The sequence below is a fragment of the Strix aluco genome, chromosome 2 (assembly GCF_031877795.1).
Source record: "Strix aluco isolate bStrAlu1 chromosome 2, bStrAlu1.hap1, whole genome shotgun sequence".
In the NCBI taxonomy this organism is placed as follows: domain Eukaryota; kingdom Metazoa; phylum Chordata; class Aves; order Strigiformes; family Strigidae; genus Strix; species Strix aluco.
The window spans coordinates 83,394,814-83,538,992 of record NC_133932.1 but is presented as its reverse complement, the minus strand read 5'-3'; the positions used below and the strand labels follow the sequence as shown (position 1 = coordinate 83,538,992).

General features: G+C 36.3%; 1 protein-coding gene across 1 annotated transcript; it reads left to right on the top strand.

The window, feature by feature from the left end:
- The first annotated feature begins 68,288 nt into the window (after positions 1–68,288).
- On the top strand, positions 68,289–70,749 carry LOC141920037 (uncharacterized). The gene has a single exon (XM_074816724.1). The coding sequence runs from the start codon at positions 69,208–69,210 to the stop codon at positions 70,747–70,749; it is 1,542 nt and encodes a 513-aa protein (XP_074672825.1). The 5' UTR covers positions 68,289–69,207.
- The last annotated feature ends 73,430 nt before the right edge of the window (positions 70,750–144,179 follow it).

Below are 144,179 nucleotides of genomic sequence, written 5' to 3'. Positions count from 1 at the left end.
TTTGCAATTAATTACAAGTATCTGACAAGGGTTTTTATTCACAGTTCTGCAAGAGGCATAACACCTTCATTCCACCAAGGTCATGTCATATTTATTACCTAGATTCTTGTTATATGTCTGAATTTCACAGTATAGCAGAAGCAACCAAATGATACAAAATAATTCTGTGTGACATAAAGTATCAGAAAAGGGCCTTTGTGTTACAAATGGATAACCAAAAACTTCAAGAAGACAACAAGAGGTTAAATATCTTCATTATTATTTTTATATATTTTATGTAATTAAAAAAAAAAAAAAAAAAAAAAAGCTTGTGTTCTACATGGAAGAGGAGTGAAACCAAAGTGTTTTCTACTGTCTTTTTAGAAATAGAAATATGAAATATTAAGGAGAATATTACCAGGTTTGCTTAGTGAGACAAAACCATTATTCTCTGCTCTACTAAAAGATATATTAAAAAAAAAAAAAAGAAAAAAAAAAAAAGAAAAATAAGGTATTCAACAAGACTGGTAAATATTCTGTGAATTCCCATTTCTCCTTGTTAGCGGTATGTGGAAATATTGCTGTCATCTGTGAACTGGATTCATGTGAAACACTTAATTCATGTCAAAAATATAAACCATGATAATGTACACTTGGTGCTTAAGCTAAATGTAAATTCTATTGAGAGATTTTTCTTTTTTTCAGCTCATTGAAATATTTCTTGATAAATTTTACTTAGGAATAAACTTGAACTAGAAATGATACGTTAAAACCCTGATTCGTGGACTTGTGCCAAAATTCATGAAATGAATTTTGCCATTGTCTCCTTACAGAATAATTTCAAATCTAAGCTGCTGCATTACGGTCTCACTATTTTTGCTTCAGATAAGACATATTTTTTTACAAATTTGCATTGCCCCTGTGTTTCCACTGAATTTGGGACTGTGGATATCTGTTATTCAGAAAATAAGAATGGGGTTTGATATATATCATTTTATATAATTTGAACTACTGATATTATGAAAAGACATTTACTTGCAAATTTAGGCTGATTCCAGATGCTGGTGTTAGGCCTAAACATAGCTTCTGTGACATTTCAGGGTAATTCTGCATGTGTAAGTCCTGAGGGCCCTTTAATCACTGAAAAGATCTATGGTGATAGAATATTTAAAGGGGTTATTTGTACTGTGAGAGAACCAGTTTCTTTCAGGGAACATCTTACATGAGGGTCCCTGTCTGAGTTGCTCTTTCTGTCTACTGACAATCAATGTAAGGCCATGAAGACTACGTTATGGTGTTTTCCTGTGGAGATTATTTTCAGTAGAGATGCTCAAGTCCATGTGATCAGTATTTAATGGAAAGTTAGGGGTGAATCAGGTTTGGAACCAGGTAGCTTGGCAAGTCCTTCAGATCCTACTGTTTCAGGGTTGCAAACATATGCTCAAAATACCTCAATGAGAAGAGTTGTGGAAGAATTGTGGCTTGAATGTGGGAGATGTTTTGTAATACTGTTTCATGGATAAGAAACTTGTATTGGTTGTAAGGCTGTTAGCTTCTGTATTTTTCCCCCTCAAGTACCCTAGACAGTTTTGAGTTTGTCTTTTTCTATTTTCTCCATTATATGAAGTACAGAAAGTGAAGAATTTTAATACATCCTGAACATCAGTGAATTGATCTGAACAAAACTCCTGAGGAAAGAAACTATATTAATCCTGATGATGTTGATTATTCCAGAAGTTGATAGGTGAACCTAAAACTCCCTAATGCAAAGTCTGTAGGTAAAGAAGAAAAAAATAAAAATAAGTTTTAAATACATACCTATAATTACTATGTTGTATATTACAACTATAGTTGTCCCATTTTATCACACACAAAATATATTTAATATATACAACATCTCTAATGGTCATCAAATTTCCTGTCTTGGGACAAGGCTAGTAAAATTTATGCAGGGAAATCTTTTTTAATAGTCTTTGATGCACTCATCAGCTGAAATTCAGAACACAATCTGTAAAATATATGTGCTTTCAAAGAACTGGTGTTTCACTTCTGAGATTGTGCAATACATCTTTTGCCAGCTTGTAATTTATGAAATAAGACTAATGTGAATCTTAAATCTTCAGACTTTTGAAAGAGTTACCTGAATAAGAATCTTACAGTGGCATGATGCAAGCCAGTAGAAGTTTCTGCAACATTAGGAATGTGCCCAAAACCAATGTCTGTATGGCTGGAACCATAGCAACCATCAATTTCCGAGTCCAGCATATGCTCCAGCCATGATGGGACTCCAGGCAGGTTTGAGAGTGTGTTGCCCTGAGTTTTCTTGAGTCAGGGCCAACCTGGAATCACAGAAGCTGTAAGTCTCTGATTTGGAACAAAAAGATATGTAACTAACCACTGCAGGTGAGTTGAGTTTCAGCCACAAGTCAGTGATGTTTTTCTTCAATAGGGCAACATATTTAAATTATACTAAACCAAACAACTTCTAAAATAATACTGAATGACTCTCTTGCATAAAAATGTGGGGGTTTTTTATTTCTCCTAAATTAATACACTGGCCTTTGAACATGCCACATATGTAAGTAGCCACAGTGTTTTCAGACCAAACGCATCAGCAAACACCTTCTTCAGTGGTATTTGGAAATCCAATTTAAAGAGAGTAATGTAGCGTAATTCCTACATTTCTCTTTTTATCGGGAAGCATGGACCAGGACTTTCTGCTCGCTGGTTATTTATTGCAGGTTCTGAATCTCGTGAGAAATCTGTGTTTCAGTGTTTTTCTTGATAGACATATTTTAAATTTTTTTTCTGAAAAAATAGCTAAAAGTTTTATTATGGGGACTTTTTTCTGCATTTTTAATCTGTGATCCTCATAGTATTAGATTTTACATTAGTGACATAGAGGGAGGCAGAATATGAGAATAATATCCAACTTTCTCTTGTGAAAGATAAAAAGGAGGAGGCATAAACATTTTCATTTGACAGCAACATTTTTTGAATAAAATGTACAATACAGGAATATTAGCTAGCATGTTGTTAATTTTGTGAAACTTTATAATTACAGAGGAAACATGATGCATTATTTGGATATTTTAAAACCCCTTTTAAAAATTACGTATTTATACAGAGAGTTTTCTGTATCCCTCAGGTTTTAATTAGTTTCTCAGCTATTACTTGCAAGTTTTTAAGACGATACTGAACTTACTGAAGCTTCTACTAGAAATTATTTTATAAGCAATGTTTGGCCTTCTTTTTTTCCCCAGAAAAATAAGGAGAAGCATAAGTAGATAAACCAAGCATCTCACTTTCTTGACATTATTGTTTATTTTGCAGAATGATAATTTGGTGGTGATTTTCAGTGGGTCCAATGGCATCGTGGAATGAATTCAAGAAGCTTATTCATGACAGTATCACCCAGCTGATAGCATACACTTTTTTCTCTTGTGGAATTTTGCACTTTCATAAGGAAAATCCATCAGTGAGATAGTATTCCTCCTATCACCTTTGGTTGAAACTGAGAAATCAGTCAGAAAACATGCAATGCTGTGTTCTTGCTGGGGGAAAAAAAAGTTAAAAAATAAACATTTCCTCCTGTTCTCTTCCTCAGTCACATCTGTGCTATTCATCTCATTTTTATCTCAAATCACAAAGGTGTTATTTTAGATTCAGGATGTTAGAGGAAGAAAAAAGAAAAGCAAAAAGAAAAAGGAAAGGAAAAGAAAAAGAAAATTAAAGAAGAGAAAGAAGGGAAAGAAAAGGGGAAAGAGAAAAGGGAAGGAAAGGAGGGGAGAGAAAGAGAGAGCTTCCCAAATAAGCTGCACATTCATAAAAAAGCTTAGAATATAGATCAAAAAATATTTTATACTCAAATCCTATAAAAAGAATTAATATGATTGAATTATATGGAAATTGTGCTTTCTCACAAGGATATATGTTAGGTGTGGAAAAGAAAAGGCAAAAAAGGGGAATAAATTTTCTAAAATAGAATTAGGTCAGCTAAATCGTATGCCATTTGGAAGATACCTCCAGATTACTGAAAAGATTAAATGACTCTGTAATTGAAATGTATCCAACCCTGATTTCAGTTAAGTGTATGTGGTTATATGAATGGCCATGAGTCTAACCATGCCCATAAGATTAGAGCTAAATATTTTTTTCTCCAACACCATTTACTGAAGAAAATTATATTTTTTAAAGGTTCCTTCATCCCTATATATCATTGATCAAAAGCTGTCTATAAGAAGATATGTTCAGTTGGACCAGCAAGGCAATACACATAACTATTAAAGATGAGATACTGTAACTGGATCTCATACTGTTTGTGATACCGCATATCAAGATGCTCCCAAATCTGAACTAAAGCACCCACTGACATTACAGATCATGGTGTTCTAAGACCTTCTTCCAGAAAGAGAACTGTCAAACATTTCTGCTCCTCCTCCCATATCTACCACTCTTTTCCATCTCAGTGACACAATTTACTGTCTCTTAACTGTCAGCAAACATATTAATAGCATCATACAGTAGATTACTAAACTGATATGGGCAAAACCTAATTTTTAGAAAAATATGTTTTACCATTAACCTCAACTTATTCAGCTATTTTAGTAACAGTGGCCCATAACAATAAATACATTAAGACCACTAAAAGAGTTAACTTGATAGAGAAGCACTGAAATTGTCTTCTCTAGGCAAGAATTTCTCAGTCTGTTTTCATTGTCATCTTACTCTTTTTTTCCTCTTCTCTCTGTGTCCAGAATTTTTGCCCTTTCTCAAATGTAATTTCTCAGAGGCATCATCATCTCTTCTGATGGGTTCAATTATGCCCTGCAGTGAGCCCATTGTGGAGCTGGCTGAAATCAACTGTGTCCGACATGGGGTATCCCCTGGTCTCTTCTCACAGAAGCCACCCCTGCAGCACGCCCACTACCAAAACCTGGCCATGTCCACTCACTACAGGCACTCAGTAAGTTAATGACTATAAATTTATGGCCAGTAATTCTTTCAGGAAATGTTCTGCACAAACAGTTTTCATTTTTAGCTGCCTACCAAGGAGTAATACACAAAGGCATAGGTGTTTGAATCCTTAAATATTCAAGATCTATAGGAAGATATTTAATCATTACACTTATTTCATCTTTAAAGTAAGATTGATCTAACTTGAGAAATTAAAATTTTAGGCACCTAATTTCAACAACTCAAGTTCCCCAAATATCTACCTAACCCCAAGAGAGCCATTTGAAAGTATCTACTGACTTGAATAATCCAAGAATTCTACCAAATATTAGCTACCTTAGCACGTGGCTAGCGTTAGGATAAATAAATTCCTCTCCCCTTATGCTAAAATATCTTCTGTAAATTAAATTTTTTCCTTGTTATAAAGGTCCTTTTTCCCTGTTCTCTCAGAATAAGAAAATATATGTGAAAAACCATAAATATTACTTTGAGCTTTTTGATCACTGTAGGCACTTAATTAATAACTGCAGGAATTCATTTGGAGGACCATGTGATAGTTGAGCAATAAATGCATTACTGACGATAGTGACTCCCCCTTATTACAAACATACTATCAGAAAAGAATATCTACATGTGCTCGAGTGCATCATTTATTGATATGTTTCGTTAAGGAGTCTCCTTTCAAAATGTAATCATTATGGATTTTCTCTGGGCTTCACAGCTGTCACCAAAGCCACCAGACTGAAATTACATTCTTGTTTTTCTAAATATAAATCTCTGGTAATTTTTACTATATTCAATATTTTTTTTTCCCTAGTAGATGTAAGGTGGCAAATAACTAAAGCTCTTACCTAATTTTATTTCGAAACAATGTACTCTTTCTCTGTTTCACTGCTAAATCTTCTGGGTGTAAATTTATTATCTTTTATTCATCACAAATAACTTTATCACATTTACAATTTTGTAATTGGTCTCAAAGTAATATATGCAGGTAGATTTGAAAATTAGTACTGAAACACAAGAAAGCAGTGTATTTAAAAACTACTGAATATCTGGCATCTGCCTTCTTATCAATGTTTGGTCTACTTCTTTGCAAATTATTATTTATTTTGTTCACAATATATAAAGTGGTACCGAGATTAAAACTCGACATCCAAATCATCCAAGGAGATGTATCTTGTTAAACAATCTCCCTGGAAAAATAATTAATTTTAAAGAAAATAATTCATTGTGCACATAAAGCCTAAAGTCTGAATCAAAACTCACTCACATTCTGTTTTCCTGTAAAGGAAAACCTGTAAAGGAAATCTCTTTGGTTTGTTGGTTTTGACAATAATATGAGACCACAAATGGTACTGAAATTTCTTAAGTGTACTATGGCAGTCATGTATAGTTTATTTCCATTCCTTTTGCAGTACATAATCAGTTCTTGTCAGAATCATTGATCAGAATTCTGGTTTAATTTGTGTATGTATATTTTCACTTATGTGTATACTCTACAGAATCAAAATCAAACTTCTCATGAACCAGTTGAGATGTTCAGTTTTACTGAGATTCCCCAAAGGAGAAAAATTAAGAAAAGAAAAAGGTTCCAGTTCATTATAGATGACACACAAGTAGAATACTATTAATTTCTTGTCATTTCATCTATCTGAGAATTAAGCATATTGCCTAAACTAGCTATGTAAGCTCCTTCCACAGTCACATGGGAGAGACAAGTACCTCCGGAGTCTTATTTAATTCAGTTTAGTTAATCACCTGAAATACCTGGTGCAAAAACCTTTTTGTGACAACTCTCTTTCCAGATGCACTTAGATTTACACATTATTCTCAAGCATCTGAAAAAGTCTGCCAAAGACACACTGTCAGGAAACAGGTCAACTTGGGCTTATTACTATCATTTTATTTAAAAATGTTTTAACCATAGCAATAAAGTTATCATTTTTTTTTCTGAAGGAATATTATTCTTCATTAAATATTAAATAAGTTATTGATTGTCTCTACTCTCTGAAAAAGGCAAAAGAGAAAAAAAAAAAAAAAGAAAAAGAGAAACTGGACAGACCATAGATTTTTTTATTCACAAATTGTCAGGTAATCATTCAATAAAAAATCAGGGGGGAGGGAGAAGAAAAATTTGATGTCTTAATTCCATCATCCAAATAATTATATATAGTTTACCATATCTGGGAAGCATTAAAAAAAAAATAAAAAAATTTCAAAGATCACAGGGAATATAAATTCCCTAAACAATTTATTGCATTATTTACCAGTCTTCACATTCAGATTTTTCATCCCCCAGTGCCTACCATAAATTTCTGTATCTCCCATTGAAGCCCATTTTAATGAACCACTTTATGCAAGCAGTTTAAATTAAATACTGTATTCTGACCTTAACACATAGTATAGTTTTAAACTTAATGGCTTCTGGGAATGTTACTATTTCCCCCTGATGCCACTGAGGTTTATAAGTGGTCAAATGGGTAGCATGAAAGTTTTTCAGTGGGTTGACTAGACAGAATATATTCATCTTATTCTCCTTCTTAATGTAACTTGGCATTCTTCTATATTTTATATTTCTGATTCATTAAGACCAATAATAATATTTAAATTAAATATCTACCATAGATAATCAAATTAAAATCCTTCCTTTCTTCATAGCTCAAATAAATGTTTCTAGATTGTTTATCTTTTTTACTTTGGCAGAAATATACTCAACATTTTACCAGGTTTATATTTGTTAACATTTGGCACTGTTGAATCATTATAGTAAAGAAAAAAACACATGTGAAGATATGAGAAGGAAGAGAAATTAATAAAAACAACTAAATTATTCTTGTCAATGCAAGGTAATGAGAATATGAAGTGGCAGGTATACGCCAATATATCAGCTGTTGGATGTGATTTCTTGCAAGCAATTTCTAATTTTTAAAAACCATCAAAGATTTTTTTTTTCCCTACATTTGATTTAAATACTGCTTACCTAAAGACAGGGTAAGTAATGCTTTTTCTGTCCAGCTTTTTTTTTTTTTTCCCCCTTTTTATCCTATTTTATACCATACAAACCCAAGACCTTTCTAATAATTTTGCATGAGAATTAGCCTAGTTATTGTGATACAAATTCAAGGTCTTGTGCTGAAATTCTTCAGACCAGTGCTCTAAGACAGACATTACTGGTGATTTCACATGTTTTAATTTCCCTAATAAGATGTACCTTTCCTTCAGCAGCAAAATGTAACATTTCCGCTGGAAGTATCACTGAAAGTATAACTGAAATATAATGAATAAAATAAATATTAAGAATATAATTATTCCTTAAATATTGTTATCTAAATGGATTTAGGGTTTGTTCTGGCTTTTGGTTAGTTGGTGGGTGAATTTTTGTTTCTAAAATAATTTGTGCCAATTTGTAATTTATGAAAGATCTGTTGCTGTTTATCTTCACATCAGTTTGCAGAAGCTGGTAGAGAAAACCACTTAAGCTTCAACACAACAAGGTACTTAATTTGGAATATAAGTGCTTATGGGAAAAAGTCCTGCTATTTCTTGTAGAATATGTTTAAATTTAAGAATAACCTATGAGCTTTTTTCTAAAGAAAATTATTAGTCTTATGCATCTGGCGCTTTTTAAGTGTGTCAAAACAGATCAGGCAACCTCTAAGGCAGTATGAGATGCCTGTATTTTATCATGATCTTATAAGAGAGCTGAATCTTGGACAATCATGAATATTTTTACCACAGTAAGAGCCATTAATTCTAGGTCCATTCTGGAACTGGAAAAGGTCAAGTCATCTATGCAATCTTTCATTTTGCAAAATCGGTTACATAGTAAGTCTAAAAAAGGTTTATTCATCCTCTTTTCCTCCCTCCCACATACATGATAACATGTTCTGAAGAAAATTTGTTGCCACCAAGGAAACATATCGGAGGGTTTCACTTATTTCAGCTGAAGTAAAATCTCTTCTAAAGAAATACAAGCATTTTGCCAAAAGTTAGAAGTCTTTTATTCCTCCTGTTCTCTTTTGCATTGTTTTCCCAATGTGGTGGTTAACAATGGCCAGCTGCCATACCCACACATCCAGCTGCTATCTCACTCTTCCTCCTCAACAGGATGGAAAAAAAATAGATGAAAAAGCTCATGGGGTGAGATAAAGGCAGGGAGATCACTTACCAATTACCATCACAGGCAAGACAGACTTGATTTTGGAAAAAAAATAATTTAATTTATTGCCAATTAAAATAGAATTGGGTAGTGAGAAAAAAAAAGACAAAAAACTAAAATAACTTCTTGCCACGCTTACCACTTTTTCCCAGGCTCAACTTCACTCCTTCATTCCTGAGCCCTCTATCTCCTCCCCCTGCTTCCTAAGCAGCACAGAGAGGATGTGGGATGTCAGGTTATAGACATTTCGTAACAGTTCCTCTCTGACACTCTTTCCTCCTCACACTTTTCCCCTGCTCCAGTGTGGGTTCTTCTCACAGACTGCAGTCTTTGGGATAAGTCTGCTCCAACATGGGTCCTCTGCATGGACTGCAGTTCCTGTCAGGAGAAGTCTGCTCTAGAGTGGGCCCTTCACAGGCTGCAGTGTGGATATTTGGTCCAGTGTGGTCCTCTCCATGCTCTGGGGGAAGTACCTGCTCCACTTTGGTCCTCTCCATGGGCATCAGGGGAATAGCTATTCCAACACTTGTAGCACTTCCTCCCCCTCCTTCTTCTTTCACTTTGGTGTTCACAGGACTGTTTCTCACACTTTTTTCCCTCACTCCTCACACTGCCAGGCAGCATTTTTCCTTTTCTTAAATACATTATCACAGAAGTGACACCACCTTGGCTGAGGGGCTTTGTCATGCCCTGCAGTGGGTCCATTTGAGCCATCTGGAACCGGCTGTGTCTGGCACTGGGCTGTCCTGGCCTCTTCTCACAGAGGCCACCCTGCAGCTCTCCCCAGCTACCAAAAGCCTGCCATATAAACCAAATACATCAAAATATTGTCAAAAATTTTTCTATCACACAAGAAAATGCTCTGTATCTAATTTTAAACCTATACTGGAACAGTGTTCAGTGCTAGCAAATAGTGTATTTAGAAAAGCTAATCTTAGCTTTCAGTATTGACTAGATTCCATAGGACCTTTCCTCAGCCCCACAGCCACTACAGACCCCTGAAGAGAAACAGAAAAGGACACAGCATGGCTGGTCCTATAAAATCTCTGGAAGAATCTGTCCACTTCTGTTGAAGAGAAGTGAAATCAAGTGATATAGGTGCAGGTGGTTACACATCATTCACATATGTATAGAATAAACTCCAGATTTGAATTTGTAAAATTAAAAGGTTATTCAGAACTTGAAATAATAAGGGTAAATAAATTCTTTTGATTTGTTAGACAAAACAAAATTACATGGATTGTTTTTTAAACACACCTGGTGAATTCAGGCATATATATGAAAAGAACATTTTACACAATATAACATCATTAATAATCTCCTAGTAAAGGCACACAGAGATCTCAGTTAATCAGTTAATCTGAAAAATATGTAGCTTCTAATTAATGTTACTGTTTAGATAGCTAGGTAAACAAGATCACAGAAATAACTGAAATTCTTATATATCATTTTGTTGTCATAATTCCTGTGGTATACTCTTTTTGCCTACTTCAGTCATAGGTCACAGACTTTTAGTGTTTACAGGACTACAGTTTCCTTTATAAATGTAAAATATTTATTTGAATATAAGTAACCTCTAACTCTTTGCTCTTTTCAGACCTTACATTCCAGTCATCTAGCAAATACACTAAGCATTTTTGTTCTACTGCTGAGCAAAGCATACTTTCTGACATATCTAACTTGCTTTTCAAGTTTGACTATTAGTGGATATAATAATATGCTACACATTGACTTGTTGCTCTTCCTTAAAATTAGATCTGGCAGCCTCATTTGTTGCAAAATATAATTCATCAAGAAAGGAAACATGACACAAGTGCTTACAGTCTGCAACCAAAATTTCATCATTGTTAAGTAAATGCTTCACCTTCTAGAGAAGAAAATCATTGTAATTAGTTTTCTTTCTGAGAAAACAGATAATATACTTGTACTAATTGAAGTAGAATAGGATGGACTGCAAAGTCCCCATTCTAATATATTTTGTTCTTACAGATTTTTATAAGAGTTATAAATTCTGTCAGATAGAGGACTGAATTAAACATCCAGAATGTTCTCCGAATTTAGAGCTAGGGTCAAATCAGCCTTATATATTACTACTGAGGAATTTTTAACTTCATTAAAATGACCAGTATAGTCAAGTACCCCAATACTCAATAAATTACCTGAAATATTCAAAAGAAGGTAGGGGATTTTTTTTTTTTTTTAATTTTTATTATTATTATTCCATATGAAGGCTCAATCCACCTTGCTCATGTATTTAAAATAGGGAACTTGTGGAGGCTTTTAAGGTCTCCTGTTTACAATATGGAGCATTTAACCACCTTAGAATCTTCTTATGCTCTATGCCAAAATTTTAACAGATAATTACCTCATCTGGGCAAATCAATTATAGCTTAATTACAAAACTGAAAGAGAGACACCATGCTTTTGTCAGGTTTTGTAGGACAGGACTGCCGACTTTAACTCCAGATAACATTGTGAATCTGTTTATTGATCAGCAAGGAGAGCAACTCTTTCTACTCTGTATAAACTTGTTATAAACATAATTTTATGCACCTAGTATTGACTACATTTTGAATATAACTTCTTAATTCACATCTCTATATGATACTCCAAGTTTAGACAGAACAATGCTTTTCCATGAATCACAAAAAAGTTTGCCCAAAGAACAAATAAAGAATCATAGAATCATAAAATCATAATCATAGAATCATAGAATGTCTTGGGTTGGAAGGGACCTTCAAAGGTTGTCTAGTCCAACCCCTTTGCAATGAGCAGGGACATCTTCATCTAGATCAGATTACTCAGAGACCCATCCAACCTGACCTTGAATATTTCCAGGTATGGGGCATCTACAGCTTCTCTGGGCAACCTGTTCTGGTGTTTCAACATCCTCATTGTAAAAAATTTCTTCCTTATACCTAGTCTGAATCAACCCTCTTTTGGTTTAAAACCATTACCCTTCCTCCTATCATTACAGGCCCTACTAAAAAGTCTGTCACCATCTTTCTTATAAGACCCCTTTAAATACTGAAAGGCCACAAGAAGGTGTCCCCAGAGCCTTCTCTTGTCCAGGCTGAACAACCCCAACACTCAACCTTTCCTCATAGGAAGATGATTAGAGTATGGGCTAACACGCTGTGTATAGCTAAGGACTCTAGCAGATGGAAGCTGCCAGAATAAAAGGTCTCTAGATATGTGAATTCATGCTCTGATTGTTAACATAAAGTAAAGCCTGTACCAATTCATCTTTCTGTTTTCTTCTCACTTTCAAATAGATCAATGTATAGACAGGTAGTTGATAGACAGACAGACAAGCCATCTATTGTATGTTTAAATCCAATCTCCATTTTTCTGTCATCTATGTCTTAAGCTCTGTCAGTCTGAGCCCTAATTTCTTAACCCTGACTGGTTTGAAGAAAAAGTTGAAAAGCAAGCCCTACTTGTCAGAAAAGAAAAGGCTTGAGGAGTATTAGAAAAGAATTTTACACTCCTTTACAGAATGAGATGTATCATTTTCAATAGCACATAGTGCAGTCATACCAATACTTGAAAAGTGTAAACTTTCTTATAATGATCAATGAGAAAAAGAGAAATACCTTCCATTAAAAAGATACTGTTGTTCCAGAACACGGCTGATCATGTTTCTCAGACACAAGGTATTATTTCAAAACATTGCTATTCCTACTGTAATGTTTTTGAAGCTCTTGGTGCTTTTATTCATGTTGCTATTTAAAACCTCTTCATTTTTAGTCAAGGGATGATCTGTTGGTGGATAGCCATGAAAAAGGACATATAAACACCAGTTACAATGGTGACTTTTTTGTTTTAACTTGGATCAGTGTGACACACACAACTGCTATGCCCTTTGGAAGAAGTATTGATACATCTAACTTGCCCTTTTATAATGGAGAACATTAGAATATTATCATGCTTACTAAGACAACAGTCTCATTTGTATCTTGTAACAAGGGATAGCTGACAAAATATCAACAAAACTAGGCAATGATAAAATTGTAAAAGAAAGATAATTACATCTGGCAAGACATGAAAGGAAACACAAAATTACAAAATAACTCAGGATGTGAGCAACCACTGGAGTTCATATAGGACTATAAGAAAAGGTGTTTAGTGCAAGATAAATGTTAATGAATATAATGGTACTGAAAAAAATAACAAATGACAGATTTAATTCAGGAATGAATTAACAGGAGTGCTCAATTTGAAACACAAGATAATTATTTATCTGTGTCTATTTAGAGACCACTCTTGACAAAATAAATAGATAGTACAAAGAGAATAAGAGGGAAAATTGTTCTATATGATTTTCATAGGTCTGAAGACCGAAAACTAAAGGATCAAGAGGTAAAGAAATTTCATGTTGTAAAAAGGCTATCATAAAGAAGAAAAGAGTCAATCTTTTCTGTCCACTGGAAACCAACAAGGAAATCACTTAATAAGCAGTACAGAAGATTAATGTGTGAGAACTCTCTCCACTTTCCCAACCATAGAGGTAATTAAGACATTGCGATAGGCTAAGGACTAAGAATTTATATTTCATTGATGATTTCAAGTTTCACAGAGTATTTCATTGTTATTTAAAAGCAAACAAACAAACAAAAACCCAAAACAAAACCCAATGGTTGTCCAGACATACATGATTCTGGTCTATGTTTATGTATGAATAAAAGTTCACTTAAGAAGTTAATGTTTCTATCACCCTATTGAACTAAGAAACAAATTATATTAATTAGGATTAAGAAATTCTGTATTGGTTGTTTACAAATACAAGTACTTATTGTTAGAATTATTTCCCTGAACTTCAGCCATCTAATAGGTAATATGTTAAGATTTAGAGAATTACCTAATATTTCCTAAGAGTAAGTGAAATAAAAGAAACTATATTAAGATGGGCTAAATCAACTTCTGGAGTGATCTTTTTGTTTCCACTATCTAAAGTTAACAGTTTCCTGTGTGCTTATGTGATTGGTTTTTGGTTTTTTGGTTTTTTTTTTTTTTTTTTGCGTTTTTTGTTTTTTTTTTCTTGTTTGTTTTTGAGCCGGGTTATAGTAAAAAATGATTAGAAGTGAAAGTAATCCTAAAAGTAGAGCTGTTCCACTTCTCAGACATTTTAAACTAATATGGTTAGAGACATCTTGGTTTAGGCTTGATTACAGAATCCTGCTTGTCAGTAGATCCACTGATAATCTGTATCCATAAAATAAGACTATGCAGCAATAGTGACATATTTTCTGGGGTTTGTTTATGCTTTAAAGTAAACTAAGTCTCCTGAACTATGTTCTAAAAAAAATCAAATTTACTTTGCATTTAAGTATTTAATTCACTTTTTTACTCCAGTAAGAAGGTAGGTTTATACCCACTTAATTGTATGTAACTACTGTTAGTCTACATGTCCACTAATGTTACATACTCTTTTCTTTTTTCACTTGAAAGTACAGTGTTATTTTAGCTTGTTACTGTTCTGATCTGAAGTAGTTATTTTAATCAGACATAAGATCAATGTTTATTCTTAATATCCTCAATTTCCCAAGAAAATGAAAAGACAGAATATTCTGATTGCATATGATTATCTCCATTTGAAAAGATTGTTCGATACTGTTTGTTTTCTAAACATGTGTTGTAAACTTAATGATGGTAGGAGATATTAAAGAATTTTTGACTGTAAATCTTATAAGTAAATAAAGATCTACTGTAACTGTAGATCTTTATTCAAGTTAAGTAATATATTCTGCATAACTGCTAACTACTGAACTGGTAGTTCAGTCAAGACTGCTCTAGACATCCAAATTCTATATTATAATTATGAGTCTCAGTTAATATCCTTAAGCAAGTAATAGAAGACAGAATTGAGAGATAAGATTAAATAACTAAGTTTTACACAGGTGAAACTATGTTCCTACTTGTTACTCATCTTTTTACTCTCACTAAAAAATTATACAGATCTTGGGCAGCTAAATTACAAAATACTTTTTAATACAAGGTACATTGCTTTGTTCACATCAGGTTTTTTATCAAACAAATTTTTTTCCACATATGTAAGATTATTTTTACATTAGTGGGATAAAGGAAAACATACTCAAAATCCTGGCTGTAATATCAGAGCGAAAATTTTGCATATGGGTCCGGCTTCTTAAAAGGTATAGCTGTTTAGTTGAAGGTTTACATTTCATTTTCATGGCTATGTGATCCTCAAATCTAGTGTAGCAATGAATTCTGCAGAATGGGAGTTCACAAGTCCCTACTTGAATACTCAATCCCATGACATGTAAATATATCTCATATCTTCTTGTTAATTTATTTGTTTTGTTGGGTTTTTTTATTTGTTTGCTTGGGGTTTGTTTTTTTTTTTTTTGCATCTCCCCCCCCCCCCCCCATTTTAAATTTGAAATTATCAAGTAAATTAACTTACAAATAGTACATATAACTTTTACATCTTTTACTTTCATAGAAACACAGTTGGCAGTTGTTTTCAGTTTCTGAATTAATCTACATTATGTATTATGAACTCTGGTACAAGGGAGAACATACAAAAGAAACAAATATAGGTAAAGAGAACTGATATTTCATAAACTTGTTACAAAGAACATGTAGCTAAATTGCAGTTTATGTATCTTGATAAAAAACAACATGAATTTTTTACACAAATTACTAACATCGTGAAGGTGCAGAAATCAAAAAGGAGATCTGAATCTAATGGCAATTTTAAAAGCATCCCATTACATGCTGAAAATTCTTGGTTTCGTTAGTTGTGGGCAGTCTGCATGCATAGTTGAACAATAAGCAATAACATGGGATGTCAGTATGCCTACTGCATGACAATATCTGCAAAATAACATCTGCTTTTCCTGCAATTAGATCTTCACAACCAAAATTCACAATGAGCTGCAGAGATTCTGTAGGAAATAAATAGGATGATTGGAAGCCGCAACTCAGTTTTTCTTGTATCATAATCTCAATCTTGAAAACGATATTTTAGAACCTGATAAAATTCATTTGACTAATCTTCAACTAAAAAGGTAAGAAAATACTCTTACTTCACTGCAGGAAGTTTATAATGTATCATATTGATAGCTTCAAAACATAAAATACAATATCTGTCTTGACAAGCACACTTGTGAAAGAGACCAGATGAGTCAGTGAGAAGATGGTACAAATGATAGAATGTCAAACTTTCCACAAGGTTTTCCTTTACGTTTAACCTTTGAGCATTCTTTTCTTTCTGACAGAATAATGCCTGAAATCATAGCTAATGTCCTTAACGCAACTCTTCTAGAAGTGCAGTTATATAATAAATAAGACCTTTCAATGAGGTCAACTGACTAATTGAGCTAGTGTTTCATACTTACTGGGAAATAATAGATTCATAGAATATCTCAAGTTGGAAGGGACCCATAAGGATCATCGAGTCCAACTTTCTGCTCCTTGCAGGACTACCTAAAACTAAACCATATGACTAAGAGCATTGTCCAGATGCTCCTTGAACTCGGACAGGCTTGGTGCCATGTCCACTTCCCGGGGGACCCTGTTCCAGTGACTGGCCACCCTCTCAGTGAAGAACATTTTCCTAATGTCCAATCTGAACTTCCCCTGACGGAGCTTCATTCTATTTCCTCATGTCTTATCACTGGTCACCAGAGAGCGGAGATCAACATCTCCCCCTCCACTGCCCACCTTGAGGAAATTGTAGACTGCCATGAGGTCACCTCTCAGCCTTCTCTTCTCCAAGCTGAATAAGTGTGGAAGAACAATTTAGTATCTTATAATTTGGAGGACAATGAAGGACAACAGAAGAAATGATAACACAATAATGTGAACGATACTTTTAGAGAATGAAGAAATAACAAAATTTTAAGGAAAAGTCATGAGAAATCTGCAACACACTCAAATCAGTACAAAAACTTGAAGTAGTATTTCATAGTCATAGTAACTGTAAAGGTCAAAGACTCAAAAAAACCTGCAAAGTATATGGAGTAAAAGATGATTGTGTGGATATTGGCAAGATTATTGTGGAGAATGCTACAATAGTTAGAGAATAAAAATTACCACAACTGTAGAACTGTTAATAAGTAAACTGAAAATCAGTCATATTCTATAAAAAAAAAAAAAAAGGAGGAAAATTAAACTGGACAACATTCAAATTTAAAAATAATATTAAGAACTTTGAACAGAAAAAAGGAGAAAGAGTGATAGCAAACTCAAGAATGTCAGACCAGGGTAAAGGACCTTTTTCAGTGTAACAAGGGGATAATAAGAAAACGAGGAAGCCATACATAAAAAAATACAGGGGCACAAACCTGACCAACAAATGTTGAGGAGTTAAGAACCAAACCTGGTCAGTTGTACTAACTGATTAGGGCATGTGAGAGTGAGAGAATGTTTATTCCAGCAAAATGTCTGATCAGGGATCTTGTCACTTGGGAAAACACGAAAAAAGGGGTGAACCAGAGTAAATATACTGAGACAGAGACCTGACAAACATAGAGACAATGACAATAAATAAACACCAGTACTCACACTAATTGATGGGCTGTGAAGAAACTACAGGTACCACTTCCAAGAAGATCAATCTGGACTTTGTAACTAATAATAATATTGTAAATCACTGGGGAGTCAGGACTAGAAGGGGTGCAAACCCATGAGGGGGCATGCAGAAAAAGGGTAAGCAGGAAGAGACAAAGAGGGGGTAGATAGAAAAAGGTATAAAAGGGACTGGTCACATGTAAAACAGGACCTGTCAGTACTTTGTCTGGCTGAGCCTCGTGCTTGATCACCGAAGTCCATTCTACCATCTCATATCTTCTTATTAAATCTTTTCTGAACTCTCTGTCTGCACAGCCTCACTCTCCATCCTTTGTGTATTTGCTGCAAGGACTCAGTGCCACCTACTGGTGAGCCTTTTATGTGTGTGAGTAAAATTTGGTGCCACCTGCTGGAGTCAGACCAGGGGTGTAGGCTCCCCTGGCCGTGGATTTCAGCTACTGCAGCCGGTGGGGTCTCAGCATCAGCTACTGGATCCAGTGGAGGTACTTAACCTTCAGCCACTGGTGCAGGAATATTGTGTGTCCTGAAAACTAGCTACTGGGGGGACTGAGGTGAGTGAGACGAGTAAGAGGCTCAGCGCCACCAGATGAAGTGGGACTGTGGGTCACAGCCTGTATGTCTGGTCCTGTATGATGGGGAGACTGAGTGTATCTCCCCTAAACCCAGTGTGCATGGGGTGTGCCTGTGTATTCACTAGTAAACTTCAAGCTGGATAGGGGCCTTGAGCCGTCCAGGGATGATGGGAAATGGGGTTTACAGTCAGTTCATAACACTTGGCTCTGCTGCTCCTATCTCCTCACAGTCTTCCCTGGCTCCAGTGTGGGGTCCCTCCCACAGGATACAGCCCTTCACAAGCTGCTCCATCAGCTGCAGCTGGTCCTTCCCACAGGCAGTAGTTCATCAAGAACTGCTCTAGTGTGGGTCATTTCCATGGGGTGCATTCCTTCAGGAGCACACTGCTCCAGCATGGCTTACCCATAGATCCCTGTTCCTGCCAGGACCCTGCTCTGACATGGGTTCTCCATGGGCTGCAGCTTCCTTCAGGATGCATCCACCAGGCATAGTATGGGGATCTCCATGTGCTGCAGTGTGGATATCTGCTCCACTGTGATTCTCCACAAGCTACAGGGTTAATCTGCTTCATGATGGTCTTCTCCATGGACAGCAGGGGAATCTCTGCTACAGTACTTGGAGCACCTCCTTCCCCTCCTTCTCTCTCCTTGGTGTCTGCAGGGATGTGTCGCACACATTCTTCTCACTACTCTCGCACAACTGCTGCACAATGGTTTTTATCCTTTCTTAAATATGTTATCACAAAGGTGCCACCATAGTGGCTGAGGGGCTCAGCTGTTCCCTGAGGTGGGTCCCTTTTGGAGCCAGCTGGAACCAGTTGTGTCCATCATGGGACAGCCCCATGTCTCTTCTTACAGGGGCCACCCCTGTGGTTCCTCCACTGCCAACACCTTGACACCTACACCCATTATAGCACCTATCTATTTTGTACATGTGTTTAATACAGACCTCAGAAATTCATAAATTCACCATTAAGTACATAACTTTTGTTTGAGCTAAAGCATCTATCTCAGACAAAAATTTAGTCTGGATGTAAGCTTCAAGTAATGGAGAAACTAATATTTGGGTTTTTGTAGTTTCTAAGTATCCATATTAAAGAATGTTCTAGTTGGATAGAAGGGTAACACATACTCTCCAACAAATAATGGACATAATAATTTACAGGAAGCAAATCTGCACAAATCCTTACTTGCTAACATGTAAATAAAATGGGTGTGTGGGGTTGTTTGGTTTTTGCTTGGTTTTTTTCCCCATTTATATGAACATTTAAAATATATGAAATTAATTTTTTTTTTGATTAAAAATACAAAACTCAAACTTTCTAAGGTTATGAGCTTGGAAGTTATGACTTTTAACAGTGGCTTTTTTCAAATACTCAGATGAAATTTAAGACTTTTAAGTAATCAATAAAATTTCATAAAGCATTCTGGGATCATCCACTTCTCCAGATCCTGTTCTTAAAAATGTATGATCTTACTCATCTATACTGGATAAAGTCTTACTGTTGCAGAAGATACACAGCAAATAATTGTACTTCATTTCACCTGGGTTTTTTTTTACCACAAGTGCACACAAAATTTATCTTCAATAAACTGAAGCTGATGATAGATATATGTTCTTAATAATATAGCAACAATTACACATATATTTATAAACATGCTTCACTTCAACCAAGGTAAATGAAAATCAGAGTTTTCATTCCTTGCAAAATGTTTTCTGTTCCAAACTGGGTTAAAATTTGATGGGTACATGCTTTCCTATTTTTATATAGTACAAATTGCCTCATTCAGAGAATACAGTACATTATGGTATTTTTTACAATTATTTTAATGTTTCAAGTTATTCAAATTATTCTGTATCAATGTCCTTTTAAGTCAGTACAAATCTAAACTGCATTTCAATATTGTAGAACATTGCCTCAGAAATGTTATGGTTCTTATCTGATGTCTTATTCTCTTTGAGGAGAAGGCTTACCTCTCAAGCACCTGATCCTGGTATACACTGCCTATGGGCTGCAAGAAAGATAACATGGAAAGTAGTCTTGTGGCACTGTTATATCTTGGAGGCTTATGAAAGAAAATTTCCATGGGTCTATTTTAAAAAGAGAGGGGGGGTGGGGAAGAGAAAGAGAAGTTAGTCTCATGTTGAAACTGTTTGAAAGATGTTGGGACGACCAGGAAAAGCTTAATTATTTCATTCCATGTTAAACTATTGCCAAATGCAATATTTCTTTTACTTGAGTAATTTGTAAACTTTTAACAAAATAATGAAAAAAAAAATAAACCTAAACAACTCTAGGAGCTATACTTTCAGCTGAAAAATTACTCTGGTGGCTCTAAATAGGATTACCATTTTCTTTGGATGTGGTTTTCAGTTGTGTACACCTTTCTAAGGTTGAAAATTGTGCTATTAAATACAGACTTTTCATCACTGAAGCAGAATAGAAAATAGATGTTTCATGCAATCAAAAAAGGTAAAAAACACATTCTACAACATGCCTTTTGTCACTTCCACAACACAGCTGCAAGCATACTTAAGACAGAATTGGAAAAAAGCGGAAAAACTGTTAATGTTCTTTGCCACAGCCAAAATATTTCTTTCTTTCATAAGCTATTGCTAGCACTTTTCACAGTAGACTATTTTATAGACAATTATAAAGCCCCAGGGAATTACTTGAACTGAAAAAATGTATATTCACACATAAACCCTTAAATACATATAATTACCAAAAATTACTTGTCAAAAAAATGAGGTGTCATTACTGTATGTTATATAAAGAGTCATTAAATTCTGAGTTCACAAAGATTTTTTTTTAGATAAATTAATTGCTCACTACATCAATAGAATGGCTTTTGATTTCCTGAACAGGGAATTCAGAAAAGGGCTTTTATGCTAAATACATGTTTATTTTCAAACTAAATAGCTCTGATATGCAAATGTAATTCCAAAAAGTGTAAAACAGCTACCTGTACCACCGTCCTACATATTTATTAGTGGAATTGTAGAAAACATACCATAGCAAGATTTAGATAAGTAACATCACATGACAAGATTATATTTGTATAGTACAATCATAAAGTCTCTTCTTTCAATTTATATTACTTAACTGGAATGATAAAATTGCTTTAACTTAGTTCCTCTTTGATATAATAATGAATAAATATTCATCTATGCTAGATGATTTATGTTGACATTTTAGCTTTTAGTTCAAAGGAAAAAGGCCTGAAATACTTTTCCTGAAAATGTTTTAAATAGGACCTGCCAACCTATTTCTATACATCAGTGTATCAATTGTATTTTCTTATTCAACCTACGTTAAGAAGTCACTGAGGCAGATACAGAGAGCTGCCTGTTTGAGTATTCCCTAACACTCTTCACCTTCTGCACGTGACCTCAGTAAAGGTAAAGTCTATATTGTACAAACTGATAAAACTTTTTTCCAAACAGAACTAAATAAGGATTTAACTTTGTCAGAAAAATATGATTGCATCTAATGTGAATATACAACAATAAAATAGCTATATTTTCTGGAAGTTGCATTTCCTATTAGCTGGTTTATATTCAGCTTTTTTAGTCATGGCTTCAGATAGGAATGAACTGTCTGACAATAAAAAGGTGTAGTAATAAACCAGGGTTTTTCTATTTAGCACTGAATTTAATTATGTGTCTTTTATCAATATGCACTGTATAATGCATTGTAATAGGAATTCCAGGAATATTAGAGAAATGTATCTAGGAAAATAGAATAAAATTTTGATAAATGTAAGATTGGAAGTTCAATATTAAAAGAAAAACAAAATTTGGTCGAGTTTTGGAAAACAAACATATGATTTGAATCTTACTGCTATTGCTCTTTATTGATTTAAGTTTAATTACATTTGAACTATTGGCATCTGACTATCGTCTTCTGTATATCCATATAGCGACAGATGGATGCATCCCTTTACCTTGGAAATATAGAAGCTAGCTAGCTTGGAAATGTTTATCATTACTTCACTCAAACATGAGTGAAAAAAAAAAGTTGCTTTTTAAAGTTTTGATCCCTTTAGGCTCCTGGTTTAGATTCTTAGGCTGCATTTAGGTTCTTAGGCTGCTTCTACCAACAGCATCAATTCCAGTAATGTACTGGCAAACAAAACCAAACACAATGCAGACATACAGAGAAGCCATGTAAAAGTAGAACTTAGGTTAAAATTACAAAAGCCATGAAAAACACAGGAGAAAACTATTTCTGTAGAAATTGAAATATGGAAACTCCTGTAGGCTGAGATGCCTTCCATTGACTGTAATGTCAATAATCAACATTAAACACTTGAAATACACATTACTGGATTTTTCTTCTTTGGGTTTGACACAAACTCTTAAATAAATTACCATTCTGTCCTCGTTGCTAAAATAACTCCTCTGCTTCAAGTTATGCTGCAATTAATTATGTCTCAAGTTGATTTCTGCTATGCCTGTGCAGTTCTCTGTTCTACACATAACAATATCCTTCTGTGTATTGATTTCTGAATTCCTCAGTAAAGAAGGAAGAATATATTATACATTAGTCAACTTCTCTAGCAAATATGGGCCAGCTTAAAATGAAATCAGGGGTAGTGAGAAGGATGATGGTTACTATTTTCTCCTACTATTATTTGCTTTTTTGGTTGGTTTCCTTTTTCTTCCCTCCACCCTTCCCTCCTCAGAGCGATTGTGAACAATTGGAATAAGGTTGGAGAATTGTCACTTGTCTGAAGTACTGAAAGGATGAGGTTCATTTCACATAACTTAAGTCATCTAAAAGCTGGGGTTCTAATATAAATTAGTCATTCTATCCTTCCCTGCAATCTATGAAGAAAATGTTGGCACCTCTGAGGGTGAGTCATTGCATCTTTTCAATTGCTTATCTTCATACCAGGTGAATCACCTTCCTGAGCAGCATGTTTCTCTTAATGGACTACAGAGATTTCTGCTCCAACTTCTCTTTTCTTTCAAATATACTTATTTTTAGACCATGCAAGCCCAAGCCAAGAAAGAGTTTCCACACTTTCTGAATTATATTTTCAGTATTTTTAGGGATTTTACTTCTATATTAACAGTTATACACTTTTGTGCTTTGTTTGGTTAAAAGTTACATAGATTAAGTAATCTGTTTAGTTTGATTACTCAAGATGAGTTTATTATCTATGATATGTTCTATTTCATATTGCTATAGAAAGAAACAACATTTTATTTCAGCAAAACTCATATGAAACAACAGAAGACAAATCCACTAAGAAATGCATAAGCACTGCAAACACAGAATTTAATTTTGCGCTGAGGATAATATATACCTCTCAAAATTGGTTATATTTCTAAGGATTCACCTGTCCTTTTACAAATACCTACTAATAAAATTATTCAACAGCTTATGAAATGGTTGGTTATAGAAATAGAAATTCAGTAAATAACAAGACCATAATAATAATGTAATGTTTTTGGCATATTAGACAAGAATGCTTTACAAATAAAATAGATAAGAGAATCCACAGTCAGTTTTGAACTGTCTTAGTAACTTGGGTGCTGATAAACTGTTTAAAGTATTATAATAAGACATACTATTAATATGCATAAAATGAACACATCTTTAACTAGAGAAATCTTCTTGAGTAACAAGCTAGACCAGTTCTTGATTTGTTACTGTCTTCCTTCCTTAGGCCAAGGCTTTGCATTATGCTTTTTTAATTTAATGAGATTCCTGTCAGTTTATTCTTCCAGCCTGTCTAGGTGCCTTGTGTGCTCTGGCCCTCCCCAGTTCGCATCATCTGTAAATTTTTATGACCAAGTACTCCCTTGCCTCTTCTAAGTAATTGATAAAGATCTTAAACAGGATATTTCCAGGATGGACCCTTGCAGTACTATTTTTGTCACAAGCACTCGAGTACAATCTATTAACCACTACCTTCTGAGCCTGAGCGTCCAACCAGGTTTTCTTAGACATCTCTTTGTTCAGACCATCCAGACAGTAACATCCTCCCTTATTGTGGAAGACTATGCCAAAAACCTTCCTAAAGTTGAGGTAAATGGCCTCTACTCCTTTCCCATCACTCACAAACCTAGTCATTTTATCAGAGAAGGCAGCAGTCAGGTTCATCAAGAATTATCTAGCCTTGGTAAATTCTGACTCTTCCCAATCACCTTTTTTCATGTATTAGGGGTGTATCTAGTACTATTCACCTCAAAAGCCTGGGATTTAATTCCAGATGTAGATACTAGCTGAAGGATTCTAGTGTAGCTCTTCTTGTGTTTAATATTTATCAATGGTTTGTGTGGGTTTTAGTGTAGTTGATGAAATGATGACATAATCTTCAACTGTCACCCCAGGCCTCTACTCCTTTATGCTGCAATTATTATTCTAGAGTTATAGATAGTTCATTGTACACAAAATAACTGCTGGCTATCTATTACAAATATATTAATGAGAGGCATTATACCTTATAATTGTACAAAACTAAGCAACACTAAAATTAGGTAATACGCACTTGGTCATTCGACCATTGCTGTTACACTAAATAAGCTAAAATAGAACTCTAAGCATGCCAAGACAAGTTCAGACAAAGCAGATCTGTCAATCTGACTCCTGTTATTAACTTTAGTACAAAGTCTGTGTCCTGTTGCTAACGATGTCAGTACTATATTTACAGGAATGTAGGGCCACATGGGTTCAAATCCCCTAAGGTAGCAGCTTACTTAGAAATTTCTTGAAATGTGTATTCTTAAAGTACAGGAGCTGTATAGACTTAGAAAGGTAATAGCATTGTTGGACAGTCAAGCTTAGGTTTCCTAGACTCAAAAAGAAGGTACTTGCTCCCAGAAGGTAAAAAGGGAAAGAAAATAAATAGAAGTGTAGGATAAAATTCTAAATAATGTGAGGTAAGTAAGTATGTGCAGACTTGCCCACCAAAGGAACACATATAAGAACAACTTCACAGAACAAGAACTCCTTTACCACGTTCTCATTCTGAAAATCCGAGTGAGAACTCTAAAGGTGCAACTGGTTCAACAGAATAGAAGGAATTATAAGGTATAGCTGTAGACGGTTATTCAGCTCCAGACGTATTCCAATCATAAGTCCTATTTGTCCAGAAAAGGTCTTTAAGTACCTAAGATGGGAAAAGCTCAATCAAACCTGCAGGAAGATTTCTTCATTAAAAAGAAGAGAAATAATATTCTACAAAGGGTAAACTGAGCAGATTTCTTAGGTCAGTGGGCAAGAATGAAGTAGTGATCCTGCCACAGAAGTATTGAGTTATTCTTTCAGGACTAAAGATACTGGATGCTATGATACTTAAGGATCACAGATGTTTTCAGCGAGCTCAGAGAATAGTGTTCTAAAATTATTTCTGTCCCACAAGCAAAGGAAACTGGGAGATTTTGGAAACAAGGCAGAGATTAAGGAACTATTTTAAAGTTGAACAATTAGAATTGTGGAAAATTAATTTGGAAACTTTGGACAGGACTGAAAAAAGAAAAGGGGAGGAAAGGTGATGCCCTATGGAGAAAACAATGGAAGTATCACTAATTGTGACCATGGTAACATGAAAGTATCTTTATCTTAGTGTGGATCAGTCTTACTAAATAGAGAACACCTGATGCGATATATGATACTTCCTAAAACCTAATAAATCACATTTGAGAACAGAATGACTTTGATTTGAATGTCATGACTTGGATTTCTTATGCTCACAGAAGTAAATTATGTTGAGATTTTTTTATTATAGATGTCTCTTTCCGAACATGAACATTTTTGTATGTCATAGGATAAAGCTATACCATACTTAACCTTGACAGATAAGGAAGAACTGACTGGAGAATTAGGAATGAGTTTTAGTTTAAGTTTAAGTGATCATAAATGTATTGCACTGCTTATATACATATACCGAATGAGATAATGAATGAATGATGTAAGGAATGACGTCCAAAGTCCATAATGAAGGAAAAAGCATACAGGCTTAAAAATGTACCCTAGATTACAGAGTGAGTGAAGGTATTTTACTGTAGACCAAAGAAATAGAAGAGAGAAGAAATATAAAACAGAATTTCTAATGAAAAACTAGATAAATGACAAAGATGTAAACTGAGGTATAAAGCAAGCAGAAGTAAAGAAAGTAAGCCCATGTTAAATACTTAAGAACAAAACCTGCTACACCACTTGGATGCATATGTCTGTGGGACTGGATGGGTTACACCCAAGGGTGCTGAAAGAGTTGGCAGATGTGCTCGCCAAGACGCTTTCCATGATCTACCTGAAATCTTGGCTAACTGGGGAGGTCCCAATGGACTAGAGGGTAACAAATGTGACACCCATCTACAAGAAAGGCAGAAAGGAGGATGCAGGAAACTATAGACCTGTCAGTCTGACCTCGGTGCCAAGGAAGGTCATGGAGCAGGTCATCTCGAGTGCCATTAAAAGTCATATAATGGACAACCAGGGGATCAGGCCTAGTCAGCATGGGTTTATGAAAGGCAGGTCCTGCCTGACAAACCTGATCTCCTTCTACAACAGGGCGACCCGCTTATTGGATGAGGGAAAGGCTGTGGATGTTGTTTACCTTGACTTTAGTAAAGCCTTTGACACCGTTTCCCACAGCATTCTCCTGGCAAAACTGACTACTTGCGGCTTGGATGGGCACACACTTCGCTGGGTAAAAAACTGGCTGGATGGCCGGGCCCAAAGAGTTGTGGTGAATGGAAATAAATCCAGTTGGCGGCCGGTCACAAGTGGTGTCCCCCAGGGCTCGGATTTGGGGCCACTCCTGTTTAAGTCTTTATTGATGATCTAGATGAGGGGGTTGAGTGCACCCTCAGTAAGTTTGCAGATGACACCAAGTTGGGTGGAAGTCTTGATCTGCTTGAGCGTAGGGAGGCTCTGCAGAGAGATCTGGACAGGCTGGAGCAGTGGGCTAAGGCCAACTGTATGAGCTTCAATAAGGCTAAATGCCGGGTGCTGCACTTGGGCCACTACAAGCCCCAGCAGCGCTACAGGCTTGGGGAGGAGTGGCTGGAGAGCTGCCAGTCAGAGAAGGACCTGGGGGTGTTGATTGACAGCCGGCTGAACAGGAGCCAGCAGTGTGCCCAGGTGGCCAAGAAGGCCAATGGCATCCTGGCTTGCATCAGAAATAGCGTGGCCAGCAGGGACAGGGAAGTGATCTTGCCCCTGTACTCGGCACTGGTGAGGCCGCACCTCAATTACTGTGTTCAGTTTTGGGCCCCTCACTACAAAAAGGACATTGAATTACTCGAGGGTGTCCAGAGAAGGGCAACGAAGCTGGTGAAGGGTCTGGAGCACATGTCGTATGAGGAGCGGCTGAGGGAACTGGGGGTGTTTAGTCTGGAGAAGAGGAGGCTGAGGGGACACGTCATCACCCTCTACAACTACCTGAAAGGAGGTTGCAGGGAGCTGGGGATGAGTCTCTTTAACCAAGTAACAAGCAATAGGACAAGAGATAATGGTCTCAAATTGCGCCAGGGAAGGTTTAGACTAGATATTAGGAAGCATTTTTTACAGAACGAGTCATTAGGCGTTGGAATGGGCTGCCCAGGGCAGTGGTGGAGTCCCCATCCCTGGAGGTATTTAAGAGTCGGGTTGACATAGCACTGAGGGATATGGTGTAGTTGGGAACTGTCAATGTTAGGCTAATGGTTGGACTAGATGATCTTCAAGGTCTTTTCCAACCTAGACAATTCTGTGATTCTGTGAAAAGGGTCCATTTACAGGTAGAAATTGTACCACTATCAGGTTTAACAGAAAAATTATTCCTTTTCAGACAGTACTGATTTCTGACTTTGGGGGAAAGATGATTGATATATTAATACCATAGTGCATTCTTTCAATAAAAAAACTCACGCAGATTCTAAACATAAATTTTTGTCATATGTACTTTAATAGCAGAATATTTTAAGCATTCTCAAAAAGAGTATTTATTCTGCAAGATGTATGGGCCATTAATGCTTATTTTCCATTTCTCTTAGGACGTGAACATGATGTGGAGCGAGTATTTTGCTAATATTTTAAGAGTAAATAGGATAATCTCTGTAATCAAAAGATTCTTCGTCTTGCAAGATAAATCTCAGGCAAAATATAGAACAACTCATATGGCATCAAATCAGTAAAGTATTATTAAAATTAACATAAATAATGCCAGTTATTCCAGGAACTTAATGGATATTTATGGCAAGTATATATGTGAAGATAACATGATATTTTCTTCTGGTAAGACTACAAGTTTACTTGATAGAAACTAAATAAGTTGGAATACTATATGTAATTTCTGAAAGGCATTTCATTTGGTCCTGTTTAGCATTTTGGTTAAGAGAAAAAAAAATTGCATGTTGTGACATCTATTAATTAGTGATAAAGCTGAATAACTGATCAAATTAGGAAACAACTGTAAAAAGTTAAAACACTGCCTATCACAGACCTTTGGAGATCTAGTACTATAGTACTTATTATTTATCAGGGATTACATATAAAATAATATTTCTGAATTTAATTGAAGATTGAGAAAGTGAGAATTAAAAAAAACCCACACTGATAATTGTAAATTATTTTGAAATATCAGTTATGCAGTTTTACATTTGAATTTGTATTTTCTTTCAGACAAAAATGTGATACGATAAAATTCTTGTTGGCAGAGAAGGGTGCCTCTTTATTGACTACTACTGAGTTTTGTCTTGGGAATTTAACCTGACAACTGTAAGAAGTCTTCTCATGTGACAAATTGAAAAATCATTAGACCTGAGTGTCAGTATTGGAATCTGACAATACAATATATATCCTTTTTTCTTTGTTCAGTGAAATAAAGTTATATTTCTTTGAAACTATATTTCCTTGAAATAGATCTCAGAAAGTCTAACAATTTTGACCTAGCAAAAGCATTACATTTATTCAAATATTTTAAAATATTCAAATATATATAATTTCATTAAGAACCAATAAGAAATTTATTAAAAATATGTTGATAAAAGTGCATTAAATAAGATGTTAGAGTGCTTTGATCTGGATAAAGAGCTTGGACTATAAACCTCAATTTGCATTCATGAAAAAAATGTCCCTACTCAAGTAACTTTGAATGGGGAACGATGATGTTGTCATCAGGATGTTGAGAGAAAGCAAAGTATTAGTGATTCTGGTGACATTTATTCAAATGTCTTTCTTACCAATGCTGAAATGCCTTAAATATTCTGTGTCACTGAGTCTTTTAGACTTAATCATGAGCTTGATTTGGGCTGATAGAAAGCAGGAAGGAAAAAACAGTGTTTTCTTGTGCCATTCTTAAAAGGAGGGGGAAAAAAACAGAAAAATCACTTTGTTTCTGGGTAAACTTGTATCTTTTATGACAACATATCTCCTATATAAGAGGTTTGGTAAAACATGAGATATGCTCTTAAATGAAAAAGTGTAACATTTTTAATCTAGCTCTAGAATAAAATCATGGAATCGGAAATTCCTATTTGCTTCTATGGGGGCTGAAAAACAGCATAGAATGTGGCTCTCCCACTAGCTATCAGAAAATTTAAAGGATAAATAAAATCAGAGGGATAAAAATCTTAACAATATAGTAGAAGATTTGGATTTTAGCATTCTTTTATTACTACTTCGTACAATAGGGGTGGGATTTATTTACATGCATGATCATATTATGTAAGGCTTTATAGGAAGGCTTTATGCATAAGTACGTTAATAGACTTTAAATACCCAGCTTCATTATTTGGTACCCTATTGTGGCAGGTGCATCCGCCCAATGAAAACAGAGCTTCTTGGCTGCTGAAGGGTAAAAGCTACTGATGGCCTTTGTTCTCAGGGCTTCATGGTAATTGGGGCCTTGGACCAATGGGAGCCGCTGTTGACTACAGGTCAGATTCAGCCTGGGTAGAAATGGAGTCCCCTGGGGAAACCATTTGGAGCTTGTCCCCTGGCGCAGCACGCTGTGGTTGAGGACTCTCCCCTTGGGTCAGGACGCTGCCCAAGGAAACTCCTTGAGGTGACTTGGGTTGGGACGCTGCCCTGAGCAGGTCCTTGAGGTTGAGAGCCCTTACTTGTCAGGTGAGTGATAAAGCATTTTGGGTTGCCGTTAAACCCTAGGGAGTGGTGTTTTGTTCTGTGTTGTGGGTTGCTTAAACCCTAAGGAGTTGTGCTTTGTTTTGCATTTTGGATTGCCGTTAAACCCTAGGAAGTTGTTCTGTTCTCCTCTCACAGACATTCAAACCTGTAATTTATGGACAGCTAGTTAATTGTGTTAATAATAAACTTTTAATTTTTGGTGGTTGGTTTTTTATTTGAGAGCCTCTGTAACACCTACCAACAAAAATGTTACAAAATATATCTGAATCATATATTTTATATAAGGTATAAAAGAAGTATAAACAGAATATATTTGTGTTCCTAATGGTCCACATAATTAACCAATATTCAAGGCTTTGTGGTTAGAAAGAGAAATTAATGGTAAGAGGAAGTGGAAGTGAAGAGGAATTTCTCTTATCTGGTACAAGTCTATAGAACTCTTGCACATAAAGACCGCACAAAAGACTTCATTTTTGAGTTAGGAAAAATTAATCAGTCAGATTCTTTGCTTACAACTCCAAATCCGCAATTTCTGTTAGCACTTTGCTCAAAGATTCATTTGCTTAAATTTGGTTTTCAAACAGTCTAACATTTTTAAAGATAAATTTTAGATTTTTAGTGTCCAGGTTTCAGGTTGCATTCTTATGTTTGGATTTTTCTTTTAATTTTTTAAAAATTGCTTTATTTAGGTTTTTTTGGTGAGTTTGGTTTTACTCCATCAGATACTGTTTCTCTATGTGTAAATGTAGCACATATTGAAACTTTTTTTTTTTCTCTATTACAGATACTGTATGGTATATCTATGAGACCAAAATGTGGTACAGAGCTGATCAAATGGACTTATCGACCAAATCCTTCTCTTTCCCCCCTAGATGTATTTGATCTAGCCTTTAGGTTATGGTTTCATTTGTTTCAATTGTTGTTAAATAAAGAAGTTTCTAATTGTATTTGTAACTTTTAGGTACCTGGCATACCCATTGTCATCATAAATGAGATTTTTTTATTAAAGACATGCTTGCTGGATTACCTATTTGCAGCATAACACAAATTAAGAGTTTGTTGATGAAAAATGACTCAATTTTTAAAAATATTGTAGTTAATTCTTATTGGAAGCCACACATTACAGCAAGCAGCAGAGTCAGGTAAGAAAAAAATAAATTGTTGACAATAATAATAATTACCATGACCTGGAACTATTCGATATAATGACTCAGGAACTCAACCAGGCAGATCTCAGGCTTCTTTGGTATTGAGGTAAGTCTATGTTGATGCAACAACCAACAACCATTAAGTAGGAACCATGCATTGCAAATCTATTTCAGGTAAGACATTTCTTTTAAATAATTAACATTTGATAATTCTTATGGTTGAGTGTCAGTTATGCCAGAATTAACATGAACAATTATTTGAACATATTTTTAGAACAAGTTCCAGGAAAGATTAATTCCTGTTTTAATTTATCCTGATTATAAAGAACTTGCATTACAGTATTTTGCATTCATACAGTAGCTCATCTGGTAACACATTATAAATAATAAAAATACAGAACACTAGTTAGTATTGCCTTCTAGGAATAAAAAGCAGAAGCTAGATGAGAATAAGTTTGATTAGATTTTTGGTACAATATTATCGTTACTGGCAAATATCCTCTTGCAATTCTTTTAAAGAAATAACAATATATAGCTGTGATTGTGATAGATACGAGCAAGAAAAGGATATAATAGATGGACACAAATTTTAATTACTCTCCCTCCTCTTTAACTTCATTGACTTTATTGTTCTTATATCTTTTAGTTCATGTACTACTGTCTTCTCCTGAGTAAATGTGTCATTCACTAGTTTTCATTTAACAGTTCTGATGAGACAGCTCAAATCATTAACTCCATTTTACTGTGATTCAAATAGTCCATTTTAATTAATGGAATTCCACCATTATTAATAAAGCCTAAGAAATCCATTGAAAGTCTCTAATGTTATTTTAAAAGTAATGATTCCAAAGTTCTTTTTTAAATAGCAGATGTTTGTCATCATCTTTTAATATGTGGCATGGACAGATTTTATTCATGAAAGAATTGCATGTGTTACAAAAGGGCTCATACAAGATGATTTCAGTGCTCTATCTTTCATACATTTAGATACATACATGCATTCATATTTTAGAAAATGAAATGCCATGCTTGCTTGTCATTGACAGCTAGATTAGCTACCTGCTAAAACTGTGCAAAGCAATATAAAACCTACACTGACCCAGTGGTCAAGGAATGCAGAACAATTTTTCCTGTGCCAACAGGATGCTCTGATTTACATCTGTAGCCGACAGTGACTAGAAACTAGGCCAGCAGCTGAGGATTCATGTGGGGGGAAAAAAAAAAAAAAAAAAAGTCTTTTGGCCATGCTCTTTTTCTATGCAAATTGTCAACAAGGTGCTTACAGAGGGCCTAGGAAGCTCAGATCAGGTTTAGAGCCACCAATTCATTCTTCCACACAATGATAGTCCTCTAATTTTTCATAGGACCAGATTTGTTCAGCTGGGGCTGTGTAAAGACTTTGCCAAAAAATTCAGCCCTCAATTTAATCTTTTTAATTATCTAAGGTGGCTTTTTCTCACTGCAGATTTTGATGGCATTCTCATCTCATCTTGTCAGTCTGCTGAGTTTGATTTCACTAGATACACAAAGAGCTAGTGTTCTTAGTTTCCTAACTAAATAATATATGGTGTAAGCAATAAATTAAATTCAAACACTAAATATTGAAATCTGAACTGGAGTTAGAAACCTCCCAACCTTAGGAATATTTTTCATCTCTGTCTTATTTCCTAGTAAATATAATTTCTGCCTTTCAGATTACAAAGTGCATAATTAGATCAAAGTTTAACAAATCATATATACATACTGGATATTTATTTTGTCCTGTGAAATCATCACCCAAAAAAAATAGAATTAATAACTCTAGGGGACTACACCATTTGAAAAAGAATCTATTTAGGCAAAGAAGAATTTCTGCTATTCAATGCATGAGGATAAAACACGTTATTTCCTCTTGTGCCTTACCCTTCCTATCTGTTTTACTTTAAAATGGGGTAAGTAGGTGGAGAAAAGGGGTATATTGTTGTTGTGTTCAGCTGTCTCTTACATGACATATCTGTGTCAGATACAGTCACTATTGCCCTCAGAGTTTCAGACTGGACTGAAGATGAAACTCAAAATACTTTCCCCTACCCCCCTTCTTCCCAGGCTCAACTTCACTCCTTCATTCCTGATGCTCATACCCACCCAAAGCAGCATGGCAAGGGTGGGGAATGGGGGCTGTGGTCAGTACATAACAGTACCTGTCTGCCATTCCTTAGTCCTCATACTTTTCCCCTGATCCAGCACAGGTCCCTCCCACAGGCTGCAGTTCCTCAAGAACTGCTCCAACATGTGCTCTTCCCATGGACCACAGTCTTTCAGGTACAGACTACTCCAGCATAGGCCCCTCACAGGCCACAGGTTCTTCCAGAAAACCTGCTTCTGGATGGACTCCTCTTCACAGGCCATAGTTCCTGCCAGGAGCCTGCTCCTGCATGGTCTCTCCACAGGTTGCAGCTTCCTTCAGGACCCATCCACCTGCTGTGATGTGGGGACTTCTATGGGCTGCACTGTGTATATCTGCTTTGGTATGGTCAATTCCATGGGCTGCAGGGGAACAAACAACTTCATGATGGTCTTCTCCATGGGTTACAAGGGAGTCTTTACTCTGGCACTTGGAGAACCTTGTCCTCCTTCTTTTCTCACTCTGGTGTCTGTAGGGCTTTTTTGGTTTCTGTATCACACATTTTTTTTCACATTCCTCTTTCACGTACACTTTCTTGAATATATTATCACAGAGGAACCACCATCATGACTGATGGGTTCATCTGTGTCCTGTGGTGGGTCTGTTTTTGAGCCAGCTGAAGCTGGGTCTGTCCATCTGTCCACAAGTATAATCTGGGAGAGGAGTGACTGGAGAGCACCTCTGTAGAAAAGGATCTGGGAGTGCTGGTTGACAGCAGGCTCAATATGAGTCAGCAGTGTGCCCTGGCAGTCAAGATCAAACACACTATAACCAGCTGGTCAAGAGAGGTGGTTATCCCATTGTATTCAGCATTGGTGTGGCCTCACCTTAAGCACCATGTGTAGCTCTGGGCCTCACAATTTAAGAAGGGTGTTGACATACCTGAATACATTCAGAGGAGGACAAAAAAGCTGGTGAAAGGGCTGGAAGGCATGTCCTGTGAGGAGCCGCTGAGGACTCTGGGTTTGTCTAGTTTGGAAAAAAGGAGGCTGGGGGGTGACCTCATTGCTCTCTACAGCTTCCTGAGAAGGTGAAGTGGAGAGGGAGGTGCTGATCTCTTCTCCCTGGGATCCAGTGATAGGGTTCATAGGAATGGTTTAAAGCTGCACCAGGGGAGGTCTAGACAGAACGTTAGGAAGAATTTCTTTATCAAGAGGGTGGTCAAACACTGGAACAGGCTTCCTAGAGAGGTGGCTCATGCCCCAAGCCTGTCAGTGTTTAAGAGACATTTGGACAATGCCCTTAATAACATGCTCTAACTTTTGGTCATCCCTGAAGTGGTCAAGCAGTTGGACTATATGATTGTTGTAGGTCCCTTCCAGCTGGAACTATTCTATTCTATTCTATTCTATTCTATTCTATTCTATTCTATTCTATTCTATTCTATTCTATTCTATTCTATTCTATTCTATTCTATTCTATTCTATTCTATTCTATTCTATTCTATTCTATTCTAACCCTGGTATTTTCTCACAGAAGTCACCTCTGCAGCACCTCCACCCCTGCTGTCAAAACTTTGCCACGTAAACCCAGTGCAGAAATATAAAAACTATATCACTCTAGACTTAACCGTGACAAGACTAACTGCTTTCAGTGTGGTGTTACTCAGCACAGTAATGACTCCTTTGGCAAAAAGTTCAGTCACCATGTAGCAGATTAGCTGTGTTCTGCAAGCTTCAGTCACTGCAAAGGAATTAACAGAACAGCTAGAAATCTAGCTATAGATAAAGGAAATTAATTGGTCTACTTCAAAAATTGCTTTTTTTAAAAAAAATGCATTCCATTTTCACAACGAATAATCTTGTAAAACATCCTCAATATAACTGAATCTATTCTTTAAGAAACAGATGCTTAAAATCCAGAGAACTTGAAACCATGTTGATCTTACTAGAAGCAAATAATAATACTATGCATTGGCAAATACAAAACCAGAGAAACCCAGGGTGAAGAAATCATACATCAAATTATCATACCCTCTCAGATTACGGGAGCAGAAAAGGAATCTTGAAGGCTGTTTTTACTTTAATGTGGATTAGAAAGTATATTTTTGGCTATACTAATTCTTTAATCCTTTAATTTAAACATATCCTCTCAGTCATATTCATTTGAGTAGTGAAGTCTAAGTTTTTCAGAGGGATGATTCTTACCATAGACTTAGAAATTCTGTCCTTAAGAAAAGCATCCTGTTTATTAAGAAACTGAAACCAAAAAAATGTCTTTACTCTTTTTTTTATTGTCAGACTTCTGTTGTTTCAACTGTATGTTCTTTAGCTTCTGTTGGATCCCATCCATCATATTTAAAACATGAAATGTTATCAACAACTTGCATACAATATATATTTTTAGAATTACTGTTTAAAGAAGTAAATTGTAGGTAGTGAACAGGCAAATTTTTCAGGTAAATATACTGTAAGACTCTGGGAGAATTACAAAATAAAATCCATTAAGAACTGAAAGCATAAATCCTACTAGAAACCTGTACTCCAATCCTAAATCTCCAGATAAAATTACTTCAGGATTTAGCCCTATTAGGAGGAACTGTGAAAACAAGGACAATAACCATGTTTTACTAGGATTGGTCAATAAACGAGCACCACAATCTTTCATTAGCACTTTATTAAGCAATATATTTGAAACACCAATAGCAAAATATGAGACAGTAATTTACAGACAAGTTTTGCCCTCTTAGATAATTGTATGAGTCATGTTCCATATATATTTGAATAAATATAAATGTCTGTAAGTACAAATAACTTAGATTCAAATAAAGTGAATACAGTCAACACAATTTTTTTTGTTAGATGTTTCTTAAACAATCACAAATTTAGGGTCAGTTTAGCATTAGATGCTGTAATTTGGGAAGTTTACAATAGGTATCTTTCCACAGCCAGGAATCTAGCTATAGAAATATCATAGCATGGTTCAATCTTAATTAGACAAACTCAAAATAATTAGAAACAGTATGAAAATCGCTGGGTTTTGTTACCAAATGACCACTAAACTTTGCTATGCTTTTATATACAGGTTACATCTAATCCTTCCCATAGGCACTGAGGCCTGAATCTCTGTCAAATTATGCATCTGTCAAAAACATGCAGCTGTCAAATCATTTAGGTTTGAAAAGACGCTTAAGATCATCGAGTCCAACTGTTAACTTAACATTGCCAGATCTAACACTAAACCATGTCTTAAGTGCAATCTCTACACATCTCTTAAATACCTCCAGGGATGGTGACTCAACCACTTCCCTGGGCAGCCTGTTCCAATGCTTGACAATACTTTCCAGTGAAAAAATTTTTCCTAATAACCCGTCTAAACCTCCCCTGGTGCAACTTGAGGTGGTTTCTTCTCGTCCTATCACTTGTTACTTGGGAGAAGTGACCAACACTCACCTTGCTGCAACCTCCTTTCAGGTAGTTGCAGGGAGTGATAAGGTCTCCCCTGAGCCTCCTTTTCTCCAACCCCAGTTCCCTCAGCCGCTCCTCATAAGACGTGTGCTCTAGACCCTTCACCAGCTTCGTTGCTCTTCTTTGGATGCACTCCAACACCTCAATGTCTGTCTTGTAGTGAGGGGCCCAAAAAATGAACACAGTATTTGAGGTGCAGCCTCACCAGTGACGAGTACAGGGGGACAATCACTTCCCTACTCTTGCTGGCCAAGCTACTTCTGATACAAGCCATGGTGTTATTGGACTTCTTGGCCACCTGGGCACACTGCTGGCTCATATTCAGACAGTTGTCAACCAACACCCCCAGGTCCTTTTCTGTGAGGCTGTTTTCCAACCACTCTTCCCTAAGCCTGTAGCATTCCATGGGGCTGTTGTGACCCAGGAGCAGGACCCAGCACTGAGCCTTGTTGAACCTCATACATCTGGTCTCAGCCCATTGCTCCATCCTGTCCAGATCCCTCTGTAGACCCTCCCTACCCTCAAGCAGATCAACACTCCTGCCCAACTTGCTGTCATCTGCAATTTTACTGAGGGTGCACTCGATCCCCTAATCTAGTTCATTGATAAAGATGTTAAACAGAACTGGCACCAATACTGAGCCCTGGGGAACACCACTTGTGATCAGCCACCAGCTGGATTTAACTCTGTTCACCACACCACAACTCTTTGGGCCTGGACATCCAGCAGTTTTTTAACCAGTGAAGAGTACAACTGTCTAAGGCATGACCAGCCAGTTTCTTCAAGAGAGGCTTTGAGAAATCATGTCAAAGGCTTTACTAAATTCCAGGTAAACAACATCCACAGCCTTTCCTTCATCCACTAAGCAGGTCACCTTGTCATAGAAGGAGATCAGGTTAGTCAAGCAGGATCTGCCTTTCATAAACCCTGTTGACTGGGCCTGATCACCTGGTTGTCCTGTATGTGCCGTGTGATGGCATTCAAAATGATATCTGCTCCATGATCTTCACCATCACTGAAGTCAGACTGACAGTCCTGTAGTTCCCTGGATCCTCCTTTTGGACCTTCTTGTAGACGGGTGTCACATTTGCTAACTTCCAGTCAATTGGCACCTCCCCAGTTAGCCAGGACTGCTGATAAATGAGAGAAAGTGTCTTGGTGAGCACTTCCACCAGTTCCCTCAGTACCCTTGGGTGGATCCCATCTGGCCGCAATAGGCCTGTGTGAGTTTAACTGGTATAGTAAGTTGCTAACTATTTCTCCTTAGATTATAAGGACTTAATTCTGCTCCTCATGCCTGTCTTCCATCTCAGGGGGCTGGGTACCTAGGGAACAGTTGGTCTTACTATTAAAGCCTGAGACAAAGAAGACACTAAGTACCTCAGCCTTTTTCTATGGGGATGGTCTGTTTCTACACCTTCAAGATTTTCTTCTTGAAGTATGTCTAGCCTTCCTCAACTTCTTTGTCTGTCAAGACTGCCTCCCAAGGGACTCCGTCAACCAGGTCTCCTAACAGGCCAAAGTCTGCCCTCTGGAAGTCCAAGGTGGCAGTTCTGCCAACCTGATTCCCTACTTCTTCAAGAATTGACAATTCTATCATTCATGATCACTGTGTCCAAGACAGCCTCCAACCATCACACCACCCACAAGTCCTTCTCTGTTCACAAACAACAAGTTCAATAGGGTGCCTTCGCCAGTCCCTCAGCCCACCCAAACCTCTTCTACTCTCCACAGACTTGTGGGTGCTATGGTTGTCTAGATATTTCCTTCAGGCTCACCAGAATAATAGTGTGAGGAAAAGGAGACATAAATAGGGATGCTTTTCTTAAAAAATACATTTAAAAAAAAAAAAAAATTATGAAAAACAATATATTTATGAACAAATTGTAAACTGAGTTCTAGAATATTCTGATTATTGAAATAAGTCTGTATTCTGGCCTACTTACTGTAGACTTAGGGAGATGATAATGGAACAAATTTCTTCTAGACAAAAGCAGATTTCTTGAAAAACAAATAAAAAGTTAATTTCTTGTGGTCAGTGCATACAAGACTAAATGCATTCCATCTGTTTTCCAACTTGTCTTCACTGTGTGTGGCCCACTGTCCTTGCAAGACAGATAGGTTTTCTACTTTCTATGACAAATAGGAGGAGTGATGATGTGTTTCATCAGGTTAACTGAGGACAGATCCAATTTATGAGGTATCAGATAAGAATATAACCTTATCATCTCATTTCCAACCTTGCGCAGTCTTTAATTTTACATATTTCCATCCCCAAGACCTGCCCAGAGGACCACTGCTTCATTAGACAATTTTAAAAGTTGTCCTCATAAATAAAGCTGCATGCATAAATATTAGTTTGTTTTCAAAGTATTTTTGTTCAGAGAATGAGATAAAATAAAAAGAATGAAATATCAAGTTAAACATTTATTTTTTCCCACTTTTGTCTTTTTTTTCCCCAAAAATAATGTTTTAGTTCAAAGTAAACAATATTTAGAAAAATGTTGTTGTTATTATTATAACTGATATGTTTGATATTATTATAATTCATAGATATTAATTACAAATATTTAATTTTATTTTATTATTTCCTTTTGGGACATTGATTTTGTGAGATTTTGTAAGACAAAGAAAAGCATATGATTTGTTGGACAGTTCAATTATACAAAAATTCTGTTCAGCTTTTATAATGCTGGCTGGAGCTTTGTGACTACAACAAAAAACTGCTAGTGTCTATCAGGTGTCTAATATGTATATACAACTGTGACATGCAGAAGCTTGCAATTCTCCCAAGTTTGCATGTACTATTACCAAAACAATAAAAGACTTCAGAATGAACTTTCTGTAAAATCCTGTGTGTCTCTTTGTGACATTTAAACTAAGATTCTCTGCAAAGTGATCTCAGTAACCAAAAGATTCAGGTTTTCTGCAAAATTGGAGAAATCTTGAGAAATTTTCCTATCATCTTTTTCTCAGTAATAACTAAATTTGAATAAATTAATTTAATGAAACAAATTCAAAGTAAAAAGAAAAATGACAACAGGCATAGTAAACCTAAGATCTAGTGATCCTGTAAAAGATGAAAATGAAAACAGATTTTTATTACAAAGCCTAAAAATTAAAAGGAAAAATTCACATGCGGTGTCTAGTTCTGCTTATGGTGAAGACATAATATTTTCTTTAAAATAAAAAGTTTATTATTTTATTATAATAATTGTACATTTCACAGTGCTATAATACCTGTATCTGTCATACAACTGTAGTTTTATTTAGATATTAAATTCTAGACATTTAAAGATCATTTAAGAGTATTAGGAACTATTGCCCATATTAAATAATAAGATCTAAAATTAATTATTATACATATTGGTCCTGAGATAGAGAATACAGGATGAATTAAGGTTTCTGTCAATTAAAAAATATTACTACCTCAATCTTAGAAAAAATACTGTTTCTAATTATTTTTTTCAATCTGTAAGATTGAATATTGAGTCCAGTATTATGTCACGTCACTATAAATTGTTGAGGTGAAATAAGCATATGATTTATTGTCTTCAAGACAACCCCCCAAAAAAAAAAAGATTGATTTCAAAATAAATCATAGTGTAATCTCTGTGTGAGTTCAAATCAGGTCTGTGATGCTAAGTCACTATATCTACTGAATACAAGTTAACTCTTAGTAACTCTATGGGAGATTATGAAAAGATATTAAAGGAAATTAAGATGATATTAACTTAAAGTTATCAACAGAAACTTCCATAATCAAAAGATTTTTGAATATTACTTAATAAATCAAGCTTTTATTTCATGATGTTGGTCAGAAACAGACAATCTCTGATATTCACTAGAGGGTTGCATCTTTTTCTACTCATTAAAATGAGATATATCAGGGAACCTATGAGCCATAAACGTTCTCAATGGAAACAAAATTATATCAGCCAGCTAATTATACTGATCCACTTACTAGAAATAAATCAGTTCTGTGACTGTACACAAAACAGAAATTCAAGTGGCAGATCTATGAAAGGTCATTAAAAAAAAAAAAAAAAAATGAAAACATCCCCTGCCCTCCCCTTGCCCCTGCCCCTTCCCTCATTGTTACTTCTACTGCATTTCATTCAGATCTACGACCAAAGTGGCACACATAGCCTATACCATTCTTCATCAGTTCAAAAAGTTAGACTGAAACTTTCATATTTAATATAAAATATTAGGTGAATAATTTTGTAAGTAGGATTTCATTCTGAGTAACAAACAATTGTGTGAGGAACAATGAAAAGAGGAAAAGAGGTTTTTTTCTTATTTCACAACCACCTGACAAAATTATTCCAATGGAGGTATGCAGACTCTATGAAAGTATTAATTCTTTTCAGTTACTCTAATACCAGCTTGCCATAAGAAACATAAAATGTACTATTGATGATGATTTGCCTGTTAAAATAAATCAATTTTAAATATTTTGAACTTAAATCAACATCCTATTTCAGAAGTAAACATAAGTTCAGGTACATCATATCAAAGTTATGCAAAGTAACCTGCGTAGCAATTGGAAATTCTCTTTTTTTTTTTTTTTTGAGGATGGGAAATGACTAGTTTTGCTTTATGTGGTATATATCAGTATATATACAGTACAGTTTATTCCATTACCTGCATGTTCTTTAATCTTACTTAATCGTGAACCAATCTCCTCTTCTCTGGAGAAAACCAGCACATTGCAGTCTTCGATGAATATTCCACTGTTATCTCTTGGATCACATGTGGCAAACAGTGACTTGAGTTTCTGTTAATTTTTTCTCAAAACACTGGCATAACTTTTCCTTGTTTGCATACCATGTGTTTACAGTGAAAACAATTACCTTACTGCTTGCTCTAAAATTATCACGTTTTAACAGGTAATAAGTTATAAATTCTTTCAAACCACTTTTCCAGGTAATTAATGAATTGGGTAATCGGCCAGAAACAGATTTTATTACTTTCAAGTGGCAAAAATTATCAGGCATTCTTAATTCTGTATACATTTAGAATTTAAACACATGAATATATATAATTTTTATGTATAAACTAGGAATTTTGAATTGTTACTGTCAAGTCTCAGAGGTATGGTATAATGACTCATAAAAAGAAGGAATGCATATTTATTCTATACATTACATTTTATTTAAAGGAAAACATTTTTTAAAGTGTTGTTTTGTATACTGTGCATTTCTTCATTTTAAGGAAATGTGTGGGACATACAAATGTCTATGTGAAAGTCATTCCTGCACAGCCTGATGGTACTGAAAGCTCGAGTAAATAAACATTCTATGTCATCTCTCTAGGTCAGGAAATCTGATCTTCACTGAATTAATTCTAGAATAGAAAAGTAATAAAAAATGATGTCTACTAAGAACTACTAAAGTGAAACATTGGAAGCAAAAACTCAACAATTCAGTTTCTAAATGTACTATTTATAAGATTTCATTTTGCTAATAAATGCCAGGGTTATTTTACTAGATGTGCTAAAGGGAAATTTCAATTATTATCTGATAATCTGAAAGTACTATTTTGCCATGTTTTAATTTTAATGACATATTCATGGAAAAGGTTAGTGCAATCTTTTTTCCCCAGTATTATCAATCTGGATGCTTTCTGCTACTTTAATCAAAATTATAAAAGTCAAGAGGTCCCACCTTTATTGAAGCGATCAATCAATTTTTTTAAAAAAAGCAAACTTGTGAGCTTGCTTTTTTCACATTTTGATTGGATTAATAATTTCAGAATGCACATGAAATGCAGATATTCTTTAATGTCTATGATTAACCTTCTCTTATTGAAAAACATGTAATAGACTGAGTTCAAAGAAGTTCCACAGGTTCTTTTCAGTGGTGTCCAGTGACAGGACCAGAGGCAATGGGCACAAACTGAAACACAGGAAGTTCCTCTGAACATCAGGAAACACTTTTTTTACTGTGAGTGTGACTGAGCATCGAAACAGGTTGCCCAGAGAGGATGTGTAATCTCCATCATTGGAGATATTCAGAAGCTATATCTGGACATGGTGCAGGACAACTGGGCTGAGGTGGCCCTGCTTGAGCAGAAGAGTTGGATCAGATGACCTCCAGAGGTCTCTTTTGATCTCAACCATTCTGTGATTCTGTGAACTCACACACAGTGAAAGTAGGTTGGCTCTTTCTTCATGTACTTCCCCAACAGTAATAAAACCTCATGTTTTGATTTCCAGAGCTTGGGAGGCTTTTATATAAGGGGAAAGGGAAGGGGAAGGGGAAGGGGAAGGGAAAACCATCCTCAAATATCAAAAGGAGTCTTAGGAAGAGATTTTTCCCTTATGATTATGGCACTGAAAATTTATACATGGAACAGATTTTGGTCTCCTGTCCTAATTTCAAAGAAATATGACTTCTCATTAGTTGTTGACTGACAAGAAGTTTTTAGAAGTATTTCATCAATATATTTATATATAGATGTGTATGTATATGTACATATACGTGTATATAGTATATACATGTACATTTTCATATCTATATACATGTACAAGTACATAGTCAAATACTTCTAGAGAAAACACTTTCTGTTTTCTGAAGACATTTGTAGAGAAAAACATTTTTTTTTAAAAAAGTCCTAATATTCCGTGAATGATCTGCTAAAATGTTAAGACTCTTATTGCCTGAATCTGGAGGAAAAATTTAGATCCTCTTCATATCAGTCAGACTCTTTGGAGACCCCCTAGGCCAGCTGGCATAACTTGACTTTAGAGTATTTCTGTGCTCTGATGTTGCCTAAGTAGGATATTATGTAAATGCTCAGCAGTGTCCTAAGCAACATGTAAATAAGATTGACTCTACTCAGATATATGGAGGCACCACAAATCTCTTACGTCTTTTGAAACACTAATTTGTTAGGGGTGTACAAGTAAAACTTTATTCACGTTTAAATTATTAATTTTTATGAGTTAAATTTAAAAATGCTATCAGTTTGCAGTCCCTATTTATATGATATCTTTGTTTTGAAAGAATGAATTTAGTGAAATAATGTCAAAAATGACCTTGATACTCCTCAGCCTATGTTCTATATGAATAGTTTAATGTTTTGGAGAGTTGCATCAACCTTGAGCTATAGGATGTTTTGAAAGAAGAAACCATGTTCTGCAGCATAGCCAAGGGAAAGAGCTGTTTCTTGTAAAATTAGAATTCACTGAAGCAAAGAGGGCAAATGCAGGGAATGCTGGGAAGAAATAAATGGAGACGGAGCCTGATCTGCAGTTGACATGAAGGGAAGTCCTCAGGGTCTCCTTTATCTAGGAGTCTCCCCTTCCAGCAAACCCTGTTTTCCAGCAGGTTCCTTCTTCATTACTCTTTCTTACCCCCTCCATGATTCTTTATTCTTCATTTTACTGCATACTAGCCACTCTTTTACAAGAAAGAGAAAAAAACATCTCTGCCTGCTGAGTGCCCAAAAACCTGGCCTTCCAGGGACTTTCTGAATGGCTATGCTGGACACAGGTGTACAAAGTTTGGAGTTGAAGATGCCTTAAAAGGGAATAGTAATAAAAAACATCCTTGCTATTGTTATATATAATACAAAACATATGTTTTCTCAAACATTCAATTTAAGGAGAACAACTTGACAACATTTTCAGGATAACTCTAAAATTGTCCTTAATTCTCTGAGTTTGAGATACACACTTGCACAAACTAAGTGAGAAAGATAAGCACCACTTGCCCCATTATTTTCAAACATTTATGCACCTCAGAAAGTACACTCAAGACTGTTGGATGATTATCTTTGAGGAGTTGATTCATATTTTACAGATATTATTATTCTCTTGTCTTAGAATTCTAAAAATATCAGAATCAAAATGCACATAAAAACACCCCCAAGGACTGAGTTAATTGCCTTTGTTGAATGAAAAATAAAATAAATAATTACAGTAAATGTCCATGTGCAGTTGGTAAGAAATTTCTTTTTTGCCAAGGCATTAATTCAGAGATAATATATAAAAATCTAATCTTAAAACAAATGAAAACAAAATCAAGCAAAGAAATACAAGAAGTTAGAGTGCAGCATCTATCATTTACCACATCATTTAATTACCATTGTATGATTAACTGTCCTCCTCTTTTTAATTACCATGCTCTCATATGTATTACTTTGTTGTTATTTTTCTCCTAATTAGTTTTATCTGAAAAAGCTAATTACGTGTCACTTATTTCCTTACATTCAATGTGCAATTATCACTGATCCACAGTGAACTGAGTGGTTAATAATCATATCAGGAAATATCTTGTTTCTCCATTCCAGGGAAGCAAAAGTTATTCAGTGATGACTCCTGCATTTGATTTCAGAGTTCACTAAATATAAGGATGGAAAAATCTTCAGCTCCTTTTTATTCAAAAGCAAAACAATATGTTTTATCATAAACCTGGGTCCAACATTTAATGACACTTCAGCAAAATGTCACACATTTATTTATCATCTTCATTGGCTGTCAATCATTTGTATCTTTCTTCTAAGTTCCTCACCATTTCATAAGATAATTACTACTGGGATGCCATTAAATGCTAATAACTGGATAATCCATTTTAAAATTACTTCATTATCTATACAACGAGTGAATATTGTATCATCATTTCAAACATAAAACACATTTTATGGCTTTTTTACACTTTAATATGTGCCATGGTCTTATATAGTCAACATTAAAGATGATTTTTAATCAAATGTCATAGACACTCTGTATTAAATACAGCTGCAATAATAATATTTCTAAAGCAGAATGATAAGCAGAATTAGATTGCATGATGTTGGTGATTAGATTTCTTAAAATAGCCAGTTCTGTTGATTAATTCAAAGCATAATATTCTATAGAATCTTGCATTATGGTCTAATAGGAACCCCCAAATCTAAGGTGCAGAGAGACAGGATCAAGTAAACCATTGTATAATTGTTGTTTACAACAATGCAGCTTTCATTTCTGTTAATTTTACAACCAACTTGCTTTAAAATGAAAATTCTCTAAAAAGCACAAAGCAACACTAATTCTAGGGTTTTTCATTATTCTTAATAGTATAATTTTACAGGATTTAAAATAACAAAATACTTTGCACACTTTTTTCATTGTAAAAAACCTTTGCCTCTTTTTTTTTTTTTTCTTCCAGTGCTTTATAGAAAACCTGAAAGTTAAGAAAACTAAAAAAAAGTTATAAATCACAGACTCACAGAATGATTGAGATTTGGAAGGGACCTCAAGATGATAGTGTGCAACACCACTGCTCAAGCAGGGCCACTTAGAAACAGTTGCCCAGCACAATGTCCATAAGGCTTTTGAATATCTTCAAGGTAGGAGATTCCACAACCTCTCTGAGCAACCTGTGCCAGTGCTCAGTCACCACCTCACAATGAAAATGTATATCCTGATGTTCAGACAGCACCTTCTGTGTTTCAGTTTGTGCCCATTGCCTCTTGTCATGTCTTTGGACACCACTGAAAAGATCTTTGCTCCATCTCTTTGCAGGTGTTTGCATACATTGATAAGATCCCCCTGGAGCTTTTTCTTCTCCAGGCTGAACTGTCCGAGCTCCCTCAGCCTTTCTTCATAGAAGAGATGCTCCAATTCTTTCATCTTCTTCGTAGCCTTTCGACGGACTCTCTCAAGTATGTCCATGTCTTACACACCCTGTCCCAGTGATGTTGTAGCAGGGGCAGTGTCCAGCTCCCCACAGCCCTGTTTTGCCTGGCCATGGGCCCCCCAAGCTAGGCACACCTGCGAGCCTGTGTCCTCATCTAGCATCAGCCCATCCCTCACCCAGGTGCCGCCCAGCTGCCGTGCTCCTGTCTGGGTGGTGTGATGTGTCCTGGTTGTCAACCCCTACCAGGATGTCCCATGGGGACATCCCAGCTCCATGGAGCAGCCATCCTGTGAGGCTTTCTGAGGTTGAGCTTGGGAAGCTGAGTGCTCAGAACTGAGGACATAAGAAAACAATGGTTGGTCCCTTTGTGTGCGTGCCCTGAGATATTTTCTTCACTATTAAATATACAGAATGACTTTTTTCCCAGTATGAGTAGAAGGACAGTAGCTGGTACACTGCAGAACTTGTCTTAGAATTAAAAGTAAAAAAGAAAAAAAATTAAAAAAAAAACTGAGGGAATTTTGTTATTATCTGGAGATTTTAGTGGCTTTGCTGTAAGATGAGATCAAACTGCCTGTTAACAACTGTTTCTAGAGTAGCAACTATGTGCTTGTCACTTTTTAGGAGTTGGATTTGATGCCAGCAAATGTTAAGTACTGCCAGCTGCAAAGAATTTCAAGAGAGCAGAATTTTGAACACATGAAGTACAGTATAATAATACAGAAAGACCCTAGAGTTATAAAAATCAATGTTTAGAGTTCATGTTCCTGGTTTGTAATAGATGAATATGTACACCTTCTCCTATATGTGTGCTGTTAATATAAACACATTAATACTATGAAACACTCAGTTACCCACAGGGCAAACATAACTCTACAAGGAAATAAACACATTTATGTGTGGAGAAAAGATGTAGACTGTGTGGTAAATGTAACATGGTACTGCATATATTTAGTACTATCCATACTTTATATAGAGACCAAAATGCACATAAGGAAAGTGGCATGTGTATGTATAAATTCTATACACACAGACTAAATTATTTCTCTTTGTGAGAAGTTTGTTTTGGCAGTGTCCAAACCATGTCAAGAGTGTAAGTAACCCTCCTCTCATAGACCCTTCCCTCTTCCCTCCTCAAATCCACAAGGCTTCTAAATTCAGGACCATGTTTGAACAGAAACTTGAAGAGGTAGCTCTCAGCAACAGGTCAAAATGAAAAAAAAAAAAAAAAGCCAGAAATAAAAATGGCTTATAAATGATATTCCCACCCCTTTAAGATTTTGCAAGACAGAGTTCTCTTTTTAGGTTTGTTTTCATAAATTTTCTTGTTTGTGCTTGAAAAAAACATCCATACAAGATGCATTGTGTTTTTCTTTATGTCTTACAAGGACCTAAGCTGAGGTCTGCCTTAATTTTTTGCTCTTCTCATCAGTCTCACAGTCCCTTGTTTTATCCATATCATTATTATTATATTACAAAGAAAATGAAAGAAAAGCAAACACATCTTGAATATGTATAATAAAAAGTATTACACAGATTGATTACAGTTTTACATAAACATTGTTCTGATCACAGTTAAATAAAGACCATTTTATTTTGAAGGATAGCTTTATGAATGATAGTACATGATCTTGAGTTCAGTTTCTTCTGTCCTTGGAACAGTTCTGTCTTTACATCCATAAGGCCAATCTCTATGTGTAGCAAGTATCTTCTAATGATTCCAAATCTCATTTTAGGGGAAAAGGGATATAATTTTTGGAAACAATTGAGTTGATGTTTTAGCTAGCTGGTCAGAAAGAGTAAACAGAAACTACTGGCCATCCTGTTTCCTCTTATTAACTGTGTAAATAAGTGAATATACCTCTCTTGTGAGGCATGGTCCTGTAAAAATTCAGAGTATCAAGTTCCATCAGAGATGTCATTGTTACAGAAGTTATTTTGAAATAAAAAGAATGACAAAAGACGCAACATTCTCTGTGCTGTCTTCTGGTGATATAGCTTCTCCAACCTGCAAAGAAATTAAGCAGGGAGGTGTGGTCCTTTTCCCTCACAAAGCCGATCTGCTATTGCATGTTTCTTTCACTGACCATGATATCAGTGTTATCAATCACTGGCACATGGAGTATGGTACTGTGTGAGCAATACTGTACCTCTTCTTGACAGTCTTGGAACTCACTGTCATGCAAGCTTCACACTCCTCTGGGCAGTTTCCCATCTGACTAAAGTTCTCAAAATAAGAAAAGTAATAGACTTAAAAATCATTACTTAAGTGTCTATGGTAAGACTGAAATCTTTTTTCTATTACTAGTTTCTAAAACTATACTAGACTCCTATGTAAGTATGAATGCATCCCAAGTATTACTAACTCCCCTTTCTATTTAAAAAATCTCAAAACCTTTGATGTTTTCTTCATTTTGAAATTTCCCGTTGTCCTTCATATGAAGAATATTTTTCAATATTGGAATTCACATCTTAAAAATAATAATACTTTAATGTCATAATTAAGCATCATGTCCAAGTCTGCTTTTTTCAAATAGAACACATGAAAATTTAAGTGAATCAAGTGAAAGTGTGAATTAAGGGAATCAAAGAGACTAAGAGATTATCTGCCCGCTTTTAATCTTAAATATGTCCAAATATACAGAAGGTTTTCATTTTGTTGTTTTAGTCTAAGTTATTACTAAGTGAGAAAGGTTTGAGAAAGCTTGTTTTTTTCTTAACAATGTTTAATTGTATTTAAAAAATCAAATTCTAATACATTATAGATATTTCCAAATATTTATTATAACAGTGTCTTTGTTCATGTTGATGTGATGTAGGTAAATTTGGCAGCATTGCAAAAAAAGTGCTTAAACAAAAAACCCCCTTGTTTAGGTTTTGTGTAAGTTTGAATGAATGTGTTTATAGCTATAAAACACAGTGTATAGACACAGAAAATGGACATGAGCACAAAAAATTATAAAGGAATAGAAACTGCTATTCAGTAGTTAAGATCAGACTACCTTGTTGTCCTGGTTTTGTCCAGGATAGAGTTAAATTTCCTTGGGCTGAGAGGGAGCACAGCTAGAGGGCTGGGCCTGGATCAATCATCTGAGTATTCCATATCATCTGACGTCATGCTCAGTATATAAGGGGACATGCTTTCTCATTTTCCATTTCAGTTTCGGTTTCCTGGTTGTCAGCAGGATTTCTGGTGCAGTCGGGATCACTGATGGGGGTGGGCTGCATACCGGTTGCCGGTCTGTGAGCCACTGCTGTATTTTACCCATTTGGACTTACTGTTGTTACTGTTGTTTTGTTACTACTACTAAATTTTTTTTAGTAGTAAAAAAAAATTTCTTTTTTTTTTTTTTTTTTTTTGTCCCTCCCCTATTTCACCAGGGAGGCAGGGGGGAAGAGGGGGAAGAGAAGTAAACGAATGGCCACGTGGTGATTCGCTACTAGATGAGTTCAAACCATGACACTTGTTTTTCATCAGAAGATTTTTCTAAGTCCTCTGACATCCATATTTCAGTGGTGACATGAAAGGCATTGTTTCCTGGATGGGAGGTGTTGAGTCAATGATCAAAATTTGAGAACACTTGATGTGACACCTAACATCTTGAGCTGCAGCCCACTAAATAGACTGGAAGAAAAGCTTTTATGTTTTTCACACCTTTTATTTCCCCACTAAGGGGTCAGAAAATGCTTCTGAGTCTTAACAATGTGATTTTTTCAAAATCAATCCCAGCTACTGTGCAATATCCACGTCTCCTTTGGGGAATCAAAAGTTACTCAGAGCAAAAGTTAGGTCTATATTATAGGTCAAGCCACACTGACAGGTTGATAAGGCAGAGAAGGACACTTATCCTGTATGGCAGAATCGGGAACAGAGTTCTGTTCTGATCAATCCACTAAGAGGATAAGAAAGTGTCTCAAAGTGACATGCTATGTCCATTGAACTTAAACTCCACCAATCTGCTGTTCATTTAAACCTTGCTTCTGGCAATTTTCTGGAAATGTATGTTGAGGAGTTCAGTTAGTTTTTATGCTTCTTTCTATAAGTGTCTGTCTGGAATTTTGTCCTTGGAGAAAAGTTCCTTTTGAAAAAGTTTATATGTTCCAGCACTTAAAATGAATATCCAGATTTTACTTCAGAAGACTGACCAATGGAAAAAGCTTTGATCAAGAGCAACTGATGTACATTTCATGTTGCCATATCCATATAATCTTGAAACAGTACACATTCATTTCAATAACTATTCAAAATTCTGTGTCTGTATGAATATACCAAAATTGAAATGTGAACTTTCCAGGTTTGGACTCTAAATGGTCAATATTATTTGATGGGATTACAAAATATCAATTAATATTACCTACTTTTAACAGTTACAAGAAAAAGGAAAAAACCTAAATCTTTAGTAATGTTGCTTTGAGTGGTTCATGGCTCTAAATCTATCTATTCAGACACTTTCTAAATACATAATCATAAACACATTTGCCAAACTGACAGAAAAAACCAATGTATCTTTTTCAGTATTCCTTTATGATGTCTATTCTTTTCTCTCATGTAAAGGTTTGTAGAGTTCATTAGTGAGATAAATGGTACTGCACTTACTCGAAGAGCTTCTTTCTTCCCATTAACACTGACCTGACTGGTGTTACATGACATGACAGTGCGTATAGAGGAGCACAAAAAGTCCCATTCACTTTTTGTCATTCATCTGTAAAATATTTTAAAAACATAGAAAAATTAAATTAAATATATAAAGGTTGCAATGACAATATTTTGTTGACTTTAAATTTAGTAAAAAGGTCTCCTTTGGCTGGATTTGAAATTAATTCAGATTTGGTTTTTTTCCTTACTGTAGTCTACACATTCTTCAGAAATATTCTGCAACAAAATGTTAGAAAAGTAAGATCCTTTTCTCTTTTTGTTATTTTATTCCCGTTCCTCCTATGAATTTATAAAACCTTTTGCAGCATTTGCAACACAATGAAATTAGACCTAGTTTTCCTTATTCCACAGGTGATGGTTAGAAACAACTAAGCAAAGTTACCTAAATTTTAAGTTTAAATGGTATTACATGTTTTCATTTATGACATTATTTTAGGTCATCAACTCCAGCTCTATTAGCACAATACTTCAAATATCTCCAGATACCTAAAAAAACATGTGTGTCTGTGTATGCGTGTGTGCACACAGGTTTGAGAAGAGAAAGAGAGCAAGAGAAAAGTATCCTACTTTTCATACATTTTTTGCATAATCATTCCTCTATCATAACCTTCAGATAACTTGCAAATTACAAAAAAATGGTTGGGGAAGGAGGATGTGGGCATGCCTATATGACCCACCCATAGCAATTCACCTGCATGAAAACAGCTCTTAATATAAGACTGTAAATACAACCTGTGTCTGTGTCTGTTTGTCTGTGTGCCTGTACTGAGTAAGTAAAACTGTCCAGAGGGTATTTGCCAAAAAACTCATCTTATTAAAGAGAAAGAAAAGCATCAGCCTCAAACTAATGATGGTCATCAGCTGGATTCAACAGTAACTGGGAAATACTGAAAAGACTTTTGAAGCAAAGAAGGAATCAGCCTGATAAGAAATATGAAAGAAGCATGAACATTTCTAGCATGGAGATAGAGACCTTGAAAGGAAGAATCAAGGAGGTCTGTCCCTGCTGACAGTGTCCCAGGACACTTGACCATTGCCTAGGCTTGGTAACACAGTCTTCCCATGGGTCACTGAGAGCAGTCTGCCCCTGTCTAGCAGAGTGACTGTACCCAAGTGTTTAGTAACACTGTGTGAAACTAACGTTATGTTTTGTGTGTTGCATTACTGATATGGATCCTGAATGTATGATTCACTGTCAGTTAATAACCTGTCATTAATAAATTAATAAATCACTTTGATCAGGATTTTGGCCTAAAGCATTTGAACTGAAGAATTTTTCCGTGAGACAGGAGAAAATTTCTGACATTCAGCTTACCAAAGTAATATGAAAAGCAGTGTACTTTAATATAGCTTGAGTATTGAGATACAAGAGTAGTTGAACTTAAAGCGAAGTATGCAAATTAATACTGATAAGCTGAAGCCTTGATGTCAAGAAGTAATTATTAGGGGAGGAGGGGGATTAAAAAAATCCCATGACAGGACATAATGGGCTGCTTCAGACCTGCCTGCTAAATAAGGTATCTATTCCTTTAAGGCTGGCACATGAAACTCTAACACTCAAGGGTCAGAGGTTTTGCACAGAAACTATTAAAAAGCAGAAGAATGGATGACGTTTTCCTCAATATCTACTACATCTCAGCAATGAAACTGCTCTGGTAGATATCAGGAGGGATGTGTAGTAAAAAATCCTAGGGCTGAGCTTTTTTTCAACTCTAATTAATTCTGCTGCACACTTAAGATATTCCACAAGACCATCCTACCCAATACCTTTGCATGAGCACACGCTTACAGCAGTACAGATTCAGAACGTGGTATTCCCTACAGGTTTTCTTTCTCAATGTCTTCACGAGCATTCTTGTTCCACCTTCTCATATAGTAATTATTTTACTTATTTAGAGGGATCTACTCTAATGTATTTTTTAGAGTTAACTCTTTAATACCTTGTTAGTGTATATGAAAAATATAGTAAAAGTAGTACAAAGGAAAAAGCAGCATATATAAGAATGCTTAACAATATTTTTCAAGGCATCAGTGAATGAAATAAAAACGTCACCCAAATTATCAGAGATACGTTTTTTTTTCCCATTGAAATATTTTGTTTGAAAAACAGTACTGTATTGAGTGGCAAGGTTTTGGTAGCAGGAGTGGGAAGGTGCAGGGGCAGCCTCTGTGAGAAGAGTCCAGGGGTTGTCCCATGCTGGACAAAGCTGTTTCTAGCTGGCTCCAACAGACCCACTGCAGGACACAGCTGAGACCATCAGCCAAGCTGGTGGTGTCTGTAGGAAAGTGTGTTTAAGAAACAGCAAAAAAACCCCTGGCCAGGCCGAGGAGGAGGGAGCTAAAGGAGAAAAAGCAGAAGGAATGCCCAAGACAGAGAAGGAGGAAGAGTAGGTGCTCCATGGTGCCAGAGCAGACACACTGCAGCCCATAGAGGACCCCACATGAGAGAAGGTGCATATTTCCTGAAGGAAACGGTGTGCTGTGGAGAATCCATGCTGGATCAGGATAAAAGTGTGTGAGGAGGAAGGAATAGCAGAGAGGAACTGTTATATGCCATAAACCTGCAGTAAACTGTGAGTGAAGAGCTGGGGGGGGGAAATTGGGTGTTAGACAAGGTTATCTACCACAGTTACACCAGTGTCTTGGAGCTCACTGAAGGGAAATGAGTACAGTGTGGACTTTGTGACTGACAAGAATGTATATCAAAAAATATACTCACTTACATGCATCTCTTCTGAACATAAATTCAATAGTTAATTTTGTATGTAATTCCATCATTATTTTTCTTCCCTTCGCAGTATTCCCTTGAAGTGATGACAACGTTTTAATTTGAATTAAAGTTCTTGTTAATGCCAATATGTTGCAACACTTTTATTTATGATTCTATTTATTATACTAATCACAATTTATTTATGATAGCTATTTTCCAAGTAGACAGGACTCAATGGCCTGTGTCTGCAGGAGGTCACAATGCATCTTAGGCACACTCATCAAATTGTTATTTCTATTTTTCAGTGAAATTTCATTGTCATTAACCCTTTCCAAACAGATTTAAAGAATGTTATTAGTTATGTGTACTAATCAATTAGAAATTACATTTAAGGCTTAGTTTGTGCCTCTGTCAAAAACATTGCAAACATATAATACTTGTACATGCACATACACTTGTACCCACGAATGCCCCCCCACACACATATGCATACAGCTGTGTCTAAAAGTACTCTAAAAAAGAAAGATAACTTGCTGCTGTAGCATTGCTGTATCCACAAAATTTTTAAAGGCATTAAGTGATTTTACTGGCAATAGAGGTTGGCAGTTAGGAGAGTACTAGACACATTTATTCTTTCAGAGTTTATATTACTGATAAAGTTAAATATTGAGTTAGAAGCTTGCTCAAATGCAAAGTTGTGAAAAGAAAATCAGAATAAACTAAAAATAGGCATAAAACCTTATGCTCTGTTAATCTTTTCATATAAAAAATACTAAAAATAATCTACATTGTTTTAAGGACTCAAGGAACAATCATTTTAAATAGACTTTCTTAACTTGCTGACATGAATAGTTGTCCTGACTTTCAAACCTTTTCAGCATAAAAACTCATTCCAGTCAATTCTGCATAGCCAGTAGATCAAGGAACATGAAATTTTTTTTCCACAAATAATACATGCAGTTCTGGGACCCCTGAGACAGGAAAGACATTGATAAACTCGACCAAGTCCACCAGGATTGTCATAGCTGGAGCACTTGATCTTTGAGGAGAGTCTAAGACCCTTGGCCTTTTTCAGCTTGGAAAGAGCCAGCTGTGGGAGACCTAACAGCAGCATACCTCCCCTCCCCATTGCCTATGGGGAGGTTACTGAGAAGGCAGAATCTATACTGATGTGCATAGCAGGAAAACAAGGGACAGTGATCCTAAATTGGAACAAGGGGAGGCCAGCTGGATATAAAGAACTAAAAAATTCACTCAGAGGATAATTAGACAGCAGAGCAGGCTGCCCAAAGAGACTGTGCAGTGTCTGTCCTTGGAGTTTTTCAGTACTCAACTGAAGAAAGCCCTAAACAACGTGGTTTGAATGCACTGTTAATCCTGCTTAGAGCACAAGGTTGGTCTAGGTAGCCTCCTGAGGACCCTACCAACCCAAATGAGTCTGTGATTCTACTATTTCTGGGTTTTTCATGAGCCATATGCAATACCTGCAGTGGCAAGGGCAGGAAAGTTGCTCAAGTAATTCAGCAGAGAATGACACATTAGAGAGTAACATACCCTCATCCTGTAAAAGTTTACAAAATGTTCTAAACAAGTATTTTCTCTTTAATTTGTCCATTTAAATACTAAGATTCAGTTTCTAAGTATATAATTCCAAATGTACCAGAAAACTTAATACATTGCAGGTCTGACAAACTTATAGATGTTTTTTCTTCTTTATCTCACCTACTGAAAACAAGTAGGATTCATTCAGTCTCTAACAAAACTAATCAATCAACTGGGAACAGATGTTGAAACAAAAAAAAAACCCATAAAACCCCACAACATCAAAGGAAAAATTCTCTCTTCCAGAGTCCCATGCCTTCTGGACCTTATCTGAATACTTTACACTACAAACAAGGCAGTGCTCAACCATTTTTTCCTGAGGCCATAAAATCTGTGTGGCTTTGGGGGAAAAAGACTGCATTCCTTACTACTACACCTTGTTACCACCAGTGTAATTGCAATGATATTGCCACAGAGGGTGAAAGAGTTTCTGAAGAGAATAAAATGGCATGAATATAAAACATTCAGGAACTGATGTATATCTGTAACAATACTTTTCTTCTTTCAAATTATGTTATCACAAGAAATACCTGTTTAAGTTCAAAAAAAGTTATAGGTGCAAAAAAGAAATTCAGAATTAAATTTCATTTTTGAACACCACACAAGTTAAACAAATGTTCTGAAAAATGTTCAGATACTTGTTTCTATGTGAGCATCAGATCCACTTCTGCAATTGTACTTTCTTGTATAAACAGATGGAATGAAATTGCGATCTCTGTTTGGCTCCTTTGAAATCTGTGCAAGGAAAATTTAACTTCGGCTTTCTGAAAGAAGTAATGATGGATAGGTATGTTTTTTTCATATATTTTTAACATACGTTTATGATATTTATAATTTTTTCTGACTGCTGTTTTTCATAAAAAAAACCAAAAAAGTAAAAATGCATAATAATTCTATAATTCATTCTAAAACATTCTGACAGAAGAATTCATAGTGTCATCCAGGAAGAGAAATATGCTTTTAAATGTTCATTGTACTATCTATTTATTTTATTTTTTTAAACAACGTCAGACTCACATATTTCTCTTTGTTAACATTGTATTAAATAAATAAGCTTACGCATATTTTTTATAAAGGTATTTTTTTAGAAAAAATATATAACCATATTAATAAGCTGGCAAACATTTTAGAAGTCCTTTCTGTAGTTCTTTAGATCTGTAGTTAATTGTATAAGGTATCATATTCAAAGGTCTCAACAGCCTTTCATTCAGTTCAGTGTAATTTCTAAAAGTAGAATTTATCACATCTAATTTTAGACATGAGCAATGTAAACTTTCACATTTGAGTTCCAGTGCAGGAGCTTCATTTTCTACTTTTTAGACAACAAAGAGAAACAACATGTTGTTGGTCTGATTATTCTGGTTAAATGTAAATATTAACTCTGTGATGACAAGAATCACATCCTGCACATCTCAGTTTACTCCTATTGTCTATAAAGACAGCCTTGGTGTTCATCTGCCTTTAGACATACTAATTCTTTCATGAATTCTACCTTCATTATGTTGAGAATGAAGTCTGTTTTTTACTTATATGCACACACACAGAGAAAAGAGACTCTCATATGATTTTCTCTGACCACAAGTTTGCATATTTTTAAGGGTAGATCAGCCTAGATTACATTCTATTGGTACAAATTTGCAGAGTTAAGGTAGATCTGCTTGAATTACCTATTTGTACAAGAAAATAAGTTATAGTATTAAAGGGATATATGCATGTGTGCTTAGGTCAATTTCCATGCATATGTATTTATATTAGGACTTCTACAGTTATGTGAAAAAAGTTGTTATTAATAAGTGGCCACAAGCAAATTTTTCAATACACATGCATGTGGCTAGTAATTAAATCTATTACTCTGTTTAAATTCAGAAGCCTCACTTAATAGATGACAATGAAGATAAGGCAAGAGCTAAGAGAAGAATGAGAAATATATTGTGTGTGTAGATATAGATATAACTACATTATAGAAATTCAGGTAAGAGGAAATACCTCTTTTTTGGATTAGTGAATGGGAAAAATGGTAAACGGTTAGAACAAGCTGTCTAGCTTACTCTCTGGAACATACACTCAATGTACCTCAATATATAAAAAAATTATTTGAAAAAGCAATAAATAAAGCAGTGACAGCATAGTGATGATTTCAGAGCATAAAAACAATTCAGAAAAACCTACAAGAATCTTCTAGTAGAAAAAGTCTTGGCACAACTGACAGAAGAAAATTAATATTAGCTCTGAAATTTAAAAAAGCACGAACAACCAAAACACAATATTCAAATTTCCCATTACCACTGATAAAACAGATCTAAAAGTCATTATGGATGGTTATCTGAAAAATTGGCCCAACATTCCGCATTTGTGAAAAGGCAAGAGGTACAGTGATGTGCGGAAACAGACTCTACAACTCAGAGAGAGTTATAAAGCAGGTATGTTTATTCCAGCGCCGGGGTGCAAGGGGATTTCTCCACAAAGCTTGCACACCAACAACACATTCTACCAGAAATTTATAGAGTGTAGATATACATGTTCATAGAGTCACACAATACATATGTGTTAATAAAGTGGAGTTAGTTCAAAAGGCTGGCATCAGCAGTTTATGTTATCTTTATGCCTGCTCATTGCCTCCTGGTGGTCGTCCTCGGGGTCTTCTGGAGGAAGGCTCACAGTCTTCCTCACCTTGTACTTTTTCACCCAGTTCCTCAGAGCATGCGCAGATTCTCCTAAATAATGTCTTGAAAAACAAGAGTGGTCCCAGATGGTTTACTACCTCTATCTTATCTAAAAGCACTAGCATACTAGTTTCTACTGTCCACACATGGCTATCTGTACTCTGCAAAGACTCAGCTTGTTAGAACGCATCTGCTTCCCAAGGACATGTCTCTTGTTTTTGATGAAAACAGTAGTCCTTGGTAAGTTTCCAGGGAAAGAAGGATTATTAAGCAATATTCAGAAATCTGAATGTTGCTGTAAGTTGCTATAAGTAAAAGTTGCAAAGCAGGTGATCATTTCCCTGTATCAACAGTAGGAAATCTTAGGGCATTAGTTATGAAATAACACTTTATAAAAATATTGTGTTCCTGATAGGCCTCTGTAACATCTATGTTTTAAAACAAAGTGAAGTATTAGTCATCATTTCTCAAACAAAAAAGCATATTATGTCTGATGATGTTATAATAAATGAAGGGGAAATGAACTTTTTTTTTTATTCCAGACCAGACTAAGTAGGCAGATTTCCAGCTGCCCCTTTTCTAGCTCTAGGAAAGAAAGTAAAGAACTAGAAAAGGAACAAGAAAAAGAGAAAGCCATGAATATGGAATAGTTTTCACAGAGAGAGAATAAATACCTTAGGTTTCCTCAGCCTGGCAAAGTAATCTACAAACATATATGACTAGGGAAAGTGAATAAAGAATTATTTTTATATTTTGTTTACTGTCTCAGAGTAGATAAATTGGTAGGTAGAATATGAAAAGAAAGGGTAACTTCTTTTTTATACATGAAAGCAAAAGTGTTGAAAAAGTGTTCATTAGATTCATTATCAGAAAGTCCTAAAAACAATGGTGGCCAGCAACTGGGTGATAAAAGATCATTTCGTGGTTACCCTATTTCTTTTCTTCTTTATCCTATTTTATCAGGTAAGATCAATCTTGGTCCAAACCACTATAGCTTTCTTATCATCTCATCTTACAGGAGATGTGCCCAACTACTGTTTAAGTACAAAATGTGCCTTATTGTAGCTGCTTCCCTGACCAGACCCTCTTCGTGCAGCAACACAGGAGAGCAGCCACGGTGATTTACACAGGCTTTGCTGCAAAGTCTATTGATGCTGTCAGGAAATCTTCCATGAACTTCAGTAGGATTTGGTGAGGTCAAGCATCTCCCACTTCTTAAGTGCAATGAGAAGGGAAGTACTATGCATGCTGTAGCTCATACAGTCAAACAAGAAAAAAATATTTATTTATTTCTTCTTTGGCATTTATCATTTACAAAATGCCTAAACAGTCAGGATTGCAGTGGAGAGCTACATATGATGATGTAAAAGTATGAATTGCTTTAGGAAATATTAAGGTGTTAATACAGTTTTCAGAATAGGTTAACAGATAATAAAAAGTTGGGATGCGAGAAGAGGCTTTCCAGAATGCTCTTTTTTTTGGTGTGTGGCTGTCCATGAAACATTTATAAGCAGTTTAACATAGAACTCGTTTAACTGATACACTGATCAACAAGGTTGTAAGAGCAGCAGCATTTCTTCCAGGTGGATGGGAAAAAATGTGAAGTATTCACCCTTGTATACCTATATGGAGACATGTATTAAATATTACAACCGTTTTCAGTTCAGATTGGACTACAATATTTCTACTCATTAGAGATTCACATTATAATGAGGAAAATATGTTGCATTGCTTGACCTAATGTCAGGTAGTGAAATAAAAGGAAGATAATTGAAAATATTTGTTCACTTTACACAAGAATAAAAATCAAGATGGAAATATATTTCAGAGTTTAAAAAAAAAATCTTAAAATTTTGTGTACAATATGGATTTGGAACAGTATGCATTATATTTTCACTATTATCATTACATTTTTACAATCATGCAGATCAGTGATTGCTTTCTAGAATCCAGGGTTTAAATAATACTGTAGGAAAAATGTTTAATTGAAAAGATCGATAGCTGCAGTGATTTCAAGATTCCCAGATATTTCCTGTGTATGCCTTTGTATCTTTACATCTTTTGCTAACAATAATTCTTCCTTTAAAATTTTATGTGGTCAAGCTAGCAAAACCTTAAACTCTTGCTCTTTCACCTTTGCTGCTAATATCAGTAGAGATTCAAAGAACAGCTAAAGGAGCTCTAACTTCTAACATCCTTGGGAATTAAACACTTGGGCATCTCAGAGGTCTGAATCTTCAGTAACCTCTGATCAATATTCCTGTCATTTCCACACAGAGGGACATAAACACATTCTTCAAAAATATATTCTTCCATTACATGGAGAGGTATAACTTTAGGAAATGGCTGGTTTTCCTCTCATTCCAACCTGCCTGCTACAGGGAGGATTTGACTGCATGTACAATACCATTTTAAGCCCTGGAATTTAGGTCAATAAAGAATGTGAAACAGAAGTACATTAATTCACACACCTATCAGTAACCCAGGAAATCCTGGAAATCATCCTTCCTCTTTCACATTTTTACCAAGAAAATGTTCTCCAAGGCAGTTGAGGCTTCTCCCGTTTACACTGTGTAATGTAACTCTACTGGTCTCTTTGGTCCGATGCACAAAATCTTACCTGGATTATCTGATTAATTAACACGGGCATAAATTAATAGAAGGACCTATTTTATTTGCACTAACAGTCCTCTGCCCTAGAGGAAGACTTAGTACATGTTCTCTAATATATTTTAAACATCACTCAGAAAGATGAAAAGTAATTATAGGGAAAAACTCAATTATACTTTCCAACTAAAGGAGAGGTTGTCATGAAGCACATTTTCACATGCTCAACTCATTTTCACATGCTCAACTTGTATGTGTGTGTGGGGGGAGTTCTCTGTGTGTCGGGATTTTTTTAACAGCTGGCATAGACTAGACTAGACTAGACTAGACAAGACAAGACTAGACTAGACTAGAATACAGTTCAGTTAGAAGGGACCTACAACAATCATATAGTCCAGCTGCCCGACCACTTCAGGGATGACAGTTAAAGCATGTTATTAAGGGCATTGTCCAAATGCCTCTTAAACACTGACCGGCTTGGGGCATGAGCCACCTCTCTAGGAAGCTTGTTTCAGTGTTTGACCACCCTCTTGATAAAGAAATGCTTCCTAATGTTCAGTCTAAACCTCCCCTGTAGCAGCTTTGAACCATTCCCATGCATCTTATCACTGGATCCCAGGGAGAAGAGATCATCACCTCCCTCTCCACTTCCCCTCCTCAGGAAGCTGTAGAGAGCAATGAGGTCATCCCTCAGCTTCCTTTTCTCTAAACTAGACAAACACAGAGTCCTCAGCTGATCCTCACAGGGCATGCCTTCCAGTCCTTTCACCAGCTTTGCTGCCTTACCCTGGACACATTAAAGGACCTTCACATCCTTCTTAAATTGTGGGGCTGTCAGGGTTTAAGCCCAGAGGGCAACTAAGCATCACACAGCAGCTTGCCAACTCCTTCCCCCTCAAGGATGGGAAGGAGAAAATATAACAAAAAGATCAGAGTTCGAGACAAGAATAAGGAGGGATGACTCACCAGTTATGGTCACCGGTAAAAGACAGACTTGATTGGGGAACAAAAAAAGAACATCAGTTTAATTTTCCACACTACCACCACCACCACCATCACTACTAATTTACCAATCAGATCAGAGTGGGACAGTGACAAATACAACCACATCTTAAAAACACATTCTCCTTACCCATTCCTTCTTCCTGGGTTGAGGTTTGCTCCCAATTTCTCTACCTTTTCTCCACCAGTGGCACAGGGGGGCAGGGATAGGGGTTGTTGTCAGTTCATCACCTGTTGTTTGTCACTTCTTCCACTTCAAGGGGAGGACTCCTCACACCTGGGGTCCTGTTACGGAGGCTCTCAAATAAACAACCAACCACCAAAAATTAAAAATGTATTATTGACACAATTAACTAGCTCTCTGTAAATTATAGGTTCGAATGTCTGTGAGAAGAGAACAGAACAACTTTCTAGGGTTTAACAGCAATCCAAAACGCAGAACAAAGCACAACTCCTTAGAGTAAGCAACCCAAAACACAGAACAAAACACCACTCCCTAGGGTTTAACGGTAACCCAAAACACTCTCTCACTCACCTAACAAGTAAGGGCTCTCAACCTTGAAGACCTGCTCAGGGCAGCATCCTGACCCAAGGCACCTCGAGGAGTTTCCTTGGGCAGCGTCCTGACCAAAGGGAAGAGTCCTTGACCGCAGCATGCTGCGCCAGGGGACAAACTCCAAATGTTTTCCCCAGGGGTCTCCATTTATACCCAGGCTGAATCTGACCTGTAGTCAATAGCAGCTCCTGTTGGCCAAAGGCCCCAGTTACCACAAAGCCCTGAGAACAAAGGCAATCAGTAGCTTCTACCCGTCAGCAGCCAAGAAACTCTGTTTTTATTGGGTGGATGCACCTGCCACAGGTCCCTCTCATGGAGACTGTCCTTCATGATCTTTCTCCAACACGAGGCCTTCCTGCGGGCTGCAGCTCTTCACAAAGTGCTCCAACATAGGTACCTTCTTCAAGCTGCAGTCCTCCCAGCAGCAGACTACTCCAGTGCGGGCTTCCCTTGGAGTCCCGGCCTTCTTCAGGCACAGCCACCTGCTCCAGTGTGGGGTCCTTCACGTGCTGCTGGCGGGCATCTGCTCCACTCTGGACCTCCATGAGCTGCAAAGGTACAGCCTGCCCTCTCACCATGGGCTGCAGGGGGAGTCTCTGCTCTGGTGCAGCTCCCTGCCTTGTCCTTTCTTCCACTGACTTTGGTGATTGCATAAGTATTTTCCTCACAACTCCTCCTCCTCTCAGTTTCCCCTTCTTAAATATGTTAACACAGAGATCCACCATCGTTAATTGACATGGCCTTGGCTAGAGGTGGGTCTGACTTGGAGCTTGAAGAGTTTCTAGAAGCTTCTCACAGGAGCCATCTCTTTACCCCCCTCCACCACTACCAAAACCCCACCCCACACAAATCCAACACAGGTGCCCAGAACTGCACACGGTGCTCACGGTGGGGCTGCACCAACGATGAATACAGCGGGATAATCACATGTTTTGACTGATTGGTTATGCTGTGTTTGATGCACCCCAGGATGTGGTTTGCCTTCTTGGCTGCCAGGGCACACTGCTGACTTATATTGACCAGCACTCCCAGATCCATTTCTGCAGGGCTGGTCTCCAATCACTATTCTTCCAATTTATACTTCTGCCCAGCACTACTCCATCCTAGGTGCAGAATCTAGCATTTGGACTTGTTAAATTTCATCCCATTAATCGTTGCCCAATGCTGAATCTATCTACATCCCTCTGCAAGGCATTTTGTCCCTGGGAGAGTCAACAACACTTCCCAGCTTGGTATCATCAACGAACTTGGTAATGGTTCATTCAACTCCTGCATCAAGATCATTGATAATTTTGATCATTGATTGCTGAACTTTCTTTTTTTAATATAGTTTGATGATTATTTTAACTCCTGATTAACCTAGAGAAAAATATTTTCACTTTTACAGATACATTTCAGTCAAAAATAGTACATGCATATATTTAAGAGAGATAGCGTAACAATCTTTTTATCTGTTATCTCCATCAATCTTTACATCAAAGATAAGTGTGGGATCATTGAAAGTATTGCTGATAATAATAATGGGAAAAAAAAAAAAAAAGAAAATTTTTCTAAGCATCAGAAGAGATCCATTTAGAATTTGGACAGCAGTTATCTCATCTATTCCATTAATTCTATGACTTCTCACAGTTTCACTCATCTTCCTTTGCATCTTTGCGCTAGTGGATGGAAGTCCATGAAAGTTCAGTTGCACAAAGATTATACGAGATCACATGTGAAAGCGTAATGTCCCCATTGCAAGGAACAAAGAATAGAATGATCTTTCTTGTACATATATGAATAAATACAGAAATATATAACATACATTAATATGGGGGCATGATTTGAACAAGAATCTCCTCTGAACTTTAAACTCCTGTTCCTCCTGTCTTAAAACATTAAATAAATAAAATATTTCTTGATACTCATCTGTTATTTTCCCAAATTTAACTAGAGTCACATACAGATTTTTAATACTCTTCTGTTTCATTCAAATGAAGAGAAAGCCTGTGGATTTTTTTGAAAGATATTTTAAAAAAGGCTTATTCCAATGTATTCACTCTTAAAGATTTTATCTGTAGAAGAATGACAAAGACTCTTCTTGAGTACAATAAGAAGACAAGATCTAGTCTTACTAGATCACTAGATCCTGGATTAATGGGGGCATGCCTGTCTCCTTAAAATATACTACTTTTTAATAAAGTTGATATTCATTAAAAGTGTTCCAGGCATCTGTTCACTTAATAGGAGGTCAATTTATTTTTTCTTTAAATTGCAAGCTAGAAGAAAGGTAAGTAATTTAATGATACTAATTAACAAATGCCAGCCTACATTAGAAATTAGTTATATATAAATTAATCAGAAATATTAAAAATGTTCTGTTTCCTTTATTCTTAAAAATAGTTCATTTTATGAGTTTTATTGCTGAGCTAATTACTAAGAGATCATTAACTTTGGGTGGGCCACTGTAGTTTTTGCTTAATTCTTCTATTACATAAGCACATTATCATATGGAAAGATGAGTACAATAAAGATCCAGTACTAATATTTTTGTTGTTGTTGTTATTTCTTGTAGATGCATACCAACTGCTACAAATTTAATGGATCATTTTATGAAGTAAAATTAAAAAGTTGTATTTTAGTATAATTATATAATTATTTCTATATAATTTGGTTGGCTGAATTTCTACTCTTCAGATCATACTGATGAATATTTTTACCATGAACACCATGTAAAGAAAAAATTCACTTCTTTAGAAAACTCAGTTACCACCTCATAGCTCAATAAGTGGAACTACTGTTTTGGAGGGGGAAATACCTTGCATGCTTTTATACTTTTGTTTTCTCTTTCCCTCTCTCTTTCTCTCTTTTTCTCTCTGATTTTTATTAAAAAAAAAAAAAAAAAAAAAGAAATTATAGATGGGATATTGTCAAAACCAATGTAAGTTTCTTTTTTTTTCTGATAGGAGGTTTCTTCACTACCCGAAAACAAATGCGTGCTAGTTTATCATCCAGGACAGTATGGGTGAAAGGGTGCACATAGAGGGGTGACTGTGTACCTTCATGTATGTATTTTGTATGATCGCTTCAGTGAATCATCATTTTCAAAAAATAAAATTAATTGTTCAAAAGCAGTTGGACAAGACCTTTAAAGAATATTTTTTAAAAATTACAAAAAATGTTATAATTATTTGCACATTTGAAATGTTGCATTTCTATATTAAATTAACAAAGTGTATGGATTATCAAGTAAAACAGATTAAAACTGAAACTTGGAGTATCTTTTTGGAAAAAAATCTTTCTCTCATGGTAGCTTAGAAGCATCTGTAAGAAGAAATAAGGATGTTTCAGATTTTAACAAATAAGGGTCATATATTCAAGAGCAAACTTGTGTCTCCTAATTCCCAAATGGAGGGACATTTTAAACTCAGTACCATCAACAATTAGAAATCTGGTGTTAGTACCCATGAGGGAAAAGCTCACATTTCAATATGCTCAGTGTAATTAGACAAAATTGCCTTTTACTGCAATTCATAAGGATAAATTGTTCCCTCAAATATAGACAATAGTTTGCCAGACTGCTTGGTATAACTATCATTGTTAATTTGTTGATACTAAGAGGCATATGGACTGTACTGCTGAGAGAAGTCAGATGAACTTATAGAATGGGTGTGGGGCATATTTAAGGACATAGAAAGGGCAAGATAAGATATTGCAAGTAAATTCTGTGACAAAAATTTAAGTTATACCTTCATCCTTGTTCTCCTGAAATACATATTTTATCTGAGTAGATACTTATGTGGAAAATTATAAAGTATAAATCACCTTGGGGACTATACACCAAATCTCTGATTTGTTGAAAAATAGACAATAATCCTTTTTCAGCCGATTTGTACATGTGAGTCAGACTGCAGACACTGCATGTAATTCCAGAAATGACATGCTACTGATGTGAGGAAGTGTGCTTTGTCTTCCACTAAACAAGGATTTATATTCTCCAATAAAAGACGAATACCTGAGGAAAATATAATTCATTCTTATTTGCTTACAAAAATATTGGTCAAGTTTATTTAGTCAAGTGATTCAAAGCCAATACGCCTTCAGGCTTCGACTGGAATGTTTTATATAACTGAGCAGGACAAGATTCTCTCTTTTCTCAAAGATTTATGTTAGAAATGAGTGTTAACATTTTGCTCCTACTGTCTCAGTGGTGTCACCAAAGGGCTGTAAATCCATAGCGAAACAGGACTACAGTAAAAAGAACTCACTAGTAACTTAAGGCATAATTCATATTCCCCTTGAAAACAGTTGAAAGACAGTCCTACAATATCAGCTGGGAAATATGTTTCTAAAGACAACTAGAATCAATCAGATTAAATGTTTATAGTGGTTATTCCTAAGGGATATATCCCCAAACCCCAGACAGAATTTTCAACGTTTTTAAGAAGATGTTTTAGCAAACTAAGGTTTATATTTACTGTGTTAGGAAAAACAAATATTTCACATTTCAACTCAAACTGATCTAGAACTTTCATCAGTAACTTTAGAGCCCAAGAATATGTAATCTGAAATGCAAGAAAATATCTTACAATTAAAATTGAATATCTACTTTATCTTTAAAAATTTTGGACTAAGTGTCAAATAATAGCCTAAATACTGTATCAATTTTTCTTAACTTGTGGTTACACTTCAGGGGTATTATATACTAGATGTTTCTTGTGTTTGTATCGAATTTTTTTTAATGTATATTGTAAATAATACCAAAAGAGAAATCCAACAAAACAAATAAATAAACAGACAAACGAAACCCACATCACCAAGAAAATAAATGTATATGATCAAAATAGGAAGAATTTGTGAATTAAGTGGAAATATGCTGCAGTATACTACTCAAAAAATAGATTTTACAGTTATCTAATTGAAACAATCCAAAACTTTAATTACAACTTTCCCTCAATAAGAAAAGGATGTTAAAAAAGAATTACTGGAAAAGGTTATAAAGGAGCTGTAAAAAGACACTTAGTTCATTTTTTTCTAAAATACTGTATCTACTACAAGTCATCTTTATTTGAAAAATGTGAGAGCAGTTCTAAAAAAACCTATAAAGCTTTATAGTCAAATTATACTAATATAAAACCTTAAAAAAACCCATTTTTGAGTAACAGCTGTAGAACAGGCATTAGACATTCAAAACTCAACCATCAGTTTAATTGAAGTGCATTTTAATTAGATTTTTTAAAAATGTTGAACATTTTATATTTTATTTGACAAAACTGAAGCCATTTTCATTACTCTATACTTCTCTATATTTTTCTATACTTCCTGTTAAAGTTTGCCATTGGACAGTGAAAAAGAAAACTTACCGAAAAGTACTCTGGTAAAAATATCACCGCTTTATGATTGCAAAAATTTGGTAAGTGACTTAATTTTTAAGAAATATAAAATTTATGACCATTGAACATTCTATATCATTTAGCTATGGATAGGAAAAAATTCTTCTTGAATATGATATATGATATTCTAGGAAGCATACGTACCTGCTCATTTATCCTAAAAATCTTGAATTTGATGTAACATACTAGCTGAACAGGCATTGAAGTTGTAATTTTTTAATATTCCCCAATAATTCCTTCTCCTCTCTGGCCAACCATTTTCTCCTGTCAAAAAAGATCAAGGTTTGAATTTTACAAAGTTTAGTTTGTGGTGTATGCCAAAAAGTTCTGACAGTAACCATACCCTTGCTGCTTCACCAGAATATTCTGTGTTTCTTGAATTCTTATTTTAATGTTGAATTCCCTTTCCACTTTTTTTTTTTTTCTCTTTTATTATGTGGTAACTAATGACTGTAAGGAACTGTGTTGGACTTTTGTCTCAACATTGCTGTAGCACCACCACCATTTCCTGGCCCCAGCACCCCGTTGCCATGGAGGAGTACGCCCTGAAGGAGACGAAGGGTCCCAGACAAAACCACAGCATCCGCCCGAAGCTAAATCTGGATGTGGGAGATGCGCCAGCCAGCATGACCAGCGCCTGGGCATCTGCGCATGGGGGACCATGAGACCAGGAGCCCCATGATCGGGGTGAGACGTGCAGGCTGGCACGAAATGGGCGGACTCCTTGGAAAAGATCGAGGGGACTGGGACAATAAAAGGACTGTGTACTCCTCCCAGGGGGCTCCCCTCTTCAACACCTGCTACGTGGGGCCAGGACCTCAGCGGAGCTTGGAGCACCACCACCCGCACCGAGTCCGAGCCACCGGAACATCGCTGGATCCCTGGTGGTGGTGGTAATTAGCTGCATACCTACCGTCTTTCTTGCTTAGGGTTTCTGACTTTCCCCTTCTTTTCCTCTCTGTCCTATCGCTAGTACTAATTGTTATAGCAAATAAAGTTTACAAGGTTATACAGCATCTGACCTCGTTTGCGTCTTAATCTCGCTCTTGGGATCGTTTAAGAACCCACCCCGATATTGGATCGGGACATTTTAATTGGCGTCACGGACAGGATCCCTTGAGACGAGAGTGCTGTACTATCTTGCTGTGTTAAATGTAAACCTCTCAGGATGAAATAACCCCCTTTGTGTTACAGTAAGGTGTGACCTCCTGAGACTGAACAGGGGGTACTTGCATATCCAGGTGTGGCCCTCTCAGGACGATAATCCCCTTTGTATTGCTTTTGTGTTAAATTCAGATTTGGCCTCCTGAGAGTGAATAGGGGAAATTTGATATTGTGTAATATTCTGTAACTGAGGAGTTGTTGTTTTGCTTTGGAGAAAAATGAACATTGTTTTAGAAAACCCCTCAAAAGAGGAAGTACCCAACATAGGGAAGGAAACTTTGTTTAAATTGTTAGAGAAATATAAATCAAAACCTTCGGTACCTGGAATGGATTGGGCCCGAGGGAATTGGTACAACTTACAGGCTGTCACTGATAGGATTGTTGCTTTGCAGAAAGATGCAAAAGTCAGGTCTGGCAAGGGCAAAGGTTTTATTTGTGCAGTGTTAGGAGCGAGTCTGGCAGCTGCGGTGGAAGAGAAAAAGCAGAAGTTGTATCAAACTGATATTGTAATAGACTCCCTGCAGACGGCCGTACAGACCCTGCAGAACCAATTGAGAGAAACCAAAGAATTACTAGAGGAGGAAAGGGAGCAAAATATAATATTAAAGAATGAGTTGAGGGAACAACTCTTGGCGGAGGCGGATACACTGGCGGAGGCGGAGGTGAAGCTTCTGGAGAAGGGGATACGGCAAATTTATCCGCAAGAGGATCTGCAAAAGGCAAAAGAAGCCGTAGAAAGCCCCCCCCATATGTATCCGCTGGTTAAAACAGAGTATGTGTACGAGGACGATAGAGATAACCGTCCTCAGGTTATCACCAAAGAAGTCCCATTTACATCAACTGAATTGGCAAAGCTGAAAAAGGATTTTGCAAGGACTGCAAAAGAATCAGAGACAGAGTATGTGTGGAGAGTGTCGTTGTCAGGAGGGGATGGAATTTTATTGTCAGAGAAAGAAGCAGAAGGATATTGGGGTCCGGGTGTGTTTTTAACTACTGGCGACCGCCGAGCCCCATGGTCATTGACTCAGAGAGCTGCGTACTGGGCCGGAGGACTGAACCCCTTGGAGAGGGGGGATCCCCTTGCCATAACAGGAACAGTGGATCAGTTAGTGGAAAGTGTGCAGAAGGCAGCCTGTCTGCAGATGATGTATGATCGGGAACTCAAGCCTAACCAAGGCTCCCCGATGATGATGCCTGTGGACCCAGAGAGGATGACTCCCCTGATACGAGGACTCCCTGACTCCCTGAAACCCATGGGCATCCAGTTGCAAGGGAAGATTCAAAACACCCCCAATGCAGAAAGAATGACAGCTGCTTTGGAGGGGATAGTAACCCCTGACCATCAACGGCCAGGGAGGAAAGTATGGACATGGGGAGAGGTAGCCCAGGAATTGATCAACTTTGGGAGAAAATATGGTCCTGTTGGTGGATCGTCCCAAAGAACTGAAACCAGGGTCGTACGGGCTGCAGAGCAAATGAGTGAGCGACAGTCACCCATGAGGAAGGGCCAAGGCTTGGGGTCACCCCGACTTCAGAATTTTGGGAGAGAGAGGCCCCTAACTCGACAGGGACTGTGGCAACTAGGGCTTCAGAAAAGTGTCCCCCGTGACTTGATGGACGGACTCCCGACCAAAAAATTAGAACAACTTGTGCAGAATTGGTCAGGACAAAGGGTCACTCCCAAACCAGCCCCTAGTGCCCCACCTTTGATAGACCTTGGGGAGGAACTGACCGGAGAGAAGAAGGTGGCGGGAAACTAGACCCTCCGCCCCCCGAAGGTGAGGGGGGAGGCGGAGGATGGATGTTTGTCAGACAACTCACCTGCAACACAAAAGGAGACTTACTAATTACTGTTGCTGTAGGACCAAGAAAAAGATCGGTAACATTCCTAATTGATACTGGGGCACAAATCACCGCGCTAACGCGGGCCGAAGCAGAACAGTGTGGAATCCCAATCCCATCTAGAAATCTAATTGTCTTAAATGCCCTGGGAAAAACACAGTCAGTGCCTATGACACCAGTGACACTCTGGTTACCAGGAGAAGAAAGCCCTGTCAACACCATGGTGGCCATAGGATCATTCCAGATGAATCTTTTAGGTATAGATGTTTTGAAAGGTAGGCAGTGGCGAGACACCCAGGGAAACTCATGGTCTTTTGGTGTCTCCCAGATCAGGCAGTTGGCCAAAACATCGGACATAGAAGTGCGTTTATTGCAAGCAGCACCTACCCTGCCCCCCTCCAAACTGACAAATGTGAAACCCTACCCATTGCCTCTAGGAGCAAGGGAAGGAATTATACCAGTTCTGGAAGATTTGAAAAGACAAGGGGTTGTGGTCCCCACTCACTCTCCCTTCAACTCTCCAGCATGGCCGGTCCAAAAACCAAACGGCAAATGGAGATTGACAATAGATTATAGGAGGCTCAATGCCAATACTGGTCCACTCACATCTGCCGTACCAAACATTGCTGAATTGATAGCAACCATTCAGGAACAATCCCACCCTGTCATGGCAACAATTGATGTTAAAGATATGTTTTTTATGGTCCCTTTACAACCTGAGGACCAGGATCGTTTTGCCTTCACCTGGGAGGGACAACAGTATACTTTTACACGACTCCCTCAAGGATACAAGCATTCCCCCACAATAGCTCACCATGCCCTAGCGCAAGAATTAGAAACAATTCCCAGAAAAGCAGAGGTAAAGATTTATCAATACATAGATGATGTTCTCATAGGAGGGAGCCAAGTAGAAGAAGTTGAAGAAACTCAAAAGAATATCATTACCCATCTAGAAAATATAGGGTTGACAATTCCACCTGAGAAAATACAGACCCCTTCGAGTGAGGTAAAATTTTTAGGGATCTGGTGGAAGGGGGGTATGACGTGTATCCCACCGGATACTCTTTCCTCCCTCGATCAGATCAAGATGCCAGAATCAAAGAAAGACTTACAGCATGCATTAGGATTACTGGTGTTTTGGAGGAAACACATACCTGATTTTTCAATTATTGCTAGGCCCTTGTATGACTTATTGAGAAAGAGGGCTCAGTGGGAGTGGACTCAGGTCCACGAGGAGGCTTTACAATTGTTGGTGTTTGAAGCGGCTGCCTACCAAGCCCTGGGTCCAATTCATCCAACAGATCCGGTTCAAATTGAATGGGGTTTCGCCAAGACTGGACTGTCCATCCATTTGTGGCAGAGGGGCCCAGAGGGTCCAGTTAGGCCCATTGGTTTTTATTCTCGCAGCTTTAAAGATGCTGAAAAAAGGTACACAACTTGGGAAAAGGGCCTATTTGTGGTTAGCCTAGCTCTGAGAGAAGCCGAACGTACCATCCGGCAACAACCTTTAGTTCTCAGAGGCCCATTTAAAGTGATCAAAGCAGTTTTGGCAGGAACACCGCCCCCTGACGGGGTGGCCCAGAGAGCCTCCGTGCGAAAATGGTATGCACAAATAGAGCACTACTGTGAAATCTTTTCTGTAACTGAAGGAGCCACAAAAATGCTAAATATACAGGATGAGGTAAACCCAGATAAGGAAACACCCGAGCTTTTACCAGTAATACAAGTAGCTCCTCCGTTCTCTGGACAATTGCAAAATGTCTGGTTTACGGATGCCTCGTCAAAGAGAGAGGGAAAAATTTGGAAATATCGAGCTGTGGCACTTCAGGTAGACACCAAGGAACAGATCATTACCGAAGGAGAAGGTAGCGCACAAGTAGGAGAACTAATTGCTGTGTGGAGTGTTTTCCAACACGAGGCTCAATCTGCTTCTTCTGTCTATATCTATACTGACTCTTATGCTGTATTCAAAGGTTGCACTGAATGGCTTCCTTTCTGGGAACAAAATGGATGGGAGGTCAACAGGATACCTGTATGGCAAAGGGAAAAATGGCAGGATATCCTTACCATTGCCAGGCAAGGGAAATTTGCAGTAGCGTGGGTAGCATCTCATCAACAGGACGACACCCCAGTAAGCCGCTGGAATGCTGAGGTGGATGAACTAGCCCGGCTGGCTCCCCTACAAAGCTCCCAGATAGCAGAAGATTGGGAAAGCCTGTTGGAATGGCTACATGTAAAGCGGAAACATTCAGGAATTAAAGACCTCTATTGCGAGGCACTAGCCCGAGGGTGGCCAGTTACCAGGGAGGAATGTAAAACTTGTATATCTTCCTGTGAGCAATGCCGTGTCCGTCTGGACAGACACCCCCTGGAGAAGGACCCTCTGCACTTAAGAGAGGGAAAAGGCCTATGGGAGGCCTGGCAGATTGATTACATTGGTCCCTTTCGGAAATCAGAAGGGAAACATTATATACTGGTAGGTGTAGAGATAGTATCCGGACTAGTGCAAGCTAGAGCATGTGCCAAGGCAACAGGAGAAAACACAATAAAAGCTCTGAAGGAATGGTTTGGAATCTTCCCCAAGCCACACTCAATCCAATCAGACAACGGCTCACATTTCACAGCCAAGGTGGTCCAAGAGTGGGCAGCCCAGGAGGGAATTTCGTGGGTGTTCCATACTCCATATTACCCACAAGCAAATGGAATTGTGGAAAGAACAAATGGTCTACTAAAACGCTTCCTCAAACCGCATAAGCCAGGATGGGCTGAGCGAGTGTGGGATGCAGTGACCAGCGTCAACAGTCGCTGGGGAGTAAACGGATGCCCAAAGATCACGGCATTCTGTCCAAAACCTCCCACAATTATGCCAGCCCCACATGGCCCTGATCACCCTAGCAACCCATCTCACTTTCCTGGACAACCTGTTTTGGTTGAACTTCCCACAGTGGGCAAAGTGCCACTGGTGTTGGACACACCCCTTAACAAATACACCTGGAAGGCAAAAGATGCCTGTGGGAAAACCCACAAGATTCACACGAGATGGATTGTCCCCTCCTTCTAACCCGAGAGGCGAATTTGGTTTTTGTTTCACTTCTAGGAGGAAGCAAGCGGCACGGACGCAGCCACAGAAGGAGTGAAGCAGATGCAGACTTTAATGTAATTTGATTATGATGTGTATGTTAATTTTTGTTACATTATTTTGGGGAATTACCTATGAAGCTGAAGGGAAACCAATCCCCCCACCTTTACCCAACCCACATGATCCCCTTGAGGATAACGAATTTGTTTTATTAGCGAAGACTGTAAGTCAAACCTTTAATCTGAGCCACTGTTGGGTTTGTGGAGGACCTCTAGGATTATCAAGCTGGCCGTGGGCTTCTATACCACTCTCCCCATCACAAATTGTAAGCAACTATAGCGACTTTGCAAATACCACATGGGATGATAGTGGAACATGGCCAATTCAGTTCCCTAATAAGGGTGAATTTTGTTTAAATCGCACTCAGGAGGGGGGAGTTGACGTGGGGAAAAGTACGTGTCAATGGACACTCACACATAAATTGATTAACAACGATAGAGGTATCTATATATGGTTGTGGCTCAATGAACAAGGACGCAGCAAAGGATTTAAAGGGTTCTGGTCAAACAAAAATGAAACCGAATATGCTAAATTACAAGGAAACCGCCTTTTTAATCGAACTTGCGAATGGAAAAATGACACTGGGTCATGGTATTGTACCATTCGGATAAACAATCACCTAAATGAAGTTTTTAGCCCTCTGGGAGATAAAAACACAACTTATTTTCAAACCCCAAGAACTGCTGAGGGACCATTTGCCAAAGGTACCAAAGCCAAAAAGGGCCATTACTGGGTATGCGGACATACTGCCTACAAACAACTACCAGCAAACTGGTCAGGGATTTGCTATGTAGGGATCATCCGACCCCTGTTTTTCCTCCTTCCAGAGGCAGATGGTCCTCAGTTAGGAATAAGACTATATGATAAGCTAGGGAACAAAAGGATTGACCGCAATAAGCGATCTGTTGAGTTTAAAATAGGCGGAACTCAAAAGTGGGGGAAAAATGAGTGGCCCCCTGAAAGAATTATTAAACACTATGGACCTGCCACTTGGAATCCCAATGAACCGATATCAGGGGCAAGAGAACCAATTTATAATTTGAACCGTATAATTCGACTACAAGCAGTTTTAGAAATCATTACTAATAAAACTGCTAATGCTATAGATCTTTTAACTCAACAATCTCAACAGATGCGCACTGCAATCCTTCAACATCGCATGGTTTTAGACTACCTATTAGCTGAAGAAGGTGGAGTATGTGGAAAACTAAATGTTTCTAATTGTTGTTTGGAAATAGCCGATGTAGGTGAAGTAGTCCTTCAACTAACCACAGACATTAGGAAACTAGCTCATGTCCCCGTTCAAACATGGAATGGCTGGAGCGGCGATTTATGGTCTTGGCTACCCGGAGCACCATGGGTAAAGCAGCTTCTATTTTATCTCATATGCGCATTTGCCGCCTTGATGTTTTTGCCGTGTATTATTCCTTGCTTTATTCAGCTAATTCAACATGTTGTTTCTAATATGCAATTTGTATCTACTGTCTCACCTGATGGTGTAAAGCAAATTCGTATCGTTCGCCAACCGAAACCTGTAGCTGTATCAATCATTTAAACCTTAATCTTAGGATAGATGTTTTTAGGCCTAAACAGCACATGCGCTCTGGATTGAGGGCATCCATTTTGGCAGGTCCCCGGCTCAGGCAAGTCCGACCACCATTTGTTTTTTTTGGCGTTGCAGCTTGTGATAACAATCAGAATGTATGCCCTTTTAATACTTGATTTTTTGGCTCTTACTTTGTTGGCTATTGCTGTATTTACTCTTGCGTTTTGTATGTTTTCGTCCGGTAAGTGTCCATGTAAACCGTCTTGTAGTTGTGCTGTCTCATGTAAACAATCATCTCCTTCCCCTCCCCGCCGCCAAGGACCGAGAGCACATCCCTCGGTCCGCCCTAAGACGGGACCAAGGGCACATTCCTCGGTCCGGTCTGAGACGGAGCCGAGAGCTCATTCCTCGGTCCAGTTTGAAATGGAACCAAGATCGCATTCCTCGGTCCGGGTTGGGATAGAACCAAGGACGCATTTCCCGGCCCTGGCTGAGACAGCGCTTTAACTTCGTTTAGTTAAAAACCTGTTAATCAATACTGTTACTGTTATCTTTTTATAAGTTTATTTAGAATGTTGTTAATGTTGTTATGGATAGTGTTGTTTATTTACCTTTAAGTTTGGGAAAGAAGTTTCTAGGCCCTAATGGCGCATGCGCAGTGGGAGAAAGGGGGCAGGGAAAGGAATTTTTTCCTGCTGCGCATGCTGATCCCAACTGCAGCGGACGGTGTGGACGGCCAGAGTCTCAAACATTTTGTGGTATTTTGGTTAAAACCGCGGGCAAAGATGGAAGATGTATCAGATTTGATTTTGATTCACGTTGTAATCTTTGCTTTCTTGATCACTATCCTAATTGTTATGCTTATTCTCCTTTTTTGTCCCTGTAAATGTCAGTCATGTAAACTGCCATTACGTTTTTCTGTCAATTCTTCGGAGCCTTAAAATTAGTTTATAAGATGCTTTGGCTCTATAAAAGTGGTTAGTTGTAAGCATGATATATCTGTTAAAAGATGTTATTGGTTATATGTTTGTCAGTTAAAAATGTTTATATTTGTCATTAATGATATGTTTGTTAGTAAAAATGCTTATACCTGTTAAAAATATTGTTAAAGACTTGTTTATGGAAGGAAAATCTGCTGGACATCGTGTTTGCTATTGTATTTTGCACTTTTCTGGTCTTTCTCTCTCTCTCTCTGTACTGTTATCTTTATTGCCACCACGAAGACAGCAATGTTGAGCCACGGGGTGGTGTAAGGAACTGTGTTGGACTTTTGTCTCAACATTGCTGTAGCACCACCACCATTTCCTGGCCCCAGCACCCCGTTGCCATGGAGGAGTACGCCCTGAAGGAGACGAAGGGTCCCAGACAAAACCACAGCATCCGCCCGAAGCTAAATCTGGATGTGGGAGATGCGCCAGCCAGCATGACCAGCGCCTGGGCATCTGCGCATGGGGGACCATGAGACCAGGAGCCCCATGATCGGGGTGAGACGTGCAGGCTGGCACGAAATGGGCGGACTCCTTGGAAAAGATCGAGGGGACTGGGACAATAAAAGGACTGTGTACTCCTCCCAGGGGGCTCCCCTCTTCAACACCTGCTACGTGGGGCCAGGACCTCAGCGGAGCTTGGAGCACCACCACCCGCACCGAGTCCGAGCCACCGGAACATCGCTGGATCCCTGGTGGTGGTGGTAATTAGCTGCATACCTACCGTCTTTCTTGCTTAGGGTTTCTGACTTTCCCCTTCTTTTCCTCTCTGTCCTATCGCTAGTACTAATTGTTATAGCAAATAAAGTTTACAAGGTTATACAGCATCTGACCTCGTTTGCGTCTTAATCTCGCTCTTGGGATCGTTTAAGAACCCACCCCGATATTGGATCGGGACAATGACAACCCTTATTAGAGGGAGACATACAAAAATCTTTCCCATTTCTTTCTCCCTGAAAGTTCACTTTCTGATAGATTGAAGTGACTAGGCTTGTGAATATAAAAATATGTGGTCATTACTTCTTATGAGTGGTGGCAAGTTAATAAACAAGACTGAGCCACAAAGCACTCTCCATTCCAACTATATTTATATCTAAAATGCAAGCAAGTAACAAGGAATGGTGTAAAAATATATGATGCATTCATTGTGCCCATTTTATAAGTATGGATCGGAGGTATTCATGGGATCTAAAGGAACGTCTATGCTAGAGGTAGAAACAGTGTTAGGGGATATTCTGTGCCTCTGGGACTTGATCTAAGCCAAACTTGTAGAACAGACCTTGGCTTGACCTTTGTCCATTTTTGTTAACAATTTTCTGTGGTTCAGGAGTTAGTGTGGGCCAGGGACCTTTATCAAGATATTACACGGACGCATCTACTGATGCTGTGTGTATCAGCATGTTTAGCAGTATGGGTATGGGACATTATATGACTACTGTCTGAGAACAGGCTCAGGACACTTTTAGTTTAATGGAGCAAGAATAACTTATACAGCCCTCTTCCTCCTTAGGCTTCTTCAGGCAGAATCTTAACAGTTGCTTCACCTTAAAAAGATGCTGTAGCATAAATGAAATAGTTGTAATATTTGCAGTCATCATGCACAACAAAAAGTTATCTTTAGCTCCTCTATTTTTAATACAATTGATAATGTAATTTTCTTCCACAACACATGAGATGCTTAGTAAGAATTATGTACCAATTCATATTCTTTTCCACTGCAATAAGTCAAAATCAGTGGAATTTATCTCATCTCCCTTTAAATTTTTATGGTGTTGACATCTACATGTGAGCTTGCCTGCTGGAGGTTTTATTCCATGAACAAAAATGGACACTTGTAGAACATGATTCATCTCGACATAATATAGATATCAAAAATGTTTAGAAGAACTTTGCTTTGGAAGTAATATGTATCTCCTTGAATTATATAGACAATCTAGTTGATTAATCAAGATGCAGATATCTATGTAGCTGAAACTGGGAAGGCCTTAGAAATAACTTTATGTTATATAAAAATATTCTGTCAGAATCCTTACCCCAGATCTCTTATTTGAGTGTTTGCATTTCATAAATGTAATTTTAATTTTGTTTTCTCAAAAATAAATATGAAGCCCCAGCATAACATGTTATCTGTAGCAGAGGTCTTAGTACTAAGTGTGGCAATTTTCCAATCATGTGGTCAAATAATAAGAATTTCTGTTGATCCAGAATGCTTCATTTAGAACCACAGCAAAAAAAAAAAAATTAATAAAAAATAAAGCTAACATTTAGAATGAATGTGGCTTTGATACCAAGGATGCTTCTATTAATCAAGATTTTAATGCATTTCATGAAACATTTTTTCCCAGTATTTTTCTTCATTATGCCATACATGCATAAATAACCAAATATGCCCAAATTTATTTTTTTCTGGATATCAAAATATTTACAGTTGAGACATTTTTATCTTTTAAACTACTGTTTTTCTCAGATAAGATAATAACGTGTTAATATTTCCACTAATAAAATTCTTGACTTTCTTTTTAGACTAACATTGCAGATTTCATATTATCCATCTTTAATATTTCTTTCAACTCTTTACAGATATATCAATTTGAAAAAGCTTATTGTCTTTTTAATTGATCTAGGAGTTCTTTTAATCTATTCATCTGATGAATGTCTTCTTATACTTGGATGACACAAATTTGTAAAGACTGTCTGGAAAGAAAGACAGAAGATATATACCCATGTACACACGTAAATCACTGTTATGTCTGCCAGAAAAAAACCTAAATATTAAGGTCCATTAATGTTTCCCCATATTCTTACATCATCTTGGATTGATTTTCCTTTCTGTCAGTGCTCATCAGAATCCTCTGGTTTGTGTTAAATAGGGTTGAAATTGCAGAAAAGTAGAGAGCTGGCATTTTAAATGAGAGTCAGGCCTTCTATATCCATGTCATTCTGACAAATCTTTATAGGAACATTATAGATACAGAACCAGTGATTAGCTCCATTGCTATGCACTCCTCTATCTCTGCAACAGAGAGCGATCATCAAATTCACATTATCTGGGAACTTGGGAGTTAGCAGTAGCTGACCATGCCAGCTGGAAGAGGCTTAAAACATGTGTTATGCTATTAAGTGGTATTACAATGTACCAATAATGGATTACAAAAAAATGTTACAGACCTTGTTACTCAGAAGTGTAGATGTACTGTGCACATTATGCAGCCATGGTAATGCAATCTGCTAAAGGAAAAATGATGAATTGGTATACAGTTTAGCATAATGAATTATGCAGAGGTGAAACTAGATTAAATCAATTTACACAACAAAAATAAATACAGAAAAATTAAAATATGAGTATGACTGTTAGCAACAGTATAATTTTAGAATGTTGGGGGTTTTTGGTCTCATTTTGTACCTACAACGTATTTTCCCTTCTGGCACTGAAATGGGCCTTGCAATTATCACTGTTGTACTGTGGCTGCAATTAAGACAAGTTACTTATGGGCACTCCGATGTGCAATGGACAGTCAGAAAAAAATCATCATCAAAATCAACAATAAAATCCTCCAATTTGACATAGGAAACAGGAGGAGGTTCAGGTCTGAAAAAATCTTGAATCTATAAATTTTGAGATCTTTCATCCCCCTATTATCTTAGAACTATGTTTTTTCTGTTGGCATTCTGGTTTAATAGCACTATGGAAAACTGAATTTCTTAATATTTGAAAAAATTTGCCTCTTGGGTTAGCATCCAACCCTGTTATACTGGTAGAAATAACAATACTCATTTTAGTGTAGTAAAACAATATATATATAGCTTTATAAATGTCAGATGTAGCCATCTGCCCAAAGTTCTGATATACCTGTCATTTAGATTTTCAAGTCTTTAGAAGTATCTAATGGTAATAAGGCAATCCTCTTTAGGAAAAATAAGTATCAGAACATAGACCTACCCTATAAAATGAAAATGGATTCTTCTATGTGTGTTTACATTTTGTTCCGTGTTAAAATGTGTATGGCCTCCTTATTCAGAATATAAAAAAACCTCCTGTTTGCCAAAGTAAATAGTTTTCTGATGGCTCTGAAGCCAGAAGTGTTTTTGTGATAATTTCATAGCAGAAAAAATAAGACAGTTAAATCTGATATTATGTTCAATTTAAGAAAACAGAAAAAACATTGTAGCAGATTAAATGCAGAAGCACAATTAAGAAATCCACAAATAATTTAAGGAATGATATAAAAAAAGATAAAATCCAGTACTGAAGTATTCTTTAAACACAAAAGGGAAAAAGTCTCCTAGAGAGTCAATAAGGCCAAAATACATAGTAGAGTGCTCAGGGAATACAGAGAAGCTAAAAGAAGATTCTTCACATTAGTTTTATACTGTGAAAGAAACTTTATTCCCCATGTCCTAATTCTTACCTGTTGAGGACTCATCAGATAAGTCATTGAAGAAGATGTTTTGGAAAAAACATAAAATGAACCATACTAATTGTGGGAATCTACCAGTATTCATCAAAGAGCTCTAAGTTAAGGTAAGAAAGCATAAGCCTGAATATTGACATCTCTTAAAACTTTCTGAACACCTGAAGGTGGCAGGTGGCAAATGCCATGACAATTGTTTAAAATTTTTCTAAGGGAAACTCTGAAGAACTACTAGTAAATGAGTAGAAAACATTGTGAAGAACTGAAATAGTGCATAGCTTCATTAGTGCAATTTATTTGGAATGAGCAAATTGATTTATTTTTAGGAAGTTTTGCCTTGCAAATTTATTGACATAATCTGAAATGGTCTACATGCATGTGGATAAAGATGATTCGGTTGTCCTTGCTGGATTTTCACAAGGGTCTTGACACATTCCTTCACTTGGGACTTCTAAAGAAATTAAACAACCATGGAATAGGAAAGAATGCTCTTAAATGGACAACGAAGTGGCTAAAAGTCAGGAACCAGGGTAAAAATAAATGGTCACCAGAGGTTACAAGAGCTCACTAATGGTCTGTGCTGGGATTTGTGCTGTTCAACACATTCATAAATGAACTAGATGTGGGCAGCAAGTGCAGAAAAATTGCTGACTGTATAGAGTTTTTCTAGCTAATGAGGACATACAGTCAGACCATGCAGAACTGCAGAAGGACCATCAAAAATGGAGTTTATGACATCAAGAAACTGCAGCAGCATGAAAAATTAATATGAGTGTAGACAAATATAAAGTGGTTGGGAAAAAAACAAACAAATAATATATGCACCCTGCACTGGCAATTACCTCAGAGGTGAGACCTTGTAGTAAAGAAAAACTGGCACCGGTTTAGTAGTGGTCAAAAAATCAAAGCAAATGTTGAAAACTATTAGAAAAGAAATAAAAAATATAATCCTTTTCCAGTGTAAATTCCTGTTTCAAACACATTTTGAATATGGCCATTAGGGATGACGGAAGTTGCGAAACAATTTTCACTTGAGGTATGAGTGGTAAAGATTTCCTGCTTGGAAAGAGATAAGTGAAGTGGATAGGAAATCTACAATTCTAAGTCTGACGAAAAGACAGTACAGATGGGTCAGCAGTTCATTCTAATATATGAAGTAGGGAACATCAGATGGGACCATTAGTATCTAAGTGAAGTACTAGAAGATGATTCTTTAGAGAAAAATCAGTAAACACACAGAACTAAGTGCCAAAGACTCACTGCAAAGATGCTTTAAGTTTATATCCACTCAGGATTTAGCAACAAGAAATGGAATCCAGATGAGATAACCGGGTACATAAGTAAATCCACTGAGAGTAACTGAGCTGAAAATAACTCAGGTCTGGGGGCAGAATTAAGGAAATCATTGTATTTGTATGTCATATCATTGGGTTCTTTGTGGTTCCTCTCACAACAGGATACCACACAGATGGATTCCTGGTGTAATACAGTGTAGAAGTCCTTGTACTTGTCTGTATTCAGAAATGCTTGCATAAATTAATGGAGGAAAAAATATTCAACAAATATGAAGTCACCATCTCTGGCTCACTAAGTCTCTGAAGCACAATTTACAACACCTTGAGAGACAATGCTGGTAAATATTGTTCCACATTTGCTCTGTTCTGGTGATCTTTCCTGCATTTTGTGCTGCTCACCCTCCTAGACAGAATTCTGGTCACAGTGGATCTTTCATCGAAAAAGTCAATATAACTATTATTATGTTTGTAAGAAATGACAGAGATGTGAGATAATGGGATGAAAAATGGAAGAATAAATCACATTTTTACATAGGTTCACAAATTCAAGAGTTTAGAAGACTGGTCACTCTTCCTGGGAGAGGAGGAGGATGTTGCAGATAGTAAGGGATTTTATATCCTCTGTGTTTCAAAAAGTTTGTGCCTTGGATAGTCTTGAGTAATGAGCAGTCATTGTAATATTCTTACACTTTCAGACAGTCAATGCAAACCTTTCTCCGAAAAGTTTATATTTAAAAAAAGAAGGGATTCTAGAGACTTCTGTATTAGTCTGATTTACTCCTCCAATACTGCTGCAAGAGACACAAATTTTGGTTTATTATAGCCCTGAAATTTTGGGGACAAAAATACAGTAAGCAGTTATCATTTTAAAATGGGAAAAGTGATGTCATAGGTCACATTCAAGGTATTTATCCTGTGACAATGTTAATTTAAAATTTAATTTAAATTTGCACAGATAGACATGTATATAAAAGCAAAATGAAAATAAGAAGTAAAGGAAGTGTATAAAATCCATCTTTAATGACTATATTTTTGTTCATGTTGAATGTTATCTGAGAAGTTGTTATTGGTAGATTTTCAAACATGTATCTTTCAAAAACTTTTCCTCTTTAGTTATACCTTCCCTTATGTATTTGTGTAAATGTTAAATATTTAGGCAACAGTACTGTCTAAGTCCACATTTTAATCAATAAAGACAGGTTTCTTCAGAGGGTGACCCTGAGATAAGACACCTGAAGTAAATACCAAAATAGTTTTGAACGGTCTCTTCTCTACTGCCAATGAAGAAAGCTTTGGTAACGACACCGAAAGAGATGCTCAGCATGTAGATAGTTAAAGTAGATTAGCAAGCTTTTGGAAATGCCAGGCCTAAAGTTCATCTCTAGTTTGTGAAGTTTAGTCCTACTTTAAAATCAGAATCATGTGAAACTCTATGACACAAATTATTAGCTGTTTATTCAGTCATGAATATGCTTCACTTTATGAATATAAGCCTGAGAACAAGTCCGTTTATTCTTTAGTCCTGTCTCTTGCTATTGCAGACAACCATCTCATAAAATGTCTTTCATAAAACCATTATGTTTAGTCTAAAAACTGTATTTCCTTAAGCTCAGTGTTTTCATGGGGTTGCTGCTTCAGAATTTAACTTTTGTCATTATTAAATAATTGCTTTTAATTTGTAGTGTTCTTGGGACTATGCACACACTTAAGTTTTTGTATCCACACTGCCCTTGAGTTACATGTTTATTTTCATAATGTTTGTCCCCTGGTGCATTTCTAGAGGGCAAATATATTACCTCTGGCTGTGTCTATATTGTTAAACACATTAGATCCAGGGCATCACCCTTCTACTTGTAGTCAGGAAGAATACAAAACTGCGTGTCCACAAAATTTAGAGGAAGCTTACTCTAGAGCAGTCTGCATAAAATTTGTCCTTGGATTTCCATTAGGTCAGATGTGTTGCTACTTGTGACTCTAGAAAACAATTAGTTTTGTTATGATTTTTTTTTTTTTTTTAATTCGGAAAGTCTGAGACTATAGTATACACTTTTTTTTAATGGTATAAAATGAGGATAAATCATAGAATCATTCAGGTTGGAAAAGACCCTTTGGGCATCGAGTCCAACCATCAGCCCTACTCTACAAAGTTCTCCCCTACACCATATCCCCCAGCATCTCATCTAAATGACACTTAAACACATCCAGGGATGGTGACTCCACCACCTCCCTGGGCAGCCTATTCCACTGTCTGACCACTCCTTCTGTGAAAGATTTTTTCCTAATGTCCAGTCTAAATCTCCCCTGTTGGAGTTTAAAGCCATTCCCCCTTGTTCTGTCACTAATCACCTGTGAGATGAGACCAGCACGAACCTCTCTACAATGTCCTTTCAGGTAGTTGTAGAGAGTGATGAGGTCTCCCCTCAGCCTTCTCTTCCTCAAACTGAACGGTCCCAGTCCCTTCAATCGCTCCTCATAGGATTTATTCTCCAGGCCCTTCACCAGCTTCGTTGCCCTCCTCTGCACTCGCTCCAGCACCTTGATATCTCTCTCGTATTGAGGTGCCCAAAACTGGACACAATACTCAAGGTGTGGCCTCACCAGTGCAGAGTACAGGGGGACTATCACCTCCCTACTTCTGCTGGTCACACTATTTCTAATACAAGCCAGGTTGCCGTTGGCTTTCTTGGCCGCCTGGGCACACTGCTGGCTCATGTTCAGCTGCTTGTCAATTAGAACCCCCAGATCCTTTTCTTCCAGACAACTCTCCAGCCACAGCTCCCCAAGCCTGTAGCGATGCATGGGGTTGTTGTGGCCCAAGTGCAGGACCTGGCACACTAAATATCAGTAGTGTTGTGGTGCAAAGTCTTCTGATAGAGTTTTTGACAAAAAGTAGGGCAGGTCAAGTGGTATCTGCTTCTGTGTTGTCCATACTGACTTTTAAGCGTGGTCACAGGAGTGAATTATCTTCAGAACAATGGTGAGGCTTTATCTTGGAAAAAGTTAATTGGACCAGTCCAAACTAACGTCAAGGAACTAAGCAGTGTGGATAGTCTGGGATCAACTACTGGAGTTTTTCCCCTAGTGTATTTTACTTGAGAGGGCAGACACAATCTATGAATCTTCAGTTGTTAAGTAAGCCATGTTTTGCTGGTTTCTTTTTCACATTACTTTTTTTTTTTTTAAAAAAAAAAACCTCTACATAGTAGCCCATGGTCTTTCCTCAATTCAGATAACTAAATCTGTACACTGACTCTAAATAGGTCTCACTGATTTCTTGAAGAAAGGTACTAAGACTTCTGCTTACGTGGAAGCATTTTGCTTACTGATTTGGGGGACCATACTTGCCTTTTTTTACAGATTTATTTCATTATTGATTTACTATCATCCTTATAAACATACTTTATAAATATACAAACACCTGTTTTTTTCCATTCATTTCTTGTTTCCAGCTGAGAAAATTCCAGCTTGTTTCCAAGTCCAGGATTGCACTATAGATTCTTGTTCTGAGTCTCTAAATGAATGGACTTTCACTTTGTTGTCATAAATTCCCCCTCATCCTATTACTTCACTCCCTGAGGCTATTCATTTATTTATGTATAATATTTCACACCTCCCCTCTATTCAAAATGACTGCCAACTTTGTGATATCATCTAATTTCATTACCTCACTTCAATTTTTGAGCCAAGGTCAGAACTGAAGATTGAGATATTGAGACTGCTCCCAATCCTCAATAAATTCCACTTATGACTCCTCCACAGTCTAATATTTTCTCTTCAATGAAACAAAACAGCTATTATCATCTGATACTCTATACTCCTATGTAAGCTCACATCATATGCTTATTTCATCCCTTGAGGCTTTAATAATTTTTCCTTAAATATTTATTCTAAAACATGCATAATTTAAGGACAAGTTCAGAGGCATGTAGATCAGTTTTTGTCCTCTTCATAAATATAAGTATTTGCCAATCACTTTTCATACTTATTCAAATACAGTGTGGTGCATTTCATTTATTGGTTCTCCAGAGTCCTCTAAGGGAAATGATCCTGCTCTTCTGTCATAAACACGTTTTGATTTTAGATACAGTGCTTTCAGTTTGCATATCATCATTGTATATCGTCAGTCCCAGTGGTTAGCTTGTTTGTTTTCCTTGTCCAATATGACAAAAATATTAGGAAATCTTTATATATATAGTTTTGAGTAACAGTCAAACTATCTTTAGTCAGCATTTTAGTCACAAAGAATAGTACTAGTTCTTTTTCAAACAAAACCCCAATAGTTTATTCTGTAATTGCATACCTTGCACAACACTCTGTAGCCCTGAGCAAAGTTTTGTGACCAAGCTAGAAGCTCCAGAAAAGAGTTATTTATAATTGAAATTACAGCTCAAGTTGTGTATCTGTGTATGACTGCACCATCTTAATTTAAGTCTATGTTCTTTCACAGTGCCGTAACTATTTATTCCTAAGGGGAAAGGGTTATGGTTCTCAAACATCTTCTCTATACAGTTAAAGTAAATGAATGGTGATGCATTTTCCACCTGAAGTTAGCCTTCTCTTACATTTTAATTTCCAATATCTGTAAGCAATTGCGTCCTTTGATGTAGTCCCAGGTTGCTTAGTCAGATGAAAAAACAAAACCCCTCAGGTCTTTAATATAAATGCTGAAAACCTGGTGAGTTAGCAAGAAATATCAGGAAATAATGAGTGAGGGATCTATTTTTAAAGCCACCATGCAAATAATTCTAATTCCTTCCAAATCCTAATTTCAAAATCCCTTATAAGATTTTTACCTTTATCTCTTGGGCAGCTTCTAATAAAGAACACAACACTGGACAAACAAATTTCAGTATGTTAAATTTTCAGTGGCAGATGTTGATCACCATAAATAAAACCATGGTACTAGAAGCACAACCCTTTTTGCCTATTACTCCCTAATAAGATCTTTGTGTTTGATAAAAAAATTTCTCTTTTCTATGTTCGGTATAAGAAGATAAAGCTCTTTACTTTTCATTTTTATTATATACCAGAATGCTGTTTTTCATATATTAATAAAAATGTGCTGCACTCTATTACACAAGATGTAATAATAATATATGCAGATTAATGTAAAAATGACTTTGATAATGCTGATGGCAAATTTTATGGGAAAATATTAAAACTAGTAAAATATACTAAACCAAACTAAGCAAAATATTCACAAGCATAGCAAATTCAGTGATTAATAGTCAGCAGGATTCTAGTTTTCTGTGTCACCACTTAGATTCTATGTGGTGTTACTAAGCAACAAAGGTTACTCTTCAACAACACTTAGATGCAGTATTTGCAGTTTTAATCAAATCAGCTGCTAAGTGAACAGTATTTTTGTGTAATCTGTTTGTCAGTGATAGATAAACAGTAAAAACAAATCAAATATATGCTAATTTATCTTATATAGCATAATTATAACAAGTCTCATTTTAGTTAATGGGCTTTTCTAATGTATGTCTCTGATTATATATAATTTATTTTATTGTGAACATCCTTGATAGCTGAATAATTTAGGCAATATTTTAGTTTTGCCTCTAAGCTCCAAAAAGTATTTACTCAAATGTACTCAAAATGATAATTAAAACTGTTATACTGATATCGATGAGAATAGTCCACTGAGAAGGATTTGTTGTTGTTTTTGTTATCTAATATTTTTTTTTAAAAATAAACTGAATCCCATAAGACATTGTACATCACTTTTTAATTTTATCTTCTACTTCTCCCTGTGGTACTAACAGAAAAGACTTAGACAGGGTAACATGTCAAATTATTGAAAGATCCATCAGTTCTTCTGCTTTTGAAAATCCATGTTGATTTCCCTGGAGAGGGACTTTTACAAGGGCATGTAGCAATAGGACAAGGGGTAACCACTTTAAACTGGAAGAGGGCAGATTTAGATTAGATATAAGCAAGAAATTCTTCACTGTGAGGGTGGTGAGGTACTGGAACAGGTTGCCCAGAAATGCTGTGGATGCCCCCTCCCTGGATGTGTTCAAGGCCAGGTTGGACGGGGTTTTGAGCAACCTGACCTAGTGGAAGATGTCCCTGCCCATGGCAGGGGGGTTGGAACTGTATGATCTTTAAGGTCCCTTCCAACCTAAACCATTATATGATTCTATGATTTTTATGATATTAAAGTGAAAACAGCTACCCAAAGAAGGCTTCTGTATTCCAGGAAGCATAGGCTGTAAAACAACAGTTTGTATCAGCTAGTAGCATATAGAGAAACATTTGTTTCAGATAAAGCATGATGCTTTTAAAGTTTAAAGGTCATGAAGGTGAACAGTTTCTTTTTATCTGTATGCCACCATATGAATGGTTTTGCTGTCATATTATAAGGATTCTGCAGAGATAATTGCAGAATTCCCATTGGGGGAAAAAAAGAAGCCATATACACTGAGTTTAAGGTCATACCAATTTAAATGCCTAATAGCAGAAAACATTGGAAAAGAATAGGATGACATGAAGAGCAAAGAAGTTATATGTGACATGCTGATATGTAAAAGTTAGTGAAGATGGTCAACTATCTTTCTCTGCTTTTAGAAGTTATTTTTTCATAAATAGTAGTAAAGAAACAACAGTAATGCTGTTGTTTTAATGAATTTTTTTAGAGAAGTTCTCATTAAAAAATTGAAAATAAAATTCCTCTAAGTCTTTGCCCTTCTGATATTATTTAAATACGTACATTATTTTAGGAGAGGGGGAGAAGAGATGGAAGAAAAAGAATGAATAATGGTGCCAGTTCTACTGCATTTGCAGAGAGAGTTCATTTGAAATCCATATGGCAGTGCATGGAGCACAAATCTAAGCCTTTAAAATATTGTCCCATGAGAATATTTATGTAGCCCTTCTAGTACTATAGACAATGTTTGTACTTGAACACATAAGTGAATGTAATCTATTTTTTACTTAAAGAATATGTTGCTGGTTTGTATTTTTACAGCAATCATTAGGGATGTCATTTGTGTCCTTATTGTTCCTGATGTTGTGTGATGTCATTTCTTGCAGAAGAGAGAGTCTGTTGCAGAGATATATCAAACTAACAAGCTAAAATAAAGAAAGGTGGGGAGGGAACGGAACAGAAATATTAAGTCCACAACATGTTAGATTACAAAGGTACTCTAAATTAGGAGTCAAGAAACTGTTTAACTCCCTAATCAACAGGGATAAATAAAAACCTTTAGGGGCAAGGTAACTCATCTGGCATTTTAGAGGAGTGTGAGCTTGGTCTTTTTTTTCTGGACATGGCTGTCTCACTTTATTGAAAGACAGAGCCTCTGCTCAGACTATAAAAACTACAAATAGTCTAAATATAATTTTCTAAGTGCAGTAGATTTAAGGCTAGTATGATTATACTGGAATAAAAAGTTTTCTAAGCTCATATTCTGAAACATTATGAATCACTTCACACAGCTTGTGTATGCACTACTGCCATTTTAATGCATGTAGGAAATTAGTGACAAAGGATCTAATCTTGATCCCAGTAGATCTGATGAAATTTTTGTTGTTATGAGCAATCTCAGTTAGTCTCCAGGAAATACTTTGAGCTATAAATATTCCATTAACATTGCCATTTGAATACTTATGTTTTTGTAGCCCTGGAAATATTTGTCTAACTGTGGTGAATTAACACAAAGAAATCCTAATAAAAAAATCTTCCTCCAGCATGTAATAAATCATGTAAAAGAAAAATATTTTGTTAGTGTTATAACTCCCTCTACTGGTAAAATATTATTTGTCATATGATTAATTTCAAAAGCAGACTATAATTAAAAAAGAATGTAACATGGTAGTTCCTTTTCAAACATATGGTCCCAGGATGAATATTTTAAAGAGAAAAGCAAGAATTAGGTCTAAGTATTCTTTCGAGACTGGGTAATGCAGGAAATTCAGACAAGGGTTACTGATTTATTCAAGGGAGATTTATTTACAGGGAAAGTAGAATGATATTTGCAGTGAGGGAGTCTACTGGAGTTCTCTCAGTAATTTCCTTTAAAAACAGAATAGAAAGTATGTAAATATGTAAGTACCCTAGAAAAGTTAATACTCTATTACAAGACAGAAAAATAATAGGAAGTAAAGGTGACCCTGGTGATCACTAACAATGTGACTCAATTAAAGCTTGGTTTTATAATGTAAGCTGTAATGATTATTAAAAAGAAATTATGTCTGTAAAAATATCCAACATTCACCCATCTGTCAAAATGTTTAAAAACCTGTAAAACAGTGCAGCATTGATAATAAATGCAGTAAATGTGTATTCATTAAAAAAAAAAAAAACAAAAAACAAAACCAAAAACAAACCAGCATTCTGAAATGTCTTTAACTCAAACAGATCAGGAAGACCTCATGTATTATTGACTAGTAACTTTGGACTCAAGAAGGATTTTTGATTCTCCCTAGATTTTTGTTACACTTCCCCAAATATGTATGGGAAGAAACTGTGACACAGGCCTCTGTTTTTCTAGAATGAGGATGAGCACATTTTCTGCATAAATTTTACACATAAAGCACTGGAAACTAAGTCCCTGAAATCTTGACTAAGGTTTTAGTAGGATTTGCAGCCTAGAGACTGCTGTAGGCACTAAATTTTGCCCTTGTTTTAAAGCACAGCTAGAGGAGTTGGTTAGGTCACCATCTAGCTTTTATATAATACCTTTAGGTTGACAGTACTCACTCTGGAGATGGGAAGTCTGGTTTCCTGAACACAAATAAATCTCTTCTCCCTCTCAGGAGAGAACTGTAAAAAGCAGTAACCATACACAAGAATGCTCCAAGTTACATTTTAGAGGAATGCATGATTTTGCAATCTTGAGTAAAGTATTTTGGTCATCAGAGTGCGTGAACTAAACATTTTGTGACACAATGTCCTCATTCTTCAGATTCTCCCTCTCTCATGGTGAAGATGATATGATGGAGGTGATGGCACTGATCATGAATATATTTTTACTGTGTGTTTTTCCAGAAAGCTATCAAACTCAAATAAAAGCTTCAATAATTAACCAAAGACAGTGAAATTTTTCTAAAGAAAACGTGAAAAAATAAAGTCCAAATAAGCAAGAGAGAGGTCAATTTAGGAAAAAAAGAAGGAAAGAAAGTGGGGGGAGGGGGAGAGAAAGATAGGATCAGAGGCAATAGGCACAAACTGAAACCCGGGAAGTTCCATCTGAACATCAGGAAGCACTTTTTTACTGTGAGGGTGACCAAGCACTGGCACAGGTTGCCCAGGGAGACTGTGCAGTCTCCATCCCTGGAGATCTTCAAAAGCTGCCTGGATGTGGCTGAGTAACCAGCTCTAGGTCACCTTGCTTTGAGCAGGTGAATTGAGTAAGATGACCTCTGGAGGTCCCTTTTGGCCTCAGCCATTCTGTGATGCTGTGAAAAGAAAGGGAAGAGGAAGGAGGAAAGGAGAAGGAAGGAGGGAAGGAGAAGGAAGTGGTTTAATCCCAGAGGGCAACTGAACACCACACAGCCACTCCCTCACTCCTTCCCTCTCAGGGATGGGGAGGAAAAAATACAACAAAAGGCTCAAGGATTGAGACAAGGACAGGGAGGGATGACTCACCAACGATGGTCACCAGCAAAAGACAGACTCAGTTGGGGAGGAAAAAGAACACCAATTCAGTTTTGATTGTCACCACCACCACCACTAATTTAACAAGCAAACAGAGTAAGATAGTGAGAAATACAGCCACATCTTACAAACACCTTCCCTCAACCCCTCCTTCTTTCCCAGACTCAGCTTCGCTTCTGATTTCTCTACCTCCTCCACCCACAGCGGTGCACAGGGGGACAGGGGATGGGCATTGTTGTCAGTTCATCACCTGCTGTTTCTGTCAGTCCTTCCTTCTCAGGGGAAGGACTCCTCACACTCTTCCTCTGCTCCAGCGTGAGGTCCCTCTCGTGGAGACAATCTCCATGAACTTTCTCCAACATGAGCCCTTCCCATGAGCTGCAGCTCTTCACAAACTGCTCCAACATGAGTGCCTTCCGTGAGCTGCAGTCCTCCCAGCAGCAGACTGCTCCAGCGGGGGCTTCCCTCAGAGTCCCGGCCTTCTTCAGGTACAGCCACCTGCTCCAGTGTGGGGTCCTCCATGGGCTGCAGGTGGGCATCTGCTCCACTGTGGACCTCCATGAGCTGCAAAGGGACAGCCTGCCCTCTCACCACGGGCTGCAGGGGAGTCTCTGCTCTGGTGCAGTGCCTTGTCCTTTTTTTCTTCCTGTGGCTTCGGCGATTGCATAGGCATTTTCCTCACAACTCGTCCTTTCAGGTTCCACTTCTTAAATATATTATCACAGAGATAGAGCCATCATCTCTAATTTGCTCAGCCTTGGCCAGAGACAGGTCTGACTTGGAACCAGGGGAGCTTCTAGAAGCTTCTCACAGAAGCCACCTCCATAGCCCCTCCCCCACTACCAAAACCACACCACAGACAAACCCAACACATGAAGGAAGGGAAGGAATGATGGAAGGAGGAAGAAAAAAAGGGAAAAATACGCTTTTAACATAAAAATGGAAAAAGAGAAAGCTGTGCTGCCTCAGTTTTGTATGCAGATAATGGTAGTATTTAACCATGTGATCAGATGAATGTACTTTCTAAACTCTCAGTGTCAAAGTAAATTGATTCATTGTTCATGGCGTTCACTGTCAGCATCTATTATTTCTTTTCTTACTTGTCATTCAGATTAATAATATTAGTGGTGCTATGTTTGCATCTTTCTTCCCCATGTGAGACACTTAGGAAGTTTCTCTGCACACGTAATTTTTCTTCTGTGGATTTCTTTGTAGAATTTCTTTGACTAGTTTAAATTGGCAGCAAGAGCACATTGTATCTACTTCTGACTACTCACATGTGTTAAATACTTCTAAAAGTTTGATGGTGTAGTCGCTGAATACATGTTGATGAACAATGAAAAAGTTTCAATACTTTCACTCTTACTGTCCTGTGAGCTTTTTTTTCCTCAAACATGGAAGAATGTAGTTAGCAGCTTTTAGGAAAACCCAAAAAAGAAAGAATACTTTTGTATGTACAGCAATGAATGAATCTTTCTTTCACTTCAATAATGAAATGTAAGTAACTAAACATAAGTAGATAAAATAAAGCCTACAATACAACACATAAGGCCTACAGACTATAAATTATGAAATCCTATTATCAGTAGAGCTGGAAATTTTGACAATTGATTTTGATGCAATGGGAATCAAGTTGGAGGCATGGATAGTAGACTAGTCCTCCAGTTGTTAATATTTTAATTCGTTATGCTGAAAACAATCCAGAACTTGCGAACAAAATGTCACAATGATGCAAATCTTTGAGATATTGCTAAAACAGAAGAGGAATGTTATCCAGGATAAACTATATAACCCTGTATGAACAGTGGTCTAAACAAATGGGAAAAGTATAACTGTAGAAAGTGCAAGATCATGAATTTAGGGACTAAAAACCAGAATTTCTGCTATCAGCTAGGAGCTCAGCAGCTGCAAATATCATTGAAGCAGAAACCCTGCATGTCTGAGATTATTCACAAAGGGAAAAACTAATGTGACCCCAGATAACAAGTTGTTTCCATTTGAGACAGAAAAATATTAAAGCCTTAGTACAAAGGACCAGTGAATATGTATCTGTAACACTCTGTGAAGTACTGCATTTAATTCTAGTAGTACGTGTTTAAAGATGATAATAACAAGAAAATACCATGCAATGATACAGAGGAAATTATTAGTAATTTACCGAAAATAATAGTTATGTTATCATCAGATTTTGGGTTTGTTTATGGTTTTTTAACCCAGTAAAGCTAGTCAGCCAAATGTCTGTCTTGCCAGTCAGAGACAGGGGTTCAGGCAGAATTTGACAAATCATCCAGATCAATACCTGGCTTCATGGCTTGTGTCATTGCCAGGGCTTCAGTTTCTACAATCGTTGGACATTCTTTGATGAATTGGGGAGAGATGGGATCCACCTATCTAGAAAAAGCAGGAGAATCTTCACTAGTAGATTGACCAATTTAGTAAATTGTGCTTTAAACTAACTTGGGGTGATCAAAGCTGTGACACATGCATATTCAAAAGCAATGGGTTGGGTGAGCACACCTAGCAGAGTAGTGAGGAATGCTTCCCAACCCTTTCCAAAGGCAAGAAAACTAAGTCCAGCCACCTCAAGTGCATATATACCAATGCAGGTAGTCTGGGTAATAAACAGGAGGAACAGGACTCCATGCCATCTGAGAATTAGGATGTCATAGGAACCACAAAAACCTGGTGGGAAAACTCACATGACTGGAAGACCACAATGGATGGCTACAAACTGTTTCAGAAAGGTAGGAAAGGAAGAAGAAGAGGTGAAGCTGCACTTTATGTGAAAGAGAAAATTGAGTGGATGAAGACGAGTTATGGAGACCACAAAAGTTCTGTTGAATGCCTTTGAATCAAGATTAGAGGGATTATCACCAAGGGGGAGTCTTATGTTAAATATCTGTTATTGACCTTCCAGTCAGGACGATGAGGCCAGTTAAACCTTACTTTGGTTTCTCAAGGAAGTCTTGGGCTAACAGAACCTGGTCCTCATGGATGACTTTAATTATCCGGACATTTTTTGGGAAAACAACACAGCACTGCACAACTCATCCGTCAGGTTCCTGCAATTCATTGAAGACTGCTTCCTGCTACAGATGCCAATTAGGAAGAGCACATTATTAGATCTACTGCTCACAAACTGAGAAAACTTATTTGACAACATAATTACCAATGATAGCCTTGAATACAGCACTCACAACATTGTGGAGTTTAAGATCACACTGAACATCAATAACAGGGCAAAGACCCCGGATACTGGAAGAACCAACTTCAATATGCTCAGAGCCTAGACACGAGGAATTCCCTGGGAAGCATTCATGTAGGGCAAAAGAGGTTGTGAATGTTGGGAATTATTCAAGAACAGCCTTCTGAAAGTGTAAGTCCATCTCCCACAAAGGGAAAGGAAGAAAGCAGAACAAAAGACTACACTGATTTAACAATGAGCTTTTGGCTGTGCTTAAAAATAAATTAAAAAAAAAAAAGAAGCGTACTAGCTATGGGAAGGCAGCCAAATAGGCATCAAGGACTAGAGAACCTTGCTAGAATATCTAAAGATGCAGTCAGAAAGGCTGAGGATCAGCTAGAACTGAAATTGGCCAAAAGAGATGTCAAGAAGAAGACAGAGTTCTTCAGATACGTGAACAATAAGCAGAAGCACAGGGAAGATGTAGGCCCACTGCTAAACAGGATGGAGAAACTAGTTATTAACGCTGATGAGGCAGAAGTTCTCAACACTTTCTTTGCCTCTGTCTTTACCATCACAGAATCAAGTAGCTTTGACAAAGCATGAGTTGACCCACCAGTAGTGAAGGAAGGGCTGGTCTGCAGCCTCTTGCAAGGGCTCAACCCACATAAATGTATGGGTCTGGATGGAATACCCCAGGGTGTTAAGAGTAATGGCTGACAGTGTTGTACAACCACCGTCTATAATCTTTGAAAAGTGGTGGAGAACAGGGGATATCCTCTATGACTGTAAGGGGGCAATATCACACCCAACTACAAGAAGAGCCCAAAAGAGGACCCAGGAAAATACTGGCCCATTAGTCTTACTCCAATCCCTGGGAAAGTAATGGAATGGGTCCACCTAGAAACTATTAAAAAACAAATGAAGCAGGTGGTTGGGAAAAGCCAGCATGGATTTATCAAAGGGCAAATCATGCCAGAGCAACCCAATCATCATCTACAACAAAATTACGTTTTCCGTCGAGATGGGGAGAGGAGTGTTGTTCACCTGGACTTCAGCAAAGCATTCAACACTGTTTCCCACAGTCTTGTCATAGACAAACCTGCAAGATATAGATTGGATGAGTGGTCTGTGAGATGGGTAGGAAATTGGCTAACAGACAGCACTCAGAAGGTGATGATCAGAGGTTCTTACTCAGATCAGCAGCCTCTTACAGATGTGGTCTCCCAGAGAATGATACTTGGCCCCACACTGTTCAACATCTTCATAAATGATCTGGATGATGAAATTGAAAGCACCATCACCATCTTTGCTGACAACATTAAACTGGGTGATGAGGTGGACACATTTGAAGGGAGGGCCATCTTACAGAGAGATTGGGACAGGCTGGAAGAGTGGGCATGCAAGAACTGTATGAAGTTTAACAAAGAAAAGTCCCTGCACCTGGGATGGAATAACCGAATAACTCAGTACAGGTTAGGATCTGTGCAGTTGGGGAGCCGCCTTGCTGAAAAGAACATGGGGGTCCTGGTGTATTGTATTCAGTTCTAGTCCCCAAAATTCAGGAGAGAAGCAAATAGACTGGAGAGGGTCCAAAGGAGGGCCACAAAGATGGTCAAAGGGCTGGAGAACCTGCCCTATGAGGAAAGGCTTAGGGGGACCTAATCACAGTGTTTCAGTATGTAAAGGACAGGTACAAAGAGGACCGAGGCTCTCTCTTCACAAGGAAGACATGGAAAAGACAAGTGGCAACAGGTACAAGTTGCGCCAGGAGAGGTTCCATCTCAATATAAGAAAGAAATTTTATGCTGTGAGAACAATCAATCACTGGAACAACCTCCCCAGGGATGTGGTAAAGTGCCCATCTCTGGAGGTTTTCAAGATGCAGTTGGACAGGGTGTTAGATAATCTCATCTAGGCTACCTTTCCCATGAAAACTTGGGCCAGATGATCTTTTGAAGTCCCTTCCAACCTGGGCTGTTCTGTGATTCTTTTTCTTATCTTCTGTAAGGTAAGTCCATAGTAAGACAGATGAGAACTAACTTCTGAGAGATTTAGAATTACTTGGTATTTAGGGAATAAATTGATCTAAATTATATCTCTGGAAAACTCCAGAAGAGACTGCATAAAAGAAAGTACTTCTTTACTAAAAATAGATCAGTGAAATAAATCTGAGACATTGGACATGCAGATTTGTTGTGTGGAATTCATTTCTCAGAAACGTTTACGGTTTAGATACATGCATCTGAATCAATTGCTCTAGGAAGCCTTGTAATCAATGGAAAACAAGAAAAAAAAGTTACAAGGATGGAATTCATGTGCATGTTTTAGACTTCATTTTAAGACGAAATTCTAGAAGCGTCTATTTGTCTTCCGTGATGATGAAGATCACCTAAAATGGCAAGCTTAGACAGTGTAGAAAATGAGTTTTGTCCAGGTGAATCATCACTGAGTCTTTGGTTGTGTCAAAAATACATCTTTCTCAAGAGGACTAAATGCATCTTAGCATAAACAGAGTAATTACTGTGGGTTTTTTAACTGACCTCGGTCCTTTTAAAAAGATTTAACATTGTGCTCTTTGATTTGGAATGCTGTCTATAAATATTTGAATTGCCACTTTCCATGCCTTGGGTTTTGTTAAGTGTGGTTTCCAAGTACATGTTTAATTTCATAGCATATTCATCCCAAATGGGCATTGTCCTTGCACTGTGCTACTAGGCCATCCCAGGCAAATGCTAAGCTGGTAAAACAAGGGTCTAGAGTATCTGAAAGATAGCATAGTATTTCTGCAGAAACTGTGTATCTTAATTTTAGAGATAGTAGTGCAGATGGTCAAGAGACCATTTTCCAGTGGCTGGCAGGAATCTGGAAAGATCTGTTGGAAGTGACAGAAAAGCAGGGAATAGTTGCATCCTATGTGTCCTGAGAGAGTTTTAAAAAAAAATACTCCTGAAGTCTGGGCAACCTGTTATATGCATATAAAAAAACTTAAAATAAACTAAAAAAACTGGTGACTATCTGTGGTGAGACTCAATCACAATAAAATAAAAGTAATAAATATTTAGTTGCATTATCTGCCAAATTCTGTTACCTACTACAAGATGCAAATGTATTGCAAGGTAGGCATAATCTTGTTTACAATTAAGTCAGTGAGCAAACTGCCACACAAACAAGTGGAGAGTTATGCCACTGATGATTACTTCCTCAGTTTGAAGGAAAAAAAAAACACTACAGAATCTTTAAGTTATAAATTTAGTATAAATGGAACTGAACTAAATTAAAATTCAATGTAAATAAAATTTGGCTATATAGTTAGGATAGTCTGCTATCAGTGAAAATTATTGCTACAAAACATTAACAGTAGTGAATATCTGGTCAACTAGCTTAAAATCAGAATGTAATTTGTAACGTAATACCTCATTTTCTACAGAGGAACAACCATAAAATTTTGATACTTTTCAAAAGGAGTTGTGTGTAAAAATATAAGATGATATATGAAGCTATCAATATTTGATATTGATAGACTTTTTTTCTGCTTATTGAAGGATTATTTAAATTGAAATAGTCTTAAATATTAATAAATATGGTGAATAATTTCTGTTAATATCTTCCTTTTTAAGTTTCTAGACATTTTGTATCTGCCACAGACATAAATTCTTCCATATTTCATGGCCATACTTTGATTTAAATTGAGGCAGTAAAGAAAACAACAAAAGTATGAACTCCCATATTCTTTAGCTATTCTTTAGCTTGTGTGTTTGTACATGTATACACACACATATTTATATATACATATTTAGATACATAATAGGCATACACATATATATAAACATTTACTCACAGCTAGCCAACCAACTGTATTAGTATGCTGCTGAGTCTAAAAGACTTTCCTGTTTTGTTATTTCAGGAATTTGTCTATCAGAATTCTATAAATCTACATAGATTAATGCTTATAACCAAATAATGTTTAATGTAGATTATTTCATACAAAGAATGCTTATTTCTAAAGCTTTATTTACTCAGAAAGGAGGGTAATGGGCCACCATTAACATAGTTGGATTCATGCTCAGACCTGTTGTCAAGCATTGCTCTTCAGAGTAGAGCATTTATTGAAGCAAGTAATTCAACATGTCTGTCTAAAACATCTTGCCTGGAAAAAGAACTATATCATTAACCCTTACAATTTTACTCACTGTTTTCTCACAACTATATTGAAATGAATTGAAATTAATCACTGCTCAAGGCAATATTTCAGTTAAACATTTCATATTCAGCTAGGTACATTTTTTGGGGTGTGTACATCCATGTTTGAATGTGTGCAAAAAATGTGCAAAATTAGGCTGTTAATATTGCATCATTAATTTAAATAAGGCCTAAATATAAGCAGAGTATATATAGAAGTAAATTTGCTTAATGCTATATTCAGCATTATATTTGTTTCTGTATTTAGTAAATTCACTGAAATTATAGAAAACTGAACAACTAGAAGGCCTGTCACAATATGCTGGTGAAGGTCTGAAGCTGGTGAAGGGTCGGGAGCACACGTCGTACGAGGAGCGGCTGAGGGAACTGGGTTTGTTTAGTCTGGGGAAGAGGAGGCTGAGGGGAGACCTCATCGCCCTCTACAGCTACCTGAAAGGAGGTTGCAGAGAGCTGGGGATGAGTCTCTTTAACCAAGTAACAAGCGATAGGACAAGAGGGAATGGGCTCAAGTTGCGCCAGGGAAGGTTTAGACTGGATATGAGGAAGCATTTCTTTACAGAACAGGTTGTTAGGCATTGGAATGGGCTGCCCAGGGAGGTGGTGGAGTCCCCATCCCTGGAGGTGTTTAAGAGTCGGGTCGACATAGGGCTTAGGGATATGGTGTAGTTGGAAACTGCCAATGCTAGGTTAATGGTTGGACTAGATGATCTTCAAGGATTTGTAATAGATTAATTAGAACTGTAATAGACTAATTGTAACTTCTGTGATTCTGTAATATCATGTAAACTGAATTATTTCAGGCAGTTACAATTAGTCTATTACAGTTCTTATTAATCTATTACAAATATTTCTGTGAGGTAGACAGCACTGTATATTAACCTAATTTACCTAGTTTTTTGCAATATGTTTATAAAGGATCAAGTAAATAGAATATGATGTAAGAAGCCATTCATCTCAAACACCTAGAAGATACAAAACCAAGGACTATGAAAGGATATAAATGTATGTGAAAGAATGTAAATGAAAAAAAAACCCACCAAACAAACAAACCCATCAGTTCATTTTCATTGCAGTGAATTCCCAAAACCTAGGAGTGCCACAAATAGTCTGATTCTCTGGCTTACTTTTTTAAGAGATCTAGAAAATAGATTGGAGAGATAAATATCATAATTTGAAGGTGACAAAATTACATAGTGAAATCCTGGACTTAAGAGGTGCTAAAAGTATTTTGAATAAATGACAAAGAGGGTTTGATCAGTCATCTCCAGTCAAAAAAATAATCTGTTCTCACTTGAATAGTTACAACAGCTTTAAAGGTCTTCAAAAGAGAAGTTGACTTTTTTAATTTATTTAGATCAACTTGAAGATTTGCAATCACTTTCAAAAATTATGATTTTATACTAATGGTAGTTGTACATGATTGAACTATCTGTGAATTTTCTTTTGGATTTTTTTCTGACAAAAATTTTCTTTTTTAAAAGAAAAAGAGTTATCTGGGGAGAAACTAATTTTACATCATAACATCTGTTTTTAAAATTACAGCTCCTTAAAAGAAAACTCCAGTTCAGGCTGAACTAGAACTATATTGAAAAAAATAAAGTTGTAATAAAATTTAATAGAGATGTATAATCAACTTCTTATTATAGAATGTATTAAAATCAATAACAGAGAAAGACAATATAAGATGTACTGTTTTGTTGGATCCATTATTATTATCATCTCACTTTCAGTCTAATAGTTTTGTAAAACAGTTGAAGTCGGAGACCTATCAGACTCAGTTATCTTATCTCTTAATGCAGTGATTGTCAAAACCAGTAATGAAATACCCACAGAAACACCATAGGTTCCTTAATTGCTGCAAAAATAAGTGCTGAAGGCCACGAACTCTATGCTAAAATATTCAATATGAAAATAAACCAAGAATACATAGATTGGTACACTTACTTCACTAATTCACACTCACCAGACTGTAATAGCATTTTTAAATTTTGTATTACTATACTATAATAATAGATCATATCATAATTACATACTATCATATAATTATATTATTATGCAATATAACATAATAAAATAACATTATTATAATAAAAAGCTCAGAGGCTTGTTACTTAAGACTAAATTATAAGAAAAGTACATATGCGTTTAGAAGCTAGGCAAGCTTCACTCCATAAAGTAAACCTCAATTCATTATTATATACCTTAGCTCTGCATGAAGAGTATAGGCAAAGTTAGGCAGTTCAGAGTGGTATTGCACCAAATGCTAAACAAAGATCTGGCTAAAGCAAATCAGCAGGAAAATGTTGAGGTTAGAGGAAAATATTTCACTTGGGCTTACTTACATCTCAAGCCTTCTATGAAGCAGTAATTTGTGTGGGACAGTTTCACCCCATCAATGTGTGTTCAGCCTAGGTGAGCAAGTTACTCAGGTGATGGGATGAGAATTAAAATCCACATCAGGCTTAATTATTAGTTGATAATTGAATTTCTCAATGTTCCCAAATGAAATGTTACTGCACATATGTAGACATAAAAATTTAAGGTATTTTAAACTCACAAAATTCATTGCCTTGGAACTTAGGTAAAGATAATTTATTTATAGAAGAAATATATATTTATATATCAGGGAAAATTAATAACTAAATTAACTGCTTCATTCCTTTCTACTTTGATCAGAGGGAATGAAGCAGTCAACTGATGCTAAGCAGTAAGTATATCATTAGACACATTTAACATATAAAAAAGAAAGGAACATCAATACATTTTAAAAATTTAAGCTTATGTAAAAAATCTTCCAGGAATCCCAAAATTTGTGTAATTCCACTGAGATGAATTGGTAGAGCAAAAAGTATTTTAAATGGCATTCTTGCTGTTTTGATGACTGCATCCAACAATATTTTTCAGCCTACAGGAAAAAAGGTGATTCTTTCTGTTAAAAAATAAATCAGTTTCATGTAACTCTCTTACAGTATCAAAAAATGTGTTGACTTTTAATGATCTTATCACCAAAGGCCTTGTGTTGTTGTTAAATCCCTTTTAAATGATTAAACCTGCATAAGTAGCTGCTAATTAAATATGTCTGGTCAGTTACTGAGGCTAGTGAGAGTCAGTCAAGATCCAGATTCCATGGAACAAAATAGTGCTCAAATTTAACTCAGCTGGAGAAGGAATGTTCAGTGCTAAGGACAGCAAATTTCCACTGACTTTACTCCAAGAGAATGCATTTAACATATCTAACACGTCTGTATCATAGTATAATTATGAAGATTCACTAACAATAATTATTAGAAACCAGTGCCCAGAAGTTATGTAATTATCATTTAATTTTTTGCAATATTTTAGGAGCACAGAAGGTGCTAAATGAAGATAAAGTTTGGTCATTCTCACTTAGAATATTCTGTACCTGATTCTGAATTATCTTTTATTCCCACAGAGATTTGCATTCATTATAATTGCAGAATGCCTAAAGATTAAATTCTGAATCTCTACCAGGGACATGCACATTTGATAACATTATGGGTTTGAGATTTAATGGTTTTGGGGAGCTTAAATTGTATTACACTTTTATTAACTAAGGATTTTCTCAGTGTAATTGAATAACTGAAAACACTCAAAGCTTACTCGAATTAACAGAGATTAAAACCATACAATAAATTGAAAAATAAATCTGAGATTTTACAGCAAAAGAATACAACTTGAAATAAAGTTTAAGTAAAACCAGTGTTGACAGTTCATACTTACTTGTGCAATATTACATTTGTTCCATCTTCAGCTCAGTTTTTTTCTGCAGAGAATTTTGTAGGAGATATCAGGCTTAACCCAGAGAGCTTTTATTCTTTATGGTATGGTTTTGTTTCCAGTCTCCATGAACCAGCACTTTTTAATATGGAATAGACTTCTAAATCATCATATGAATCAATGTTCTAATAGTATCTTAATACACTTAAGTTTTTCAACTGTTTGCTTACCTGCTATGGAAAAATATAAAATCAGATTCTCTCAGGAGAACCAACTTTGTAAAGTTGAATATCAGAATGGTTTGTAAAAAATAGTCTTGGAATTTATACTACAAAAGTCACTAGAAAGTAATTATATACTATCAGAAATCATGGGTAAAGAGAAAATAGCAGTGAAATAATTTAAGAAAATAGTGGGAGAATATATATGTAAGAAATACATATTTATACATGATTGAAAATTTAATAACAAAAATAAAAATAAAACAATGCTACATTTTTGTAACATTTATGGAACATACATATCTATATGTAAAGGAATTATAAATGCACACATACATACAGAATAAGGACATTATCAGTAGTAGAAATATTTGTAGCAATATGAAGAGTCATAGTCAATTCCAACTGTGTTCCAGGAAAAATATTCTAACCCTGGATTTAAGAAACTTATGTAAGAAACTGGATGAGGAACTTCTTTGACCTGTCTTCCTGTAGTCAGTCGAAAGAGAGAGCAATGTCAGAAGTCATGTCAGAAGCTTCCCTAAAAATGGACTCACCTTACAGTAGTGATTGTTTTCAGTAGGAGGAGTTGAGCATGATTAGAATCCTATGAAAATCCTTCACTCAAACTACTAAAACTGAATTTTATGTACTCCCTAACACTTGATCTATATTACTATTATTATTATATAAAAACCTGGTCAATCATGAATAATATTAACCTCTGTCTCTCAGTGTTTACTATCTATACCCACAGGGTAGATAAGATAGGAAGGACATTAAATAACTAACTTTATACCAAATCAGTGTCTGAAATAGAGTTTACATGTATCAGATAATGGACAAATTTTGCAGCTTGAGAAAAGGCTGAAATTATTTGGTTTTGTCATTAGCTCTAATATAACATCTTTTTAAAACAAAGAATATGTCTTCACAATCATCTATTTGCCATTCAGTACAATGTGTAACTTACCAATATCATAGGTGGAAGATAATCCCAGACTCTGGAAATAAATATGATGAAATATTTATTTATTTTCAATGGTACATGGCAGCTGTTAATGAATGAAGCAACACTATACACAATTTACAGATCAGGGACACTTCCAATTTTCTTTAATTTTGGCTTATCAGATCTGTAGCTTTTCATTTGTTAATTTGCAGAACATGGAACAAAGTGGATCCGCTCTAATATTTTGCAGCATGTGTGAGTATCACTGCTTAGAATGTGTAAAAAATAGTTTACTATTATCGGATTCCTTGAAAGTATGAAAATAAATAAATATTTAGTTTAAAAAATGATACTTGATTCATTCCACTCTTTATAGTAATTTCTGTTGGTTTGGGGCAACTTGTAGGGAGAGTGTCAGAAGTTTTCCAGAAAGTTTTGACGTTTTGAAGTATGTTTTTACTCTGGACTGCAAACAAAACCATTGAAACTTTTGCAAAATAAACTCGTACTGAAATAATTTCTTCTCTATTGAAATGAGCAGGTTTCAGATTTTTCCATATTTCTAATTTATTTTATAATTCACTAATCAGAAAGTCCATCTGAATCTCAGAAAACTTCATACTGAAAATAACTTCAAAATCAACATGTGTGTGCTTGTTGTTCCAACTTTGCTAGAACAGAAATGTTTCAGCAGGAAAAAGCTTAGCAGAAAAGACTTTGTGAACCACTTTGATTTCTCCATATCACAGTAATTAACTTCAAATTATATGGCTATCAAAGATTTATAGGCTTTAAACGTGTGCCTATTGGCCCATCATGAAAAAAGTAATTGATATCATAAACCACAAAGCTGACTAAGGATGAACTGATCTGCTTTTTTTGTGCTTGGTAAATGGACCTCTGAGACACATGAAACAGTCCCAAAGCCACAATGACAGCCTGAGGGATGCCTGGTTTGTTTCCAGAGAATTCCTGAGCAATCTTCCTGTTTTTCTAAGGACATATTACAGATATCGTGGTTGAAATTGTCTCAGGACAGTGTGACCACCAGAAGACAGAAATACAACATTGAAGTTCTGCTTTTGCTCAGAGCTGTAGAATTTTGTGTCTTGATTGGGAAAAAAATATGCTAGTGATATTGAAATAATTAAATAGATACTAATAAAAAGTTGTTGAAAAAACTTGAATGTATGCACAAGTAAGTATGTAATGGACCATTATTTTTTGAGTGAACTATTTTTGAGTGACCACATCCTTCTTACACCGTAGCTCCCAGCAAATTAGTGGCTGGCTGATATGTATATTCTGTTGATACTGCTCCCATGCTGGAGCAGTCTGTTCCTAAAGGACTTCACCCTATGGAAGGGACCCACACTGGAGCAGTTTGTGAAGAACTGCAGCCCATGGGAAGGACTAACATTGACGAAGTTTGTGGAGAACTGTTTCCCATGGGAGGGACCCAATGTTGGAGCAGAGAAAGACTGTGAGGAGGAAGAAGCAGCAGAGATGGGTGATGAACTTACTATAACACCCATTCCCCATCCCCCTGTGCCACTCGGGGAGGGGGGGATGTAAAGATAATCATAAGTGAAGTTGAGCCCAAGAAGAAAGGAGGGGTGGGTGGAAGGTGTTTTAAGATTTGGGGGGGTTACTTCTCATTACCCTACTCTGATTACATTGGTAATAAATTAAATTAATTTCCCCAAGTTGAGTCTGGTTTTGCCTGTGATGGTAATTGGTGAGTGATATCTCCCTGTCCTATCTTGACTCATGAGCCATTCATTATATTTTCTCTTCCCTGTTCAGCTCAGGAAGGGGAGTGATAGAGTGGCTTTGGTGGGCATCTGGCATCCAGCCAGGGTCAACCCACCACACTGCTCCATGTGGCTCCTTCTGAAGAGAGAGCCTCTGCCTTCTTTGTAGCTGCCCTTTAGTTTCTGTGACCCAGCTTTATAAAGAAATAAAATATTTCAAAACTCGCTATAGATTTTAATCTCTTAAAAATGGAAAAATGAAGATTTAAAACCCTAAGAAAGAGCAGGGCATATAATCCAGGCTCCCCATTTGCAGTCTAAATGTTCAAAAGGCAATTATGAACAAGATGGGCCTCTTAACAGACTTCTGAAAAATTGCCCATGGTCTTTTAGTGTCTCTCTTCATGAAAGTATTCAATGCTTTGAATGTTATGTGAGGGGGGTCCTGATTCAGAGGGCCAAAATTATTAAGAAACAGAAGTTTGAAACATTTTTACATGGAACTACTGTTGCCTGGCTGCAACCAGCTGCTCTCAGAAAGCTGTACTGGTGTCCACATTCCTCAGAGAGGTGTATGGACTCCTTATGCAGCCATTTTCTTAAAACAACAACAAAAAATTGGATATGTCAACATGAGGGGAGACGCTCTATGCATAACTCTTCTGAGACATCCGTCTCATTCCTATAGATATAAAGGTAGCCCATGAACCTATGCTGGCCATCTTAAAATATTTTTGGGGGGCTGAGTGCTTAATAGCTAAGCCAAACTGCTTAGGAGAAATTAATTTTATCTCATTTTAGACTAATTCAACATAGCATAATTCACCTGAACATATGTAAAGTTTAGACTAAGTTATGTTGCATTGATTATTTGAATAGGTACCTAAACAACTTGAGCAACTTGGTCTTGAACCTTTTCTATCTCAATTATCTTGTTCTCCCCTATTAAAGTTTTGAGCCACAATTTATATGCAGTCGTATCACTAGGTTTCATTGCATACATTAACTTGCTCTCTATTTATTTGCACAAACACTCCCTCCTTGAAATATCTTTTTAGGTAATGTAAAGTTGAAGGGATGAAATTAAATTTTAGACATCTAAGGTGTGCGTGTTTGGAGATTTTTTATAATTTACACCTCTGCTTCTTTAATTCTTCGTCTCCCAGTTTTCAGAGGTTTAAGCATAGCTGGACATTAATTTCATGAAGAACCAAAAGCATGACTGAGCAAACTAAGATCAGGTAATATCAGACCTATAATGATATAAATTTTTTGAGAACTGTTTTGATAAAGTATAGTTCTACACTGAAAAGAATGCACCCCCAAACACCCTGAAAACACAGCTTCACTTAGATCAATTTGCTCTAAGCTTCAGATGAGCAATGGAGAAGGAAAAAAGCTGAACTGAAAAATTTATAAATTTCATGATACTAATGCACAAAACCAGCACAGAAATATATCCATTACGCATTGGTGATACATTTTTTCTACTTTTGCCACAGTAGGGAAATAAGGAGTTTTCTAATCTGTATAATACTTCTGTGGAATATATGAATTGTTTTGTTTGTTTGAACAAACTAAAAAAGCTCAATATATAGCATGATAGCAGTATATCTGATTGTGTAACTATTCATACATTGTAATATATATTATAAGTACCTCAGTAGCCGTATGCTTGAACTGACTTGCAGACAGGCAAGAAGAAGCATATTTAAACCACACGGAAACCTTATCTTAGAAATCCTTACTCAACTAATGTATGAAGTTGTCTCTGTGAGGCCTTTCAAGTCTTACACAGATATTGTGAATACATTGTGAGTTTCAGAGTTCCAAAATGTCTGCAAGATGGACTATAAGGTTAAATGTAAGGCATATCAGAAATAGTCCCCGATAATAAATAAGTCTACTCAATATTCAAGAAACAAGGTATTGGGTTTATCACTAGCAGATTTCTTTGACAATATTTCAGGAAACTTGGAAAAGTTAGTAAGAAGAACAGCTTAACTGTCAGACATCTAGAAATTTATATGCAGTTATACAGTTCGATGAATTCTCTTTCAGTTGTTCATTACACTTCTATAATTCTAATTTGTGCGCACACACGCACAAATATATATTTGTGCTCTTTATGTATTAATGTGTTGTACTTAGCAATAAAACAAACACTGCAATATATTCTAAAGGAAGACGACAGGTAAAAAGTTATATTTGGGAATAACCAGCTAAATGGAAAAGAAAGAAAATTTATTAAGTGTTCCTCTGCTTTTCTCTTTCTGGTTTTATAAATTGCCTCTGTGAGATGTTTCAGCAGTGCAAACAGCTGGTGAGTTGTTTGTCATGTTACCTAACCTAGAAATTAAAGCACTTTATAATACCAGAAAACCCCCAACAGAAGCCACCTTACAAATATTTTGTAAAGTCTCAGCAATTTTTATTACCGTAAATGCCACAGTGGAGTCACCAAGAAACCCTGGTGATGAACGCAGGATAAAAGAAAAAATATCTGGTTTTATAGCTTGTTTGTAGGAATTGGAATACAACTGCATTGTAAATCCCCTTAGGTTAAGAATAAATCTCTTGAGCAATTTTAGTGAAGATCATTGGTATTTTCTTGCAACATATTTTTAAATGAAAAAAAAAAAAAACCTTTGGCAAAATTAACAATAAAAAATAATAATTCTGATTATCATTTCAAAAATCATTTTGTGTACAAATGAAAGACAAAAAAAAAGGTAGATGTTAACCTCATGAGGAAATATGATAACTAAGTACAAAATAAACTGAATTGCTTGAAATGTCTAAAAGGAATATTTAACTATTGAAGTATTTCAAAACAGCTACATCTTGGAGTTTCACACACCACTGAAAATTTCAGCATTTGAAAATAACACCTCAATTTTACAAATGTTAAAATTTTTTATTTTTTCCAACTGTAAAAAGGGAATTCAGTGTTTAATTAACTCTGATGGCACAATATGGAAGTGCCTAATAATGTATATGTTAACTTCAGAAATATGCAGTAAGCTCTGATTTAATGCAACTTTTGCCTATCATGAAGATAGTTGAGCAGTACCACTGTATTTGTCAGTCCTCAACAGTGCTGTAACTAATTCGAAGTTAAATGCTTCTACTGTGTGTGTCAAGAAATTCCTCAATCCACAAAAACCTTTGCTTTAACATTATCAATAGTTTACAAATTTAGTTAAATTCAATTATGTAAAATTAGGATTACGCTTTGTCATTAAAAATGATCACTTCAAGCTTTTTCTGTTTATGATAAAGAATCTTTTGGGCTTCATACAAAATAAACATTGTTTATATTGCTTTATTGACTAGAGTACAGTGAAGTTCTACTTTTCTAGAGCAGAAAGCCACACTTTGAATAAAACCAGAGACTATCCAGGGATCTGAAGCTCCTTTCCATTCTGCTGCATGGGTTAGACAGGTGTCTTTTTTTGACTCATCACCACTGCATTCTTGGATACACAGGGAGGAAAGCTTTATCTGGAGGGCTGGGGTATATCTCTTCAGTCTGGTGACTAGAACAACAAATAAAAACTGTGGTTCATATCCTTTCACAGGAAAAGATAAAAACCTTTTGCTTTTGTGAAGGTGCTGTAGTAAGTAAGACACCATGTATAGTGTGCAAAATCTCTGTCATCTTTGGATGAAACTGGAGATCTGAGCTGTTTCCCCACATTGGGACTGTAGCAGAATTTACAGGAGAAACAGGTGAGTATCCTCCCGCAGAGGAGTGTCTTGAGATTCTGGTGACAACACATGGAAGTCCATGGTCAATGAGGGAGAGCTGAGGTGCTCTGGTGGGAGGAGCTCAGCGGAGCAGGTAATCTCCATTGCCATATGGGACACATTGGTATTTAGGAGGACTGCCTACCCATAGAAACTGTGAAGGCATAGACCTCTCATGAATTATTCATCAATTTTTATTTTTTTTTTAAACAGCAGCACTCCTGTCCACCTTTCACATCTCTGCACAAATATTACATATTCTAAACTAACATAAATCATGAAAATTCTCCAGACATTGGTGAAACTATGTTGATTAAGCCTCGAGTTTTGGGCCATGAAATAACAACTATGTTAACAAAGCCTGTCCAGGATATAGTAAATTAAAAAAAGGAAGAGAGATATATTTGGGAATTTAACACTACCTGTAAAGCTCAAATGAAGGACTACTCTCAGCTTGGGTTCTCACTTCAGTTTAAGCCTGTCCTGCAATGTTGCTTGCACTGTGATGGTTACCAACAAAACTAGTATTATGCAGAGGGGCTCCGCTGCAGCCCCCCACTACCAACACCTCACCACTTACACCCAGTACAACTTGTCCTCCCTCATTTAATCCTTTTGATTTGTCTCAAGGGTGTGATTTAAATCTTAGTAAAAGAATTGTTTTATTTGTTTATTTTGTTGTTGTTTTCTTCTTATCCTCTGTGTGAATTTACTGCTATTTCACTTCATTATTTCCTTTACATGCACTGGTATCTTACAGTTACAATGGTCTCAGTAACTCAAGAATTGTGAGATTACTGACAAGAAAAACACACACTTTGTGGGAGGAAGACACACAGGCCCTTCTTCAAAAGTTGCAAACATCTAGTTAAGTATACAATTTATTTGGGTTTAACTTAATTATGTTAGTTAGTTAAATAATTTGGCAAAAAGACTGTTGGCAAATGGGGAGCAGAAAAGGATGTCACCAACAGGAAAGGTAATGAATCCATTAGCCTTTTTAGAGAGAGGGAAAGACAGATAAATATCACTTGTGGAAAACTGAGTAGCTCCCTGGGGAAAGACACAGAGAAAACCTCCTGTAATAAAATTAGTACCTCTGCTGAATCTATAAATGTTAGTATCTTCTTTATATTGTAGGACTTTATTTTAAATTAGTAGGCACTGGTAAAAGGAAAGAGAAAGCTTTTCTAGCTCTCACATTAAAAAAAGTGGTGTTGATGCAGATGTTTAAAGTGTATTAAAATAAAGTAGCATATGATAATGGATTTCTTTTAACAATGAATATTTTTACTTCTTTTCCCCTCAAATGCTCTTTGCTCTAATCTCTAATCATCCAAATTTCACTCCTCCATTCTTTCAAGGCATTTTCTTTAATATAAGAAGCAGACTTGTCAGCAGTTGATGCAGTTTCTGTGTATGACAACTGGAAGTCTGTATAGTGAGCTATAACACACAATATTGTACAAAAATCAATAAACTAAATATGTAGTGCTCCAAGGTTTCTGTCTGGCTTTTAATTAATTGCCAGCAGAGTGACAGATAGATGCTTGCTAAAATATATTCAATTCATGCTTTAAGATCTCAGAGTGCTGAGTAAGAAAAATACCAAGCAGAAATACCCATGTCAGCATAAAAGCTCATCAGAAAGTTTTAAAAAATATAGAAATACTAGGCAGAAGAATAAAAACTACATTTCTACTTGATTTCAATCTTTTTAAACTAAGATTATTCCAATGCAAGTTAATAGGACACTATATAAAATATCATCGCACAGTTACCACGTCTACCAAGTGTATGACTTAAACATTACAGAACTTAAACTACATGGTAAAGTAGGGACCAGCCTGCTGGTGACAGCTCTCATGAGAGGGGCAGGCAAGATTGTGGCTGTGCTTGAGGTCTCTGTGGCCAGTTCAAACTGCAAGTAGACACATATAAGTGGCCCCTAGGGAGAGCCAGTGACCAGGGTGTGCATTGGCAGTTTACATGTGCAGGGTAGTACGCTTTACCTAGGAGATTTTCCTTATATAAATACATTGAACAATTATATATGTGTTTTGGATCATTGCATTTCTTAATATATATTAAAACATGTAGAAATAAGTTATTACAAGTGTGAATCTGGATATCAAATAATTACTTATGGGGAAACACTTGCAAACAAATAAATTTGGTGGTTTTAGATTAGTTTTAAAGAAATATCCTAATGTACTACGTTGAAGTTTTTTAGTCAGTCATTGAGCTTCCACTTCCTTGTTTATTATATATGCTCAAATATTCCTTCCTTTATTTAACATTAGTTTATTGGCTTTAACTTAATGTAATTTAAAAAGTATTCTGCTTTTGATGCTCTCTTCTATGGAAGTGAATGAATAAATCAGCAATGACACAAAAATTTGATGATATCTGTACTACATGTCTTTGGAATATATGTTTCTTTTATGATGGACTAGACTAATGTATCACCAGAGTGACAGCTCTTATTACAGTTATTCTGATGTAGTATTGTGTAATATATCATCATAGTGCTGTCACTGTGATGATGTATTAGTGTGCTACATCATCAGATTGATGGTGAAAACAAACTGTGACCAAGACAGAAATCATTAAGAAGTTTTGTTGTAGAATTCTCCAAGGCTCTGCCTGTATATACATTTTTATATATCTACAAAGAGAAAACTCTTATAATAGTTTAATGCTCCCACACCCTACCTGCTTTCAATTTCTACTCTTCTGTTTTATTCTCTTTTCTTTTCAATCAATTTATCTATCCAGGTTACCTTTCCTTTCTCACCTTTCAGTTCCTATTGCTTCCACCTACTACCTGTTCCCTCTTCAACCTGATATTTGATAGCAGAGATCTAGGCTACAGTCTTCTTTGCTATTCACCTTCCACATGTCCTCTCCTGTTCTGCTTTTCAACCACTACTTATACAATTTCTATATTTATTACTCTGACTCTTATCCTTCTGCCATTCTAGGCATTCCCTGCAGCACCTATTTTATCTTTCTGAAAACAGTGACCTCCAGCCTCTAAATTTATATTTCTTTTGGATTATGTAATTACCATAACATCTGGATTTTAGTGCCCTTTTCTGCATTATGTCCTATATATTTCAAATGACGTGAGGTAAGGCAGGGTGAGGTGAAGCAGGATGGCAAGGGAAGACAAGGCAAGGCAAGGTAAAGCACCTAAAGGTGCTTGCAGTTAGTCACTATCTGAAATAAGATATGAGCTGGGTAGACTTCAGTCTATAGAAGGAGAACATGTCCCCCTGTACTCTTCCAATTATTTAACTTGTCAATGAAAATCAATTTAATTGTTGCTCCTATTAAAGACTTACCGTTCTCTCTTTGAACAGAAAGCTACAGGTCCAGAATACAAACTGAAATATTGGCCCATGCCTTGGACACCTTAATATTCATAGATCAAGAAAAAGAGATTTTTTTTTTATTTTCAAAAGGTTTCATCTTAATCTCTTAACCATTAAGAAGGTCTTCAACTTTTACTTTATTTTGTAAATGCCAAATCATATATCTCCATGATAAAATCTTGATGCTACAACTGTCAAAAGTAATTTTTATCTCAGATTCCTAGCCACATTTTTTAACCCTAAAAGAAAGAAAATGTGTTCCATATATACTGCAGGAAGTGAGTAGTTCAACACTCCTATGTTGAACAAATAATGTACTCAAATGCACGTCTTAAACTGGATATCCAGGATCGGGCAGTGTAGTGGATATAAAATGGAATTCTGACTTCCGAACTTTGTTGATCTTTTCTATAAACTCTTAATTTGAAGATTTCAAGTGATGCAGTGGTGGCTGTATTTTCTGTGGATTTTTCCCTCCATTTTTTATGTACTTTTGATAGATTTTCTACATATTTCATTTTCATTTAATGACAATCCTCACGGGAAAATTAATTCCTCTCTTTTGTTAATCTGCTGGTTTTGACTGGGGTAGAGTCAATTTTCTTCATAGTAGCTAGTATGGGGCTGTATTTTGGATTTGTGCTGAAACCAGTGTTGATAATAGAGGGATATTTTCATTATTGCTGAGCAGTGCTTACACAGAGTCAAGGCCTTTTCTACTTCTCACACCACCCCACCAGCGAGTAGGCTGGGGGTGTACAAGAAGTTGGGAGGGGACACAGCTGGGACAGCTGACCCTGACTGAACAAAGGGATATCCCATACCATATGACATCATGCTGGGGGATATAAATATAAATATAAAACATAAAGCAAAATAAAGATGGGGGAAAAAGAAGTTTCAAGATGGTCTCTTCTTTCAAACCAGTCTGTTAGGTCATTTTTGCAGATGACTCTCTAGAGAGGTCTTGGACCACCCTGGAATCTAATGACAAGAGCATTGCATGAGCACAGAGGCACAGTCCTGGCATGCAGCTACACCACAATTATAATGAAATGACAAATGTGAGTTTCACATCTATCATTCATACAAAATTTAAGTCCCATAGCTCTTGTCGGTCTCATCTAGACTATCAGAAATCTGTAATCCCTTCTTCCAAATCAGACTGGAGTAAGTGATTTCTGCCAAAGAAGTTGTAATTGTAGCAGGAAACTACTGAATACCCAGACTAAATGATAGGATACCAAAAGATTTTGAAACAAATTTCGTGATTAAAAGGTAAGTAATAACTGTATCAAAACCATTAGATAAAACTAGAAAAAAATGTCTCTTCTTCCCATTCTTAAAATATGTATTTTAGAAAACATGTCATAGCAACATGAGTGTTTTTCATAAGATCTTCCCAACATCTGCTAGAAGTTGATAGAAACTGAATTTTAAAGGGCAGAGATATAATATTACTGTCACTAATATGAAAATAGAAATTACTCCATATAGCTGCCCTCACAGTTTTTGAGAGCAAAGTACATTTTTACTGAATAAAGCATCAGTAAGGATGGCTAGCCATCTGCTTCTGAGTCCAAAACTGCTCATCTGTATAAAGAATATTGGAGAATAAAGTAATATGACAATATGAAGGACAATACATTATGTTTTCATCCCAGTGTACTTTAGTAAGTATAGAGATAGATAAAATTATCAGAATTATGCAGATGTAAATATAATCAAATAATTATTAAATACATATTTTATATATGTTGTATTTAAAATTATTCTTAAAACAAAAAAACAAAAATCAATTAAAAATGTATATAATCAAGCATATTATTATGTTATTTGTCTGGTGAAGTTCACCCAGTGCTCTTAGACTAAATAATACAGTACACTGTGGCAGGGTTATTTCTTCCTCCACTTACACATTATTATAATTGCTGTACATTTGAATTTATACAGTAAATAGATTCTACATAATTAATAATCTATGAAATGCATCACTATGTTGCTTTTCTCTTATTAACTCTTTCTTCATTACTAAATTAAATGTGACAAATATTATATCTAAGAGAAAAATATCAGTCTGAATTCATTAGGGTAGATAATTGATAACCATGACATACCAGAGCATGAAGAGAACGGCTGAACAACCTAACACTAGTGAGAGGATAAAAGACTACCAATGCTGTTTTAAGGTGCACAGAGATGCAAAGCCTGGTCCTAATCTCCTGATAATACTGGTTTTTTGAACAGCAATCCTTTCACTTTTAGAGAAAATGTTATTTCACAGGGTACCAAAAAAAAAAATATTTTTTATAGATTCAGTGTCCAATTGTAGAATCTCAAAGTGATCAAACATAAGGAATGTATAAATGCACTTCTTTTCTGTAAGATGTCTTCATACTCCCTACTAAAAGCAAAAATTTCTGTTTCTTATATTTCTCTCTCCTCTCTCTCTCTCAATGATATGGCAAGTGATTTCCACTACAAAGTCAAAATAGTAGAGTAACTTTACACCAATGTTGAACTACAGCTCAAATCACAGAGCTGAGATGCAAACTCAAAGTTCAACTTGAATTCTCTTTGAACCCAGCTTTGATTTGTTTTGGATGAAGTAGTGTGATGAAAAGTAAGACAGTACAAGATAGCAATCAATCATTCAGCTTTGTTTTCAAAGCTTCTGAAATTTCATTTCAGACCATAGGATGGCAAAGGAATGTTTTCTTAACTGTTTTTTAACTAGTTTTGGTGTTTCCTTCTATTTTTATGGCTTTTTGTTTGTCAAATATTCTCAAATCTGGTCTAGCTATATTTTCATTCATATGTCAAATGGGGAGGGGGAGAAACAACACACACAAAATTTAAGTATAAAACATTTCACCTATGAACAAAAAATTTAAATGAGAAAAAAGCATACAACGACTATACAATCTAAATGTTTGGCGAAGTTAAAACATGACAATACACACCCAGGTGGGAATGGTTCAAGACACAACAAATGTTCCCTTTTGTCTTCTTTTAACAGGTAATAATAAAATGGAGTATTTTCAAAGGATTTTAAGCTTGTTTGTTCTGCACCAGACAGTTTTTAAAACACACTTAAAGTAGATGAGATTTTTCTTTGTCTTGAAACACTGCTTCTAAAGATAGCAAAACATGTCTTTGCATTGCCAGAAATTCAAAACTTGAATACATGCTCTGTATTCTTTCATTCTCCAGGGCATCTTTGCTAAAATGAACCTCCTGAATATTTCTCAGTTGTTGTTTTCCCTCTGATTATCACCTGATATATTACCCAATATTAGCTAGATAGCTTAGAAATGGTCAGAAGTGAAAATATAGTTTAACCTTCATGGCATGAAAGTGCTTAACTATGTTTTTTGAATGGTAATGTTTAGGCACACGTCCATTAGGTTTGTCCCTAGAGATGAAAATGTACAAGACTGAAGGTATCATATTATCTAGTAGTCCTATACTTTATTTTGATCTTCTTTTTCTTTTTCCCTTGATAATGTGGACAGATGTACAGAGATTATAGAAACCTAAATGAGGCCATTTTATTACTTCTCCTCACTGCAATAAAGGATGCCCTAATAACAGTCTATTATATTTTACATTATTCCAATTACTCTTGTAGAACATATTGTACTAGTCAGAGATTTTTTTTTTTTAATTTGATTATGAATTTAGATTTCTAAACCTTTTTTATTTCAGTGTGCACCAACACATTAGTCATAAACAGTCAGCAGGAAGGCTTCAATAAAACGTACATTAGTAGATTCAAAATTAAAGCTAGGCTCTCTATAGGGGAAAAAAATCAATAAACTTTAAAGTTCACAGTTCTATTAAAAAAAAAGCAGGAACAAACATATGTTAGAATATACTTCCATTTGAAATGGTATCTAGGAAAATGTAAGTCACCATGCAGAATACACACAGAGGACCAAATTATGGTCCTGCTAAATTTCCTGATAGTCCTATGTCTAAACAGGATTGATGTGAAACACCATGGGGCACATCTTAACAGAAAATACAATATATCCTGAGATGATACAAACAGTTAAACAAAAATTAGGAAATTTAGTGCAATTAAACTATTTCCACTGTGGATCTAAGAATATAGACAGAAAGACTTGGGCTAACTGAATTTTATATTGCAGGATTTTTGGCATCCCAAATGAAGCCCGCAGTGGTCAGTCAGCAGATTTAGTGCATGGCTGCGTGAAGACACTAATTAGAAAGTGCTGAGTAAAAGGACAAGTGCTTCTTGAACACTTTATCCAGAACTACAGAGAGGTGCTTCTTTCTGTTTTGGGTTACAAGCCTAAAAATAGACCTACACTTTTAAAAAAATTTATTTTACACATGACTTAACTGGGTATACACAGAGACAGGAAGAAGCAAGATTGTGCTTATCTTTCATATAATGTCCAAGCAGTGAGAAGACCTGCACACAAAGAGGATTGTAGATATACAATGACTTTTTTTCTTTTAGAGAATTTAAAACTCCTCCTTAACACTGGTTAAAAGAGATCTAGAGACTGGTTAAAAAAGATCTAGAGATCGGGACCACAACCCAGATCTCTCTATTTTCAGTGAGATGCATTCTTCCAGATTAAGTTTGCTTACCCCTGGAACAAATTATGCTTTCTTCTGGCTGCTCTCCTTAATCTGTACTTCAAGGCACAGTGGTCAAGCTTCAAAGGAATGGTTGTACAGCATGATTACCAATAACTATTGAGGGAGTGGTGAAATTAAACCTTGGCCTTGAGAAGAAGACAGTTCATGTTTTTTGTTCAAGGACTGTAGTCACACACCTGTGATCTAAAGGTTTGCCATGCTGTTGCTTCTTCTAAGAACCTATCTGCAGAAAGATGTAAATCTCACCAAGATGAGGTTTATATGATCATGTAAGGTCTTAATTCAGATAAGCATCAAGATCCTAATTTTTGAAAGGAGTGTATCTGGTCTGATGATAGATGTTTAAGGTGGGGGATTCCTCTCAACTAATTTTCATGGCTAAGGTATATATTAAAGTAGAAATAGGTGCCTGTAGAACATTACTAATTTCCTGGGATGTAGCTAACTTTCCCCATAGCAGTCCTCATAGTTCTGTGCTTTGTATTTGCAGCTAGAACAGTGTTGTTAACACACCAGTGTTTTGGCTACTGTTGATCAGTACTGCACAGCATCAAGGCTGTCTCTCCAGCCCCCTGCCACCACCAAAGGCTAGTAGGCTGGGGGTGAGCAAGAGGTTGGAAGCGGGTCTGTGACAGGGGTCTGGTAGGTGTGCCAGTCTGGGACAGCTGATCAAGACTGACCAAAGGGATATTCCATACCATATGATGTCATGCTTAGCAATAAAAGCTAAGGGAAAAGAGAAGGAGGAGGAGGAGGGGAAGGAGGAGAAGGATGAAAAAGAGGGCATTTTTTATTAAGGCATTTGTCTTCCAAAGAAACCACTGTCTGTACTGAGGCCCTGCTTCCTAGGAAATGGCTGGAGATTGCCAGTTTATGGGGAGTAGAGAATAATTTTTTTTTTTTTTTTTTTTTTTTTCTTTAATTCTGCATGAAGACTTTCTTGCTCTTCCTTAAGCTGCTTTTATCTAAACAGATGAGTTTTTCATCTTATGTTCTCCACCCGTCCTGCTCGGGTCAAGGTCAATGCACCACACTGTCTTACTGAAATGGATGAAACTCATGTTTCCTGTTTCTCTCTACTGGCCATTGAGTCAGTTGAGTCAGGATGATTTAGTCAGCTATAACATATATATTTATATTTCATCAGATGAATACTTTCCTTTTTTTTATAAATCAAAAGCTTTTAAAAAAGATGGCAATATTTCAATCTTCTTGCTTTTTTAAAAAATAAATGAAAATGAAAATAAACAAAAATACAACTAATTTAACTGTAACAATTCAATTATTAGGATAATTATTTTAAATTCAAGATCTTACATCAAACAATACTGACTCTTGCTATTTTCATTATTTAAAACAGCTCAACTTCTATCTGATGAGGATTGATGCAGTTTTTCAGTAGCTGAGGCTGTTGCTACTTTTATGTACAAAACAACAAAATCCCCTTAGGAAAAAGTTAGGAAAGAAATGTTTCCAATATATTTTTCCATCCGTCATTATGCAAGGTTATCCTTGAAAAAGTCATCTTCTACAGAAAAATCTTTGATATTGTCCATGTAACTAAATCATTTCTGCATAACAGGACTTGACTTACATTTGCATTTACACAGCTATTTTTTTTCCTAGTGTATGATATTTTCAAACCATCTTATCACATCAGTACTTATCACATTTAATCACATGAAAGTTTCTTCCCTGAAAAGAGGTACGATAACAAATCAAATGGGAGGAAAAGGAAGAAAATATTTTTATATCTTCCTCAATAATAATAACAGGGTGGGGAGGAAGGTTGTTTATTTTCTGAGACAATACCTTGCCTTAGATAAAAGAGTATGTTAGCTTGTGCTACAAGGGGAAATATTAAGGATTTTGAATGGTAATGATGTACATAATTTTAAAACAATTTTTTTTTGTATTCTTACATTCTATTTTCTTTTGAACTGTAGAAAGAAAAAAAAGAAAAAACACCAAACCCAAAGCTAACATGTACTACTTTTGGCTGGGATAGAGTTACTTATCTTCTTAGTAGCTCATATGGTACTATGGCTTGGATTTGTGACAAAAACAGTGTTGGCAGAACACTGATGTTTTAGTTATTGCTGAACAGTACTTACACAGCATCAACTTCTCTGTTCCCCACTCAGCCCCACCAGTGAGTACACTGGGCATACACAAGAATCTGGGAGGAGACACAGCTGGGACAGCTGACCCCAACTGACAAAGGGATATCCTATACCATATGATGTTGTGGTCATCAATTAAAGCTAGGGGAAAAAGAAGACTGGGACATTTGGAGTGATGGTGTTTGTCTTCCCAAGTAACCATCACAAGTGATGAAGACCTGCTTTCCTGGAGGTGGCTCAACACCTGCCTGCCATGGAAAATACTAAATGAATTCCTTACTTTGTTTTGCTTGTTCTCACAGCTTCTACTTTATCTATTAAATTGTCTTTATCTCAACCCATGAGGTGTCTCCCATTTACCCTTACCATCCTCTCCTCCATCTAATATTGTACACCTGGGTCTCTGTTATGTTAATGTTAACTTAAACTCAGACTGGTTTAGATTTGCCCTTTTACTTTATAAGGTGTTCCTATTTGTGAATAAAGTGTATAAGCTCCTATAACAGTTAATATAGGTATAAGACAAACTATTTCATATTCAGCTGAATTTATTTGTCTTATACTTGCATGGTCTTATGCCATTTAAGATGTCCTAAGGTATAGGGGATCGCTGTCTGGGCTGGCAAATAAAGTACCTATAAAATAATCATGCCCTCCTGTAGCAGTAGGTACAGGTGAAACATGAAACACTGGAGCATTTCAAATGGTACTAAGACATCAAGATTTAAGTACCTGGACTTCACCCCTAGATTACATTTAGACATTCAAAGTGGAAAAATCTAGAGCTTAATTCTACACTTAGTATTTAGTTTCTTTTTATTAAAATGAAAAAAAATTAATTAGGTGGTTCTTCCTACTTTTATCCCTTAGTAATAATTTGAATTCATTAATCTGTATGCATGACAGTACTCTCCCTTAAGATCTTTGGAATTCAGCAATAAATAAATATTCATGATATTGTTCTCTCTTTCCTAGAGGATGACACCTGAAAGTAAAACACATTTATTTTTAATGCAATACATGCTCTAAATGACTCTAGTTCAAGAAATGGAACTTTCATGTGTACAGCTGCTGTCCTTTAAACTGATAATTGCTCAAGGTTATGACATGATAACAATTACTTAGTAATTATCTTTTCCAGTATTCTAGGTATTACCATTGAAAAACTGCTTTTTTTCCTTGTTTTCAGGAATAAAATACTCATGCAGATAGACGCTTATGTGAATCTTTTTAATTGAAAATAAATTACACATAAAAAAATGTTTGCTTATGAGTAGGAAAACACATAGCTGTATTATTGCTTTGTTTTTTAATGTATGTAATAAATGAATGATAGTGTTTCCGTACAAAAATAAATAGAAATAACTTTAATGTAAATCCATGTTTATTTCTCATGATAATATGATGTAGTCTTTGACACATCTCCTCATTAAGACCTTCTGTGTTTTAAGACCTTCTGTGTTTTAGAAACATTCTTCAGCAGCAGTTGACCTTCTTAAGATAATTTCAAAATGAGTTTATTATTTAATATTATGTTTAGCTGTTTGGAGAAAAAAGTTTTCCAGTATGACATTTTTGAAAGTTTAACTTTGTTGTCTCACATGTCTACTCACATTTGAGAGTACTGAAAAGTTACTAAATATATACAAAAAATTCAAAGCCATAATTAAAAACAAATTTTAGGTTTTTTTTTTTAAATTTTGAAATCCTTTAATATTTTCTAAATTAAATTCTATATATAAAAATTCAGATAGATAATGGACAAGCTCTTGTTTTTTAATCACTTCTTTGTAAATTCTAAACACTTCACAGCAGATTTAATAACATACAGATTCTTCACTTTTGCTCTTTTTTTTTAGAATTCTTCATGTTTCTATCCCCATATAAGATGAGATAATATAAAATAACAATATATTTAAGTTTTAAAGGATGGTTCTGCAAAGTGCTTACATGACATGGAAGTGGAATATTATTACAGGTAAATTCATTGCTAAATTATGATTCTCAAATGCTTTTCAAGATCTTTTATTGAAAGATGTAGCATCAATGTTACAGTCAAATTCTATAAAAATATCACTGACACTTTCAAGCACTTTGAGGAGATCTGTGAAAGCAAAACCGAAATGAATGAAAAACTACTGTACCAACTAATATCAATCAGCAGTTATTCCTTTTTAAAAATTTACAGTATTATTCTCTGTTACATCTATATAAAACTACTTACCAGAACTGTAAGGGAAATGTTTTACCAGTTGTCCAAACAAGTGGAAATATATTTTGCAAATATAACATAGTAAGTCAGTTAACATTAGTAAGGGTGCAAAACATGACTGTGACCATCACTCTGTTGGAAGAGAGGCCTTTTCTATATTTCAGCTTGCAGTTTAGCACGTTTTTTTCCTTACATGCTTTGAAATAGTTTGAAATCATGTTCTGATAAATTGTGCAGGCTCAGGAATTATTCTGTGTAAAAATTTTGTATGTTTCTTGACTTTAGACTGACTGTAGTTTCACTTCTCTTACAACAGTTTTCTTTTAAAACATGCTTATATACTTCATATTATTACTTTAGCACAGTATTTCCTTGAAGAAATTTAGCTCCTCTTGTATTTTACTAGAAAAAAACTGAAAAGGATTCAACTTGAGTTCTTCCCTTTCATATTACATAACATTAATGTATTGACCCTTTTTGACAGATAAGACTTTTCATATAAATTCAGAATTAAACATAAAAAACTGATTTGAGATTAATTTTCTAAATATTTTTGTTTACATTAACATGTGCTTAAAATATTAGAAACCAGTGGTAAGACAACACAGGTTGAAATAAGGTCAAGTAATAATATAAAATTAAGGGGATAAATGTAATCAATACTGGTTTATGAAAAACAGTTCAGAGATTTTTTTGTTTTCTACCTTTTAAGTTTTAAAATTTATTTTGGAATTACTTTTATTTTAATGTCATTACACATTATTTCACAAAACTGCAATATTGCTATTACATTCTGCAGTTTTGATATTTGTTACTGTCAAAGTATAATAAAGTGTTTTCCCATTGTATTTCTTTTAGTTTATCTATTAAAACATTTTAAATAGCCGGTAGTCAGTGATTCTATCAAAGTGGAAGATTAATGTTTAAATTACAGCAATCCTTAATGTCTAGAATAAAATAATAAAATAAAATATCAGTAGTGGGACAGATGAAATATTTCTTACAGATGATGAAATACAGAAAAATAAAATACTGTATTAAAAGTGACAAAAAGTTAAAATAATACTTTGTAATCCAAATTTTAATGCTTAATATTGTTAGAGGAAAATACATCATTCAGGATCTGACAACCTGAGAGAGATAAGACTGCTGCAGTTCCATACCCTCAGGTCCAGCCTGTAGCAAGGCTGAAAATTTCCAGCCGGTACAAGTACACAGAGTGAACACACACACCCCTACATGTATACATACATGGCCAACAGCCTCAGATCACAGACAGTCATTTAGAGCACTCACATGAACACAAACAGCCCCAATGGCCTGCTTTTTTTTGTCTGAGCAAGATGGTGGTCTAATCGTGAGAATATATGCATGTGTGTACAAGGTGGACCCCTCCAGCAGATGAGCTCAGACATTCAGTCTACCCAGTAGCTGCCCCTGGATCCCAGTCTGCCTGGTTGCTGTCACCTGAACACAGGAGCCCCCAAAGCCACAGCCCCGCTACAGCTGAGTACAGATCCCCTCATTCGCACACACCCTTTCTCCCTCCCACCACCCCAAGCTGTCCAGGAGTCCCCCAGTGCCACAGCCAGCCCTGCCATGTTCTTACCTTGCCTGTTCTCACAGCCAGAGCTGGCCCTTAATGACACATACACTCCCAGATCACTTCACCTGCTCACTGACTGGTTTGACCTGATCTTCACTCGTTATCACACACTCGCACACCTACACTCACTCCAGTTGCTGGCAACACAGACTCCCATATACATACATGCACATGGATAAGAGCCCCTTACCAGAAAATACTTGAAGGTGGAGTTCAAAAAAGCTAAACCACTTCCAGCCCATGGTCTGACTCACCCCCATACACACAAAACAGAGACCCCTCATCCAGGGAAGAGTTAGAAAGGAATTTAACATGAAGACAGGACAGATGGAACTATCAGGAACAGGACATCGCCAGACAAGCACACACACCTGCTCCTGCTTACACATGTACAAACCCTTTTATTCCCTTATCCTTCTATTTCCCATAATTGTTGCTCTCCAAATCATCTAAACCCTTCCCTTTTCCTGCCTTTGGTACCTCCTCTAAGCATCCCAAAATGGTCTTCCTCTGCATCTTATAATGCGTCCCACAGCCCTAGGCAGTAACCCCCATTAGTCCAAAGGGTGTTATGGAGAACCTCTCCCCTTCTCTCTTCCTGATGGCTTTCATGCTCAGACACTGGGGCTGAGGGTCTCCTGAGACAGCCCAGGGAGGGGCCCAGACAGGGTGTCTCTTCTTCTGAGTCCTCAGTTTGGGTTACCACTTGCCATTGTGCCTCCTTGTGCTCCTCTGGCCTTGTGAAGATGGTCCTTTGATGGGCTGATGTCCCTTCTGATGAGCCTGGGAGTAGCCATGCAGATATTTTGGGGGCTCCTAATCTGCCATGGTATCTCTGTGTTCCTTTGTGGGTGTGGAGACAAGAATTTTTTATCGGATAATCTACCAAATATGTTTCTAGAAAAATAGATTTTCAATTTCACTTTAAATAAAAAAAATGAAAGCTTCGTCCACAGAATCCCTGTCTTTTGAACATAACTGGATATAAATGATTATTTTGGGATATTATACAGAACCTGAATTTATTCTGAAGATTCCTTTGGGCACTGAAGTGAGTGGCAGCAGAGACAGTAACTAGTAGAGAGTGTACCACCACATTTGACAGTCTGAAGCATGACTCAGACATTGTTAGAAGTCTCAAGGACTGGGAGAAATAAATCACATCAAATAAATGAAAAGCCAGTGTGAAAAAAAAAAAAAAAAAAAAAAAAGATTTATTTCAATTAGAGTCACAGAGATGAAAGTGAGAATGGTTGGGTGTCTTGCAATTCAAAAACATAAGTGCTTAGACAACCTTGGTCTCCTTTGAAGCACTAAAAGATAATTGAAAAGCAAATTTCCAAGAGAATCATCTGTAGTAGAACCTCCATGGATTCAGTTCCAAGACTTCGGCCTCTATTTCTAAAATGGTAAAATGAATATAATTTTAAACAAATAAACAAAGGTTAAAAACTTAATGGGAATTATGTGGATTGACACAGATTGATCTGATGGGTGAAGGACACAAAGTTCTGGCATGGTACGTTCATTTGAAGATAATTGCTTTAGAGGTGGATGTCAAACAGCAGGTTTTATTTGGTGCATTTTGCAGACCTACAACATCAATAATCTTTTATTTTATCAAGTCATATTTAAGAAAGTAATTATTTCAATAGAAAAATTGAATTGGAAAAAAAAACCTGGTCAAGCACATCTTATGATCATGAACAGAAAACAGTACTTTTTTAGCATTTGATTAATTAGATGCTTATACATTAGAAGTCATGATGATGAACAGATTTGACCTTACACCCTGTTCTGCTCTGTTTATAAAATAATTACACGGAACAAATCCCATCCAGTGCTAGGCCTCTAGGAACCGAAGGTTTGCTCTGCCTGTGACACTATTACTTATCCTTATCTACTCACTGAAGGAAGACTTTTAAACCTGAGAACTTATTTTTCTTAGAAAAAAAGGAATGTTAAAGAAAGAAGGAAGAAGTCTTTCCAAAGGCAGAAAAAATGCAAAACATATTTAGTAGGTCTGGAGTTATGTATAAATTTACACAAAGAACATTGATGAAAAACCAGTATCAAATTGTTGTGAGACAATAGTAAATTTTGGTCACTAGCCAATTTAATCTGGTATATTTCAAAAATACCTATATATTATTTAGTTAATTCTTCTTAAAAAGAAATTAAACAATATGTAGATAATGTCATTTACACAAGAGGAAAGAGAGCCTACTTGCACTTGCCTTAGTCCAATATTGAAGCCACACATGAGGTCTAACTCCCTGAGTGCACACAGAAAAGACTGGACAACATGGGAAAACTCAAGAGATGGTGTTAAGGAGGCCCATGTGCAAACAGACCATGAGACTGGCTGTACTATTGTTGGTTTGTGACCACAAAGACTGTAGTTTAGAACTCTTCTCTAGAAAATACTGGCTAGGAGCCAGGTCAGAAAGATGCTCATCTGCACTTCCAGCTATTAGTCATAGTTTTCAGCTGAGACTGGTGACTGACCATGTCAGTACTTCAACCTATTTCAAATAAAATCAGATTAATTTAAACTAGAATAGAAATGAGTTGCAGTTCTGCCTGAGGGAATACAAACTTGTATGTGCGTATGCCTTGTGTACCAAGCATCAGATAGGATAAGATATTAATGTTCCACTTGTCCTAACTTGTCTAGTGCTTAAAGCACTCACTACAGGGGAAGGAAATCTTTGGAGTGGGTATGTGTATTTCATTTAACATCTGTCAGGAATAAAAAATAAATAAACCCCCAAAAATGGTAGAACAAACTATTGTTTGTTTAAGAGTAGTCCAGGAAGACAGACTTCTTTGTCCAAGTGAATATCCTGAACGTAAGGTTGAATCACTCACTTTCTTTCCAAGGATTTTTTTTCAATCTTTGCCATAGGTGTGAAGTGCAACTAATTCAGTGGGAGAGACTGAGGCTTTTCATTCTGCCTTGTTTTACCTAGAGTGGTCTGTGGACCAGTACTTAATGTACGGTGTTAAGAAGGGGGAGTTTTAAGATGAGAAAATATTTAGCAGATCTCTTCTGTTCTTAATGAGTTCTCTAACCTGTGAGGTATTTTATGAAATAAATAAATATTACTATTTGTTTGTTTAGTTTGCTTGTGGAGAAAAATGAAAAGTGTTTCCTTTAGAAGAAAGGACTTAAATAAATTCAAAATGGGGATTAAGTATAAATTGGCCAGATTCTAAGAACTTTAAACTAAGTTTAGCAGGGGGGGTGCTGGAGTTTTGAGTACCAGAGAAGAGCCAGGGGGTGCTGATGTGTTAGGAATCAACAGGGAAAAACAATTGTGAAATGCCTCAAAGGAATAAGAACATGTTCTTCTAAAAAGGTGACACAATCGATAGCTCAGCTGAAGTAGCTCTATACTAATGCATGCAGCATGGGTATCAAACAGGAGGAGTTGGAAGTCACTGTGCAGCTAGAAAGCTGTGATCTAATTGCTATCACTGAAACTTGGTGAGATGAATTGTGTGACTGAAGCACTGCAATTGACAGCTATAAACTTTTCAGAAGGGACAGGGAAGGAAGGAGGGGCAAGGGGGGTTGCACTCTGCCAAAAAATGCACTGACTGAACAGAGCAGTCTTTGAAAAACAGTGATGAGAGTTTATGGGTAAAAATTAGGGACCAAGACAACAAAGAAAACCTCAGGGTTGGTATTTACTTCAGACTGCCCAACCAAGGGGAGCCCTTAGACAAAGAGTTCTTACTTCAGCTACAAGAAGCATCAAACTTGCAGGCTCTGATCCTTCTGGAAGATTCCAATCACTCTGATGTCTGCTGGAAAAGCAGCACAGCAAGCTGTAAACAGCCCAGCAGACTCTTGAAGTGCATGGAGTGTAATCTCTTAATCAAGGTGATAGGAGAGCCCTACCAGAAGAGAAGGATTTCTGGGCCTGTTGCTCACCAACACAGATGGACCAATTGGAGAGGTCAAGACTGATGGCAACCTGGACTGCAGTGATCATGCTCTGTTGGAATTCACAATGCTGAGTGATATAGGTCGGGTGAAGAATAAAGTCAAAAGCCTGAATTTTAGGAGAGTGAACTTTCTGTTGTTAAAGGAACTGGTGTATGGGACCGTCTGAGAAACTGCTCTTAGGGATAAAGGAGCTGAACAGAGCTGGAAGTTCCTTAAGGATATTTTTCTTAGAGCACAAGAGATCTAATAAAATAATAAAATAAATAATTATAAAATATGAAAATACTAAAATAAATAATAAAATAATAAAATACAATATTATAAAAAGAATAGCAGTTACACATATGATAAAATAGCAGGTCAGTTTCTTGGGAATATTTTCTTTTTATTATTGGAGTTGAAAGATTTTTTCTGCTTACCTACAAGGAAAAATTAAAAATTTATGGTTTTCAAAACATTCTGATACCAGAATTGTAACGATAAGACTCTAAAAACCAAATTCTTTTTTCCCTCTTTGATTATGAAAAAATTGAATACTATATTAAGGTTCTGCTTTAGAAAAAATTCCATCAGCACATGTATATACTGAATAAAATGTGTGAATAGAATATTTTTTTAAAATTTTGTATTACTTACTCTTCTTATTTTAATCCTTACACACCTGCTAGACAAAGTAAAAGACATTTGTCAATATTCTCAACACACATATTTTTCTCTACAAGCTGGGGAGGAACATTTAAGAAGTGCAGGATATCTTTCTCCTTCATTCCTATATAGTGAGAGGATTGGTGAACATTTGGAGTTATATGCCCAAATCTAGAACATCAGAATCTCACTACAGGCAATACCAGGGATCCAACAACTCCCAAAATGTGGCTGATGAAAACCAATGACATTTAAAATCTAAGGGGCATCATCCGTTATGTGTATATGATATAAAAGAAGTCAAATTATCTTGATTTCCATTTACTGTTCTATCACAGTAACTTCACACAAAGTTTAATGTACTAGAACAAAACTAGAGCATTACGTTCTTTATGGTAATTTTTTCTGTGCTACCAAAAAGCAAACTGTCAATAACTGTCAATATAACATTGAGCATATAGTCTTGAAGATAAATGAAAGCTATATGTCTTAATGCTACATCCCTAGCTTTTAAAACACCATCAAGTGTTCCTAGATCTGCCATTCATCCTAAGTATACACAGAGTTTCGGTAGAAGTAATACAGCAATTTTAAAGATTGAAAAAAACATAGTTTAGCATATAAGTAAAGTATGCAAAGGACACTACAATTTGCTGTGCTTTGAACTAAAGCAAAATTTTACGGGGAAACCATATGAACTCTTATCCTTCTCTTTAAATATAGCTACTCATGATATTTATTTTCAAAATTGACAAGAGTTTAACTAAGAATGTAATGGTAACCTCAAAACAACTGCATCTGACAGACAATAGCAGATCTAGGTAGAAGCTATTTCTGTTGCTGCCACAGCACTTTTTTTTAAATTTCCCATTTTATTCTATTTCTCTGTGGGAAGGGTCTTAAAGTCCTTCACAGTTCAGAACTTGTCATACTAGGTCACCTGGAAAATGATCCAGACTTCCTAGTCTGTGGGATCTGAATTACAGGTGTCAAGTGAGACAATCTTCCTAAATGACTTTCACAGTCAGTGAACAGAGCTTGATGCCTCTGAAATACTGCTAACAGAACAAACAACATGTTCTTCTGGAGACCTCAAAAATACTGTTTACCTCTACCGAGTATAAAAACATTTAACACTACAACAGCCCTTATAAGCCAATATGCACTATGGTGCCTTCTGAAGTTTTCACCGATTATTCAAATCAGTTTCTGTTCAGACCACATCACAGCTCTCATCTAAATGGAAAAAAATCCTAAACATTTCATTTGGATGAAGACCCAAATATGTAAGTGACATACAAATCAGATTGACACCATCCTTCATATTAACATCCTTCGTATTAGCTAGATAACGTTTTTACAGTATGAGACTGGAAAATGGTATAATGGCATTTTGCAAGAACAGGATGCAATGATATATGATAGCAAATTTATATGATAGCAAAAAGTTACAGCTTTTGTTAATATCATATCTCCTGATTTGTTCTTCAATGCCAAGGGAAATAAATCACCATAGTGCATGGTATTTCTGATTCCTTACTATGCAGCAGAAGGATCTCAGGAGGTCATGGCAAAAATGGGGGTTAGATAGACAGTAGAGAGCTAGTTTATGGTGACCTATATGCAAATATGGCTCTTGAGATAAAGTCATTATTTTTTGATATTTTCTCCTTCCCTTGACATAGTACTGCCAGTAAATATGATATTTTAGAGTTGTCAGTTCTGGGTTTTTTCCTTTTTTTTTTTTTTTTTTCTGAGGACCAGCCTGGACTTCATTCTGTGAGGCTTAGAAAGAGAAAAAAGTCACGTAAATGCATGTTACTGTGCAGTGTCATGCAAAATTTTTCACCAATAGTGGTTAGAATCATGTAAAATGCTTAACATAACTTATTGGACTTTCAGCACAATTCATCAGGAGTACCAGCATTCTTATAGCACTTTTTACACACCTTAGATGATAAAAAAGTCACTTGGCATTTTAGAATTTTAAAGATGGAACACAGAAGCGAGGGAATTTGAATTTATACCACTAGATACCACATTTTTTTGATAAATGTAGCCATGCTGGAAAACATTTTAAAACAACACATGTAACACTGTGAGTGACATATAAAAATAAGACTCACAAGCAGGAAAATATCTTGATACAACTTGAATTACTACTTTAGTCTATTTCAGGATAATTAAATATACATTTATTACAAGTCCTTTTTCCTAATTTTCTTCGGGAAAAAAATACATCTAAACTCACACTGTGTAACTGCTAACAGTTTCAAGAAGAAGATATATTAATTCAGCTGTAATATTCATGTCAACATCTGCAGAACTATCACTTCATTTCCACAGAATAAGCACCTACAGTGCAGTGTAAATGGCAGTGTCAAGTGCTGGATCTTGAGTTTATGCCTCTAGCCAATGGTACATTGTCGTGTTTAACTCCAGCCAGCAACTAAACACCATGCAGATGCTTGCTCACTCCTCCCCCCTTTCAGTGGAATGGGGAGGAGAATTTGAAAAAAAGTAAAACTCCCAGGCTGAGATAAGACCAGTTTAATAGCTAAAATAAAAAAATATAAATAAAATATAATAAAACCAGTTAATAATAATAATAATAACTATAATAATAATTTTAAAAACTACAACAAAAAGAGAGAGAAGCAAAACCCAAGAAAAGACAAGTGATGCACAATGCAATTGCTCACCTCCTACTGACCAATGCCCAGGCAGCAATCTGCCCCTCTCGGACAATTCCCCCCATTTTATACACTGAGCATGATGTTCTATGGCATAGAATATCCCTTTGTCTAGTTTGGGTCATCTGTCCTGGCCATGGTCCCTTCCAGCTTCTTGTACACCTGCTCACTGGCAAAGCATGGGAAACTGAAAAATCCTTAATTTAGGATAAGCACTACTGTCAACAACCAAAACATCACTGTGTTATCAACATTATTGTCACACTGAATCCAAAACACAGCATTGCACCAACTACTAGGAAGAAAATTAACTCTATCTATCTCAGCCAAAACCAGGACATACATGTACAAATGAATGGGAAGTTTTTTGTTGGCAAGAATCCCTTATTTATCAGTAACATTTGACTAATTCAGCACAAACATCATTAACTTTTCATTTGACGCTTTGAGTGCTATTTTTTCTCTCCTTATTTCAGTAGTGTGTGTTTTGATGTGGGTCTGTGCAGCCAAGCTGTCTTAATTGTCCATATGTTTGGTATACTAAATATCTGTTCCATGGGGAATATGCAGTTTTTCTTCATGAACTTCAGGTTGAGAAATAATTTTTTGCAGTCAGCTGAATGCCTACTGAATGGTGAAGTGGACATTAGACTTGCTTGACATGTTGGATTCCTCCAGAATATAACCTACATTTTTCACTTGTAACAGATATCCCTACTTTTATAGTAGCTAAACCATTCATTTAACTATTAATAGAGATTTTTTTTCCCCTTCTGTAATAGAAGTGGGTTATTACCTTTTTATTTCATCTTATTGTCATACTCCTTAAATGTGATTTATCTGGCATATTTTTGCCTAACAGATATTTAGATTACAGTAACTAAAACAACTCCATAAGTATTGTCATTACAGGTGTTTTGGGTAACTTTGAATACATTTGGATGCGTATTCAGGTACACTGTATATCGAGATCAGATCCTCTGCTTTTGTCCAAAGCCAGCTGCCCCACACACACCCCCCCAACTCCTGTTTGAGAGTATTCCCACAGCTCCAAGTTAAAGTTATTAGTTATATTTAGTAAGTGTGCACTTCAATGCTAACAGGATGCTTGAGAACAGGTTTATGAACATTGAAACCTGTGCTGATTTCTGGCTCAGAAGCCAATAGACACTTTCAAAGTGCCTGCCACAGAGATATTATTTTTTAAAAAAACTTACTTCTTTTTCCTCTCAGGCCCTGTTTGAATCCCATTTTCTCCCAGTTCCACAGTTTCTCTACATTCAGACCTAAGTACCACCTTCTAACAGAAGAAAGCAAACTGAGTACGTTCCTGACCCTCAGAATTGTCCTCATCCCAGTCCTTGGAACAGATTTCTGAACCTGTTCCTGATTCTCATAAATATGGGGATCTAAGAAAAGGCTGAAAGTTAAATCCAGATACATCCTGTATTCTGTGGCAAAAGGATGAAGAAAAAATAGTTAATCTTTAAATTCTTTTTATAACATAGTCTACTTGGTTTTAAAAATTGGTCTTATATTACCAAGCAGTTAATCAGAACAGAGGAAAATAGAAAAAGAGGGGTTTTGGGTTCATGGAATTTTTTTATAATGTTGTTTCATTTCAAATAAAACTGCTGTTCAGAGCACTAAACTGTTTTCTTACTTCTAAAATGCCCAAGTCAATAAACCTTGGAATGATGATACTAAGAAGAAAGCATATGTCCTAGGGGATCATCAGATTGCACCATGTGAACCACAGTGCCATGGGATTCTTCTATAAGTACAAGTATTTAGTTCCTCATAAAATTTCATGTCTTTTTATAGCAATAACTAATGTGTGGATTTCTAAAATATATAGAGAGGAGTAAAGAATCTCAGTTCTGGATCTTCTAAAATTTTACAAGAACGAGCCGGAATTTAAATGTTTCATTAATATAATATGCTGAGGAGTGGGATATAGAGTACCAATATTTTTTGTTGTTGTTGTCTGTGCATGTCTTTATAGCTCTAGTTTCACTCTAATCTTAGCAGAAAATTGTCTGTGTTTGATATGCATCTGTGAACACAAATCACCAAGTGCTTTTTGAAACACTTAGCTAATGCCATAAAATATCTGGATCTACTATAGATATAATTTTCAATGTATAGTTCTGAAGTTCAAATCAAAGTCAAGTAAGCATATTGTTGAGACATAATTTTTTTAATCTTGGAATCAAATTGTTGTTTGTGATTGATATTCTACCATTCAGAAAAAGCATATTGAACATTGTTTCATGTAATGTATTTCCTTAAGGTATGATTCTCTATAGATGTTACTAAACTTGGGTATGTTTCCAAGCATTCTGGTCTAAAACCGTATGCTTGCCACCTTCTCATTCCATGCCTTCCTTGTAATTTTTTTCTTTCTTTTTAAGAAGCCTGAGAACACAGTCAGATGGAGCCAGCATGCACTAGTATAGACGTATGGATGCGTTATTCAACTTGTTTCTTAAAGAAAAATCCTTTTATCTCTGGAAGTCACTAGATCAGATCATATAGCTGAATAAAGGACACAGTTACATTAATAACATTATTTACCATTTGCTTTTAGTTACAAATTGTCTCTGTTCTTTACGTATCTATGTCATGTAATTCCTTTTTTGCAGCTGCTATATGACAACAGTGATGCAATTGTCTAAATACCCTGGGGTTTAGGGAATTTTACAAGTTTATTTTATAGAAGCTCAGATATTAGTAGATTATAAAAGAAGCACAGATACCTAATATTAAAATAAAATGCTGTAATTTAAATATCTATCTGGAAAAGTAATTATAATTTATAGATAATGAGTTAGACCTCAAAATGTTCATTTTGATGTGCTTTATTGAAGCTGACACAATTACTTCGATCTGCATTAAGTAAAGATCTTTGCCATTGTGTAACATCTCTAAAATATTAATAATTAATATTTAGTTAGTAAAATATGGAAGAGACATAACAGTAAAGTTATTGCTTCTTCAGATAATTTATGTTCCAAGACAGATGAAAAAAACAACCCAAGAACAAAAACAAAACCCAAAAAATCCCAGAAAATAAAATTAAGCCATAGAACCTTCTAAATAATAGCTATTGTTTTTAAATGCAAAATATTTTTCTACATTTACTGAATAAATGGTATATACATATATTACCAAAGATATTATTCTCAACTAAAGTGTAATTCACTTCATAACTTGACAGATTGTCTTAATGTCAATGTCTTTTTGGAAAAAAAAAACCCAAAACCTACCAGAAAAGCAGTGCAAGTGTTTAAATATGCAGAGTTGAAATCCAAAAGTGTACATAAATGAGCTGCAAAGCCAACAAATTGTTGTTGAAATTTCATTGGAAGAAATTCTATTGAAATTCCATTCCATTAGAGATTAAAAATGGCAAATTTTTAAGTACTAGTCTGTCTTTAAGACAGACAAGAACAGTTTTTTTAAAAATTCTAAACAATGCTATGTTTGTGTGAAAGCAGTATCAGACTTTTTTTGTTAACATGCTCCTTATTTTTGTATATTTTTGTAACTTGTAATTGATTTTCATGTAAAATGATAGATAATGCATATTAAAAGACCCAAATATATTTTACATGTTTTGTTGCTTACCATAATCCTATATACTTAGAATCTCATATTAAGTAGGAAGCAAATGTGAATCTGCTTTATGATTTTTTTTCCCTTTTATTTCTTCATATTTTGAACGTTATTACTCTAGGTTTTCTTCAAGAAACTACCAACAACAAATCTCAGACAATGATTGTTTAATAATTCCCACTGGGTGCATGCATAGACTCAAAGTCATAATTTCTGTGACTCTCATCCTGTTGAATACTATTTATGTAAGTAAAGCCTCTTCAGAAGTTATTTTTGTAGCCTAATTATTGCAATTTCTCACAGGAAAAGTTCATCTGTCAATGCAGTTGCTCAAACTGACTTTCAAATCAGAGGTTGTCATACATGTAAAATCTTTCCACACTTAATTTGAAGTTCATAAGTCTATATGTTTATTGTTTGCAGAAAAAAAATGGTTTACGCTGTCTTCTTCTATTTACCAAGGAAGAGTCTGCATATGTATTTCAAGACTTTTTGAATGCTATAAATAACAGTTCTACCTCTGTTTCACAATACCACCTGTGAAAAATGGATGCTTTTGTACTCACTTGTAAGCTTTGTGCTTTTGAAAACTGAAATATTTTTTAAATTTCCCTATTCGGTTTTCAATTACATTTAATAAAATTTTAATATGAATTTTACAATTTCTCAGCAAGACTAATAGGGAGATAAAAAATTCTGACAAATCGGAATATTTTGAACCATTAGCAGAAATTTTAAAGGCATTTATTATTCTTTTTTTATTAATGTTTGAAAAGCTTCCTTAATGTTATCATGTTTACCCCTGAGCTTTTCAGATATTGAAATGTTTTGAAAGTTTTTCAGATTCTGTGTGCTACCTGGGAATCCATACATGCTCTTTCAGATATTTTTGGATAAGAGTATTTGACACTACTTAGATTTGAAAATAATCGGTTTACTTCTGTCTCCTCAATTTGCTGAGCCTTCTTATATGCTGAAGATGACTGACAGAAGGCAATATGTTTTAGTAGCCAGGATAAATCTTAAATATTAACTTGGAGCCTGAAGAAATCAAGACCTATGCCTTCAGAGTCAGTAAATGAATACAGCTAAAAACATGTTACACCCAAGGCAACCAAGTATGTATTTTTATGGATTTGAAAATACAAAGAAAATTTTTGTTCTAGAGTATGTGCAATGTACTACATGACTACTTCTGATGTTTTAACTTCTGTTTAGAGATTCAAATATTTATACTACATTATAAAATCTAACTGAAAATTTGCAGTTAACCTAGTGAACAGGACCCATCTTAACTTAGAGAGGTAAATTACATAGTCACTAATAATTAGTACAAAGATTAAACTAGGATTGTTTGTCTGCTATTTAAAGTCTTTTTTTCCTCTTTATATTCATTGTGAGGTGAATTCCATAACTTTAGTGCACAAAACTTGTCAAAGGAATAATCTCTCAGAAACTGAATCTTCCAAATGAATGTATGTTTAAACACTAGAACCTAAGTAAATAGTATGTTATATAGTATAATGCATATTTATATCAGAGCAAGATTGTGCTAAAATAGAGAAATGTATGGCCACAATAATGAAATGTCACTATGTTTATGAAGATTCCTGACTAATGTAAATAAATATCTTCCTTTTAGGGCAGCTGAAAGCAGGACTTAAAAAAAAAAAAAAAAAAAAAAAAAAAAAAGCAAGTAAGCAAGCGATTTAACATGGATTTACTAATCCTAAAAGAATGGTGGGGGAGAAGGATGTCTGAGTGTTTGGGTTTTTTTCAAAAATCTTCCGTGTGTCTAGGAGAAGACTTGGTCTAAATGTTTGTAATGTAGACATCTAATTTTGAGTTCAATATCTAGTCTTTATTTAGAGTCAGAAGAGAACAAAGAGGTATTTTTCAGGAACATTTAATCTTTAATTTTAAAGTAGACTCTAAAATAAATCAGATGACTCATGGTCTAGAGTGTCTATTTTTTCCTGTTGACTAGCAGGAAAGCCTAAGTGTAAGTATCTCCAATATAAAATTGAAAAAATTGGATGTGATGAATTTACTCAAAAAGCCTTTGAGAAAGGAGTGAATAAACCCCTTCTACTGTGTGAAGCGTTACAAGATTGTAAGTGTGGGAGCAGTGTTATTATAAGGCAAATACAGGTTTTCATCTGGAAAAAGGCATCCTTCTAAACTAAATATTGCAAAAGAACATTCCCTGTCCCTGGAGTTTGGGTGTTTATACTGTAAAACTGTTCAAATCATATCCAGTAACAATTTTGGGCCATGCCACAGAACATTCTCCCAAAAAACTCCTGCAAACAGTATGATAAGGTATTGGCCACAGACAGTTCACAACGAGCAGTGGCATGGGACCACCCAGTTTTGAAGGCTAAAATAGATTAATGAAGTGTACACAGTTGGTCAGAGTGCCAGAAAACTATCTGGCAAATCATATACAGCAAATAATTTGGCAGATACAGTCCCTCACCTGCCAAACTTAAGAGTACACAAGTACAATCTTTTCTGTTAAGAACATTTCTATTTTAGCATACCATGTAAGGAACTGCACATCAGTAAGTCTTTAGAAGGTATAATACTAACTATTATTATTATTTCACATATGGTCACCCTTTTTCAAAACATTCATACGACATCTCCACTAAATACTATTGTCCCCTAGGGGACAGAGTTTCTGTCTGTTTGTGTAGTCTGAGTTCTTTAATAATAAAAATATTTAATGTAATTTAATTTTATATAATCCCTAAATGTTTATCTTGGTCATTTGCTTCTGACTGATTGCACGATGAACTCCTCTTAATTATAAATGAACCAGTATATTTATTAAGTTTATTTAAATATAGGACACAAAACAAATTATTTTCTAATAAAAAGGATATATTGAAATGAAACATTCTGGAATACATAGTAACTGCTCTTTTTCTTTGCATCAGCTGTTAAAATGTTCCAATCTTAGAAACCCAACTTTGTGGAGAAATAAAAAAAAAAAATGTTCAACTTTGTAGGCTTTGTGCAAGCTGTCAGGAAAATCAACAGCTGGCTTGCACAAGCTACAGTAGCTCTGCTTTTTATATGACATGAAATCATACCATATGCCTCATTAAAGAAGTGTGTGGAAGGGACGTTAAAATATTGTGAGATATCTCTTCATGAAGACATAAATATGTAACTGACTTTCCTCCCCCCTTTAGCAGACTTGAGGGCTAAATTTCTTAGATTTCAGGTATTTATATCTTCAGTATTAGTTTTAATGGTTTAGGCAGGGCACCTGTATTCGTACCTTAATCTTTTTTCATTGCTATTGCAGACAAAAAACCTGAACAATCATACATTGTAATCATATAACATATCACAATGGAAAAAAGGTTGCACTCAAAATGTAAACTGAAGTCACTAATGATGAAGTCTCAGTTGCTAATATAACTTGTCCCTCATGCTTTGTTTAGAACTAGCTGTAATGAAAGAAATATCTTCTACAATATTCAAGGTTGTGAAATTAATGAACTGCATGCAACCAGAAAGGTTATTAAAAAAGATCAGGAAAATTTCAAAGATCTTGCCTCATGGGCTTTTGGTTTCTTTCAAATGAAAGTAAATTAATTTGTCTATGTGCTTTTTATCACCATAAAAATATATTTAAGTATGCATTTAAATCCTTCTGATTCCAAGTTCAAAAAGTAAAATCACTCTCAGATGTTATTTAAATGTGTTTCAAAGTATATAAACAGCATTTATGCTTTTAATCATTTAGGGTTATGAAATACAAGTAGATAAGTCAATACGGAAGCAAACAACTTCATGTTTTTCTGTGGTGGGTTTGTGTGTGTCGTGGAGTTTTTGGTAGTGGGGGAGGGGGCTACAGCAGTGGCCCCTGTGAGAAGCTTCTGGAAGCTCCCCTGGCTCCAAGTTGGACCTGCCTCTGGCTAAAGCCAAGCCAATTAGCTGTGCCTCTGTCATAATGTATTTAAGAAGGGGAACTTGGTAGCAGGAGTTGGAGTTGTGAGGAAGATTTGTGAAAAGGACACCTATGCAAACACCAAGGTCAGTGAAAGAAAGGAGGAGGAAGCAGAGCCGGTGTGCTGATGCAGAGATACCGCCTGCAGTCCGTGGTGAGAGGGCAGAGCCATCCCGCCCTACAGGTCATGGAGGTCCACAGTGGAGAAGATGTCCACCTGCAGCCTGTGGAGAACCCCCCCAGTTTCTCCTGAAGAAGACCGGGACTCTGTGGGAAGAAGCCCCTGTTGTTGTACTTTGGTGCTGGGAAGACTGCAGCACGCGGCGGGGTCCCGTGCTGGAGCAACTCGGGAAATGCTGCGGCCTGTGGGAAGGACTCACGTCATAGAAAATTCTTGGAGAACAGTCTCCCATGAGAGGGGAACCAATCTGGAGCAGGGGAAGAATGTGAGGAGTTCCCCTCCACCAGGAAGAAGCAGCAGAACTGACTGCACCCCCCATTCCCTGCCCCTGAACTGCTGGGAGGAAGGAGGTAGAGAAATCGGGAGCAAAGCTGAGCCTGGGAAGAAAGGAGGGATGCAGGGAAGGTGTTTTTAAGATGTGGTAATGCTTTTCACTATCCTACTCCGTCCCTTAATTGTTGTTGTTGTTAGTGTCTGAATTAAATTTATGTTCTTTTTAATTCCCCTAATGAGTCTGTCTTTTGTCCATGACCATAATGGGTGAGTCATCTCTGTCTGTCTTTATCTCGATTTCTGAGCCTTTTGCTTTTTTGCCTGAGGGACAAGGGGTGGGTGAGCGGCTGTGTGGTGCTCAGTTACCATCTGAGCTTGAACCACAACATTTTCTCATGTAATTTGAATATTAGAATAAAATAAATTGAAAGCTCTTAGTATTGATTATTAGATTAATATTCAGAAGTGTTTATAGACAAAACAAAGTATTGGTATTGTATTATTTGAAGTTGCATGCTTTCAGAGTCATTAATCTTTTCCTATATATTTACCTTGAAAATGAATACTGAATACCAAAATCTAAGGATTTAGAACAAAATGACACCCCCCCCAAATGTATTCATAAGAATATCCAAAATAAAGTTCTATGATCTACTAAATTATTGATCTAAATTGAATGTTGTAATCCACCTGTGCAAGTGTTTCTTATAGTCCCAACAAAAAAAGACACTCAAAAAGCATAAGGTATTGCTTAAAATACCATTTATTAGAGCTAACATGAAAAATGAAAAAAAAAAAAAGTATAGATAACCTTACATCCCTTCCATAAGCTTACTTGTTATGCTGTATTGGATGGACCTCCAATTTGGGTAAAGCACATAGCACAGATCCTGTCCATGAAGAGGTTCCCTGACTTTTTGGTCTTTAGAGTTTTGATTGCATACTCTTAGAAGAAAACAACTCTATTCATCATTTCTACAAGGATGTTCACATGAGAACATGCTGTTTTACCTTAACGTAAAGAGAAGGACATGTAGGTGGTCTAATTTCATTGCCAAATGGGTGCTGCCTGCAGGTTCATCTGTTACAATTAGCTGGATAAGTTTATCCAGTGGCCGAGGACAAAGCACAGGCCTGGACATACACTAATGGTTGGGTGGATCAACTGTTGGGTGGATCACAAACTCCTTGATGTGCAATAGTCTTCCAGTTAGAATCACTGCTCACCATTTGAGGTTATTAGACTTCAGGTGGGCCTGTGCAAACCTCTTGAATTTCAACAAGGTCAAGTGCAAGGTCCTGCACCTGGATCAAGGCAATCCCATGCACAGATACAGGCTGGGTGATGAGTGGATTAACATCAGCCCTGTGGACAAGGACTTGGGGGCAGTAGTGGATGGAAAACTGAATATGAGGCAACAATGTGCGTTTGTAGCCCAGAAAGCCAACTATATCCTGGGGTGCATCAAGAGAAGTCTGGCCAGCAGGTTGAGGGAGGTGATTCTTCCCCTCTACTCCGCTCTCACGAGACCCCATCTGGAGTACTGCATTCAGCTCTGGGGTCCCAACATAAGAAGGACATATAGACCTGTTGGACTGAGTCCAGAAGAGGTCCACAAAGATGATCACAGGGCTGGAACACCTCCTTTTTGAGAACAGGCTGAAGAGTTGGGGTTCTTCACCCTGCAGAAGGGAAGGCTCCGGGGAGACTTTATAGTGGCCTTCCAGTATGCAGAGGGGGCCTACAGGAAAGATGGGGGGAGACTCTTTATCAGGGAGTGCAGTGATAGGATGAGGGGTTACAGTTTTAAACTGAAAGAGGGTAGATTTAGATTAGATATAAGGAAGAGATTCTTTACTGTGAGGGTGGTGAGATACTGGAACAGGTTGACCAGAGAAGCTGTGGATGCCCCCTCCCTGGAAGTGTTCAAGACCAGGTTGGATGGAGCTTTGAGCAACCTGACCTAGTGGAAGATGTCCCTGCCCATGGCAGGGGGGTGGGAACTAGATGATCTTTAAGGTCCCATCCCACCCAAATCATTCTATGATTCTATGATTTGTGTTTCTGCAAGTGTACATAAACCTTTCCAGGAAAATTAAGGAAGAAACACAACACTTTCAGAACTACATATTTGGAAAAAATGGGTTCATTTCCTGAATATTAATTTATTTGAAATTAAGTAGGATTCTTTGTCTTTTCTTTTTTCTCTGATGGGTGACTTTGGAAATCTGTGGAAAGTCTACTGGAAGGTTTACAAAAGGGAAAAAAATATTTCTACAGAAACAATTTAAGTGGTAACATTTTCATTTTTACTTCTGTATTGTAGTTCATGAATCTGTGCAACAGATAGATCCCTGTTCTCAAGGAAAAATAAACCACAGGAAGCAACAGACAATTTCCTCTGTAGGATGAAGGGAATCCATGTTTGGTTAACCTGAAAAATCAAAATCAGCATAGATTAACATTATTCATAAGTTTCCATTTCACAGAATCACAGAATCATCTAGGTTGGAAAGGACCTTGAAGATCATCTAGTCCAACTGTGAATTTACCATCTCTGATATGTTTGTTTTGGTAAAAACCGGTGCCTCACTAGCTTACATAGACAACAAGCTTTAAGTTAAGTTAAGCAGTTATTCATTCAGCTTTGTTAATAAGGTCTAATAAATTGATGATTGCAATATATTTTAAAACATAGTCTTGATTCACTTGTATTACTCTAGCTTTTATACCTACATATCTCTCTGAAGCAGTGTGGTACTTTGGGCATGCATCATTGTTCCATTATTTTCTCTACAAAAGACAATAAAGAAGCTGCTGGTTTTGCTCTTGTCCAGTAGTGTATCTGTTTTATTTAACCAAACTGTGGAGTTTTCTTTATGCAGCCACTGAAGCGACTATCTTCTTTTTAAGAGCATACAAACTGTTTTCCCTAGAAAATTCATGAATGACAACATTGTTTCCATCTGGAAATACGTAAGTTGTGGCAGTAAACATCGTAAAACAGATGTTGCAGCTCAGAGCCAATATTACTATTTATCTGTCTACGTTTATCTTTACAAATGTTTTATTTCAATTTCTGTGAAACATGAAAGCTGCAAATCTTCACTTGTTTTTACAGCAATAGAAAAAACAGTAACTATAAACCACTCCACTATTTCAAATATAAAATTGAAGTCTTCTGGTAGTAATTTATGAGTGACAAAAGAGATTACTCAACAAATATATTTTCACTGGAATTGCTTTTATATGTGTTACATTGCCCATAGATTGGGGGGGGAGGGGCACAGACGAGGATGTTGTGGACATTTCCATTAGATGTCATCTCCACAAAGAGAAGATGATTAATATGTTGTGAGGACAAAAGACAAAATTTATGGATATATAATATACTGGCTATGACCTGGATTTGTATTTCCAACACTGACCTGTTGGGTTTTCTGAAGAGAGGTTTTTATATCAGCATATCAACATTGCTACTGATGAAAAGCATTTAATGTTTAGTTTGGGTTTTTTGGTTTGTTTTTTTTTTTGTTTGTTTGGGTGGGGGTTTTTTTGTGGTTTTGTTGGTTTTTTTTTTTTAATTAAGAAATAATATAGTATCACTGGCATTGGAATGTAAACAATTAAACTTACTGTAAGACAATTTAGCTCTCCAGATTCCATCAAACATATTGAACAAGGATTATACATAACTGATTAAAAATACGTCTAGTGGCTAGGTATCTGAAGCACTCTCATAACACTGAGGAATCTGACACAGATCTTAAGGGAGACTAGTGTCTTTCTGGATCACCACTTTACAGTCAGGTGATTTACCCTAATGAGTGTCAAGTGGCATGAGATCCCTATGATGAGATCAAAGAATTCTGGTTTTGTTTCTTGAGCATTCTAGCAGCTGAAATTCATAAACAACAAACACCACATCTAGACAGTTTAATGTAGCAGTATACAATTTGGAGTTAAATTCCACCCTTGATTTCTGCAATCTTATTCTGTTTTTTCCAAATCTTATCCACCCTTGCATGTTTGGAAGTATTTTATATTACTCATTTACTTGTATCCAAAGTAACTGCCAGAGGATCTTCTAATTAACTTGTCTAACATCATTTGGTTTGCACAATTAGATATATGACTAGCTCTAAAGATTAATGTAGAGCTTCAGGTGAGCACTCCTGAAAATTAAATTGGCTTGTAGTCTCTTTGTCTTAGCCTGACCCTCTGTGCCAGCCTGACTTTCCCAAACTGAGGTGGCATTTAGAAGTAACAATCACATCCACAAAGTAATTCTATCTCTTCTAACTCCCTAACATAAGCAGAATTACCAATTGAAGCAAACAATAGATTACTTTCATGCAAACAAGCTTGTCAAAAACAGTTTCATTTAAATGCTTTGATAAAATTCCTTTCCCTGGGACACCCAGACCCTGATCTTTCATGATAAAACATTTCCTAGAGATTTTTAGTGAAGTCCAATAAGCTTTCCTCACTTTGATACTAAAGAAATTTCATGGACATGAGGGAAAAGAACGTAGTTTAAAATGTGTCAAAACTGAATAATCAGTCCTTGTTTGTTCCATTGAGATGGCAAGTAATATAATTAAATGTGCTATGCCTTGCTGGCACTTGAACACACTTCTTTCATCTGGAACTGTACCTGTGATTTAAAGTTAGCCATAAACAATATTCTTCCCTTTCTTCTCTAAGTGCCAACTTATTAGTTAAAAGCCTGCTGCCATACGGTGAAGCAGTATGAGCTGAAAAAAAAATTAATTAAAGTAAGCTTCTAAAGAAAGATCTTTCAGAAGAAAAGTCTATGTGATTTTCAGTAACAAATACTGGTATTTGAGTATCGTTTTTAACTTAAAAAAAAATAAAAAGACATTATTGTGTACGGAAAAAATTAATAAACAAAACCAAGGAATAAGCATGCCATTTCCATCATGTCCTAGTCTTGCAAGTTGCAGTATCTTGACAAAGCTTTTTCCCCTTAAACTGAATTCCAGGACCTTCGTATTAGAATGAAATAAAACAGCTGGCAGGACTAGCCTGCCCAACATCATCAAGCCATTATGGTACTTTCTGAATTAATCTCTATTCAGGTGTCATGGTTTAAACCAAAGATGCTTGCAGCTTTGTTGCAATGCTTGCATGCTTGTGTTCTGAAAGAATTAATCGCTGGAACTCACTTTACTTGACTGAAGTTGTAAATGTATTGAATCATGAGCTAACTTCCATCTGTACAGAGATTTTTCTTCATACATACCTCTTTAAATTAGGT

Excerpts from the sequence above, each read along its gene's own strand:
- LOC141920037 (XM_074816724.1), top strand. The coding sequence starts at position 69,208 with ATGAACATTGTTTTAGAAAACCCCTCAAAAGAGGAAGTACCCAACATA.